The sequence below is a fragment of the Pan troglodytes genome, chromosome 18, assembly GCF_028858775.2.
Source record: "Pan troglodytes isolate AG18354 chromosome 18, NHGRI_mPanTro3-v2.0_pri, whole genome shotgun sequence".
NCBI classification, from domain to species: domain Eukaryota; kingdom Metazoa; phylum Chordata; class Mammalia; order Primates; family Hominidae; genus Pan; species Pan troglodytes.
This window is the reverse complement of record NC_072416.2, coordinates 11,524,556-11,667,489: the sequence shown is the minus strand read 5'-3', so window position 1 is coordinate 11,667,489 and position 142,934 is coordinate 11,524,556. Positions and strand designations below refer to the sequence as shown.

General features: G+C 47.2%; 1 protein-coding gene across 4 annotated transcripts; it reads left to right on the top strand.

Moving 5' to 3' along the window:
* Positions 1 to 69,568: 69,568 nt before the first annotated feature.
* On the top strand, positions 69,569 to 138,936 carry USP7 (ubiquitin specific peptidase 7). 4 transcript variants are annotated; one of them, XM_024349753.3, is made up of 31 exons: positions 69,569 to 70,264; positions 101,317 to 101,421; positions 108,256 to 108,454; positions 110,413 to 110,551; positions 111,263 to 111,351; positions 112,572 to 112,680; positions 114,568 to 114,698; positions 115,169 to 115,223; positions 116,200 to 116,280; positions 116,381 to 116,471; positions 120,916 to 120,998; positions 123,301 to 123,410; positions 125,171 to 125,327; positions 126,420 to 126,564; positions 127,186 to 127,316; positions 128,366 to 128,500; positions 129,290 to 129,391; positions 129,584 to 129,689; positions 130,529 to 130,621; positions 130,706 to 130,773; positions 131,131 to 131,231; positions 132,003 to 132,156; positions 132,572 to 132,639; positions 133,121 to 133,229; positions 133,323 to 133,400; positions 134,634 to 134,734; positions 135,982 to 136,081; positions 136,572 to 136,691; positions 136,867 to 136,938; positions 137,082 to 137,172; positions 137,616 to 138,936. In XM_024349753.3, exons 1-31 carry the CDS (start codon positions 70,186 to 70,188, stop codon positions 137,720 to 137,722), a joined length of 3,309 nt encoding a protein of 1,102 aa, XP_024205521.1. In that variant the 5' UTR covers positions 69,569 to 70,185; the 3' UTR covers positions 137,723 to 138,936. The 4 variants fall into 4 exon arrangements, with proteins under 4 accessions (XP_024205521.1, XP_016784873.1, XP_016784874.1 ...); XM_016929384.3 differs by lacking the exon at positions 69,569 to 70,264 and adding an exon at positions 70,882 to 70,996; XM_016929385.3 differs by lacking the exon at positions 69,569 to 70,264 and adding an exon at positions 95,825 to 95,944.
* The last annotated feature ends 3,998 nt before the right edge of the window (positions 138,937 to 142,934 follow it).

Sequence of the window (142,934 nt, the reverse complement as noted above, 5' to 3'; positions counted from 1 at the left end):
TTGATTCCATGACTCACATCCAGGTCACGCTGATGCAAGAAGTGGGTTCCCATGGTCTTGGGCAGCTCTGCCCCTGTGGCTTTGCGGGTACAGCCTCCCTCCCAGCTGCTTTCACGGGCTGGCGTTGAGAGCCTGCAGCTTTTCCAGGTGCGTGGTGCATGGTGGATCCACCATTCTGGAGTCTGGAGGACGATGGCTCTCTTCTCATAGCTCCACTAGACAGTGCCCCAGTGGGAGCTCTGTGTGGGGGCTTCAACCCCACATTTCCCTTCTGCACTGCCCTAGTGAAGTCATCCCTGAGACCTGAGAATTCTGGACCCTGTGGCCACCACAGGAGCCCATGCATTGGCTTCCTTTTTTGTTTTTTGTTTTTTTGGTTTTTTTGACAGAGTTTTGCTCTGTCACCCGGGCTGGAGTGCAGTGGGGCAGTCTCGGCTCACTGCAACCTCCGCCTCTTGGGTTCAAGTGATTCTTGTGTCTCAGCCTCCCAAGTAACTGGGACTACAGGTAACCACCACCACCACCACCACCATGCCCAGCTTGTTTTTCATTTTTGTTTTTTATTGTTTTTTTTTTTTTGAGATGGAGTTTCACTCTGTTGCCCAGGCTGGAGTGCAATGGCGCAATCTCAGCTCACCGCAACCTCCACCTCCCAGGTTCAAGCGATTCTCCTGCCTCAGCCTCCCAGGTAGATGGGATTACAGGCAGGCACCACCACGCCTGGCTAATTTTGTATTTTTAGTAGACATGGGGTTTCTTCATGTCGGTCAGGCGGGTCACAAGCTCTTAACCTCGGGTGATCTGCCTGCCTCAGGCTCCCAAAGTGCTGGGATTACAGGCGTGAGCCAGCACACCTGGCCATTAATCCTTTTTTAATTAAGTTTTGCATACGATGTGAAGTAGGGATCCAACATCATTTCTTCGAATGTGGATATTCAGTTTCCCTAATACTGGCCTGTTGGTTTAACTGGTGGTTCCCCTCCTTATGTTGTAGTGTCTATGTGAACTCATTAGGTGGAAGTGCCTTTCTTAGAATTGGGATGGGAGGTGGAGATTGCAGTGAGCCGAGATCGTGCCATTGCACTCCAGCCTAGGCAACAAGAGCGAAACTCTGTCTCAAAAAAAAAAAGGATTGATGACCCAGACATAAGAACTAAAAACATAAAGCTCTTTTTTTGTTCTTGGGTTTTTTGTTTTGTTTTGTTTTTTCTTGAGACAGAGTTTTGCTCTGTCGCCCAGGCTGGAGTGCAGTGGCGCCATCTTTGCTCACTGCAACCTCCGCCTCCCAGGTTCATGCGATTCTCATGCCTCGACCTCCCGAGCAGCTGGGATTACAGGTGCGCACAACCACATCCAGCTGTTTTTTTGTTTTTTTAGTAGAGATGGTGTTTCACCACGTTGCCCAGGCTGGTTTTGAACTCCTGACCACAGGTGATCCACCTGACTCGGCCTCCCACAGTACTGGGATTACAGGCGTGAGCCTCCACGCCCAGCCAAAAACATAAAGCTCTTAAAAGAAAGTATAGACATCGGCCGGGTGCAGTGGCTCACGCCTGTAATCCCAACACTTTGGGAGGCCGAGGCGTATGGATCATTTGAAGTCAGGAGTTTGAGGCCAGCCTGACCAACATGATGAAACCCTATCTCTACTAAAAATACAAAAACTAGTTGGGTGTGGTGGTGTGCACCTGTAATCCCAGCTGCTCAGGAGGCTGAGGCAGGAGAATCGCTTCAACCCGGGAGGTGGAGGCTGCAGTGAGCCAAGATAGCGCCACTGCGCTCCAGCCTGGGCGACAGAGCGAGACGATGTCTGAAAAAAAAAAAAAAAAAGAAAAGAAAAGAAAAAAGAATTCTTACAAGTCAACAACAAAAAGACAAACTATCTGATTTTAAAATGGTCAACAGTTGAAGAGACATTTCTCCAAGGAAAGTATACACATCTTCAACAAAGCACATGAAAATATGCTCAACATCAGTAGCCATTAGGGAAATGCAAATCTAAACCACAATGAGATACTGCTTCACACCCACTAGAATGGTAATAATTTTAAAAATGGAAAATAGCAAGTGTGGGTGAGGATATGGACACATTTAGAACCCTCGTGCATTGCTAGTGAGAATGTAAATGGTGCAGCTGCCGTGGAAAAGTTTGGCAGGTCCTCCAAAAGTTAAACATAGAGTTACCATATGACCCGGCAATTCCACTCCTAGGTACATACCCAAAAGATTGAAAATAGGTCTTCAAACAAAAACTTGTATATGAATGTTCATAGTAGCAGTATTAATGATAGTGGATAAAAGTGGAAACAATCTTTATGTCCATCAATGGATGAATGAATAAACAAACTGTGATATACCTGTACAATGGATCATTATTCTGACATAGAAATGAGCTACTGCCAGGCACGGTGGCTCACACCTGTAATCCCAGCACTTTGGGAGGCCGAGGCGGGCGGATCATCTGAGCTCAGGAGTTCAAGACCAGCCTGGCCAACATGGCGAAACCCTGTCTCTACTAAAAAATACAAAAATTAGCCGGGCATGGTGGCGTAAGCCTGTAGTCGCAGGAAGTAGCCAGACATGAAAGGTCACATATTGTGTGATTCCATTTGACACTTTCAAAATAGGCAAATCCATAGAGATAGAAAACACAGCCAGGCGCAGTGGCTCACGCCTGTAATCCCAGCACTTTGGGAGGCCGAGGCAGGTGGATCATGAGGTCAGGAGTTCAAGACCAGCCTGGCCAAGATGGTGGAGACCCCTCTCTACTAAAAATACAAAATATTAGCCAAGCACGGTGGCAGGTGCCTGTAATCCCAGCTACTCAGGAAGCTGAGGCTGGAGAATCACTTGAACCCGGAATGGGGGGCGGGGGGGTGTTGCAGAGGTTGCAGCAAGCCTAGATGGTGCCACTTCACTCCAGCCTGGGTGACAGAGTGAGACTCTTTCTCAAAAACAACAACAACAAAAGAAAAACAGATTGGTGGTTGTCAGGGGCTTGGAAGAGGAGGGAATGGGGAGAATTCGCTTAATAAGAGTTTTCTTCTGAGATGAAGAAAATGTTTTGGAGAGATATTAGAAATATTAGGTATCTCTAGATAAAGAGATACCTCAGCCAGGTAAAATGACTCACATTTGTAACCCCGGTACATTGGAAGGCCGGGCAGACAAATCCCTTGAGCCCAGGAGATAGAGAGCAGCCTGGGTAACATAGTGAAACCCCATTCCTACAAGAAAGTTTATTTTATTTTATTTTATTTATTTATTTTATTTTTTGAGAGGGAGTTTTGCTTTTGTTGCACAAGCCTAGAGTGCAGCGGTGCAAACATGGCTCACTGCAACCTCTGCCTCCCGGGTTCAAGCAATTCTCCTGCCTCAGCCTCCCGAATAGCTGGGATTACAGGCGTGTGCCACCACACCTGGCTAATTTTTTTTGTATTTTTAGTGGAGATGGGGTTTCACCATGTTGGTCAGATTGGTCTCCAACTCCTGACCTCAGATGACCCACCTGCCTCGGCCTTCCAAAGTGCTGGGATTACAGGTGTGAGACACCAAACCGGTCCCTACAAGAAATTTTAAAACTTAGGCATAGAGGCAGGCACCTGTGAGCCCAGTCACCTGGGAGGCTGAGGCAGGAGGATTGCTTGAGCCCAGGAAGTGAATGTGGCAGTGAGCTAGGATGGCACCGCTGCACTCAAGCCTGGGCAACAGAGCCAAATCCTGTCTCGAAAAAAAGAGAGAGACAGAGATCTGTAGATAGAGGTGGTGGTTGCACAACATGATGACATGCTAAATGCCACTGAATTGAGACGGTTAATTTTATGTGATGTAAATTTAATTTTCACAAAAAAAGAAGGAAAAACATTTTACTATATAAAGAAAAAGAAAAAGATAGGGAGGCCCCAGGTAGGTAAGTACTTAGAAAGCTAGGTAGACAAGGCCAGGCGCAGTTCACCTGATGTCGGGAGATTGAAACCAGCCTGATCACATGGAGAAACCCCATCTCTACTAAAAATACAAAATTAGCCAGGTGTGGTGGCGCATGCCTGTCATCTCAATTACTGGGGAGGCTGAGGCAGGAGAATCGCTTGAACTCAGGAGGCAGAGGTTGCAGTGAGCCGAGATCATGCCATTGCACTCCAGCCTGGGCAAGAAGAGCGAAACTCCGTCTCAAAAAAAAAAAAAAAAAAATCGAAAAAAAAATAAAGCTAGGTAGACAAACGATGTGACCAATTGATTAGGCACAAATGTTACCCTCTTCCTATTATCCCCTTTCCAGAACTTCAACCCAACATAGAACCTGACACCTAAATTCAAAAAGTCTATGGCCAGGCAAGGTGGCTCACGCCTGTAATCCCAGCACTTTGGGAGGCGGAGGCAGGCAGATCACTTGAGGTCCAGAGTTCAAGACCAGCCTGGCCAAGATGGTGAAACCTCATCTCTACTAAAAATACAAAAATTGACCGGGCATGGTGGCTCATGCCTGTAATCTCAGCACTTTCGGAGGCCGAGGCAGGCGTATCGCCTGAGGTCAGGAGTTCTCCACCAGCCTGGCCAACATGGTGAAACCTCGTCTCAACTAAAAATACAAAAAAATTAGCTGGGCGTGGTGGCAGGCACCTATAATCCCAGCTCCTCGGGGGGCCGAGACAGGAAAATCTCTTGAACTCAGGCGGAGGTTGCAGTGAGCCGAGATGGCGCCATCGCATTCCAGCCTGGGGGACAAGAGTGAGACGGATCTCAAAAAAAAAGAAAAATACAAAAATTAACCGGGCGTGGTGGCAGGTGCCTGTCACAGCTACTCAGGAGGCTGAGGCAGGAGGATCGCTTGAACCCGTGAGGCGGAGGTTGCAGTGAGCCGAGACTGCAGCATTGCACTCCAACCTGGGCAACAGAGTGAGACTCTGTCTCAAAAATAAATAAATAAATAAATAAATAAACAAATAAAAATAATAATAAAGGAAAGAGAATTACAAACTAAAGGTCTGAAAATCAGAATTTAGCCCAGAAATGTATTTTTGTTTGGCTGGCAAAATGCTTTATTTAAAAAATTGAGTCACCATTTAAAACTCAACAAACATCAACTGCAGATTTCCAATATCTCTCGAAAATTGCTAAAATGGGTGGGGCTGGTGGCTCATGCCTGTAATCCCAGCACTTTGGGAGGCAGAGGCAGGAGGATCACTTGAGCTCAGGAGTTTGAGATCAGCCTGGGCAACATAGAAAGACCCCGTCAATTTTTTAAAAATTAATAAAAAGACAAATGAAAATTTCTGGCCAGGCACAGTGGCTCATGCCTCTAATCCCAGCACTTTGGGAGGTCGAGGAGGGTGGATCAGTTGAGGTCAGGAGTTCGAGACCAGCTTGGCCAACATGGTGAAACCCCGTCTCTACAAAAAAATTAGCTGGGCATGGGAGGCGGAGCTTGCAGTGAGCCGAGATCGCGCCACTGCACTCCAGCTTGGGCAACAGAGCAAGACTCCGTCTCAAAAAAAAAAAAAAAAAAAGATTAGCCGGGCATGGTGGCAGGCCCCTATAATCTTAGCTACTCAGGAGGCTGAGGCAGGAGAATCGGTCGAAGCCTGGAGGAGGAGGATCTCGGCTCACTAGGCGGGATCGCACCACTGCACTCCAGCCTGGGGTGACAAAGCAAGACTCCACCTCAAAAAAAAAAAAAAAAAAAAAAAAAATCTAAGATGTGGCAACACTGTGCCCACACCTCCCCTGGCAACAAGCAGCCAGAATTCAACAGGAGCCGCCTCTTTAGAAAGGGCATGCAACCCTAGTTCGCCGCAGTCTCCACCCCTCTCTACTGTTGCCCAGCGATGAGGCTGAAATTAGAATTTCAAATGGATTACCTTTACATTTGAACTGCTGTTTTTCTTTCGGCAAAGCAGTATTTCTCAGTATCCACTATTTCTCAGTATCAGAATTGAGAAAGAAAGGTGGAAGGCATTTTGGCATTTGAAGAGTAACCCTAAGTACTGTATTATGCAAAGAAAGATTACTCGAGGCTCCCGGGCATTTAGTTCCGGGAACATAACTTTTTGAACTTTAGATTCTTGCTGAAACCTGTCAGAAGCTGACAAGACAAGGAGGGAGGGGGCTGAGTGTAGGGGAAGGTGGAGAGAACAGGAGTTTCTGGAATTCAGTTTGCGGAGTCCTCGCTACAATCTCAGCTGTTAAGGAAAGAAAGTGAATTCCTTGAGGCTCTGGGAAATTGGAGATGGACAAACTGCCGTTTTCTTATGATTCCTGAATGGGGCTATGGTTTTTGACATACCCTAATTATAGGAGACAAGAGAAGGAATTTTTCAGCACTATGTGTTAAAAGGTAACTACAGTCATGTGCCACATAAGGACGTTTCAGTCAACGATAGACTGCAAATACAACGGTGGTCCTGTAAGGTTACAATATCAGGGCGGGTGCGGTGGCTCACGCCTGTAATCCCAGCACTTACGGAGGCCTAGTGGGGCAGATCACGAGTTCAGGAGATGGAGACCATCCTGGCTAACACAGTGAAACCCTGTCTCTACTAAAAATACAAAAAAATCAGCCGGGCGTGGTGGCGGGCGCCTGTAGTCCCAGCTACTCGGGAGGCTGAGGCAGGAGAATGGCATGAACCTGGGAGGCGGAGCTTGCAGTGAGCCGAGATCGCGCCACTGCACTCTTGCCTGTGCGACAGAGCAAGACTCTGTCTCAAAAAAAAAAAAAAAAAAAAAAAAAAAGAGATGCTAATACCAGGTTTTGGCCGGGCTCGGTGGCTCATGCCTGTAATTCCAGCACTTTTGGAGACTGAGGTGGGCAGATCACTTGAGGTCAGGAGTTTGAGACAAGCCTGGCCAACATGGTGAAATGCCGTGTCTATCAAAAATACAACAAATTAGCCAAGCACGGTGGTAGATGCCTGTAATCTCATCTACTTGGGAGGCTAAGGCAGAGGAATCCGTTGAACCCGGGAGGCGGAGGCTGCAGTCAGCCAAGGGTGCACCATTGTACTGCAGCCTGGGTGACAGAGTGAGACTCCATCTCAAAATAATAATAATAATAACAATAAATAAATAATAATAGCAGGTTTTTACTGTACCTTTTCTATGTTTCGATAATCAACTATTTGCCACTGCATTACAAATGCCTTTCAGCACAGTAACATGCAGTATAGGTTTGTAGCATTGGAGTAATAGGCTAGACCTATATCCTAGCTGTGTAGTAGGCTAGACCATCTAGGTTTGTGCAAGTGCACTCTGTGATGCTCCCCCGATGACAAAATTGCCTAAGGACTCCTTTCTCAGCACATGCCCCGTCGTTAAGCGACGCGTGACTGTATTTGACTAAATGCATTTTTTGCTCTTCCATAAGTAGTGTGTTACCACTCTTAAGAATGACTAGGCCAGTCGCAGTGGCTCATGCCTGTAATCCCAGCAATTTGGGAGGCTGAGGCAGGCGGATCATTTGAGGTCAGGAGTTCAAGACCAGCCTGGCCAACATAGAGAGACCCCCCATCTCTACTAAAAAAAAATACAAAAATTAGCCACGTGTGGTGGTGTGTGCCTGTAATCCCAGCTATTCAGGAGGCTGAGGCAGGAGAATCGCTTGAACCTGGGAGACGGAGGCTGCAGTGAGCGGAGATTGTGCCACTGCACTACAGCCTGGGCGACGGAGCGAGACTCCACCTCAAAAAAAAAAAAGGAATTACTGGACTGTGGCTCACTCATGTAATCACAACACTTTGGGAGGCCAAGGCAGGCAGATCATTTGAGTCTAGGAGTCTGAGACCAGCCTGGGTGACATGGCGAAACCCCATCTCTACAAAAAATACAAAAAATTATCTGGGAATGGTGAGACATGCCTATATTCCCGCTACTCAGGAGGCTGAGGTGGGAAGATAGCTTGAGCCTGGGAGGTCGAGGCTTGCAGTGAGTTGTGATCACACCACCGCGCTCCAGCCTGGGCAACAGAGAGAGACCCTGTCTCAACAACAAAAAAAGAATTATTGGCCGGGCGCGGTGGCTCACGTCTGTAATCCCAGCACTTTGGGAGGCCAAGGTGGGTGGATCACGAGGTCAGGAGATCGAGACCATCCTGGCTAACATGGTGAAACCCCATCTCTACTAAAAATACAAAAAAAAAAAAAAATTAGCCGGGCTTGGTGGTGGGCGCCTGTAGTCCCAGCTACTCTGGAGGCTGAGGCAGGAGAATGGCGTGAACCTGGGAGGTGGAGCTTGCAGTGAGCGGAGATCGTGCCACTGCACTCCAGCCTGGGTGACAGAGCGAGACTCCATCTCAAAAAAAAAAAAAAAAAAAAAAGAATTATTAAATGGAAAGGCATTTTTTTAAAGATATGACCAAAGAGTGAATAAGGAAGATGGGATTATTGTTGATGTACTTCTCTAGGTAATGCGTTCAGGGATTTTCCATCTGCTGAGTATTGTCTCTGTATCTCCTCTTCCTGTCTCTGAATTCAAACATTCATTGCCTCTGGGGAGACGTGTAGCAAGGGATCCTGTATCACACAGAAATAATCTTTTGAGCTTTTGTTTTCAAAAGTCTAAAGCACATTATATGCAATCATATCCAGGCTGTATCATTAAGTAAAGTATGATGCAGAACAGCTTGTTTCATTTGCTAAAGTTCATGTGGAGGATAAAAAGAAAACTGTGGAGCCCCTGGACCCAAAGGGCTTTTTGGAGAAATGTTTTTGTTGTTGCTGTTGCTGTTGTTGTTTTGGTTTTGTTTTGTTGAGACAGGGTCTCATTCTGTTGCCCAGGCTGGAGTGCAGTGGTGCCATCTCTGCTCACTGCAGCCTCCACCTCCCAGGTTCAAGCGATTCTCCTGCCTCAGCCTCCCAAGTAGCTGGGACTACAGATGCACACCACTACGCCCGGCTAATTTTGTATTTTTAGTAGAGATGGGGTTTCTCCATGTTGGTCAGGCTGGTCTCGAACTCCCAACCTCAGGTGATCCACCCGCCTTGGCCTCCCAAAGTGCTGGACCTACAGGTGTGAGCCACTGCACCTGGCCAACTGAGGTTTTTTTGCAAGTGTAATTATGAGGTCGGGTGTGGTGGCTCACGCCTGTAATCCCAGCTACTATATACTATAGACAGTATCTATATAATCCTTAATACACTTAGCATATAGTTGGCATATAGTAGTACACATTAAGGCTATGATTAATTATATGAGGTCAGTATTATAGACCCTATTTTACAGTAAAGGAAAATACATCGTTCAGAAAACACAGTGAACTTTTTAAGGTCACCCTGCAAATAAGTGGCAAAGCAAAGATTTTAATTTAGGATTATTGGCCTACAAAGGCCACACAACCTGTGGTGTGCTAGTAAATGTTTAAAACCAGCCTTCCAGGTATAGTTTGGATAAATTTGGCTGATATTTAAATTTATATTAACAAGTGAGACGAAAGTGAAATGAAACAATGATAGTGTATATTGGAACTTTGCTTTTTCTTTTTTCTTTTTTTATTTTTTGAGACAGGGTCTTGATCTGTCACCAGGCTGGAGTGTAGTGGCATAATCTCAGCTCACTGCAGCCTCAACCTCCTGGGCTCAAGTGATTCTCCCACCTCAGTCTAAAGAGTAACTGGGACTACAGGCACACACCACCATGTCCAGCTAATTTTTGTATTCTTTTTTAGAGACAGGGTTTTGCCACGTTGTCTAGACTGGTCTTGAACTCCTGGGCTCAAGGGGTTCACCTGCCTTGGCCTCCCAAAGTGCTGGGATTACAGGTGTGAGCCACTGCATTCAGCGAACTTTGCTCATTTGTCAATGTGAGCAACATGTTTCTTGAATTGGATCTTGAATATTGCAAGATTTTTCTCCATTTGTTGTACTATTCACAATGGAATGGTTACAGATATGATACGCTTTGAGTTTGACCTGCCTTATTAACATTCTCTCAGGCCGGGTGCGGTGGCTCACTCCTGTTATCCCAGCACTTTGGGAGGCCGAGGCGGGTGGATCACCTGAGGTCAGGAGTTCAAGACCAGCCCGGTCAACATGGTGAAACCCCGTCTCTACTAAAAATGAGCCGGTATGGCAGCACATGCCTGTAATCCCAGCTATGTGGGAGGCTGAGGCAGGAGAATTGCTTGAACCCAGGAGGTGGTAGTTGCAGTGAGCTGAGATACTGGCATTGCACTCCAGCCTGGGCAGTAGAGTGAGGCTCCGTCTAAAAAAAAAAAAAAAAAAAAAATCTATCACTTTCTCAAACCCGGACAATCAACTCAACAAATAAAGCCAGGGTTTGTAGTATCTGCTGATGGCTCTTTTGTAAATACTCCCACTATGGTTGATTTTTTTTTTTTTTTTTCATAAACAGGGTCTTACTCTGTCACTCAGGCTGGAATACAGTGGTCACTATATTGCCCAGACCTGCCTTGAACTCCTGGCCTCAAGCGATGGTCCAGCCTCGGCCCCCAAAGCACTGAGATTACAGATGTGAGTCGCCGTGCCTTATAGGCAGCCCTAGGTTAGTTATATCGACCTGGCAGTCTGATTCCTGTGCCCAGTTACTACTATATATAGACCACAAACTCAACTGTGCAAGCACATCACTTTCTTAGATTTCTAGAGTTCAAGTTCATTTCTTTCTTTCTTTCTCTTTCTTTTTTTTTTTTTTTTTTTTGTGAGACAAAGTCTTGCTCTGTTGCCCAGGCTAGAGTGCAGTGGCACAACCTTGGCTTACTGCAACCTCCACCTCCTGGGTTCGAGCAATTCTCCTGCCTCAGCCTCCTGAGTAGCTGGGACTACAGGCGTGTGCCACCACGCCCAGCTAGTTTTTGTATTTTTAGTAGAGACGGGGTTTTGCCATGTTGGCCAGGATGGTCTTGAACTCCTAACCTCAGGTGATCCCCCTGCCTCAGCCTCCCAAATTGCTGGGATTAAAGGCGTAAGCCACTGCACCAGACTCAAGTTCATTTCTATTTGAGCCACCGTTGAGCTAGGCCAAACTCAAGCCCAAGCCCAAGTCCTTCCTGGTACTCCCACCCCTCTCCACACCTGAGCTACGGTCCTGGAGGGTGGCATGGTACCAAAGTGCCCCTCTGTCATTTATCAACACAGGTTGCCATGGAGACATCCACCATCTTGGTGCATGTGGTCTTTTAGGTTCTAGAATTCTCTGCTGATTCTATGTCCTACTCAGGGCTCCAGGAACCCTGGGTTCAGTCTTAGCTCTGCCATTTACAAGTCTCTTCACCTCTCTCTCTGAGTCTTTGCCTCCTCACCTGTAAAAGGGGGATGAAAGAAGCTGTGGTCAAATTAGCCAGGCATGGTGGTGCTTGCCTGTAATCCCAGCTACTTGGGAGGCTGAGGCAGGAGAATCACTTGTACCTGGGAGGCAGAGGTTGCAGGGGAGCCGAGATCACGCCACTGCACTCCAGCCTGGGTGACAGAGCAAAACTCTGTAAAAAAAAAAATAAAAACAACAACAAGTAATATTTGAGTAGTGTAGAGAGTGAGAAGTCTCCCTCCTTCGCCTGTCTCTCTTCCCCAGTTTCTCAGCCCAGGTGCCAACATTGTTACTGGTTCCTTTTGTCCTTCCAGAAAGCATCTACATATATCCTAGCAACTAGTTCTATATATTCTCTCCCTTCCCACATGCACACTGTTTTTTAATTTTCTTAAGAAAAATTCCAAACATACGCCAAAATAGAGAGAATGGCACAATGATCCCACTTGTGGCCCCATCAGCCAGCTTCAACCACTGGCCACTCATCACCAGTCTTGTGTCACCTCTACCTCCACCCAATTCCTACTCCCACTAGATCAATTTGAAGCAAATTTCAGACATTTTTATTATTTCAAACATAAATATTTCAGAATAGACCCCGAACAGGGCACAGTGGCTCATGCCTGTAATCCCAGCATTTTGGGAGGCCGAGGTTGGCAGATCATGAGATTAAGAGATGGAGACCATCCTGGCCAACATGGTGAAACCCCGTCTCTACTAAAAATACAAAAATTTGCTGGGCTTGGTAGTGCCCGCCTGTAATCCCAGCTACTCGGAAGGCTGAGGCAAGAGAAACGCTTGAACCCGGGAGGCGGAAGTTGCAGTGAGCGGAGATCACGCAACTGTATTCGAACCTGGAGACAGAGTGAGGCTCCATCTCAAAAAAAAAAAACCAAAACAAACAAACAAAGAGGCAATGTTACCAGGGTGAGGTGGGAGGATCACTTAAGATCAGCCTGGTCAACATAGAGAGACCCTGTCCCTACAGAAACTAAACAAAACCATAGTTACAACATCATCATCACAGCTAGCAATTTTAACAGTATGTCTTGGTCTGTTTGTTCTGCTATAACAAAATACAACAGACTGGGTAATTTATAAATAAGAGAAATTTATTTTCTCATAGTTCTAGGGGCTGGAAAGTTCAAGATCAAGGTGCCAGCAAGTTTGGTGTCTGGTGATGACCCATTCCTTGTAGATGTCACTGACTAGGTGTCCTCACGTAGTGGAAGGGATGACAGGCTAAAAGAGCCCAACCTTGTTTCCTCCAGCCCTTTTATAAGGCACTAGTCCATTCACGAGGGCAGAGAAGGCCCCATCAGTTAATATTGCCACAGTAGGGATTAAGTTTAAGCACGAATTTTGGAGGGAACACACTAAAACCATAGTTCAGTAATTCCTCAATGTAATAAAATATCCAGACCAGGCGCAGTGGCTCACACCTGTAATCCCAACACTCGGGGAGGCCAAGACAGGTGGATCAACTGAGGTCAGGAGTTCAAGACCAGCCTGACCAACATGGCAAAACCCCATCTCTACTAAAAATACAAAAATTAGCCAGGCATGGTGGCACACACTTGTAATCCCAGCTACTCAGGAGGCCGAGGCAGGAGAATGCCTTGAACCCAGGAGGCGCAGGTTGCAATGAGCTGAGATGGCACCACTGCACTCCAGCCTGGGCAACTGAGTGAGAATCTGTCTGAAATTAAATAAATAAATAAATAAATAAATAAATAAAGGCCAGGTGCAGTGGCTCATGCCTGTAATCCCAGCACTTTGGGAGGCCAAGGTAGGCAGATCACCAGATCAGGAGTTCCAGACCAGCCTGACCAATATGGTGAAATCTCATCTCTACTAAAAATACAAAAATTAGCTGGGTGTGGTGGCAGATGCCTGTAGTCCCAGCTACTTAGGAGGCTGAGGCAGGAGAATTGCTTGAATCTGGGAGGTGGAGGTTGCAGGGAGCCGAGATCATGACACTGCACTCCAGCCTGGGCGAGAGAGTGCGACTCCATCTCACATAAATAAATAAATAAGTAAATAATCCAGTTTAGTGATCAAATCTCTGAGAATGTTTTACTGTTTATTTGGATTAAAATTCAAATAAGGGGCCAGGCACGGTGGCTCACGCCTGTAATCCCAGCCCTTTGGGAGACCGAGGTGGGCAGATCATGAGGTCAGGAGATGGAGACCATCCTAGCCAACACAGTGAAACCCCGTCTCTACTAAAAATACAAAAATTAGCTGGGTGTGGTGATGCACGCCTGTAATCCCAGCTACTCAGCAGGCTGAGGCAACAAGAATCGCTTGAACCTAGGAGGTGGAGGTTGCAGTGAGCTGAGATCATGCCACTGCACTGCAGCCTGGTGTCAGAGTGAGACTCCGTCTCAAAAAAAAAAAAAAATCCAAGTAAGGTTCAAACATTACAATTGATCGATATTGCTAATCTCTTATTTATTTATTTATTTATTTATTTATTATTTATTTGAGATGGTGTCTTGCTCTGTCGCCAGGCTGGAGTGCAGTGGCACAATCTTGGTTCATTGCAACCTCCGCCTCCTGGATTCAAGCGATTCTCCTGTCTCAGCCTCCCGAGTAGCTGGGACTACAGGCGGGCGCCACCATGCCTAGCTAATTTTTGTATTTTTAGTAGACATGGGGTTTCACCATGTTGGCCAGGATGGTCTTGATCTCCTGACCTTGTAATCCATCTGCCTCGGCCTCCCAAAGCTCTGGGATTACAGGCATGAGCCACCATGCCTGGCCCCTCTTTTTTGTTTTTTAGAGACAGATTCTTACTGTGTCACCCCCGCTGGAGTGCAGTGGTGCAGTAATAGCTCACTGCAGCCTCAAACTCAAGAGCTCATGCAATCCTCCTGCCTCGGCCTCCTGAGTAGCTGGGGCCACAGGTGTGCATCATCATGCCTGGCTAATTTTTAAAAAAACGTTTTGTAGAGACGGGGTCTTACTGTGTTGCCCAGGCTGGTCTCAAACCCCTAGCTTCAAGCCATCCTCCCACTTCAGCCTCCCAAAGTGCTGGGATTATAGGTGTGACCCAATGTGCCCGGCCACCATGGCTGGTTTTAAGTTACCAACATGGGATGATGTAAGGTTGATGATGGGAAGAGATGTACAGTGGCACACCATGATACAGTGTCCCCATCATACAGATGAAACAGATATAAATAACTCAAACACACAGATAATGCTAAAATGTAATAGAATAATTAGAAAGTGATGAGTTTTGAGTACTTATTATCTTCACTTTTTTTTTTTTTTTTCTTGAGATGGAGTCTCACTCTGTCATCCAGGCTGGAGTGCAGTGGCATGATCTCGGCTCACTGCAACCTCCACCTCCCAGGTTCAAGAGATTCTCCTGCCTCAGCCTCCCGAGTAGCTGAGATTACAGGTGCCTACCACCACACCCAGCTAATTTTTGCATTTTTAGTAGAGACGGGGTTTCACCATGTTGGCCAGGCTGGTCTCAAACTCCCAACCTCAGGTGATCCACCTGCCTTGGCCTCCTAAAGTGCTGGGATTACAAGCTTGAGCCACTACATCCAGCCTGGATATGCTGTATTTACCAACTAATAGGCATTTCTTTTATTTCCATTTTTTGGCTGTTGTAAACAATACAACGAAATTTTTGAAGACTTAACAATCAGTTCTCACAAGCTGGTATGGGCTGGCTCCAGCACACCACTGCACACGGCGGCTGTTTCTGAACCAAGAAAAAACAGGCAGATTCATGCTCAGAAGAAAATACCAAGAACAATTCCCTTTTTTTTTTCTTTTCTTCTGAGATGGAGTCTTGCTGTGTCCCCCAGACTGGAGTTCAGTGGCGCAATCTTGGATCACTGCAAACTCCACCTCCCGGGTTGTAGTGATTCTCCTGCCTCAGCCTCCCCAGTAGCTGGGACTACAAGCCTGCACCACCACGCCTAGCTAATTTTTGTATTTTTAGTAGAGACAGGGTTTTGCCATGTTGGCCAGGCTGATCTACAAACTCCTAACCTCAGGTGATCCACCCGCCTCAGCCTCCCTAGTAGCTGGGATTATAGGCATGAGTCACTGCACCCGGCCGCCAAGAATAATTCTCATAGGGCTAGAGAATCTCCCTAGCATTGAGTACCAAGCTGTTAAAACCTGGAGATTTGTCTTCCAGAGCCTCATTGTGAATGGGCGAAAAGAGGGATCTTGAAAGGCATCCACTAAAGGCACAGAAGGGCACACACAGCAGGGCAGGCACCGGCTAGGGAACCAGAGAGACCCAGCTCTGCCACGTTCTGGCTATGGGACTATGAGCAAGTCACTTCACCTTTCTGAGCCTCCACTTTCTCTTCTATAAAATGAGGCTGACTGGCCAGGTGTGGTGGCTCACACCTATAATCCCGGCATTTTGGGAGGCCAAAGCGGATGGATCACCTAAGGTCAAGAGTTCGAGACCGCCTAGCCACATGGCGAAGCCCCGTCTCTACTAAAAATACAGAAATTAGCTGGGCATGGTGGCGCATGCCTGTAATCCCAGCTACTCGGGAGGCTGAGGCAGGAGAATCACTTGAACCCAGGGGGTGGAGGTTGCAGTGAGCCCAGATCACACCACTTCACTCTAGCCTGGGTGAAAGAATGAGACTCTGTCTCAAAAAACAAAAAACCAGAAATGAGGCTGATTATACTGCCTACCCTAAAGGGTTGCTCTGAGCATTAAGTGGAATAACCATGCAGAAAGTGCTAGGCACTTGTCTGAATTAGAGGAAGCATTTGATAACTACTAACTCCTAATATGGTCCTATCCTGTCCCTCCACTGATCCAGGACAGAATGATGGGGAACAACAGTATCTCCCTTGATTGGTCCCTTTCTGTGTCATGGCGCATTGTGGTGCCATCCTGACCCCACAGTGTGGCCAAAATTGGGCAATGAGTAAACAAATGCCCCAGAGGTGGCTGTTGTGCTCACTGAAGTCTCATGTCCAGGATGCCTCCGGGCTGCCAACTATGGGGAAGGAAGTGGTGAGAACACAGGCCATTCAGCAGCTCATTCACTTTGCAGACTTGCCTGCCCCATGGATAAACATGGTTGATACAGACACACAATGGCGATTGTTATTTGAAACATCCAAGGCAGAGAGAGCAAAACAATAATGTCTCTGAAAACTTTGAGGGTTTCTGGAAAGAGCTCTGGATTTGCAGCCAAGATTCCCTGTGACAGAGCCTGGGTGACTTTGCTTTTTTTTTTTTTTTTTGAGACGGAGTTTCGCTCTGGTTGCCCAGGCAGGAATGCAATGGCATGATCTTGGCTCACCGCAACCACCACCTCCCAGGTTCAAGTGATTCTCCTGCCTCAACCTCCTGAGTAGCTGGGATTACAGGCATGCGCCACCATGCCTGGCTAATTTTGTATTTTTAGTAGTGACGGGGTTTCTCCATGTTGGTCAGGCTAGTCTCGAATTCCCGACCTCAGGTGATCCACCCACCTTGGCCTCCCAAAGTGCTGGGATTACAGGCGTGAGCCACTGCGCCCGGTATGAGATTTACTTCTAGCCAATACACTATGATATTGTTGTTGGATGCAATGGTTCACGCCTGTAATCCCAGCGCTTTGGGAAGCCAAGGCAAGAGGATCATTTGAGGCCAGGAGTTCGAGGTTACAGTGAGCTACTATTGCATCACTGCACTCTAGCCTGGGTGACAGAGTGAAACCCTGTCTCTAAAGAAAAAAAATAGAATATGACATTGCTAATATAATTAAGGTCAGAAACTGGGCTGGGCACAGTGGCTCACATCTGTAATCCTAGCACTTTGGGAAGCTGAGGCAAGTGAATCACTTGAACCCAGGAGTTTGAGACCAGCCTGGGCAATATAGCAAGACCCCAAGTCTACAGAAAATACAAAAATTAGCCACGTGTGGTGGTGCACACCTGTAGTCTCAGCTACTTGGGAGGCTGAGGTGGGAGGATCGCTTGAGTCCAGAAGGCAGAGGCTGCAGTTAGCCAAGATCCCATCACTGCACTCCAGCCTGGGCAACAGAGTGAGACTCTCTGTTTTTTTCTTGTTTGTTTGTTTGGTTGGTTGGTTGTTTTTTTGAGACGGAGTTTCTTGTTGCCCAGGCTGGAGTGCAATGGCGTGATCTCGGCTCACAACCTCTGCCTCCCGGGTTCAAGCGATTCTCCTGCCTCAGCCCCCCGAGTAGCTGGGATTACAGGCATGTGCCACCACGCCCGGCTAATTTTGTATTTTTAGTAGAGATGGGGTTTCTCCATGTTGGTCATGCTGGTCTCAAACCCTCGATCTCAGGTGATTCTCCCACCTTTGCCTTGCAAAGTACTAGCATTACAGGCATGAGCCACCGCGCCCGGCCAAGTTATGATACTGGTTTGGCTGCTGTGACAAAGGTCAAACTAATAGGGGCTAAAATGAGATAAAGGTTTGTTTTTCTCTTAAGTCACCTCCATCCAGGACTGATAGGCCAGTTCCGCAGTGTCAGAGATTCAGGCTGATACATCCTAGTCCACAGTGGCTACTTCAGGCTGCGGTGGCTCACACCTGTAATCTCAGCACTTTGGGAGGCCAAGGCGGGCAGATCACTTGAGATCAGGAGTTCAGACCAGCCTGGCTAACATGGTGAAACTCCATCTCTACTAAAAATATAAAAAAATTAGCCTGGCGTGGTGGCGGGCACCTGTAATCCCAGATACTAGGGAGGCTGAGGCCTGAAAATCGCTTGAACCCAAGAGGTGGAGGTTGCAGTGAGCTGAGATCATGCCACTGCACTCCAGCCTGGATGACGGAGTAAGGCTCTGTCTCAAAAAAAAATTTTTTAAAGGGCTACTTCAGCCGGGCGCAGTGGCTCTCACCTGTAATCCCAGCACTTTGGGAGGCTGAGGCAGGCAGATCACTTGAGTTCAGGAGTTTGAGACCAGCCTGGCCAACATGGTGAAACCCCGTTTCTACTAAAAATACAAAAATTAGCCGGGTGTGGTGGTGCACACCTATAATCCCAGCTACTCAGAAGGCTGAGGCAGGAGAATTGCTTGAACCAGGGAGGCAGAGATTGCAGTGAGGCAAGATTGCGCCACTGCACTCTACTCTGGATGACAGAGACTTTGTCTCCAAAAAAAAAAAAAAAAAAAGGGCTACTTCAGTACCCACCATCACACTAACAATCCAGCCAGCAGGAAGTAAAAATGGAGAGCATGCTTGTTTCTTTTAAGGCCACGACCTAGAAGTTGGACGTGTCACTTTGCTCACATTCTATGAGCCAGAGTTTAATCAAGTGGCAAACACGGTCTTCTCTGCGTGCTCAGGTAACACACAGGGACCTAGTACTGAAGAAAGAAGAGGAGAATGGCTATCAGGGGAAAGTTAGAATTCACTGCCACAAGCTGAAGGAAGAAAATCTCAGGCAGAAGGAATTACAATTGCATGCACACACAGGCTTTCAGAGCAAATGATACTTGAGCTGGGTATTAAAGATGTTTGGAGTGAGCTGGGTGGAGAGGGCAGCCTGGGTAGAAGCAAGGAGACCAGAAAGATGCCAGTGTCTGGAGACAAGAAGCCCAGTGTGCCTGGAGCACTGACAGCAACACAAATCTTGAGATGCAGCTGCCACCCTCCCTGTGTTATAGGTAAATAAAGCTCAGAGAGGTTCAGAAACTTGGCCAGGATCACAGGCTGGACTCTGTGAGGCTCAGGTGTAGTCAGGATTCAACTGATGAGGTCAAGAATCAAACCCATGCTTATAGGATGCCTACAGGCTTACGGTTTTTCTCTGCTCAGTAGGATTTTGGGTTTTGTTTTGTTCTCTGCATAAAATCACTGGTTCTCAGTCCTGGCTGCACATTATAAACACCTGAGAAGGTTTTTTTTGTTTTTTTAGTATCCAGGTTGGTCATAGTGGCTCATGCCTGTGATCCCAGTGCTTTGGAAGGCTGACTTGGGAGGACTGCTTGAGGCCAGGAGTTTGAGACCAGCCTGGGCAATATAGTGAGACCCCAGTCTCTTAAAAAAAAAAAAAAAAAAAACTAGCTAGGTATGGTGGCATGCACCTGTAGTCCCAGCTACTCAGGAGACGGACGCAAGAGGATTGCTTGAGCCCAGGAGTTCGAAGCGGCAGTGATCCATGATCTTGCCACTGCACTTCAGCCTGGGCAACAGAGTGAGACCATGTCTTAAAAAAAAAAAAAAAAAGTCAGTGGGGTGGGCCACACCCCCCAGACCCATTGAACCAGGCTTTCTGGACATGGGGCCCAGCCATCAGTATTTTTTTTTAAAGTTCCCCACCTAACACCAACATGCAGTCAGGTTTGAGATCCTCCTATATCCCAGATCATGTTCTGGTGACCCCAGATTCCTTATTCCTACTGTCCAGATGGATGTGATTTCGTCATACCTCTTAATGCGAGTACCAGAAGATTCTAGAAGTTGGGGGAGGAGGCTTGCAGAATCCAAAGCAGAACAGCCCGTGTTCGCTCTGCTCCAGCACGAGGCCTGGGTGATTTATTCCCACGTCTTGCTGTCCCATTTGCAAGAAAAGGAACTCAGAGTATCTCCCTCCGCTGGTTTGCTCACTACGACTCCCACCAGGTGAGAAACAGGAGCCGGACTTGGCATGGGGGCAGGCAGGCAGCTGCTGCCGCCGCCTCCTCCTCCCGGGAGCTCAGTCCCAAAGTGGTCCAGCCTGCTTCCCTCCCACCCCTGCAGGCGGCAGATGGAGCTCGCGTCCTCCGCACGCACCGTCGTCGCCCCCAGCCGGCCCTGTGCTGGCAGAGAGGGGAGAGGGGACGCCAATGGGAAGAACAGCTCCCCCACTGCTGGGTGCGCCCGGATTAATTCTGTAGCCTGGGAAACGCAAAGGGTCTCCAGGGCTCTCCTCGCTTGGAGTCACTTTTTCCCTTTAACATCCAAATCCGGGAGCTCCTATCCCCATCTCAGGACTCCCACCTGAAACCGAAGGCCGAGGGGGCGGTGTGGCTCATGCCTGTGATGCCAGCACTTTGGGAGGCTGAAGTGGGAAGATCGCTTGAGGCCAGGAGTTGGAGACCAGCCTGGGCAACACAGCGAGACCCCTGTCTGTCCAAAAATAAATTAAATTTTTTTTAGACAGTTTCGCCCTTGTTGCCCAGGCTGGAATGCAATGGCATGATCTCGGCTCACCACAACCTCCGCCTCCCGGGTTGAAGTGATTCTCCTGCCTCAGCCTCCCGGGTAGCTGGGATTACAGGCATGCGCCACCACGCCCAGCTAATTTTTGTATTTTTAGTAAAGACGGGGTTTCTCCATGTTGGTCTGGCTGGTCTCGAACTCCCGACCTCAGGTGATCCTGCTGCCTTGGCCTCCCAAAGTGCTGGGATTCCAGGCATGAGCCACTGCGCCCACTTTCTGTGCACTGTAGGCTATTTAGCAGCACCCCTACCCTCAGCCAGCCAGATGCCAGGAGCATCCTGCCACCCTCCCCCTATTTATGACACCAAAAATGTCTCCAGACACAGCCAAATGTCCACTGGGAGAGGGAAGAATCACTCCTCCTTTGCCCGTCATCCCTATTTGAGGACTTCTGACCTGAAGAAGGAGGCTCTTAGCTGTGAGTAATTATGGACCAGAGGGGCTGGGAAAACCAAGCTTGTGAATTCTGAATCTGGATTTCTTTCAAAGTAAGGCCCCCAAAGCGTGTTGTTTGCTGATCTAGAGAAACCCTGCACGAAACAAATTCTTACCTGTCCCTGAAGCTTTCTGGGGTTTTGTTTGTTTCTATTTTAATGTTGTGAGAATAAAATAGATGTTTGTATGAAAATTTAAATTGTTTGGTTGGGCGCAGTGGCTCATGCCTGTAATCCCAGCACTTTGGGAGGCCAAGGCGGGTGGATCACCTGAGGTCAGGAGTTCGAGACCTGGTGAAACCCCGTCTCTACTAAAAATACAAAAATTAGCTGGGCGTGGTGGTGGGTGCCTATAATCCCAGCTACTCTGGAGGCTGAGGCAGGAGAATCACTTAAACCCGGGAGGCGGAGGTTGCAGTGAGCCGAAATGGAGCCACTGCACTCCAGCCTGGGCAACAAGGCGAGACTGTGTCTCAAAAAAATAAATAAATAAATAACTTTTTAAAAAGTAAAGTGTTAACACATTCCCTAGTCCACAACAAGTGTCAAATGAAAAATAAAAATAGGCCGGGCATCGTGGCTCATGCCTGTAATCCCAACATTTTGGGAGGCTAAGACAGGAGGATCGACAGAGCTCAGGAGTTCAAGACCAGCCTGGACAACATAGTGAGACCCAGCCTCTACAGAAAAAATTAAAAATTAGCCAGGCATGGTGGCATACATCTGTAGTCCCAGCTACTTGGGAGCCTAAGGTGGGAGGATCGCTTGAGCCCAGGACGTTGAGGCTGCAGTGAGCCATGTTCATGCCACTTCACTCCAGCGTGAGTGACACAGCAAGATGTGTCTCAAAAACATAAAATAAAATAAAAATAATAAATAAGAAAGTGTCAGCCAGGTATGGTGGCTCATGCTTGCAATCCCAGCACTTTGGAAGGCTGAAGCGGGTGGACTGCTTGAGCTCGGGAGTTTGATACAAGAGTGGGCAACATAGTGAGGCCTTGTCTCAAATAATAACAGTAATAAAGTGGCCAGGAGCAGTGGCTCATGCCTGTAATCCCAGCACTTTGGGAGGCCGAGGCGGGCAGATCACCTGAGGTCAGGAGTTCAAGACCAGCCTGGCCAACATGGTGAAACCTCGTCTCTACTAAAAATAGCCAAGTGTGGTGGTGGGCACCTTTAATCCCAGCTATTTGGGAGGCTGAGGCAGGAAAATCGCTTGAACCTGGGAGGTAGAGGTTGCAGTGAGCCGAGATCACGCCACTGCACTCCAGCCCAGGCAACAGAGTGAGACTCCGTCTCAAAAAAATAAATATAATATAATAAAATAAAGTGTGATGCAAAAATGATGAGTTTTTTTGAAGTGAAACAAAACAGGCAGCATTTAGTTTCCCTTCTGAGCTGAGCACTGCATGGCACGATCATGGATCAGGATTTGGTTGTCACCTCTGCATCAAATTAGTGTCTTCGAAAGGTGCCCTAAACTGTCCCTTTGATCCAATAATTGCCTTCTGCTGTAGTGATGCCACTACACTTCAGCCTAAACTTTTAGTTTAGTTCTCTGCTGGAACTAAAAGCCACTCACTGTTAACTCCTTCAGTCTAAAGAAAAATGTCATTTTGTCAGAACTGAAGTTCAGGAGATGATGACTCCCTGAGACTTTAAGTGTTAACTTGGACATTGTTCTCCCAGATTTGGGCTGAGGATAACATCTGTATCCCCTTCTCAACTTAGTTCCTTTTATCTGACAGCAGACAGCGTACACTCTCATGTTTCCATTTTCACCTTGAATTCCTAGAAACAACTAAACTCAAGTACAATGACTATCAAATGCATTGACTGGCCGGGCACGGTCCCTCACACCTGCAATCCCAGCACTTCGGGAGGCCAAGGCAGGTGGATCATTTGAGGTCAGGAGTTCGAGACCAGCCTGGCCGACATGGTGAAACCCCATCTCCACTAAAAAGACACAAATTAGCCAGGTGTGGTGGTGCATGCCTATAAGCCCTGCTACTCGGGAGGCTGAGGCAGGAGAATCATTTGAACCTGGGAGGCGGAGGTTGCAGTGAGCCGAGATCACGCCACTGCCCTCCAGCCTAGGTGACAGAACAAGATTCCATCTCAAAAACTAAAACTGAAAACATTCAATGACTGTCTCTTTTTTTGGCAATTGTCCTGTCTTCCTTTTAAGTGGTTTGAGGTGACTCTTTTTTATTTATTTTAACTTGCTTGCTCTAGGTCATCGTATTTCAGGAAGAAATCTCTGTGGATCCCTTTGGGGATGTGAATAAGTAAGCATGTGAATTGTTGAAATTTAGGCTGAACCATATGAAATTGACTTTTTATGGATCAAAAATACATGAATACAGCTTGGGCAACACTTCAGTGAGACCCCGTCTCTACAAAAAGTAAAAAAAATAAAAATAAATAAAAATAAAGCTTGAACCCAGCTCTTCCATCGACTTGGCATGGTAGTGTGCACCTGTAGTCCCAGCTACTCGGGAGGCTAATGTGGAAGGATGGCTTGAGTCCAGGAGTTCAAGGCTGCAGTGAACTGTGATCATGCCACTGCACTCCAGCCTTGGTGACAAAGCAAGCCTCTGTCTCAAAAAAAAAAAAAAAAAAAAAAAAGCTGAGTATCAGCCCGTCGCAGTGGTTCACACCTGTAATCCTAGCACTTTAGGAAGCCAAAGTGGAAGGATAACTTGAGCCCAGGAGTTGGAGACCAGCCTGGGCAACATAACAAGGTCCCACATCTTTTTTTTTTTTTTTTTTTTTTTTTTTGAGACAGAGTTTCGCTCTTTTTGCCCAGGCTGGAGTGCAATGGCACAATCTCAGCTCACCGTAACCTCTGCCTCCCGGGTTCAAGCCATTCTCCTGCCTCGGCCTCCCAAGTAGCTGGGATTACAGTCGCCTGCCACCATGCCCGGCTAATTTTTTGTATTTTTAGTAGAGACGGGTTTCATCATGTTGGCCAGGATGGTCTCGATCTCTTGACCTTGTGATCTGCCCGCCTCGGCCTCCCAAAGTGCTGGGATTACAGGCGTCAGCCACCGCGCCTGGCCAAGTTCGTTCTCATATCTTAAAAAAATAATAAATAAATTAGCCTGGTGTGGTGGTGCTCCTGTAGTCCAGCTACTCGGGAGGCTGGGGTGGGAGAATGTAGCTCGGGAGTTAAGAGGTTGCAGTGAGCTATGATCGCACCACTGCACTCCAGCCTGGGCAACAAAGTGAGACCCTGTCTCAAAGGAAAAAAAAACAGCGAGAGAGAAAACAAGATTCCTTTAAGAGCTAATAAGGCCGGACACATGTAATTGATTAAGATCACGGACCCCTGTGCTTATTCAGCGCCAGCATGCTTTAGAAAGAGACGTGTGAGGGAGTCATCCATTCTTCTGGGTTCTCTCTCCTGCTTGCCGGGTGGGGTGCAGTGTCCACCCGGACCCAGCTCCAGAATCTCCGCTGAGCTACTTCTTTCTCCCCCGTGGCCACTAGAGGGTGCGAGGACCGCAAGCAGTGGCTGAATCTGAGCCCAGCCGGGGTCAGGGCCCTGAGCTATGGCTGGTGATTTGGCGCTGGAAGGCCCTCCCTGCGCCCCTAGGGAAGGAACAACAGGCTCAGAAACCCAGGACTGCGGTGGACACCCCCACCTCTGAGCCAGCCGCACGTTCTGGAGTGCGTGGGTGCGATGGCACTCCCCAGGAGTCCCGTGGGAATGAGCACACTGCTGGGGGGCGGGGGCTTTGCTCCCTGTCAGTTCTGCATTTCTGAGCCTTGATCCCACTGGCCCGTTGAAACCCTCTCGACCCCTCTTCAGACAGTCTGGCTGTGTCTGAAAGTGCACAGGTACATTATGGGCTAGAATAACCCTGTAATGGATCGGGCCGTGCTTCCTGTACAAGTCTTGGCTTTCATTTACTGTAAGTAATCCTGCTCCCTTTTCCGATGGGGGAAAAGGGAAGGAGCATAGCTATGAGTTCGCTTAAGCCAGCACAGCGGTGGGCAAGGGAGCCAAAGCTGCGGCTGGGACCAACCAAGGCCTCTGAGAAATGATATCATGAACCCGGTGGGGAGGTGGCAGTGGGACATGCACAGAGCTTGGGGCTCCAGATGCAGACCTGGGTTCAAACTCAGCTCCTCCATCCACCAGCAGGCTTAGGATCTCCCCTCTCAGAGCCTCCGTTTCTTCGTCTTGACGGTACAGGCTCACACCTGTAAGCCAAGGGCTTTGGGAGGCCAAGGCAGGAGGATTGCTTGAAGCCAAGAGTTCAAGACCAGCCTGGGCAACAGAGTGAGAACCACCCCCCCCGCCCCCACTCTTGTCTACAAAATATTTTAAAATTAGCCAGGTATGGTGGTGTGTGCCTGTCATCCCAGCTACTTAGGAGGCTGAGGGGGAGAACTGCTTGAGCCCAAGAGGTCCGCGGCTGAAGTGAGCTATGATCGCACCACTGCACTCTAGCCTGAGCGACAGAGCCAGATCCTGTCTCTAAAAAAAAGAAAAGAAAAAGTGGGGGTAATATGCAGGACAATGAGTGACTTGAATGAGACAATAGTTCCCCAGCACCCACCATGGTAGCCCTCAACTCATGGCCACTAAAATAGGACAGTGGCTTGGTTACGATGGCTGCAAAATAAATTCAGCTCCAACATGTAGTGGTTTGAAACGACCATGTCATTACGTCTCTGGTTCTGTGGGCGCACTGGGCTCAGATGAACCATTCCATTGCTGATATCACTGGGGGTCTCTCACGCTGTCACAGCCTGACAGGCTAGAGTCCTCTGGAGGCCCCACAGGATGCTGGGAAGGCTGCCTCCTCTCACTCCCGCGCTGCTGAGGGCACTGCCTCCACACGTGGCCTCCCCAACAGGGTTGCTGAGCTTCATACACTGCATTTTGGGATTCCCAAAAGTACAAAAATGGATCTGCCCCAGTCCTCTTAAATCTTGGGTCTGGAGCCCACACAGCACCACATCTGGCATCATGCATTGGTGAGTCGCAGGCAGCTTGGATTCAGTGTGGGAGGGGACAACTCCAAAGAGCCAGCACCAGAAATGTAGTTCCCAGGGGCCCATTGCTAGGGACTAGACACCGGAGATGACGTATCAGTGACCTAGGGTTGCTGTAACAGATTACCACCAACTTGCTGGCTTAAAATAACACACATTTATCATCTTACCGTTTGGGAGGTCAGAAGTTCAAAACGGATCTCACTGGGCTGAAATCAGGGTAGAAAGGCTGTATTTCCTTTCTGGAGGCTCTGGAAGATAATCCTTTTTTTTTTTTAAGACTGGGTCTAGCTCTGTCGCCCAGGTTGGCGTGCAGTAGTACAATCAAAGCTCACTGCAGCCTCGACATCTTGGGCTCAAGTAATCCTCCCACCTTGGCCTCCCACAGTGATGGGATTACAGGGGTGAGCCACCACGCCCAGCTGGAAAATCCTTTTTCTTGCCTTTTCCAGTTTTTTGTTTGTTTGTTTGTTTTTCTTTTTGAGACAGAGTCTTGCTCTGTCACCCGGGCCGGAGTGCAGTGGTGCGATCTCAACTCACTGCAACCTCCACCTCCCGATTCAAGTGATTCTCCTGCCTCAGCCTCCTGAGTAGCTGGGACTACAGGCATGTACCACCACACCCGGCTAATTTTTTTGTACTTTTAGTAGAGACGGGGTTTCACCATATTGGCCAGGCTGATCTCAAACCCCTGACCTCGTGATCCACCCGCCTCAGCCTCCCAAAGTGTTGGGATTACAGGCGTGAGGCACTGTACCTGATCCTTTTTTCTTCTTTAAGCCTGCTGCCTCCTCTTGTAAGTACCCTTCTGATTACATTGGGCCCACCTGGATAAGCCATCGTATTCTCCCCATCTCAGATCAACTGATCAGCAACCTTAATTCCATCTACAAACTTAATTTCTCATTGCGGTGTAACATAACGTATTCACAGGTCCCAGGGATTAGGACGTGGACACCTTTCGGGTCATTATTCTGCCTACCTGCCACAGGTACAGAGAAAGGCATTTTATTGAACTTACAACATTTCCTCCTAAAACATTTTTAGAGATTAAATTTATCATGAACCATGTTTCAGGAAAAATGTTCCTTAAACTCTTCTTGTTTTTGTTTTTTTGAGACTGGGTTTCACTCTGTTGCCCAGGCTGGAGGGCATTGGTGCAATCACAGCTCACTGCAGCCTCGATCTCCCAGGCTCAAGTGATCCTCCCACCTCATTCTTCCAAGTAGCTGGGACCATATGCACACGCCACCACACCCGGCTAATTTTTTGTTTTGTAGAGAAAAGGTCACAGTATGTTTTCTAGGTTGGTCTCGAAATTCTGGGCTCAAGAGATCCTCCTGCCTCAGCCTCCGAAAGTGCTGGGATTACAAACGTGAGCCACTGCAGCTGAATCAAACTCTTAAATAAATTCTCTTTTGCTTTTTTTTTTTGAGAGAGTCTCACTCTGTCGCCCAGGCTGGAGTGCAGTGGTGCGATCTTGGCTCACTGCAACCTCTGCCTCCTGGGTTTAACCCATTCTCCTGCCTCAGCCTCCCAAGTAGCTGAGACTACAGGCATGAGCAACCACGCCCGGCTAATTTTTATATTTCAGTAGAGCTGGGGTTTCGCCATGTTGGCCAGGCAGGTCTCAAACTCCCAACCTCAGATGATCCACACACCTTGGCCTCCCAAAGTGCTGTGATTACAGGCTTGAGCCACTGTGCCCGGCCTCTTTGGCTTTTTTCATTCACAAACATTGCTTGAGTTAAAAGCCCCATGTAGGCAAAAGGAAACACCTAAAACATGGTCCCTGCCTTTGAGTTCGGTGTGGTTCCCCCAGCAGCCACTTTCCCCCCTTTTTGCTCACAAAATCTGTTTGTTGCAGATGAAAATAGGCCTTGGCTGAACGCGGTGGCTCATGCCTGTAATCCCAGAACTTTGGGAGGCCAAGGCAGACAGATCACTTAAAGCCAGGAGTTCGAGACTAGCCTGGGCAACATGGTGAAACTCTGTCTCTACTAAAAATACAAAAATTAGCTGGTATGGTAGCTTGCGCCTGTAACCCCAGCTACTTGGGAGGCTGAGGCAGGAGAATCGCTTGAAGCCAGGAGACGGAGGCTGCAGTGAGCCAAGATCACGCCACTGTACTCCAGACTGAGCAACAGAGTGAGACTCTGACTCAAAAAAAAAAAAAAGTTACTAGGTCTGAGGATTGTCAGCCCTATAATACTGACTACTTATTTGATGGCTCCTGCTGTGTGAGTTTCTTTGGGAAATCGACATATTTGCCAGCTTGAGTCAGGCTTGCTAATGAATTATACGAATTTAAAATCATGGCCGGGTGCAGTGGCTCATGCCTGTAATCCCAGCACTTTGGGAGGCTGAGGCAGGTGGATTGCTTGAGCCCAGGAGTTAAAGACCAGCCTAGCCAACATGGCAAAACTCCGTCTCTACTAAAAATACAAAAATTAGTTGGGCGTGGTGGCATATGCCTGTAATTCCAGTTACTTGGGAGGCTGAGCCACAGGAGGTGGAGGTTGCAGTGACCAGAGATGGCATCACCGCACTCCCGCCCAGGTGAGAGTAGGAAATTCTGTCTCAAAATAAATAAATAGACCAGGTGCAGTGTTTCATGCCTGTTATCTCAGCACTTTGGGAGGCCGAGGCAGGTGGATGACCTGAGATCAGGAGTTCAAGACCAGCCTAGCCAACATAACAAAACCCCGTCTATACTAAAAATACAAAAATTAGCCGGGCGTGGTGGCACATGCCTGTAGTCCCAGCTACTTGGTAGGCTGAGGTGGGAGGGTCGCTTGAGTCCAAGGGGCGGAGGTTGCAGTGAGCTGAGATCGTGCCACTGCACTCTGGCGTGGGAAATGAGTGAGATCCTGTCTCAAAAAAATAAACATAAAAATGAAAAATAATTAAAATAAAATAAAACAATGCCAAGCTGGGCGTGCTCAATCCTGTAATTCCAGTGACTCTGGAAGTGGGAGGGGGAGGATCACAAGCCTGAGAGATCGAGGTTACAATGAGCTGTGATTACACCACTGTACTCCAGCCTGGACAACAGAGTGAGGCCCTGTCTCATAAACAAATAACATAACACAATAAAATAATGCCAAGTCTTCAGGAATAAATCCTAGAAATAAAGGGTATTCCACCCTGTCCCTGCTCCCTGGAGCTGTCATGACAAATGACAATGTGCTTAGCACTATGCCCAGGACCAAGATCTACATTAGACACAGTGCCTAGGTCCCTCAATATTTTTAGGGGCCCAGGGAATTGTTTAAATTTCTTTTAATATTAGAAGTAAAAAAAAAAAAAAAAAGGCTGGGTGCAGTGGCTCACGCCTGTATTCCGAGCACTTTGAGAGGCCAAGCTGGGTGGATCACTTTAGCTCAGGAGCTCGAAACCTGCCTGGGCAACATGGTGAAACCCTAGCTCTAAAAAAAAAAAAAAAAAAAAATTAGCCAGGTGTAGTGGCTTGTGCCTGTGGTCTCAGCTGCTTGGGAGGCTAAGGTAAGAGGATTGCTTGAGCCGAGGAGGCAGAGGTTGCAGTGAGCTGAGATGATGCCACTGCACTGCAGCCTGGGTAATAGACTAAGACTATATCTCAAAAATAAATAAATAAGAACTGAAAAATGAATATAATCCAGTCTCCCTTATATTTCTCTTTGTACCAATACAGTCATGAATGACAATATTTTTTCATGAAGGAAGAGTCCATGGAAGTTATAGTGTGGCCCCAACAGTACCTGGCACAGAATAGACCTCAGTAGGTGTGAGTTGTTTGACTATCCTCATCCTTGTCGCTATTATTGGCAAGAATGAGGCACTCCTCCTTACACTATGGTCACCAGACCAGCCTAGCCAGCTGGGAGGGTAAATAGAACCAAAGTAATTATAAGGCTGGGTGCGGTAGCTCACACCTGTAGTTCCAGCTACTCTGGAGGCTGAGACAAGAACGTTGCTTGAGCCCAGGAGTTACAGGCTGCAGTGAGCTATGATTGCTATGGTTGCAACACTGCACTCCAGCCTGGGACACAGAGCAAGACCCTATCTCTTAAAAAAAAAAAAAAAGGCTGGGCGACCTGGCTCACACCTGTAATCCTAGCACTTTGGGAGGATCACCTGAGATCAGGACTTCGAGACCAGCCTGGCCAACATGGTGAAACCTCGTCTCTACTACAAATACAAAAATTAGCCAGGCGTGGTGGCCGGTGCCACTAATCCCAGCTACTCAGGAGGCTGAGGTGAGAGAATCGCTTAAACCTGGCAGGCAGAGGCTGTGGTGAGCTGAGATCGAGCCACTGCGTTCCACCCTGGGTGATAGAGTGAGACTCCGTCTCAACAACAACAACAAAAAATTAGCACAAAGTAAGCTGGGTGTGGTGGCTCATACCTGTCATCCCAGCAGTTTGGGAGGCTGCGGTGGGAGGATCACTTGAGTCCAGGAGTTCAACACCAGCCTGGGTAACATGGCAAGACCCTGTCTCTACAAAAAATTTAAAGATTAGCCGGGAGTCGGCCGGGTGCGGTGGCTCACGCCTGTAATCCCAGCACTTTGGGAGGCCGAGGCGGGCGGATCACGAGGTCAGGAGACAGAGACCACGGTGAAACCCTGTCTTTATTAAAAATACAAAAAAATTAGCGGGGCGTGGAGGTGGGCGCCTGTAGTCCCAGCTACTCGGGAGGCTGAGGCATGGGAATGGCGTGAACCCAGGAGGCGGAGCTTGCAGTGACCTGAGATCGCGCCACTGCACTCCAGCCTGGGAGGCAGAGCGAGACTCCGTCTCAAAAAAATAAAAAAAAAGATTAGCCAGGAGTGGTGGCACACCCATGTGGTCCCAGCTCCTTGGGAGGCTGAGGCAGGAGAATCACTTAAGCCTGGCAGGTCAAGGCTGCTGCGAGCTATATTCAAGCCATTGCACTCCAGACTGGGTGACACAGTGAGACTCTTTCTCAAAAAAAAAAGAAAAGAAAACACCATGTAATAATAATATGGATTCACAGTGGTAAGTGCTCATTGCACACTCAGCTCTGTGCTGAAGACATCATTGTCCCTACAAGGTGCATATTATCATCCCCATTCCACAGATGAGGTAATGGAAGCCAGAACAGTGAAGTGACTTGCCTAGGATCACACACCTACCAAGAAGAGGAGGCATGACTTGAATCCAGGTCCCTGGGATGCCACAGCCACATCCTGTATGTGCTAAGAGAGCTGATGCTAATCAGAAGGTCTTGCATGACAGTCTAGAAAATTTGGACTCACTCACACAGAAGCCAGTGCTGGCAGGTTTTTGGAAAGGAGCTAAGTGGTGCTTTGGGAGACGGATTTGGCAGTGGTGCTTAGAGTCTCAGCGGGTTGTCATAATTCCAGGGAATATTCCAAGAGGTGTCTAAGATTGGTAAAGGCAGGCTGGGCACAGTGGCTCGCGCCTGTAATCCTAGCACTTTGGGAGGCCGAGGCGGGCAGATCACAAGATCAGGAGGTCGAGGCCAGCCTGGCCAGCATGGTGAAACACCATCTCTACTAAAAATACAAAAAAATTAGCTGGGCCTGGTGGTGCGTGCCTGTAATCCCAGCTACTCAGGAGGCTAAGGCAGGAGAATCACTTCAACCCAGGAGGCAGAGGTTGCAGTGAGCCGAGATCGTGCCACTGCACTCCAGCCTGGGCAATAGAGCGAGACTCTGTCTCAAAAAAAAAAAAAAAAGATTGGTAAAGGGGCGGGTGCAGTGGCTCACACCTATAATCCCAGCACTTGGGAGGCTGAATCGGGTGGATCACTTGAGCCCAGGAGTTCGACACAATGTAGAAAGACCTCATCTCTACCAAAAATTTTTGTTAAATAAAATTAGCCAGGTATGGTGACACTTGTCTGTGGTCCCAGGTACTTAGGAAGCTGAGGTGGAATGATCATTTGAGCCTGGGAGGTCGAGGCTGCAGTGAGCCATGATCCTACCACTGCACTCCAGCCTGGGTGACAGAGCGAGGCTCTGTTTCAAAAAAAAAAAGCAAGAAGAAACAGGTGGAAATAATTTTAGTGACATATTTTATTTAACCCAGTATGTGCAAAATATTATCATCTCAACTTAAAAAGTATTAACTAGGCCCAGCAAGGGATTGGGGTGCTTTAACTAACATTTTGGAAGCTCCTTCCGGCCAGGCTTGGTGGCTCATCCCTGTAATCCCAGTGCTTTGAGAGGCCAAGGCGGGTGGATCACCTGAGGTCAGGAGTTTGACACCAGACTGGCCAACATGTCAAAACCCCATCTCTACTCAAAATGCAAAAAAACAAAAACAAAAACAAAAAAATTAGCCGGGCTTGGTGGCTCACACCTGTAGTCCCAGCCACTCGAGAGGCTGAGGCAGGAGAATCACTTGAACCAAGAGGCAGAGGTTGCAGTGAACTGAGATCTTGCCAAGGCAGTCCAGCCTGGGTGACACAGGGAGACTCCATCTCCAAAACAAAAAAGCTCCTTCCTTTCTTCCCCTAGTAAGTTTAATGCTGGAGTTCACCATTGTGTGTGATTAGTCAGACTTTCTAGGTTGAAATCTCTGCTCTGTTTCATACTGCTGTGTGACCTTAGACAAATTCCTTAATCTCTCTGTGCCTCAGGAGGCACACCTGTCTATCTATAAGGAGGAATGATAATAATATAACTTACCTTGGGGGTTGTTGCAAGGAGTACATGTGAAGCACTTAGACAAGCAGTGAGCATGTGGTTAGCATCCTTTTTGTACACTTGGAAAGGTTTCCCGCTCCTAAATTAATGATATGCAAGAGGCTGGGCACAGTGGTTCAGGCCGGTAATCCCAGCACTTTGGGAGGCTGAGATGGGCGAATCACCTGAGATCAGGAGTTTGAGACCAGCCTGGCCACATGGTAAAACCCCGTCTCTACTAAAAATACAAAAATTAGCTGGGCATGGTGGCGCACGCCTGTAATCTCAGCTACTCAGGAGGCTGAGGCACAAGAATCGCTTGAACCTGGGTGGTGGAGGTTGCAGTGAGCCGAGATCACTCCACTGCACTCCAGCCTGGGTGACAGAGTGAAACTGTGTCTCAAAATAAATCAACAAATAAAAAGGCCAGGAACAGTGTCTCACACCTGTAATCCCAACACTTTGACAGGCCAAAGTGGTGAGATAGTTCGAACCCAAGAATTCAAGACCAGCTTGGGCAACATAGTGAGACCTCATCTCTGAAAAAAATTTTTAAAGAATTGTCTGGACACAGAGGCTCAAGCCTGTAATCCCAGCACTTTGGGAGGCTAAAGCAGGTGGATCACTTGAGTCCGAAAGTTTGAGACCAGCCATGGCCAACTCCCCACCACCACCCCCAGCCCATCTCTACAAAACAATACAAAAATTAGTCAGGCGTGGTGGTGCACACTTTTAGTCCCAGCTACCAGCTAGTAGGGGGGCTGAGTTGGAAGCATTGCTCGAGCTCAGCAGTTCAAGGCTACAGTGAGCCATGATTGTGCCACTGCACTATAGCTTGGGAAAACAGTCCCAGACCCCTGTCTCAAAAAAAAAAAAAGCCAGGCATGGTGGCTCACACCTGTAATCTCAGCACTTTGAGAGGCCGAGGCAGGCACATCACTTGAGATCAGGAGTTTGAGACCATCCTGGCCAACATGGTGAAACCCTGTCTCTACTAAAAATACAAAAATTAGCTGGGCGTGGTGGCCCATGCCTGTAATCCCAGCTACTGGGGAGGCTGAGGCAGGAGAATTGCTTGAACCCGAGAGGCAGAGGTTCCAATGAGCCAAGATTGAGCCACTGCTCTTCAGCCTACACTACAGAGTGAGACTCCATCTCAAAATAAATAAATAAATAAATAAATAAGGCCAGGCGCAGGGGCTCACATCTGTAATCCCAGCACGTTGCGAGGCTGAGGCAGGCAGATAACCTGAGATCAGGAGTTTGAAACCAGCATGGCCAACATGGCAAAACCGCGTCTCTACTAAATATACAAAAATTAACCTAGCATGGTGGCAGGTGCCTGTAATCCCAGCTACTCAGGAGGCTGAGGCAGGAGAATCGCTTGAACCTGGGAGGTGGAGGTTGCAGTGAGCCAAGATCATGCCACTGCATTCCAGCCTGGGTGACAGCAAGATTCCATCTCAAAAAAAAAAAAAAAAAAAATAGCCATGGTGGCACACACCTGTAGTCCCAGCTATTCAGGAGGCTGAGACTGGGGGATTACTTGAGCCCGAGAGGTCAAGGCTGCAAGACTCTGTTTCAAAAAAAGAAAAAAAAAAAGTAACTATTTTAAAGAATGAATGCAGGTTAGGCCGGGCGTGGTAGCTCACGCCTGTAATCCCAGCACTTTGGCAGGCCGAGGCAGGCAGATCACGAGGTAAGGAGATCGAGACCATCCTGGCTAACACGGTGAAACCCTGTCTCTACTAAAAGTACAAAAATTAGCTGGATGTGGTGGCGGGCGCCTGTAGTCCCAGCTACTCGGCAGGCTGAGGCAGGAGAATGGCGTGAACCCGGGAGGCGGAGTCTGCAGTGAGCCGAGATAGCGCCACTGCACTCCAGCCTGGGGACAGAGCAAGACTCCGTCTCAAAAAAAAAAATAATAATAATAATAATAATTTAAAAAAAGAATGAATGCAGGTTAATCACTTAAAACAGTGCCTGAATGGCTGGGCAAGGTGGTTCACACCTGTAATACCAGCATGGCCGAGGCAGGTGGATCACCTGAGGGCAGGAGTGACCAGCCTGCCCAACATGGCGAAATCCCGTCTCTACTAAAAATACAAAAAATTAGATGGGCGTGGTGGCAGGCGCCTGTAATCCCAGCTACCCAGGAGGCTGAGGCAGGAGAATCGCTTGAACCTGGGAGGTGGAAGTTGCAGTGAGCCAAGATCACACCATTGCACTCCAGCCTGGGTGACAAGAGCAAAACTCAGTCTCAAAAACAAACAGAAAACCAAAAAAAAAAAAAAAAAAAGAAAAACAACAGTGCCTGATACATGATAGATATTCAACAATTATTACCCCCCATTATTCTTGTTGTTGTTATGAGTTGTCTTGCAGAAATGGGGGTGATGGGACATGGATGCTTCAAGCTAATCCTCATACTGGTGTGATTAAGGGCATTAGCCTGGAAGTCAGACAGACCCAGCTGTGCCATTTACTAGCTGAGTGACTCATTTATATTACATAACTTCTTTGAGTTCAGTTTTCTCAAATGTGAAATGAGAGTAATATCTACATATATCCACCAGATGTTTTTGGCTGTAAGGAACAGAAATTGGTTAGAACCATAAGAGAATATATTATCCCACATAGCAAAAATCCCAGAAGGCCATTTCTGGCCTTCAGAAATGGCTGATCCAGTATCCAGTGCCCGGTGAGGTGGCTCACGCCTGCAGTCCCACCTACTCGGGAGGCTGTGGTAGGAGAATCGCTTGAACCCGGGAGGCGGAGGTTGCAGTGAGCTGAGATCGCGCTACTGCACTCCAACCTAGGGGACAAGAGCCAAACTCTGTCTTAAAAAAAAAAAAAAAAAATGCCGGGCGTGGTGGCTCACGCTTGTAATCCCAGCACTTTCGGAGGCTGAGGCGGGCGGATCATGAAGTTAGGAGTTTGAGACAAGCCTGGCCAACACAGTGAAACCCCGTCTCTACTAAAAATACAAAAATTAGCTAGGCGTGGTGGCAGGCGCCTATAGTCCCAGCTACTCGGGAGGCTGAGGCAGGAGAATCGCTTGAACCCGGGAGGCGGAGGCTGCAGTGAGGCGAGATCGTGCCACTGCAGTCCAGCTAGGTGACACAGGTAGACTCCGTCTAAAAAAAAAAAAAGAAAAAAGAAAAGGCTGTTCAAGAAGCTGAACCTGGTCACCAAGGACCCAGAAACTTTCCATCTCTATATCTAAGGTTCACCTTCAGGTTAAGGTTCATTTCGTTTTCGCTTTTGTTTTTGCTTTTGTTTAGAAACACGGTCTGGCTATGTCACCCAGGCTGGAGCATAGTGGTACTATGATAACTCACTGCATCCTCAAACTCCTGGGTTCATAAACCCTCAGCCCAGCCTCAAAGTTGTGGGGTATTTTTGTTTTTGTTTTTGTTTTTCGTGTTTGCTAGATGGCTTCTGGTGGTAATTCAGGCCACATGCCTTGTTGTTCATATCCAGTGAGCAATACACAGTCCTTCCCCATCGTGAAATAAAATTCCTTCCTTTCAATATAATTGGTCTAATGTAAGTCTCATACCCACCCATACACTGAGAACCCATTCACATGGTGGGATGTCTGAAGCTGATTGGCTTAGGTCTGTCTACTTGAACCAATCACAGGCAGGGAAATGGGATAACCATGTTCAGACCAATCAGAGCCCATCCCTGGAGCTGGGAGTGGGGCTGGCCCCCGTCAGTCACATGGGCTACATGCAGGCGTTTGGTCTTAAGAAAATGCAGAGTGGATGCAGAGTCGCAATCCACAGTGTCCCTTACGCTGCCTCTCGGGGTTCTCAACAAGATTAAATAAGAAAATGTCTTTAAAGCACTTAGCACCGTACCTCACACCTATTATTAAGCTTTTCTGTGTTGTTAGTAGGAGCTGAATTGAGTGCACGGAGCTGCTAAATTGGTTACTAAAAGAGAGAACAGAGAGTACCGGTGAGATTAATTTTTTTTGATACAGTTAACACAGAAACAGTATAAATATTCTTAACCATTTGCCAGCTATCAGGAGCCTTGTAGACAGAGGCTAATGCAGTCAGGACACAATGCTTTAGCTTAATCTGACATAATGTTCAGAAGAAAGTAATAACTGAAAAAAAATGAAGTGACTGATTCTGGGGTGCAAACAGAGGTGCCTTCACTGGAGAGTCATGAAGCTTGAGCTTTGGGATCCTAGATTGTCCCTTCCTAAATCCTAGAAGGGATCCTAGCAATTTTTGTTGTTTTTTGTTGTTTTGTTTTGTTTTGTTTTGTTTTGAGATGGAGTCTCGCTCTGTCGCCCAGGCTGGAGTGCAATGGCTTGACCTCGACTCACTGCAACCTCCATCTCCCAGGTTCAAGCGATTCCTGTGCCTCAGCCTCCAGAGTAGCTGGGACTACAGGCGTGCACCACCACACCTAGCTAATTTTTGTATTTTTAGTAGAGACCAGGTTTCACCATGTTCACCATGGCTGGTCTCAAACTCCTGACCTCGAGTGATCCCCTCGCCTCAGCCTCTCGAAGTGCTGGGATTACAGGCTTGAGCCGCTGTGCCTGGCCAATCCTAGAGAAAATTCTGATTGGTCCAGCCTGAGTCACATGCCTGTCTATTGAGCCAATCCAGTGGCCAGGGGGAGGAGTCAGTCTGACCAGCCTTAGGCATACGGAGAGATGAGAAGAGACAGGACCACCTGAAGTTCTCCCAGAGAAACGTAGAGAAAAGGAGATGAAAATGCACACTATGGCCGGGAGCGGTGACTCACGCCTGTAATCCCAGCACTTTGGGAGGCTGAGGCAGGCGGATCACTTGAGGTCAGGAGTTTGAGACCAGCCTGGCCAACATAGTGAAACCCCATCTCTACTAAAAATACAAAATAATCAGCCAGGCATGGTGGCGAGTGCCTGTAGTCCCAGCTACTCGGGAGGCTGAGGCATGAGAATTGCTTGAACCTAGGAGGCCGACGTTGCAGTGAGCCAAGATAGCGCCACTGCACTCCAGCCTGGTTGACCGAGCAAGATTCTGTCTCAAAAAAAGAAAGAAAGAAAGAAAATGCACATTCAACTACACAGTCCCTTAAGCCAAAGGACCGCAGCCACCTCTTCCAAGCACGTCGTGTTATCACTGAGGGTACTGTGACCTAGCAGGCGACATTTAGATTTACACAAGGTTGCCAGGTGCGGTGGCTCACGCCTGTAATCCCAGCACTTTGGGAGGCCGAGGCGGGCGGATCACGAGGTCAGGAGATCGAGACCATCCTGGCTAACACGGTGAAACCCCATCTCTACTAAAAATACAAAAAATTAGCCAGGCATGGTGGCGGGTGCCTGTAGTCCCAGCTACTTAGGAGGCTGAGGGAGGAGAATGGTGTGAACCCAGGAGGCGGAGCTTGCAGTGAGCCAAGATCGTGCCACTGCACTCCAGCCTGGGGACAGAGCGAGACTCCGTCTCAAAAAAAAAAAAAAAAAAAAAAAAAAAAAAAGATGTACACAAGGTTATGCTATGTTTGCAGAGTAGATCAATCCATATTATGAAATCATGGATCTGGCCGGGCTGGGTGGCTCGCACCTGTAATCCCAGCACTTTGGGAGGCTGACTGGCCAACATGGCAAAACCCTGTCTCTACTAAAAAATACAAAAATTAGCTGGGTAGGGTGGCGGGTGCCTGTAATCCCAGCTACTCAGGAGGCTGAGGCAGGAGAATCGCTTGAACCTGGGAAAGGGAGGTTGCAGTGAACCAAGACAGTGCCACTGCACTCCAGCCTGGGCGACAGAGTGAGGCCCTGTCTCAAACAAACAAACAAACAAATCATGGATCTGATATAAAATAATCCTACTCCTGGTGTTTTACAGAGCAGGGAGAAATCACCACATTCACCGTGAAAATGACATGGACTCACTGTCCTGGGCCTTGTGACCCAGAAAAATGGAAAAGACCTGTAGTCAAACTGTCTAGCAGGACGCTTTTAGGGTTCATGGAAAGGATTTCTTTTAATATACCCATGGAGCATTCTCCTTGTGGAAGCTACTCTCACTGATGCCAGAGCTGCTTCCTAGAATAGCTACAGTTCAGGGGGGTGGAAGTGGGTATATTCTCATCCATCAACCACAAAGAGTCAAACATCATTTTTCATCACTACCTCCAGGGACACCCAGCATCACCACCACCAACTCTTCCTTGGTAAACTGGGTATAATCCCAATCTCACCTCTCCGGGGTGTTTGGCAAGTCTCTCCCTGTCAACACAGGAGAATGATAACTGTAACCAAATGCTTCCTCTGTTGTTAGGCATCTGCTGAGCCAGGAATGCAGCTATCTTAAGCAAAAGGGAGGGTTTGCTATAAGGATCAGTATCCTTATAGCATCTTGCAAAACCTAAAGGCCCCAGGAGGGCCCAGAAATGGAAGCCATCAGAAACACTGGCCAGGGTTCGGGCACAGTGGCTCACGTCTATAATCCCGGCACTTTCGGAGGCCGAGATGGGTGGATCACCTGAGCTCAGGAGTTCGAGGTCAGCCTGGGCAACATGTTGAAACCCTGTCTCTACTAAAAATACAAAAATTAGCTGGTCGTGGTGGCACATGCCTGTGGTCCCAACTACTTGGGAGGCTGAGGCAGAAGGATCACTTGAGCCTGGGAGGTGGAAATTGCAGTGAGCAGAGATCACGCCACTGCACTCCAGCCTCAGCAACAGGGTGAGATCCCGTCTCAAAAACAGAAAGAAAGAAAGGCCAGGCGCGGTGGCTCATGCCTGTAATCTCAGCACTTTGGGAGGCCAAGGCAGGCAGATCACTTGAGGTCAGGAGTTCGAGACCAGCCTGATCAGCATGGAGAAACCCTGTCTCTACTAAAAATACAAAATTAGCCAGATGTGGTAGCACATGCCTGTAATCACAGCTACTCAGAAGGCTGAGGCAGGAGAATCGCTTGAACCTGGGAGGCGATGGTTGCGGTGAGCTGAGATTGCACCATTGCACTCCAGCCCGGACAACAAGGGCAAAACTCCATCTCAAAAAAAAAAAAAAAAAAAAAAAAAAAAAAAGAAAAGAAAAAGAAAAAAGAAACGCTGGCCAGGGTGAGTGTGGTGGCTGTGGCCTGTAATCCAAAACTCTGGGAGGCTGAGGCAGGCGGATCTCTTAAGGTCAGGAGTTTGAGACCAGCCTGGTCAACATGGTGAAACCCTGTCTCTACTAAAAACACAAAAATTAGCTGGGCTCGATGGTACTCACCTGTAATCCCAGCTGCTCAGGAGGCTGAGGCAGATGAATCTCTTGAACCCAGGAGGCAGAGGTTGCAGTGAGCCAAGATCCCGCCACTGCATTCCAGCCTGGGCAACAGAGCCAGACTCCATCTCAAAAAATATATATATAAATAAAAAATAAAGTCAGCTTGGATCAGGTGCGGTGGCTCACACCTCTTATCTCAGCACTTTGGGAGGCCAAGGCAGGAAGATCACATGAGGCCAGAAGTTTGAGACCAGCCTGGCCAACATGGTGAAACCACATCTTTGCTAAAAAGACAAAAATTAGCTGGGTGTGCTGGTTGGTGCCTGTAATCCCAGCTACTCTGGAGGCTGACGCAGCAGAATCGCTTGAACCCAGGAGGCGGAGGTTGCAGTAAGCCAAGATTGCACCACTGCACTCCAGCCTGGGTGACAGAACAAGACCTTGTCTTTAAAAAGAAAATAAAAATCAAAAATAGCTGATTAGCAATCTTAATTTCTGCTTGACGTGAGGTAACATATGCACAGGTTCTGGGGATTAGGGTGTGGACATATTTGGGGAGCCATGATTCTGCCCATCACAGCAGCCCTCTGAGGAAATGAGTAACCGGAGCAGCCGCACATCAGGTCTCATTTTGCATCTTACATAGAATCCGGCTCTGCTGGCCGCTGCGAGCCAGGGGCTACCCTGGGACGCAGAGTGCATGTGGTTGTCACAAACTGCAAGAGACAAAAATAAGCACGGTCTCTCAGAGGCATCCCTGACCTCTGCAGTGGAGACAGGGACCACCAGGTACCAAACCTGCTATCTGCTTTATCTTCCCACTGTGTTGATTTGCATAGGGATAGGGGAATAATCATCAATGTTTATAGCAATAAAATAAGAAGCAATGTTTATAGCATAAGTGGTGCCCTGCTTAAAATAAGCCTATTGTTTTGGGGGGGGTGATTTTTTTTTTTATTGTTGTTGTTGTTTTGTTTTTTTGAGATGGAGTTTTGCTCTTGTTGCCCAGGCTGGAGTGCAGTGGCAAGATCTTGGCTCACCGCAAGCTCCGCCTCCCGGGTTCACGCCATTCTCCTGCCTCAGCCTCCCAAGTAGCTGGGACTACAGGTGCGTGCCACCATGCCTGGTTAATTTTTGTATTTTTAGTAGAAATGTGGTTTCATCATGTTGGCCAGGATGGTCTCCATCTTTTGACTTCGTGATCCACCCACCTCAGCCTCCCAAAGTGCTGGGATTACAGGCGTGAGCCACCACGCCTGGCTGTTTTTCTCTTTTTCCTTTTTTTTTTTTTTTCAGACAGAGTCTTGCTCTGTCACTCAGCCTGGAGTGCAGTGGTGCCATCGTGGCTCACTGCAAACTCCACCTCCTGGGCTCAGGGATCCTCCCTCCTAAGCCTCCTGTAGCTGGAACTATAGGCATGCCCCAACATGCCTGGTTGGACTTCCTGTTCTTTGTGCTCATGGGAACCTGCCATATGCTTATGGTGTCTAGTCGATGAAGGCAGCACAGCCTGGAGGTTAAACACTCAGCCTTGAGTTCAAATCCCAGCTCTCCCACTTACCAGCTGGGATTGGCTGTTTCCTCTGAGAAATGGAGATGATTATTATAAAAATACTGTCTCCTGGGAGTGTTGTGAGGGTAAAAATGCAACTGTGATGCAAATGTCATGCAAATTTGCCTAGTAGGTCCTAAATAAATATTTGCTCTTGCTTTTACTATGATCTCAATAGGAGTGATTAGAAATTAAGAGCTCAGACATTTTCCAGACCCAGGTGATTCTATCAGCTGTTACAAAGGTGTGTGAAGAGAGAAAAGATATTCACGCCCAGTTTAGCCATCCCCATGTAAAATTAAAATACCTTTCTAAAAGCTGGACATGGCTGGAACCCAGGAGTTCAAGTCCAGTCTGGGCAATGTAGGGAGACCCTGTCTCTAGAAAAAATAAATTATGGGGCCGGGCGCGGTGGCTAACGCCTGTAATCCCAGCATTTTGGGAGGCCGAGGCAGGCGGATCACGAGGTCAGGAGATCAAGACTATCCTGGCTAACAGGTGAAACCCCGTCTCTACTAAAAACACACAAAAAAATTGGCCGGGCGCGGTGGCAGGCACCTGTAGTCCCAGCTACTCGGGAGGCTGAGGCAGGAGAATGGCGTGAACCCGGGAGGCGGAGCTTGCAGTGAGCTGAGATCGCGCCACTGCACTCCAGCCTGGGTGACAGAGTGAGACTCCGTCTCAAAAAATAAATAAATAAATTAATTAATTAATAAAATACCATACAGGCTGGGCGTGGTGGCTCACGCCTGTAATCCCAGCAGTTTGGGAGGCTGAGGCAGGTGGATCACTTGAGGTCAGGAATTTGAGACCAGCCTGGCCAACATAGTGAAACCCTGTCTCTACTAAAAATACAAAAATTAGCCAAGCATGGTGGTGTGTGCCTGTAGTCCCAGCTACTTGGGAGGCTGAGGCAGGAGAATCGCTTGAACCCCAGAGGAGAAGGTTGCAGTGAGCCGAGATCACACCACTGCACCCCTGCCTGGGCAACAGAGCGAGACTCCGTCCAAAAATAATAATAATAATAATAAAATACCATATTGCATTCCTAGGGTTTCTCAAAGGGTAGTCCAAGAATCACCTTTATTTTTCATCTTTATTTTTTTTGAGAGTGGGTCTCACTTTGTCGTCCAGGCTGGAGTGCAGCGTCGTGATCTTGGCTCACAGCAGCCTCGACCTCCTGGGCTCCAGTGATCCTCGTTCCTCAGCTCCCCAGGTAGCCAGGACTACAAGCATGTGCCACCACACCCCGTTAATTTTTGTAGTTTTTTTGTGAGCTCAGGCGATCTGCCTGCCTTGGCCTCCCTTGGCCTCCCAATGCTGGGATTACAGGCGGAAGCCACTGTGCCCAGCCCATAAGAACCACCCTTCTGAGGCTGGGAGGGGAGCTGGTGAATACCGCAGAGGTAGGAGGACCAAGGAATCTGCATTTTAAAAACTCCCCAGGGATTCTTGGATTCTTATTCTTACTAAATATAAAAATAATTCTCTCTTTGTAAAGAATCTCAGCAGGAAAACGGAAATGACTGTCTATGTTTGGGTTTTGTTTGTTTTTGAGACAGAGTCTTGCTCTGTCCCCCAGGCCGGAGCGCAGTGGCACAATCATGGCTCACTGCAGTCCCGACCTCCCGGGCTCAAGTGATCCTCTCGCCTCAGCACCCCAAGTAGCTGGGGCTATCAGTGTGTGCTACCACGCTGAGATATATAGATAGACAGACAGACAGACAGACAGACAGATAGATAGATTTTAATTTTAGTAGAGACGAGGTCTCACTATGTTGCCTAGGCTGGTCTGGAATTCTTTTTTTTTTTTTTTTTTTTTGAGACGGAGTTTTCCTCTTGTCACCCAAGCTGGAGTGCAATGGCGTGATCTCGGCTCATTGCAACCTCCACCTCCCAGATTCAAGTGATTCTCCTGCCTTAGCCTCCTAAATAGCTGGGATTACAGGCATGCATCTCCATGCCTAGCAAATTTTTGTTTTTTTTTTAGTAGACACGGGGTTTCACCATGTTGGTGAAGCTGGTCTCAAACTCCTGACATCAGGTGATCTGTCCGCTTTGACCTCCCAAAGTGCTGGGATTACAGGGATGAGCCACCGCGTCCGGCCTGGTCTGGAACTCCTGAGCTCAAGTGATCCTTCCACCTCAGCCTCCCAAAGTACTGGGATTACAGGTGTGAGCCACTGTGCCCACCAGGTCTCTGCTTGGGATGTCCTGAGCATCTGGGTGTGGCAGCCAGAGGGATGGAGCCTCTTCCTTTCCACTGTCCGGCGGTTCTTTTCCCTCTGACGGCAGACGGACTGAGAGGAAGCTGAGTGCTGGGCCTGAATCAGCTCCCATCCTGCCCATGTCAGGACTGAAAGAGTGTTTTGTGGTTTCCGTGAGGGCAGCAGAGCCAGTCACAGGTCACAGCTGGTCACAACTCCTGGGGAAAAAGCCACTCGGAAGCTCATGACCTGCTTCCCGCCCAACAAGCGACAGCCAGGCTAGAAGAGGCCATACATCAAAAAGAAGGGGCCGAGGGGCCAGGAGGATGCCTTCTGGGAATCCGCCCTGTTTCACTGCAAGCAGCAGGTTTGTGCCACCTACAGGTGGCACCCGGGTTGAGTAAACCACCCCCTGCCCCCAGCCCCCAGTTATTCCTTGGGAAACTTTAATTTCTAACCCTGTCCTGCTTCTGGGAAAACACCAACTGCTCTGGTTTTGTCTGAGGTTGGCACTGCATGGAGGTTAAGAGTGTGGACTTTGGGCTGGGCGCGGTGGCACACGCCTGTAATCCCAGCACTTTGGAAGGCCGAGGTGGGAGAATTGCTTGAGCCCAGGAGTTCAAGACCAGCCTGGGGCAACATAGTGAGACCTTGTATCCAAAAAAAAAAAAAAAAAAAGGCGGGGGGACTCTGGCTTGAGCCCAGGACTTTAATACTAGTCTGGGCAACAATGTGAGACCTCGTCTCAACAAAACAATAAAATGAAAATTAGGCAGGCATGGCTGTGCACGCCTGTAGCCCCAGCTTCTCAGGAGACTGAGTTGGGAGCATCACTTGAGCCCAGGAGGGTCAAGGCTGCAGTGAGCTATGATTGCACCACTGCACTCCAGCCTGGACAAAAGAGCAAGACTGTCTCCAAGAAAAAAAAAAAAAAAAAGGAATGTGGACTCTGGAGCCAGGCTGAATCCCCAGCTCTGCTGTGTAATATTAGGCAGGTTACTGAACCCCTCTGTTATCCTAGTTACTTCATCTGTAAAATGGGGATCACATAACCTGTACCTCATTGAATTGGGATGAGGACTGAATGAATTTACAATTGTCCAGGAGCCCAGAGCACTCGCTGCTTGCTTGGGCAAGTGTGAAATAAGTGTTTATTGGCATCATTGTCACACTACTAATAATAATTAGCACTGTTTTTGGCCGGGTGCGGTGGTTCACGCCTGTAATCCCAGCACTTTGGGAGGTCAAGGCGGGTGGATCGTGAGGTCAGGAGATCGAGACCATCCTGGCAAACACGGTGAAACCCGGCCTCTATTAAAAATACAAAAAAATTAGCCGGTGCAGTGGTGGGCGCCTATAGTCCCAGCTACTCGGGAGGCTGAGGCAGGAGAATGGCGTGAACCCGGGAGGTGGAGCTTGCAGTGAGCCGAGATTGTGCCACTGCACTCCAGCCTGGGAGACAGAGAGACTCTGTCTGAAAAAAAAAAATAATAATAATAATAACAATTAGCACTGTTTTCAAAGCGTTTCTCCCATCCCTAAGCCTGGGCTGAAAACTTTAGGCCTATAATGTCACCGAATTGCACACCTGAAAATGGTGAAAATGAAGCTGGGCACGGGCCTGTGGTCCCAGCTACCCAGGAGGCTGAGGTAGAAGGACTGCTTGAGCCCAGGAGTTCAAGGTTGCAGTAAGCCATGATCCCACCACTGCAGTTCAGCATGGGTGACACAACGAGATCCTGTCTCTAAAAAACAAAGAAAAGAAAATGGTGAAAATGGTAAATTTTTTGTTATATATATTTTAACACAATTTTAAAAATTCAATAGGCAATCAGGCACGGTGGCTCACACCTGTAATCCCAGCACTTTGGGAGGCCAAGAGGGGCGGATCACTAGAGGTCAGGACTTCAAGACCAGCCTGGCCAACATGGTGAAACCCTGTCTCTACTAAAAATACAAAAATTAGCTGGGTATGGTGGTGCACGCCTGTAATCCCAGATATTCAGGAGGCTGAGGCAGGAGAATTGCTTGAACCCCGGGAGGTGGAAGTTGCAGTAAGGTGAGATCGAGCCATTGCACTCCAGCGTGTATGACAAGAGCAAAACTCTCTCTCTCAAAAAAACAAAAAAAAAACAAAAAAAAACCCAATAAAGCAGGAGCTACTGTGATCACTCCATGTTACAAATGACAAACAGTGAAGTTCAAAGAGACCACATGCCTCACCCAGGCTGGGCCCTGGGAGTGGCTAAGCCTGGACTTTATCTCAGTGTGCCTAACCCTGTCGTGAATGCAGAGACCTTTGTGCATTTATCCTTTTCTTCTCTCATTGAACAAACCTTGACTGGGCACAGTGGCTGAAGCCTGTAATCCCAGCACTTTGGGAAGCCAAGGCAGGCAGATTGCGTGAGTCCAGGAGTTTGAGACCAGCCTGAGCAACATGGCAAAACCCCGTCTCGACCAAAAAATACAAAAGTTAGTCGGGCATGCTGGTGCATGCCTGTAGTCCCAGCTAGTTGGGAGGCTCAGGTGGGAGGACTGCTTGAGCCTGGGAGGTCAAGGCTGCAGTGAGCTGTGGTTGCACCACTGCTCTCCAGCCTGGGCAACAGAGCAAGACCCTGTCTCAGAAACATAAAACAAAAAAACCAAGTTGCCTCCCTACTAAGTGGCAGGCCCTGTATGAGATACTGAGGGTTCTGCAGACGACAAGAGAGTCGATTATTAAACACTTGCCCAAATAAACGTGTATTGACAACAGGAACAAGTACTGAGGAGGAAGGTGCCCAAGAGAGATGCTGATGAGGGGTTGAACTAGTCGGGGAGTGCATGAAGGGAAGTAGGAAGCAAAGAATTTTCTGGGCAGAGGGAGCCATTTTTGCAAAGGCCCTGTGGCCTATGTGGCTGGTGAGGGGGTGCTAGGAGAGGTGGAAGTAGCCGAGGATGCAGAGAAGTGCAGAGGCCAGACCACCCCCTGGAAAGCTTCACCTCTGTCCCAAGAGTAATGGGGACCCTTGAGGGTTAGAAGCCAGGCTGGGTGTGGTGGCTCACGCCTGTAATCCCAGCCAAAGCCAGCAGATCACTTGAGGTCAGGAATTCAAGACCAGCCTGGCCAACATGGCGAAACCCCATCACTACTGAAAATACAAAAAATTAGCTGGGTGTGGTGGTGGGTGACTGTAATCCCAGCTACTGGGGAAGATGAGGCAGGAGAATCGCTTGAACCCAGAGGGTGGAGGTTGCAGTGAGCCGAGATCGCACCACTGCACTCCAGCCTGGGGGACAGAGCAAGACTCTGTCTCAATAAAAAAAAAAAAAAAAGAAAGAAAGAAAAGAAGAAGGAGGAAGAAGAACAAAGAACCCAGGGAGCCAGAGAATAACACAATCTAATTCACCACCCCCAGGAAAGATCAACCGCCTCTCCCTGGCCCCAGGCTTGGCATCCCATCAGCAGCAATGAGAAGTCCCAGCAGTCAGCCACTCCTGATGAGACTCCTTCTGCCACACCCTCCCCACACCCCTCCCTGCCTGGATACCACCCTGACCTCCCGAAGCCAGGGTTCTCCTGGTTCCTCGCTCTCCTCCTGCTTTCTCCCCGACCCCAGTCCACTGAGACTCCTGTGACCCTGTATATTTCACGTCTCACCTAGTCTTTCTCCCTGAACTGGAATAAAACCTCTTTAGGGTCAAAGACATCTCGGTCCACAGTGCCCACAATACCCAGGACAGGGCCTGGTATCTCATAGGCACTCAATAAAAAGGCACTGAACTGTTCAGTGGAGTCCTAACAGCCCCTGCAAATGGGAAGGGAGCAAGAGTAGCCATGGGAGGTAGAATAGGTATCAACCACAGGAGACAGAGTCTCACTACGTTGCCTGAATTTTTGTTCATTTCTTTGCAGCCCTGTGTCCAAGCACCATTGCCCCCTGCACAACCATCCCAGACAGAAATGGGATGCAGGGGAGGCAATGGTGCTTGGACACAGGGCTGCAAAGAAACCAGGAGGCGGAGGTTGCAGCGAGCCAAGATCCCACCACTGAAATCCAGCCTGGGTAACAAAACTCTGTCTCAAAAAAAAAAAAAAAAAAAAAAAAAGGCCGAGTGCAGTGGCTCACGCCTGTAATCCCAGCAGTTTGGGAGGCTGAGGTGTGCGAATCACGAGGTTGGGAGATCGAGACCATCCTGGCTAACACAGTGAAACCCCGTCTCTACTAAAAATACAAAAAATTGGCAGGGCGCGGTGGCTCACGCCTGTAATCCCAGCACTTTGGGAGGCCAAGGCAGGTGGATCACGAGGTCAGGAGGTCGAGACCATCCTGGCTAACATGGTGAAACCCCGTCTCTACTAAAAATACAAAAAATTAGCCGGGCGTGGTGGTGGGCACCTGTAGTCCCAGCTACTTAGGAGGCTGAGGCAGGAGAATGGCATGAACCCGGGAGGCAGAGCTTGCAGTGAGCCGAGATCGCACCACTGCACTCCAGCCTGGGCAACAGAGCGAGACTCCGTCTCAAAAACAAAACAAAAACAAACAAACAAAAAAACAAAAAATTAGCCGGGCATGGTGGCGGCTGCCTGTAGTCCCAGCTACTCAGGAGGCTGAGGCAGGAGAATGGCGTGAACCCAGGAGGCGGAGCTTGCAGTGAGCCGAGACCGCACCACTGCACTCCAGCCTGGGCGACAGAGCGAGACTCCCTCTCAAAAAAAAAAAAAAAATGACTGGGCGCGGTGGCTCACATCTGTAATCCCAGCACTTTGGGAGGCTGAGGCGGGAGGATCACCTGAGGTCAGGAGTTCGAGACCAGCCTGGCCAACATGGAGAAACCCCATGTCTACTAGAAATACAAAATTAGCTGGGCATGATGTCGCATGCATGTAATCCCAGCTACTTGGGAAGCTGAGGCAGGAGAATCGCTTGAACCCGGGAAGTGGAGGTTGTGGTGAGCCGAGATTGTGCCATTGCACTCCAGTAGCCTGAGCAACAAGAGCAAAACTCTGTCTCAAAAAAGTAAATAAATAAAATAGGACATGGTCCAGAAATGGTCGGGAGCACCCCTAGAAGGACTTCTAAAGGTCATCTCACCATGGGAGATGAACCAGTGTTTCCTTCTCAGAGGAAAGATGGCTTAAGATCAACCTGGGTGTTGGGGCATTGGAGCCAAAGAGATGAGAAGCTAAATCTAATATCCACTCAGGAGCCCAGGGTCTTTTTTTATTTAATTATTTTTTTAGAGATGGGGGTCTCATTGTGTGGCCCAGGCTGGTCCCAAATTCCTGAGCTCAAGCCAAACTCCTGGGCTCAAGCAATCCTTCCACCTCAGCCTCCCAAAGTGCTGGAATTCCAAGGTCTTCTGAAAACCCAAGTCTGATCAAGTCGACCCAGGGAGAGCCCATCCCAGTCTTCTCACTACTCCAGAAACAGCCAGTCACGTCCCTGCAAGTGGGACACCTGATGCCTTGGAACTTCTGCCTGTGTGGTTCTTCCCCACCATCTTTGTCTAGCCTCAAGGCTCGATTTATTTTGTATTATTATTATTATTATTATTATTTGAGATGGAGTCTCACTCTGTTGCCCAGGCTGGAGTGCAGTAGTGCAATCTCAGCTCACTGCAACCTCTGCTTCCCGGGTTCAAGCGATTCTCCCACCTCAGCCTCCCAAAAAGCTGGGATTACAGGCACCCGCCACCATGCCCGGCTAATTTTTGTATTTTAAGTAGAGATGAGGTTTCACCATGCTGCCCAGGCTGGTCTCGAACTCCTGACCTCGTGATCCGCCCACCTCGGCCTCCCAAAGTGCTGGGATTACAGGCGTGAGCCACCGCGCCCGGCCTATTGTTTTGAGCATTCTGTATGGAGGTGAATGGACCCACTCCTCAGTCCCAGGCACAGCATCAGAATGAGGGCAGACGTCCTAGAAACAGGGCTTGCTGCCCGCACACTCAGCATAATAATGGCGCACAACTGGGGGCCTCTGTTTCATTTCATTGCCTCATTCCATCTTCAGAGTAACTCCAGGGGGGACCATCAGTACCTCCATTGTTACGAATTCAAACACTGAGACAGACCCAGAGGGGGGCCTCAGCCCGAGAAGCAGCGGTGCTGGCTGTCAGCGAAGCCCAGGGCTGTCTGACTCTTGGTCCCGGTCACCTCCTACAAGGTTGTCTTAGGCCCCGTCCTGGGAAGAGTGCTCTCCATCACTCTCTCCTCCCTCTGCCTCCTGCCGCTCACAGATGTGTTCATTTCTTGTCTCACTTTCCCACCAGAACGTAAGGTGAAAGGGACACTCAAAGATGAATTATCCCCTGCTGGTGGCATCACGGACACAGCTGAAAGTCATTTGATTTAGGGAGAAATGAGTATAACAGACTTGAATGAACCCTTTAAAATCATGCCACTTTTTTTTTTTTTTTTTTGAGACAGTCTCGCCCTGTCACTAAGGCTGGAGTGCAATGGCACGATCTCAGCTTATTACAACCTCCACCTCCCAGGTTCAAGCGATTTGCCTGCCTCAGTCTCCCAAGTAACTGGGATTACAGGCATGCATCACCATGCCCAGCTAATTTTTGTATTTTTAGTAGAGACAGGGTTTCACCACGTTGGCCAGGCTGGTCTCAAACACCTGACCTCAAGTGATCCACTGGCTTTGGCCTCCCAAATTGCTGGGATTACAGGTGTGAGCCACCGCGCCCGGCCAAACCATACCATTTCTGGCAGCTCTCATAGTTGCTGAGGTGGTTGCTATACTTGTTTTGTTCACACCTGTGTTCCCACTGCCTAGTACAATGCCAGGCACATAGTACGTGCTCAGTAAATGCCTGTTGAGAGATTGAATTAATGAATGGAACGATTTCAGTCTTTTCTTTTACTGCTAAATTATATCCATATTGTCCTCATCCCCTTCCCTCCTTCCTTCCTTTCTTCCTGCTGTTCACAGCTTTTGACCCCCTACCAGATGTCATGCACGTTTATAGAGGCTGCTGTAAAAAGCTAAAAGTGACATGAAGTGCATGATAGTTGGTTCAATGGGTATTTTAAAACTCCCCCCTTTTTTATTTTTATTTATTTATTCGTTTATTATTTATTTATTTATTTATTTTTTTATTGATCATTCTTGGGTGTTTCTCGCAGAGGGGGATTTGGCAGGGTCATAGGACAATAGTGGAGGGAAGGTCAGCAGATAAACAAGTGAACAAAGGTCTCTGGTTTTCCTAGGCAGAGGACCCTGCGGCCTTCCGCAGTGTTTGTGTCCCTGGGTACTTGAGATTAGGGAGTGGTGATAACTCTTAACCAGCATGCTGCCTTCAAGCATCTGTTTAACAAAGCACATCTTGCACCACCCTTAATCCATTTAACCCTGAGTGGACACAGCACATGTTTCAGAGAGCACAGGATTGGGGGTAAGGTCACCGATCAACAGGATCACAAGGCAGAAGAACTTTTCTTAGTACAGAACAAAATGGAGTCTCCTATGTCCACTTCTTTCTACACAGACACAGCAACAATCTGATTTCTCTATCTTTTCCCCACATTTTCCCCTTTTCTATTCCACAAAACCGCCATCGTCATCATGGCCCGTTCTCAATGAGCTGTTGGGTACACCTCCCAGACAGGGTGGCGGCCGGGCAGAGGGGCTCCTCACTTCCCAGAAGGGGCGGCCAGGCAGAGGCGCCCCCCACCTCCCGGACGGGGCGGCTGCCGGGCGGAGGGGCTCCTCACTTCTCAGACGGGGCGGCCGGGCAGAGACGCTCCTCACCTCCCAGACGCGGTCGCGGCTGGGCAGAGGCGCTCCTCACATCCCAGACGGGGCGGCGGGTCAGAGGCGCTCCCCACATCTCAGACGGGGCGGCGGGTCAGAGGCGCTCCCCACATCTCAGATGATGGGCGGCCGGGCAGAGAGGCTGCTCACTTCCTAGACGGGATGGCAGCCGGGAAGAGGCGCTCCTCACTTCCCAGACTGGGCAGCCGGGCAGAGGGGGTCCTCACATCCCAGACGATGGGCGGCCAGGCAGAGACGCTCCTCACTTCCCAGACGGGGTGGCGGCCGGGCAGAGGTTGCAATCTCGGCACTTTGGGAGGCTAAGGCAGGCGGCTGGGAGGTGGAGGTTGTAGCGAGCAGAGATCACGCCACTGCACTCTAGCCTGGGCAACATTGAGCACTGAGTGAACGAGACTCCGTCTGCAATCCCGGCACCTCGGGAGGCCGAGGCTGGCAGATCACTGGCGGTTAGGAGCTGGAGAGCCCGGCCAACACAGCGAAACCCCGTCTCCACCAAAAAAACACGAAAACCAGTCAGGCGTGGCGGCGTGTGCCTGCAATTGCAGGCACTCGGCAGGCTGAGGCAGGAGAATCAGGCAGGGAGGTTGCAGTGAGCCGAGATGGCAGCAGTACAGTCCAGCTTCGGCTTGGCATCAGAGGGAGACCGTGGAAAGGGGAGAGGGAGGGGGAGGGGAAGGGGGAGGGGGAGGATTTATTTATTTTGAAATGAAGTCTCATTCTGTTGCCCAGGCTGGAGTGCAGTGGCACAATCTCGGCTCCCTGCAACCTCCAGCTCACGGGTTCAAGCGATTCTCCTGTCTCAGCCTCCCAAGTAGCTGGGATTACAGGTGTGTACCACCACGCCTTGCTAATTTTTGTATTTTTAGTTGAGACGGAGTTTCACCATGTTGGCCAGGCTTGTCTTGAACTCTTGATCTCATGTGATCTGCCTGCCTTGGCTTCCCAAAGTGCTGGGATTACAGGTGTAAGCCACCATGCCCAGCCTAAAAATTCCCTTTAATATAATGTGAAGGCTGGGCATGCTGGCCTGTAATCCCAGCACTTTGGGAGGCTGAAGCAGGCAGATCACCTGAGGTCGGGAGTTCGAGACCAGTCTGAACAATATGGAGAAACCCCATCTCTAAAAAAATACAAAATTAGCCAGGCGTGCTGGCGCATGCCTATAATCACAGCTACTCGGGAGGCTGAGGCAGGAGAATCACTTATACCTGGGAGGCGGAGGTTGCGGTGAGCTGAGGTTGCGCCATTGCACTCCAGCCTGGGCAACAAGAGTGAAACTCCATTTCGAAAAATATATATATAGATATATACACATATATACACACACACACACATATATGTATATACATATATATACATATATACACATATATATAATGTGAAAAGCACTATTTTATTTTTTCATCACTTGTTTTCTGTAGCTTTATTGAGGTATACTTATTTATTTTTTGTGGGTTTTTGTTTTTTGGAGACAGGGTCTTGCTCTTTCTCGCAGGCGGGAGTGTAGTGACACCATCACGGCTCGGTTCAGCCTTAACCTCCTGGGCTCAAGGGATCCTCCTGCCTCAGTTTCCCAAAGTGCTGGGATTATAGGCATGAGCCCACACTTGGCCTACTCTGCCATTTGATAATGGACTTCAGCATCCTCGAATTGTGGAATCAGTGGAACCAGTCTCCTGCAGATGCAAGGGTGGACTTTGTGCCTTTTTTTTTTTTTGAAAGGGAGTCCCGCTCTGTCGCCAGGCTGGAGTGCAGTGGCACGATCTCGGCTCACTGCAACCTCCACCTCCCAGGCTCAAGTGATTCTCCTGCCTCAGCCTCCCAAGTAGCTGGGATTACAGGCATGTGCCACCACGCCCGGCTAATTTTTGTATTTTTAGTAGAGACCGGGTTTTACCATCTTGACCAGGATGGTCTTGATCTCTTAACCTCATGATCCGCCTGCCTCCGCCTCCCAAAGTGTTGGGATTACAGACATGAGCCACCACGCCCTGCCAACTCTGTGCATTTTAACAAGCTTGGACATATGCATATACCCACGATACCATCACTATAATGAAGGTAATAGACACATCCATGATTCCCAAAATATTTGCTGGGTCCCCTTGCTGTCTTTTGTTTTTTATGGTTTTTGTGGCAAGAACACTTAATTAATATGAGATCTGCAGTCTTCACAAGATTTCCAGTGTACAACACTGTATTGTGTATTAACTGTAGACACAATGGTATCCAGCAGATCTCTAGAACTTATTCTTTGTATTCTAAAAACAAAACTAGAGGCCGGGTTGGTGGGGGCAGGGGGGTGGTGGCTCACGCCTGTAATCCCAGCACTTTGGGACACCAACGTGGGTGGATTACCCGAGGTCAGGAGTTGGAGACCAGCCTGGCCAATATGGCGAAACCCCGTCTCTACTAAAAATAGAAAAATTAGCCAGGCATAGTAGTGGCACGCACCTGTAGTCCCAGCTACTTGGGAGGTTGAGGCAGAAGAATCACTTGAACCCAGGAGGCGGAGGTTGCAGTGAGCTGACCGTGTGCCACTGCACTCCAGCCTGGGTGACACACTGAGACTCTGTCTCCAAATAATAATAATAATAATAATAATAATGTTACCAGATTATTTCATATTAATAAACTCATGAGCGGGAGTAATGTATCAACTAAGCAACTTGGGAACTACTTCTAAAGATGTAGTATAAATAAATAAGCAACAACAATATATAATATGGCCTGCAATTGTGCTATGTTAAATTATGTTTCTGTTAACCACGCAGAGACCCTGTTTTGTAATGTAAACAATGAGATAACGTGGTGAAGATTATAAGGATACTATCCAAAGTGGACCTGTCTGCATAGCCTCCCAAGGCACCTGGCAGAAGCAAACACTGGGACCTGTGAAGGGCTACATCTTCTGGAAAACAATGCATACAATGAAATGCATAGCATTTACATGGCAGATGCTTATTTGGACCATTGCTAAATTTATCTATGTATGTATGTATTATTCATCGAATTGTCCTAGCAGATATTTGGAGAGTGACAGTGTTTTGTTATTTTTACTTTATTTTTATTTTATTTATTTATTTATTTATTTGAGATGGAGTCTGGCTCTGTTGCCTAGGCTGGAGTGCAATGGCACAATCTTGGCTCACTGCAACCTTTGCCTCCTGGGTTCAAGTGATGCTCCTGCCTCTGGCTACTGAGTAGCTGGGATTATAGGTGCCCATCACCGTGCCTGGCTAATTTTTGTATTTTTAGTAGAGACGGGGTTTCACAATGTTGGCCAGGCTGGTCTCAAACTCTTGATCTCAGGTGATCCACCCGCCTCAGCCTCCCAAAGTGCTGGGATTACAGGCGTGAGTCACCACTCCCAGCCTTATTTTATGTTTGAGACAGGTTCTTGCTCTGCCGCCCAGGTTGGAGTGCAGTGGTGTGATCACGGCCCATTGCAGCGTCAACCTCCTGGGCTCAAGTGATCCTCGCACCTCAACCTCCCAAGTAGCTGAAACTACAGGTATGTACCACCATCCCCAGCTAATTTTTTTCTTTTTTTTTTTTTTTTCCTTTTTTTTGTAGAGATGAGGTTTCACTATGTTGTCCAGGCTGGTCTTGAACTTCTGGGCTCAAGCAATACTCCTGCCTCTCAGCCCAAAGTGCTAAGATTGCAGGCATGAGACATCATGCCTGGCTTTATTTTTATTTTTTTCGTTAATTTTTGTAGAAAGGCGGTCTTGCTATGTTGCCCAAGCTAGTCTTGACCTCCTTTGCTCAAGTGATTCTCCCACCTCAGCTTCCCAACGTGCTGGGATTATAGGCTTGAGCCACCACACCAGGTCCTGTTTTTATTTATTTATTTATTTATTTATTTATTTATTTATTTATTTATTTATTGTTTTGAGACGGAGTCTCATTCTTGTGGCCCAGGCTGGAGTGCAGTGGTGCAGTATCGGCTTACTGCAACCTCTGCCTCCCAGGTTCAAGCGATTCTCCCTGAGTGGCTGGGACTACAGGCATGTGCCACCATGCCCAACTAATTTTCATATTTTTAGGAGAGAGGGGGGTTTCACCATGTTGGCCAGGCTGGTCTCAAACTCCTGACCTCAAGTGATCCTCCCGCCTCGGCCTCCCAAAGTGCTGGGATTACAGGCATGAGCAACTGCACCGGGCCTGTTTTTATATTTTTTATTGAGACAAGTCTCACTCTGTCACCCAGCCTAGAGTGTGGTGGTGTGATCACAGCTCACTGCAGCTTAGACTTCCTGGGCTCAAGTGATCTTCCCACCCCAGCCTCCCAAGTGAAGGAGAGAATGAAAGTCTTTACATGAGACATTTTTGTAGTGTACTTAGAAAAAGGTGCAGGCACTGGTCCTGGTGGTTCACACTTGTAATCCCAGCACTTTGGAAGGCCAAGGCAGGAAGATCTCTTGAGGCTAGGAGTTCAAGGCCAGCCTGGGCAACATGGCCACCCCATCTCTACAAAAAACTTAAAAACAAAAAGCATAGTGGCACACACCTATAGTCGCACCTACTCAGGAGGCTGAGGTGGGAGGATCGCTTGAGCCCAGGAGGTCGAGGCTGCAGTGAGCTATGATTGCACCACTGCACTCAGCCTAGGAGACAGAGAAAGACAATAAAGAAACAAATGAAAAGAAAATGAAGGAAGAAATGGAGGGAGGAAAGAAGAAAAAGAAAGAAAGAGAGAAGAAAGAAAGAAGTGCAGTAGTTTCTCATAGAAATTTCTGGGGCTGTGCATTGCCAAGACAATCCTAAGCCAAAAGAACAAAGGTGGAGGCATCATGCTACCTGACTTGAAACTACACTACAAGGCTACAGTAACCAAAACAGCATGGTACTGGTACCAAAACAGAGATATAGACCAATGGAATGGAACAGAGCCCTCGGAAATAATACCACACATCTACAACCATCTGCTCTTTGACAAACCTGACAGAAGCAAGAAATGGGGAAAGGATTCCCTAGTTAATAAATGGTGCTGGGAAAACTGGCTAGCCATATGTAGAAAGCTGAAACTGGATCTCTTCCTTATACCTTATACAAAAATCAATTTAAGATGGATTAAAGACTTAAATGTTAGACCTAAAACCATAAAAACTCTAGAAGAAAACCTAGGCAATACCACTCAGGCCATAGGCATGGGCAAGGACTTCATGACTTAAACACCAAAAGCAATGGCAACAAAAGCCAAAATTGACAAATGGGATCTAATTAAACTAAAGAGCTTTTGCACAGCAAAACAAACTACTATTGGAGTGAACAGGCAACCTACAGAATGGGAGAAAATTTTTACAATCTACCTATCTGACAAAGGGCTAATATCCAGAATCTACAAAGAACTTAAACAAATTTACAAGAAAAAGTCAAACAACCCCATCAAAAGTGGGCGAAGGATATGAACAGACACTTCTCAAAAGAAGACATTTATGCAGCCAAAAGACACATGAAAAAATGCTCATCATCACTGGCCATCAGAGAAATGCAAATCAAAACCACAATGAGATACCATCTCACACCAGTTAGAATGGCAATCATTAAAAGTCAGGAAACAACAGGTGCTGGAGAGGATGTGGAGAAATAGGAACGCTTTTACACTGTTGGTGGGACCGTAAACTAGTTCAACCATTGTGGAAGACAGTGTGGCGATTCCTCAAGGATCTAGAACTAGAAATGCCGTTTGACCCAGCTATCCCATTACTGGGCATATAGCCAAAGGATTATAAATCATGCTGCTATAAAGACACACGCACACATATGTTTATTGCAGCACTATTCACAATAGCAAAGACTTGGAACCAACCCAAATGTCAATCAATGATAGACTGGATTCAGAAATGTGGCACATATAGACCATGGGATACTATGCAGCCATAAAAAAGGATGAGTTCATGTCCTTTATAGGGACATGGATGAAGCTGGAAACCATCATTCTGGGCAAACTATTGCAAGGACAGAAAACCAAACACCGCGTGTTGTCACTCATAGGTGGGAACTGAACAATGAGAACACATGGATACAGGGTGGGGAACATCACACACCAGGGCCTGCTGGGGGGTGGGGGGAGGGGAGAGGGATAGCATTAGGAGATATACCTAATGTAAATGACGAGTTAACGGGTGCAGTACACCAACATGGCACATGTATACATATGTAACAAACCTGCACCTTGTGCACATGTACCCTAGAACTTAAAGTAAAATTAAAAAAAAAAGAAAAAAAGAAATGTCCGGGGCTGGGCGTGGTGGCTCACGCCTGTAATCCCAGCACTTTGGAAAGCCGAGGCAGGCGGCTCACTTGAGGTCAGGAGTTTGAGACCAGCCTGGCCAACCTGGTGAAACCCCATCTCTACTAAAGATACAAAAAAAATTAGCCAGGTGTGGTGGTATGCGCCTGTAATCCCTGCTACTTGGGAGGCTGAGGCAGAAGAATCATTTTAACCCAGAAGGCAGAGGTTTCAGTGAGCTGAGATCGCACCACCACACTCCAGCCTGGGTGACAGAGTGAGACTCTGTCTCAAAAAAAAAAAAAAAAAAATTAAAATACAAGAAAAAGGAAAGAAAATAAAAACAAAGGTGGAGGCTTCAAAATTACTTTAGCCTGTTCTTTTGTTCTGGGACCGCCTTAAGTAAACCTTTAAGCTATGCAAATGAGGTGAGGAGTCCAGATCCAGCCTTCAGTGAGCCGGGTGGGGAAGGGTGGGTAGGTGGGAGTTGAATTATAAGAAGCTGGAGGCGGAGAAGGTAGGGATCACATCACTTTCTCTTATTTCCTATTTTCCTCTGAATGGGCTCAGAAAGCTCAGGAAGGCCCCAGAGAGCTTGCTTTCCGGAGATTCCCCATGCCGCCGTTAAGACCAATTCGGAAATCGAGGCGTGAGCCAAGCTTCAAGCGTAGCCAGAGGCGCAAATCTCAGCCCCTCCCCAAGGCCCTGAGGTGCCTTCCCCAGGAAGACCCAAGTACCAGCCACCAGTCCCTGTGGCTACTGGCTGAGTTCAGCTGCAGTGATCACAGCACAAAACAAGGTATGTTTTTTAAAATTATATTTTCCAACTTGATTGCTGGCTATAAGAAAACTTCATGGACATAGATAATGCCGTTGGTCACCTTAGAGAAAATGTACTGTGCTTTCGATAGCTTGTGTTTCCTCTGGAGGGTTTTAGGCATGCAAGCATGACATTTCCAAATCCGTGTTTGGCCTCTTCTGTTGCAGTTGAGCTTTTTTTCTCTTCTTGCCTTTCCTGGTGTTCCTTGGAAATGGATTGGATTGATAAAAACGGAGTTGGTTGTTGTTTTTTTTTTTATTTGTTTATTTGTTTGATTTTTGAGATAGGATCTCACTCTGTCACCCAGGCTGGAGTGCAGTGGTGCCATCTTGGCTCATGCAGCCTCAGCCTCCCGGGCTCAAGCAATCCTCCTACCTCAGCCTCCCGAGTAGCTAGGACTATAGGCGCGCACCACCATGCCCAGCTAATTTTGTTTATTTTTTGCAGAGATGAGGTTTCACTGTGTTGCCTAGCAGAGTCCCCCTCATCTTGGCATCCTACAGTGCTAGGATTATAGGCATAAGCCACAGTACCTGTCTAGGAGTTGGTCTTTTCAGCAACAAGTGGAAGGATGAATTTGGGACACAGGCTAGAGGCAGGGTGGAGAGCAAAGGGTGAGATGTGATCTAGCGCAGCAAGAGTAATGGCTAAAGGACTCCTGCATAGAACAGAGGTTCCGAGATTGGAACAAATGCCAAAATCAAGTAGGATCATAATTACCCTTAAATCCCTTAAATCACCTTTGTAATCTCTTCCAAACTAGAACAGATCACCTCATTGAGTGCTGCTGAATTGACTATTTAGCAATATCATTACATCTCCCCAACAAAGGTCTGCTGGCATTATCAATGTGAGCCACTGCGCCCGGCCCACACTGAACATTTTCAATACTCAATGTACAATTCAATGGTTTTCAGTGCATTCACAAAAGTGTGCAACCATCACCACCATCTAATCCCAGAACATTTTTTCTTTTTTTTTTTTTTCTGAGACAGGGTTTCTTTCACTCCAGTTGCCCAGGCTGGAATGCAGTGGCACAACTTCAGATCACTGCAGCCTTGACCTCCTGGGCCCAAGTGATTCTCCCAGCTGAGCCTCCTGAGTAGCTGGGATTACAGGCATGTGCCACCACACCAAGCTAACTATTTGTATTTTTAGTAGAGATGGGGATTTCACCATGTTGCCCAAGCTGGTCTTGAACTCCTGGGCTCAAGTGATCTTCGCACCTCAGCCTCCCACCATGCTGGGATTACAGGCGTAAGCCATGACACCCAGTGTCCTCAGAACACTTTCATCATGCCGAAAAGAAACACCATACCGGTGGTGGACATGGTGGCTCGTGCCTGTAATCCCAGCACTTTGGGAGGCCAAAGGAGGGTGGATCACTTGAGGTCAGGAGTTCGAGACCAGCCTGGCCAACATGGTGAAATCCCGTCTCTACTAAAAACACAAAAATGGGCTGGACATGGTGGTTTGCACCTGTAGTCCCAGCTACTAGGGATGCTCAGGTGGGAGGATCACTTGAACCCAGGAGAGGGAGGTTGCAGTGAGCCGAGATCCTGATAACTGCACTTGAACCTGGGCAACAAATTGAGACTCTGTCTCAAAAACAAACACCGTACCCATTAGCAGTCACTCCCCTTTTCCCCCCCTCTTTTCAGCTCCTGGCAAAAGCTAATCTACTTTCTGTTTATAATTTGCGTAACCTGAATATTTCTTATAAGTGGAAGCATATGTGACCTTTTGTGTCTGGCTTTTTCTCTTAGCATAATGTTTTCAAGATTCATCCAAGTTGTAGTATGAATCTAGTTTATTTCATTTTATGGCTGAATAGTATTTTATTTTATGGAAGATATATTTTATTTATTATTACTTTTAGAGGTCGTGTCTGTGCTATGCTGCCCAGGCAGGTCTTGAACTCCTGGCCTTGAGCAATCCACCTCAGCCTCTGGAGTAGCTGGGATTACAGGCAGCTGAGCATAGTGCTCAGCTGTTAGATCACATTTTATTCACCCATTCATTCTTTGATGGACATTTGGGTTGTTTCCACCTTTTGGTGACTGAATAACACTGCTATGTATGTGTACATGTATTTGTTTGAGTCCCTGTTTTCAGTTCTCTTGGGTATATGCCTAGGAGTGGAATTCCTGGGTCCTATGGTAACTCTTTAGCTTTTGGAGGAACTGCCTTTCACTTTGTAAAAGTTAATGTCGGGCGCAGTGGCTCATGCCTGTAATCCCAGCACTTCGGGAGGATCACGAGATCAGGAGTTCAAGACCAGTCTGGCCAAGATGGTGAAACCCCATCTCTACTAAAAATACAAAAATTAGCCGGGTGTGGTGGTAGGCACCTGGAATCCCAGCTACTCAGGAGGGTGAGGCAGAGAATTGTTTGAACCTGGGATGCAGAGGTTGCAGTGAGCTGAGATCTGAATTCCCGCCACTGCACTCCAAACTGGGCAACAGAGCGAGACTCCGTCTCAAAAAAAAGTGGCTGGTACAGAGTGGATAAGGGAAAACAATGGCTATTTGTATACATTCAGTGGCAGAATATTAAGTTAGGGTTTTCTTTGGATGTGGGTTTTGAAAAACTGATAAGCCTGGGTAAAGACATGATAGGACTCATTAGGAACTCCAGCGGGGAGTTGAAACCTCTTAAAAATAAAAACTAAAAATAACAGCTTTTTTTTTTTTTGAGACAGAGTCTCACTCTGTTGCCCAGGCTGGAGTTCAGTGGTACAATTTTGGCTCACTGCCACCTCCACATTGTAGGTTCAAGCAATTCTCCTGCCTCAGCCTCCTGAGCAGGAGCTGGGACTACAGGCTCCTGCCAGCACACCCGGCTAATTTTTGTATTTTTAGTAGTGACAGGGTTTCACACCATTGGCCAAGCTGGTCTTGAACTCCTGACCTCAGGTATCCACCCGCCTCAGCCTCCCAAAGTGTTGGGATTACAGGTGTGAGCCCCCACCGTGCCAGGCCAATAACAGTTTTATTGAAATATAATTCACCTACTGCACAATTTATCTGTATTAAATGTACAATGCAATGGTTTTTACTATGTTCAGAGAGTTGTACAACCATCACCACAGTCAATTTTAAGACATTGTCATTTCTCCCCCCAAATCCTATACCCATCCGCAGCCACTCCCCATTGCCCACCTCCTGTGAACCGCAGGCAGTTGCTAGTCTGTTTTCTGCCTCTATGGATTTGCTTTTCATGGGCGTTTCATATCAATTAATCGTGTAATAGTTCTCCTTTTGTATCTACTTTCTTTCACTTAGCATGGTATTTTCAAGGTTCATCAATGTTGTAGCATGAATCAGTACTTCATTCTTATTTATGGCTGAATAATATTCCATTGTGCTGATAGATCACTGTTGTTGACCCACTCTCGTTGATGAATACTGGGGTTGGGTTCAGAGTTGACATCTTGGTGTTGCTTCTTACTGGACCAGTTTTGGGGCCATTAGCCTTTTGCTGCCTTAGTGTCCTGTTCTGTAAAATGGGAGTAATAATAGCACCTCTCATAGGCAGGGCTGGCACTAGCTTTTACAGTGCCCTTGTGCAAGCTAATGGTGCCCCTCTGGGCAGACACCTGCCTCATCCCATGGCCAGGTAAGTAGGTGTGAAGCCTTTGGTGCCAAAAGCAATGTTGGTTGGGGGTAGTTCCTGGGCTAAACTGAGTCCCACCCCTCTTTAAAATATGTAGTTTTATGCCGGGCACAGTGGCTCACGCCTGTAATCCCAGCACTTTGGGAGGCCAAGGCCGGCGGATCAGGAGGTCAGGATGCGACCATCCTGGCTAATGCAGTGAAACCCTGTCTCCACTAAAAATACAAAAAATTAGGGGCCAGGCATGGTGGCTCACGCCTGTAATCCCAACACTTTGGGAGGCTGAGGTGGGCGGATCACGAGGTCAGGAGATCGAGACCATCCTGGCTAACACAGTGAAACCCCGTCTCTACTAAAAAAAAAAAAATGCAAAAAATTAGCCAGGCATGCTGGCAGGCGCCTGTAGTCCCAGCTACTCGGGAGACTGAGGCAGGAGAAAGGCGTGAACCCGGAAGGCAGAGCTTGCAGTGAGCCGAGATCGCGCCAATGCACTCCAGCCTGGACGACAAAGTGAGACTCCGTCTCGAAAAAAAAAAAAAATTAGCCGGGTGTGGTGGCATGCGCCTGTAGTCCCAGCTACTCGGGGAGGCAGGAGAATCGCTTGAACTCAGGAGGTGGAGGTTGCAGTGAGCCAGGATCGCACCACCACTCTCCAGTCGGGGTGACAGAGCAAGAGACTCCGTCTCAAAAAAAAAAAAAAAATGTAGTTTTAAGGCCGGGCATGGTGGCTCGTGCCTGTAGTCCCAGCACTTTGGGAGGCCGAGGCAGGAGGATCACCTAAGGTCAGGAGTTTGAGACCAGCCTGGCCAACATACAATGAAACCCCGTCTCTACTAAAAAAATACAAAAATTAGCTGGATGTGGTGGTGCACACCGGTAGTTCTAACTACTTGGGAAGCTGAGACAGGAGAATCACTTGAACCCAGGAGACAGAGGTTGCAGTGGGCCGAGATTTGGCCACTGCACTCCAGCCTGGGTGACAGAGCAAGACTCTATCTCTAAAAAAAAGAAAAAAAAAAAAGTAGTTTTAAATTTTAGCTTTACAGTTTCCATTTAAAATGCCATTTTCTAGCCAGGAGTGGTATAATCACAGCCTATAATCCCAGCATTTTGGGAGGCTGAGGTAGGAAGAGCACTTAAGGCCAGGAGTTCAAGACCAGCCTGGGCAACAGCAACATAGCAAGATCTTGTTAGTAACAATTTGACTAATTTTCCTAAAAATAAAAAATAAGAAAAGAAAAAGATGACACTGATGCTGGCTGTCCATGTTCTCACTGACTCTCATTGCAACTTCGTCTAAATGTGAGCCAACCCAGTCACTCTACCAAAGCACCTTTGTCGAACTGTTTTCTTAAAAATTTTGGACGGATGTGGTGGCTCACGCCTGTAATCCCAGCACTTTGGGAGGCCAAGGTGGGCGGATCACCTGAGGTTGGGAGTTCGAGACCAGCCTGACCAACATGGAGAAACCCCATCTCTACTAAAAATACAAAATTAGCTGGGCGTGGTGGGGCATGCCTGTAATCCCAGCTACTCCAGAGGCTGAGGCAGGAGAATCGCTTGAACCCGGGGAGGCGGAGGTTGCGGTGAGCCAAGATCGTGCCGTTGTACTCCAGCCTGGGCAACAAGAGTGAAACTCCATCTCAAAAAAAAAAAAAAAAAATGAACACGACTCCAACCACTATACACACACCTGGCCAACTGGGAGCAGTCATTTTGGCATAAAGCTTTCATTTGCATTTGGCTGTCTCTCTTCCAAAACCAATCCCAGAAGAATGCTGGTCACATGACTTCATTTTATTTAGCCACTCTGTGGCGTCACTTTTGCTATTCATTTAGCCTGAGGCAACAGGGTCCCTATCTCATAATAGGCACTCATCCCAAAAACAGATTTGAGTGAAAGGATGGTGGATTGCGGGGGTCAGGAATTGGAGGCTGGGGTCTCATTCTGTTCTTTTTTTTTTTTTTTTTTTTTTGAGAAGGAGTCTCACTCTGTTGCCCAGGCTAGAGTGCAGTGGCATGATCTTGCCTCACTGCAACCTCTATCTCCCGGGTTCAAGCCATTCTCTTGCCTCAGCCTCCTAAGTAGCTGGGATTACAGTGCCTGCCACCATACTTGGCTAATGTTTTTGTATTTTCAGTAGAGGCGGGGTTTCACTATGTTGGCCAAGCTGGTCTCCAACTCCTGACCTCAGGTGATCTGCCCGCCTCAGTCTCCCAAAATGCTGGGATTACAGGCATGAGCCACTGTGCCCAGCCTCATTCTGTTCTTAGAACAATGATCTCACAACCTCTGATTTTTTTTTTCTTTTTTCTTTTCTTTCTTTTTTTTTTTTGAGGTGAAGTCTCTCTCCGTCGCCCAGGCTGAAATGCAGTGGCACAGTCTCAGCTCACTGCAGCCTCCACCTCGCAGGTTCAAGCGATTCTCCTGCCTCAGCCACCCAGGTAGCTGGGACTAAAGGCGTGCACCACCATGCCTGGTTTTTTTGTTTGTGTGTTTGTTTGTTTGTTTTTGAGACAGGGTCTCACTTTGTTACCCTGGCTGGAGTGCAGTAGTGCGATCTTGGCTCACTGCAACTTCCATTCCTGGTTCAAGCAATCCTTCCATCTCAGCCTCCTGAGTAGCTGGGACCACAGGCGCAAGCCACCACACCCATCTAATTTTCTTTTTTTGTTTTTTCTCCCCCGAGAAGGAGTTTTGCTCTTGTCGCCCAGGCTGGAGAGCAGTGGCACCATTTCGGCTCACTGCAATCTCCGCCTCCTGGGTTCAAGCAATTCTCCTGCCTCAGCCTCCCAAGTAGCTGGAATTACAGGTGCGCGCCACCACACCCAGCTGATTTTTGTATTTTTAGTAGAGACGGGGTTTCACCATGTTGGCCAGGCTGGTCTTGACCTCCTGACCTCAGGTGACCCACCCACATTGGCCTCCCAATGTGCTGGGATTACAGGCGTGAGCCACTGTGCCTGGCCACACCCGGCCAATTTTCATGTATTTTTTGGTAGAGACAGGTTTTCACCATGTTACCCAGGCTGTTGTCAAACTCCTGAGCTCAAGCAATCTGCCCACCTCGGGCTCCCAAAGTGCTAGGATTACAGGCGTGAGCGAATGCACTGGCCAACCTGTGGATTTTGAAGTGTTTGATATTTTATGGTTTCAGGTAGAGACTGTTTTCTCATTTCCCTGATAAGAATCCAGAATTAGAAAAGGTTGGGCCGGGCGTGGTGGCTCACGCCTGTAATCCTAGCACTTTGGGAAGCCGATGTGGGTGGTTCACCAGAGGTCAGGAGTTTGAGATCAGCCTGACCAACATGGTGAAACCCCGTTTCTACCAAAAAGGCAAATATTAGCCAGATGTGGTGGTGTGCACCTGTAATCCCAGCTACTCAGGAGGCTGAGGCAAGAGAGTCGCTTGAACCCAGGAGGCAGAGGTTGCAGTTAGCCGAGATCGTGCCACTGCACTCCAGCCTGGGCTGGACTCCACCTCAAAAAAAAAAAAAAAAAAAAAAAGAAAAGAAAAGAAAAAAGAGAAAAGAAAAGGTTAAGTAAGCTTCCCAAATTCAAGTTTACAGAACCCTGTATGGAGCTGGGTTCCACCCGGTTTCTGAATCCTAAAGCCCCTTACTCTCCCACACTGCTTGACCTTGGCTAAGTCCGTTATCTTCTCTAAACCCAAATCCTCATCAGTAACCTTGTGGTATGGGATTAGGTCATCTTTCTAGGTATGGATTATTTAGGAATTTAGTTATCCCGGTGGGGCGGGGGGTGGGGGCAGATGAAGGCGTGGAGAGGGGAAAGCTGTTAATCCCATTTCTTCTGTGACACTTCTATTACATAATTTTACACCCTGACCAACATAGCTTCCAGGTAGATAAATATTTTGGTTCTCAAGAAGAAAAACCAACCCTCTGTTTATGCCAAGTCATGGCATGGCCCTGGGAGCAGCAAAATATGTTTTGATCCAAGTAATGATAGGGTGGCCCCTCCCTGCCCTTTACTGGCTCGAGCTAATGACAAGTCAGTTTCTCCAGTGGTTCCTGTCTCCCCGGTTTTTCATCTTCTCCTTAGTCCCCGGTTTCTGAACCACGGTAGGGGTCATGATTTTTTTTTTGTAATTGGCAGTGATCAAAAATGGTGCCCTCAGTCATCTTCCCCTTCAGAGCCCTTCATGTCCTTTGGAGGCATCTTGGCATTCACCCTCTGAGGAAGCAGGCATTACTCAGCGGATTCACTTCTGCAGAGTCCTTCCATACACACCCCTTCTGTGTGCAAATGGACTTTATAGCCAATGCAGGCACAATTCTACCAGGGGAGGAAGAAAACAGGCCAGCCGAGCCTGCTGGAATAATCCAGTGGGGGCCTTTTTAGTGGGCCTCCAAGGGCACTGGCCTTGCTTTTCTCATAGCTGTGATGCCCTAGAAATGAACTCTCCCTCCACCATCCACTCCTCAGTGAAAGATGTGGACCAGCCAGGAAGAAGCAAAGAAGTGCTGTTTTATTGACTCCAGATGAGAGGCCTTCCAAGCAAGCAGGCACTGTCATTCCCAGCCTGTATCCCAGAGGCTCTGAGCTCCTAGCAGGCAGTAAACAGTTGCAGGGGTGAAAGCATTCATTCGGCAAATCGGCAAATCGGCAAATCTTCACTGAGCATCTACTGTAAGCTTGGTGCTGTACTGAGGATAGAGCTGTAGACAAGACAATTTCTTCCTCAAGGTGCTTCTAGAAAGAGAGATAGATATTGTGGGGTTTTTTTTGTTTTTTTTGTTTTTTTGTTTTTTTTTTTTTTGACACAGAGTCTCGTTCTATAGCCCAGGCTGGAGTGCAGTGGTGCAACCTTGGCTCACTGCAACCTCCACCTCCCAGGTTCAAGCGATTCTCATGCCTTAGCCTCCTGAGTAGCTGGGATTACAGGCGCGCGCTACCACGCCCGGCTAATTTTTGTATTTCTAGTAGAGACGTGGTTTCACCATGTTGGTCATGCTAGTCTCGAACTCCTGACCTCATGATCCGCCCGCCTCAGCCTCCCAAAGTGCTGGGATTACAGGCGTGAGCCACCGTGCCTGGCCAGATTGGTTTTGAACTCAGTGATGAGGATAAGGTTGGCCAATGTGAACTGACAGCCACATACATAACTTTCTGCCACCTCTTCCTCTGCCAGAAAGGCACTTTCTTCCCTCCTCCAAGCTTCCAGAATACTAGAGAGAAGGACTCTTTTGCATCTGAGCGCTGTTGATTAGCATTTGTGAGAATCTGTGTGAATAACAATACCTCTTCTTCAGATTCTGGGGGTGACCCAAGGGATTCCTTTGAAGTGACTGGGCTCTCCCCTGCTCACCTCTGTGGTCTGGCAGGAAATATACTGGTGAAAAACCTTCAAGTGTATGAAATGCTGGTGAGGGGGATCCAGTCACGCTTGAATCATATGTTCATTCAACCAGTTGACTAATGATTGATTAATTGATTGGCTGATTGAGATCAGGTTTCCCTATGTTGCCCAGGCTGGTCTCCAACTCCTGGGCTCAAGTGATTGATCCTCCCGCCTCAACCTCCCAAAGTGCTGGCATAAGGGGTGTAAGCCACTGTGCCTGGCCCATTCAACCAATATTTATTTATGTATTTATTTATTTTAGATGGAATGTCACTCTATTGCCCAGGCTGGAGTGCAGGGGTGTGATTAGCTGACTACAGCCTCCACCTCCTGGGTTCAAGCAATTCTCCTGCCTCAGCCTCCTGAGTAGCTAGCATTACAAGCGTATGCCACCATGCCCAGCTAAGTTTTTTGTACGTATTTTCAGTAGACATGAGGTTTCGCCATGTTGGCCAGGCTAGTCTCGAATTCCTGACCTCAGGTGATCCGCCCACCTCGGCCTCCCAACGTGCTGAGATTACAGGCGTGAGCCACCGTGCCTGGCCCAACCAATTTTTTTTTTTTTTTTTTTTTTGAGATGGAGTTTCGCTCGTTGCCTAGGCTAGAGTGCAATGGCGCGATGTCAGCTCACCACACCCTCCACCTCCCGGGTTCAAGTGATTCTCCTGCCTCGGCCTCCTGAGTAGCTGGGATTACAGGCATGCGCCACTACGCCCGGCTAATTTTGTACTTTTAGTAGAGACGGGATTTCTCCATGTTGGTCAGGCTGGTCTCAAACTCCCGACCTCAAGTGATCCGCCGGTCAGGCTGGTCTCAAACTCCCGACCTCAAGTGATCCGCCCGCCTTGGCCTCCCAAAGTGCTGGGATTACAGGTGTGAGCCACCGCGCCCGACCTGGCCCAACGAATTTTTATTGAGCACTTGCTGTGTATCCCAGGCATTTGTGATACAACAGTGAGCAAAACATTCTTTCGGGGGGAAGGGAGATGAACAGTACATAAATGGGAGAAAAATGCAGGGAAAGCGGGTATAGGGAGATGGAGAGAAGACAGGTACCACAATCTTCTGGCCTTGTTAGGGTGAAATTCTATTCTCCCCTGAGATGTGTAGAAATGTATATCGGTTTGCTCCACTTTTATTGACCCACACTGCCTTGATTAACTGGAAAAGTTGAGACCCTAATCATCAGTCTGTCAATGACTGAATGAGACAGGACAAGAGATATATTCACCGAATGTCTCCTGGAATAGGGAGGCCCCGGGTGAATGATCCCAGACTGGGTTGATAGGAAGGAAGTAAATTAATGCCAAATGTGAAGGGTAGTGGGCTTGTTTTATTTTTATATTATTATTTTATTATCACTATTAGTTGAGACAGGGTCTCATTCTGTTGCCCAGGCTGGAGTGCAGTGGCGCCATCTTTGATCACTGCAGCCTCAGTCAACCTCCCAAGCGAACCTCCAGCCTCAGCCTCCCAAGTAGCTGTCACTACAGGCACGAGGCACCACACCCGGCTAATTAAAAATACATATCAAAAATATAAAAACAAAACCCAAAAAATTTGTAGAGAGGGTGGTCTCTTACTCTTGGCCTCAAGTGATTCTCCCACCTCGGCCTCCCAAAGTGCTGGGATCACAGGTGTGAGCAGCTGCGCCCCGCCTGGGGTTGCTCTTGAGGAGCCAAACTTTGCCAGATTAGGCTGACAGTGAGAAAATAAATTCTTCCACGGTAGATACTGGGTGAAAAAGTGCACGTCAGCGGGCGAGGGTAAGTAACGACAATAACAGGAACTTCTAGGCGCTGACCCCAAGCTCCCTTCCGGGCCCTATCCCGAGCAGTCCCCGGGCAACCTCCAGCGCTCGCCCCAGCGCGCTAGGCTGGGACCTGAACCCCGGCTGCCGGGTGGCTTCTGGGCCCCTCCTCATTGCCGCTCCTGGGTCTTTCGGGGTGTCCGGCTCCCCAGGATAGGAAGGATTCCGGATCACTCCCGCAGGGCTAAGTCACCGGGCGGCCTGCCTCGGCCCCCAGGGCCCGGGGGCAGGGAGCGCCGAGGGTCCGCCGCGGGGCTGCGGGGCAGGCGGTGCCGGGGCGCGGCGCTGCGGGGCAGGCGGGCCTCGGCGGCGGCGGCAGGCGGGTCGCTCCCTGCTCCGCCTCCCGTGCTCCGCCCTGCGCTCCCGCTCCGCCCTCCGGCTCGGCGCCCGCCCGCTTGCTCTCCTCGCTCGCTCGCTCGCTCGCTCCGCGGCCCCCCATGCGGATGTGACATTTCACGCCGCCGCCATTTTGAGAGCGAGCCGAGCCGAGCTGCCGGGCGCCGCGTCCGCTGCCGGAGCCCCGACGACGACGCCGAGGAGGCGGAGGCCGCGGCTCTCGGAACGCGGCCGGCCCGTCGCCCGCCCGCTCCGCCGCTCCCGCCGGCCCCAGGGCCCGCAGGCCCGCCGCGGCCGGCCAGGCCTCCCGTCCGCCGCGCCCGGCCCGAGGCGGGGCTGACTCCGCGGCCCCCGACCGGCCGCCCTCCGCCCCCGGCCGGCCCGCGGCCCCGCAGCCCCGGCCCCGGCGGCGGGAGGCGGGCCCCGCGGCGGCGGCGGCGGCGGCCGCAGCGAGCGACGAGGCCGCCCGGCCCGGCCCGCCGGCCGCCCGCCCGCCTCGGCGCCGAGATTGGGCGAATCGCGAGCAAGTACGTGCGCGTCTCCCTGCCGCCGCCGCCGCCCGCCGCGGGCCGCCCCGGGGCCGCCGTCGCCGACGACGCGCGGGAGGAGGAGGAGGAGGCCGCCCCGCCGCCGCCGCCGCCGCCGCCGCCCCGGCTCGCCGCCGCCCGCCCGCCGGGCTCGCAGCCCCGGCCCCCGGCCGCAGGCGAGGCCCAGGCCGCGGCCGACATGAACCACCAGCAGCAGCAGCAGCAGCAGAAAGCGGGCGAGCAGCAGTTGAGCGAGCCCGAGGACATGGAGATGGAAGGTGAGGCCCGAGGGCCGGCCGCGGCGGGGCCGGGGGGCGCCTTTCATTGTGGCCGGGGGAGCCGCGGGAGCCACGCGAGGGGCTCGCCATCTTTAACCAGGCCCCGGGCGGCCGCCGGGCCTCGGCCTGGCCTCCCGGCCCCGGCCCGGCGAGGCTGCAAAGTCATGCCGGGTCCGCGGGCGAGGGGCGGCCGCCGGGACCCCGGCCCCGTGCATTGTCCCGACCTCGCGTCCGCCGGGCCTCCCCGGCACAAAGCGCCCGGAGTTGTAAATTCGAGCGCTCAGGCAGCGGAGGGACGGAGGTGTTTTCTCACCCAGGTTGGGAGGCGGACTCCGGGGACCGTCCCCGTTCTGGGGCGTCCGGTTGGATCTGGTGTGGCTGGGGAATTCCTGATCTCCCCGGGCGCGGGTCTCGCCCGCACCTGCTCCGGTGCGCTCCCCCGGAGGGCGCGCCGTGGCTCGGAAGCGCTCTTCCAAATCACTTTCTAACAGCACTGCCTAGCGTCGGGCTTACGTTCGAAAACACCTGCAAGGAACGCAGATGTTGTCAGGTTTTGGACTGGCCCAGAGTTCTGACCCGGGCGCTGTTGGTTTCCGAATCCACCTGTTTTTCGGGGAGTTCGTACCTGGCAGTGTGTGGTGCAGCCAGCATCCGGCCAGGTGTGCGCTTGCAACCGTGCGAAAGCCCCGCCGCACATGGCTGCCTGCATCAGAATCAAACCTGACTCGAAAGGTAACTCGGTTTTCTGCCGATGTGGCAGTAATTTTCCAAGGCACTGTAGTTTGAGGTATAGAGTCTTGGTTATAAAGGTTGGATGTAAAGACACTGTAAAGAGAAGGGTGTTGGATTTACGGAGTTGGTCATTGGAAGGCACTTTTTCTCACGACCCATTTCACTGAAACAAAGCAAAGTCCAAATGGTCTTTAAAAAGTTTTCTTACCTACGTGACGAGTTCAGGCTGTCGGGAGTCAAATGGAGGCCACCTGAATGGAAAGGGCGTGGAATGCTTTAGTTTTGCTTTTAGCAAGGGATCTTGGGTTGCCTCAATGAATGAAGCTCCAGGGGAGCTCAGGAAAAGCAGTATTTGTCCTGTGCGGTGGTTCCAAGTGTGGGGCGCTGCACATCGGTTGGTGGGAACACTTAAGCGTGACTGGTGTTCACCTCTGAATAGAATAACTTACTTCCAGTAATTGGATAGTCACTGAAAAAATGTCTGGCCAGGTTGCAAATGGCATAGTGGCTGGGATTCTGCAGTAGGCACTCCCCAGTGGTATTTATCAATGGCAGTAATGGGGGACAGAAGAGCGGAGTCCACGCCAAGGACTGGGTTATCTGTTTCACTTGGCCCCAGCAAAGCAGCAACTAAGAGCGCCTGGTATGTGTGATTAAACCAAATAGCTGAAAAGAAGTACTTTACTGAGGGAATTTTGTGTATTCCTTTTGTGCTGTATTTTGCAGCCCATCTAAAACATAAAAGAGGGTTGCTTTTCAGTTTCCTTTTCAGATGGTACCCGGTCAAGACAAATATCCAATAACACGAGCATATGGATTTCCCGTGACATTGTCCTACCGCTTTCCAGGTGTTTTTGGACACTAGTGAGAATTAATAAACAGACATTACTGCAGAGCATGTGTGTTACAGACCTGTATCTTTGGGAAAATGACCAGGTCCACAAATTTCAAGGTCTTTGCTCCGCACCCCCCCTTTTTTTTTTTGACACGGAGTTTTGCTGTTGTTGCCCAGGCTGAGTGCAGTGGCGCGATCTCGGCTCACTACAACCTCCGTCTCCCGGGTTCAAGCGATTTTCCTGCCTCAGCCTCCCAAGTAGCTGGAATTACAGCCATGTGCAACCACGCCTGGCTACTTTTGTATTTTTGTTAGAGACGGGGTTTCTCCATGTTGGTCAGGCTGATGTCGAACTCCCGACCTCAGGTGATCTGCCCGCCTCGTCCTCCCAAACTGCTGAGATTACAGGTGTGAGCCACCGCGCCTGGCCGGTGTTTGCTTTTAAAAGACTAGAGGGTGTTGAATTTTTAGAAATTCATCAGTCTCCATGCACGTTTTCAAGGCTACTTTCTTTTCTCATAAAATGAAGCTTTATTTTCATATTACAGTTTGTATTGGAAAGGTAACCCCTAGGACAGTTAATCTGTAAATTTAGCAGAATCTCAAATTGGATGGCAGAGGTTTTAGTTACTAATGCTGATTCCTTAAACTTAAGAAACTCATTTCTTCTGACTGGGCCTCTGTTTCAATTTCATTATCCAGAAGGTCCCTTGTCTTGTAGTGAGCACATGAGGCTGTGGACAAATAATAGTGCCCTGTGAGTACCCACTGGTGTGTGGTTTAAAAAGCTACTTGTGTCTTAGGCCATCTATTTCAGCCTTCCCAATCCTGAAATGTGGTGCTAGCCTTACGATTGGAATGTGACTTAGGACCGAAAGAGTGAGAGAACACTTCTGTTAAAAAGCCAGAAGGGTAGAATTTAGTGGACTCTGGTTGGCTTCATGGACCAGGCTGTGAGTGGGGTCCTGGTCAGAGCTAGAGACTTGGCACCTGTTTAGTGTCTGCCTCGGTTCCTAACGAACTAGCAGCTGGAAACTGTCAGGGTCTGAACAGCTTGAGGAAGGGAAGGCTTTGTAAACCTGGAGCATCCTGCCTGCACCTCCTGGGCAGAGTGGTTTCGAAGGAGCCTGGGAGACTGTTTCGTTTGGTTGTTTTTTCTCTATCAATAGGTTAGTGTGAGTTTGCTCTCCGGCCTCACATTCTTGGGGTTGCATTTGCTTTTGAGTGAACTCTGCACAGCCCTTGTATATTCACTGGAAAACAGCAGTGCTCTGGAATAGTTATTTTTGAAATGCCCTGAGCAGTTAGGAAAGTGATGAAGGGTGAAGTGCGGAGAGGGAAGAGGTGAGGGGCCTGATGCAGTTTGCTGGGGTTGCAACCACACACTCCCTGTAAGGCCTGAAGCAGCCAGTTGCATGTTTCTAGTTGGAAGGCAGATAGAGCTGTGGAGGTGGTGGCATGATTAGGTCTGGCTGGGAATAAGGTTGCTTGGCAGTGTATTATTTATTCGCTAACTTTGGTGGCCATGGAGGTCTAGGGGCTGAAGGACTGACTTGCATGGGTCTCTGCCCTCTGAATACTCAGATGGTCGGTGTAGACGCTATTGAATCAACAGGAAGTTATCAAGAGGCCTTGCTTCTGCATACAAACTGTTTTTTTCCCTGGTGTGGTTCTTCTGCCCAAGTGAGCAGTCTCTGTTTCAGTGTCGGCTCTGAGACGAATGGGATAGATGTTAGACTTTTGTATGACACTTAGACTGCTGCTATTAGGAGCAAATTAATGGGTCAGCTGCAGCTTCTGATCTAGGCTTCTGTGTTTTTTGTTACGGGGGTGGTGGTGGGTTTCTTCCAAACTTGTGCAGTTACTTTTCTGCTGAAGCATGTTTGGGAGTAGAATGTGAGTTCTCTTGAACACACCCAGCCAGATAAACTTGTGCTGTTGTGATTATAACTAATAGAAGATTCTTTCAAATAGCACTGTAACAAGACAAAAGTCAAATAATTCGAGAGTGTTGATTTTCCTTACATTGGCTTATGTTGCTAAGATAATTCTTTGCAAAGTTACAAAATGAACATCAGCTCAGAGAACCCAGTAGAGAGAAATTAGGCCAAACCTAGCATCTCACTCTGATGTGAGCATGTCAGGTTTTAATGATTCAAAGCGATTCCCCAGGCTCCAGCTCTCCTGATTCTTTCAGGCTGCTGATATCCTCATTATTAATTTTTTCTCTGTAATGAAATGATCGATACTAGCAAATATAGGAAGAAGGTATCCTTTTTTTTTGAATTAGTGTTTTGGAAAAGGAGAAAGAGGTCATTAAGTTAAAATTCATGGTGTAACAGACTGTGGTGACTAAGGCAGTCTAGATTTAGAGCCATGCCTGGGTTTGAATCTGGGTTTTGCCATTTAATTGCTGTGGGACCTAATGCACATTGCTTAAGCTCTTGGTTCCTCAGTTTCTCCATCCCTTAAAGGAGGTCATTCATGCCCGTCAAGGTTGTTGTGAGACTGGAATCGCCAGGCACATCTAAAGTGCCTGGCATGGAATTTGGAGCATAGGAGATGTTCAGCACATGGTGTTGCCTTGGTGGTAGGGCTTTTGCAGCCAAGAAAATGTGACACTATGTTAGAAGTAAAGTGGGGCACACACCACAGGTGGGGCCATTGAAGATGGGTGCTATGCAGAAAGGGCCCACAGTAACCATATCCGATGTGGATTAGGAAGAAGCCATCCGGCCTCTGCCTAAGCAATGCTATTCTTGAAATCTTGGGCTTGATGTGCTTGAATAGGGATTTTAATATTAAAAGTGTAATATTTTGAGAATGATTCACTGTATGATAAAAGTCAAGTGGATTTGGTGCCATGCGCCACTGATGCTGTAGTCAGCCTGGTGGCCTTCTGATGATTCTTGCATGAGTGCTAGAGCTCCCTGCAATGAGTGTGGGGAAGTGGAGCACTAGATAGTGGCAGGAAACCAGGTCCCTGAGTGTCCAGACGTTGGGAGTCGGCTTTGAACTCTGCTGTCTCTATCCCACATCCTGTTGCCAGGCCCGTTTGGCTGTCTCAGACATTCCCTGAAAGCAGGCCCTTGCTGCCTCATGCTGGAACTGTGGTGGTAGCCTCCCTCTTGGTCCTGCTTCCAGCCTGCCTGACCCCACACTTTATGAAAGCTGCTGCCCACAGGACTTCTGTCCGTCACTGCCTTGCTGAAAAGGACTCGGTGTCCTGCCTTCTCTACAGGAAGTCGCACAGCCGCAGCCTTAGGATGGCCCCAGCCTCCTTGGTGCTGCCGGTTCCCAGCACACATGCACTTGCGTGGGCACAAACAGGACAGATACCCCAGGAAAGTGGTTCAGAATCCCTCCCGGGGCCACCTTTCCCCTAAGCCTTTCTAGTCGCCTCTCCCTGTTGGCTTGCATAAGACCCATGCACTTTTTGCCGCACCTGCTACTGTGCCGGTGGGATGGGCACTGGGGTGCCTCTTCTACACCGTTGGCTTGTTTGCTCTGAAGGTGACCATCTCAGTTTCCTTTTTTGTTAAATTTATTTGTGGGAGATGCTCATTCAGGAAACACTTTTTTCAGTGTACTCTGAGAATAAACAGTAATGCAGGAGATGGCTGGCTGGCAAGTGGCTCTGAGAAAGAGACGCTGAAGCCATAAAGCGGTATTGCTTTGATAGGTGCTCATTCAGTTTTATTGCTTTTAACGTTAATGTAATGGTGTTTTTTTGATCCTTTTGGAAGTAAAAGCCCGTTTTTCAGACAAAGACATTGATAGACTTTCATAAATAACTGAAAATTTCTTTTCGGTATTTTGTAAAGTCTATTTTTGTTATCGTTTTTGTGTTTTTAAATTTTTTTGTTTTTTTTTTTTTAATTTAAGAGACAGGGTCTTGCTCTGTTGCTCTGGCTGTAGTGCAGTGGGCGATCATAGCTCACTGCAGCCTTAAACTTCCGGGCTCAGGTGATCCTCCCACCTCAGCCTTCCAAGTAGCTGGGACCACAGGGTCAGGGTGACCACATTTGGCTAATTTTTTTTTTTTTTTTAATTTTAAGTTTTGTAGAGATGGGGTCTTGCTATGTTCAGGCTGGTGTGGAATTCCTGGTCTCAAGCAATCCTCCTGCCTGAACCTCTCAAAGCACTGGGATTATAGGTGTGAGCTACCTCACCCAGCCCGTTTATGGTTTTTTGCATGAGTAACAAATAGCGTGGATATCCTGCTTGATTTCCAAGGCAAAGAAATTTTATCCTGGAGAACAAGAGTTGTAACAACATATTTCTTGCCATGTACCATGACAGAGTTAGATGTTAAATGTCACCTACTTTAGAAATTACTTGTTCTGAACTAATTTGGACTTAAGAAAGTTGGAGGAAGCAGGGTTTTAAGTGTCATGCGTAGGCAAGAAAGTCAGTTATGCCATTTTTCTAGTAAGTTAACACATGCCTCAGCTAATGAGAAGTCAGATGTGTTGAAATTTTTGAAGAGAAGCAGGTCTACTTCTGAGGGTAGGTAATTTTAACTTTTTATTTGGAAGTTGGAAACAGTAATTAGTACGTTTCTTGTATGGGGAAATACACCAACCTGAGCCAGAGCAGGGATGCTTCCAGAATTCAGTGATGACGCTCCTGAGACAGAGGCTGGCAAGAACCCAGCATAGGATGGGCAGAGGGGCGTCTGGGAGAAGGCACCCTGAGAGATAGCGTCGACTTGTCTGTGTTGTGCTGCCCAGAGGGGCTGGGCATGGCTGAGGCTGCGCTGAGAGTCCTCGTGGATAATGGGGCACTGCCTGCGGGGGGCTGGGCTCTTACTATCCTGTGCCTGTGGCTGTGTAAAGCAAATTCAGTGTTTTTTGTTGTTGTTGTTGTTGTTGTTGTTTTTAAATACGAAGTCTTAATTCGTTACCCAGGCTGGAGTGCAGTGGGACGATCTCGGCTCACTGCAACCTCTGACCCCTGGGTTTAAGGCATACTCCTGCCTCAGCCTCCCGAGTAGCTGGACTACAGGCACACGCTACCATGCCCGGCTAATTTTTATATTTTAGTAGAGATGGCGTTTCACCATGTTGCCCAGGATAGTCTTGACCTCCTGAGCTCAGGCAGTCTGCCTGCCTCCGTCTCCCAAAGTGTTGGGATTACAGGTGTGGGCCACTGCGCCTGGCCCAAATTCAGTTCTTAGCATGCCCCTTGAGGGGTGGAGACACTGTTGTGAGGTCACAGCTGTTCATAGTTGCAGAAATGCCCGTGTGTCCTTGGAAAGAGCCCATGTTATCTGCCAGGAGCTTTAACTTCATGAATGTTTGAAACCTGGGAGCGAGCGTTGTGACCCATTCTCAAGGTGGTGATCATTCTCTTTGGGTCATTGAGAATCTAAAAACTATTTAGAAGGAAGGAGGCTCCCTTGTGAAACCAGGACAGGTCATGTGATTTTCCTGCCTGCCATAGAAGATTAAAAAATCCAGGCCCCTCTGTTTTGATTACATGCCAGTAACTAAGGTTTCCTGACATCCCGATATTGGGAGGACAGTGTCCTGTGTTACGTACTAACCTCCAGCTCTCGCAATAAGTTGTTAAACTGGCATCTGGTTTGGAAAGTGTGCTGTGTGAGTTTGGTAGGGTGACTTGTATTGCGGAACATGGTCACATCATCCCAGGGTGGGGCTGCAAGTGTCTGGGTGGTAATCTAACTTCTGGCTGTCTCTCTTGCCACCCCATTCACAGTACTTCAGAAAAAGTTGAGAGGTGTGTTTCCAAGGGACACCATGTGGCATTGCTCTGAATGTGTAGGCTGAGCAAACCTTTCTACTCCACAGCCTCTTAAAAAAGCTGTAAGCCATTGACCTCAAGTTGCAAGCACATTTCATCAATAAGACTTTGGGGAATAAATTATATTTCATGACTCTTAATTGACCCTGTGCAATGTTTTTTTTTTTTTTTTTTTTGAGACGGAATCGTGCTCTGTTGCCAGGCTGGAGTGCAGTGGTGTGATCTCGGCTCACTGCAACCTCCTCCTCCCAGGTTCAAGCGATTCCCCTGCCTCAGCCTCCCAAGTAGCCAGGACTACAGGGGCGCGCCGCCACGCCCGGCTAATTTTTTGTATTTTAGTAGAGACAGGGTTTCCCCATGTTGGCCAGGCCTGACCTCATGATCTGCCCGCCTCGGCCTCCCAAAGTGCTGGGATTACAGGTGTGAGCCACTGCGCCTGGCCATGCAATTGCTATTTTAAAACAAGCTTGTGAGCCTGGGCATGGTGGCTTATGCCTGTAATCCCAGCACTTTGGGAGGCCGAGGTTGGGAGGATCACTTGAACCTTGGAGGTCGAGGCCACAGTGAGCCAAGATTGCATCACTGCACTCTAGCCTGGGGTGAGACACTGGCCCCAATACTGTCCATCATGTAGAAATGAAATGCAAACAGATTAATAAGAAGTAAAAAAACCAGCCATACGGAAAGAGAAACCCAAGTTTATTAAATACAACAAATGTAAAATTACATTTCAGCGGTTATTCTTAGAACAAGCATACGTGGGAAGAAATAAAAGAATTGCAGAAACTGCAGATTCATAGAAAGTGGGTATAGGTGATTAATAGAGTGACTGGTCCACACACCACTGTCATTCATCTCGTGGTAGCTGAGCAGAATGTTGTGTGAAACAGCAATTGCTGTTACTGTTTTTTTATTTTATTTTTATTTTTTGAGATGGAGTCTCGCTCTGTTGTCAGGGTGGAGTGCAGTGGCACGATCTTGGCTCACTGCAACCTCTGCCTCCTGGGTTCACACCATTCTCCCGCCTCAGCCTCCTGAGTAGCTGGGACTACAGGTGCCCCTCACCGCACCAGCTAATTTTTTTGTATCTTTAGTAGAGGCGGGGTTTCACCATGGATGGTCTCGATCTCCTGACCTCGTGATCCACCCACCTCAGCCCCCCAAAGTGCTGGGATTACAGGTGTGAGCCCACCTTGCCCGGCCTGCAATTGCTGTTATTAAACTACGAAAACCTCAAATGAATACATACCTTCGTATTTAGTTAGTAAAGTTTTTGGCAAGTCTTCATCTCTGTAGAAAGCTTCCAGAATACATCCTATAAACTTAAGGCTAAATTGTCTTCCATTGCAAAAAATAGATTGTGGATTTGACTTTTTGAGTTACGGTTAACAGGGTAATCCTAAAATCTCACAAGCTGTATTGTGGTCCCATTGCCCATGACCCGAATGCAGTCACGCCTCATATGATGAGTTTGAGAACACGCGAGCTACCTCATGCTCTGTTTAGAGAGATGAGCGAGCCCACTGAACACGTTTGGATGTTGCAGCAGAGTCAGATTTCTTAAGGTATCTAAGGCTCAATCTCCATTTCCTTTAGGTTCCCAGGGGCACCTGTTCAAAGCCTCTGCTTCCAGTGGCACTGCATGGGGCACGTGTCTTCTCCCCAGCCCCCGTTTCTTACTGTCTTGGTTTCCCCTTGGATCGTACCTCAGACTTTACTTAGTGGCAGCAGGAGTGTCCTTGGTGTCCTGTAGTGTCCACAGAGGCTGGTGTAGGCTTTCATTCATCAAACATCTGCTGACTGGCAGGAACAGGTCTGGCTGCTGGGTTATGGTCCCAGCTCTGCCCTGGATGGGACTGCCTCAGAAAGTGAAGGAGCCCTGAACACGTGTGCAGGGGAGGGCTTCGGCAAAGCAGCTGTGGCATAGGAGAGACAGGACTGGCTTACCGCAGGGAGGGGGAGCCTCAGGTGAGGCCTCACAGAGAAGGCGACACAGCTGAGTGTGAAAAGAGGCGGTGAGGCCAGGCATAGTGGCTCACACCTGTAATCCCAGCATTTCGGGAGGCCAAGGCGACGGATTACGAGGTCAGGGGTTCAAGACCAGCCTGACCAACGTGGTGAAACCCCATCTCTACTAAAAATACAAAAAATAGCCTGGCATGGTGACACGCCACTGTAATCCCAGCTACTTGGGAGGCCGAGGCAGGAGAATCGCTTGAACCCAGGAAGCGGAGGTTACAGTGAGCCGAGATTGCGCCAATGCACTCCAGCCTGGGCGACAACAAGAATGAGACTCCGTCTTAAAAAAAAAAAAAAGCGAGTGTGGTCACAGGCGGGAGGGGTGGAATAGCAGGATGAGTTTGGGAACTGCCAGACTCTGTGACTAGAGGTTTAGGGTCTGTGGTTTGCAGAATGATGCTCCCATCCCCGGAAAGTTGTCCATGTCCTAATCGCTGAAACCTGCAAATGTTACGTTACATGGCAAAGGGATTTTGCAGACCTTATTGAATTCAGGATCCCTAGTGAGGAGGTGGGCCTGCATGCCCCAGGTGGGCCTAGTGTACTCATAGTCATCAGTGCCAGAGTGAGGGGACCTGAGAAGACAGGTGCAAGGGGGAGCCCAGGAATGGGGTGGCTCTAGGACCCGGAAGCGGCAGGGAAACATTTCCCCCTAGAACCTCCAGAAGGAATGCGGCCCTGCTGGCACCTTGGTTTTAGCCCAGTGAGACCCATTTCAGACTTCTGACCTTCAGAGCTGTGAAAGAACAAGGTGTGTCAACTTACCTGGGTCACCCAGAGCAAGTGGCAGAGCTGGGATTCGAACACATGTGGTCCGGCTTCACCATAGCCAGTAAGTGCTATTGGTCATAAAGTAGTGGTTACTGAATTTTAATTAATTAATAATTAAATTTTAATTATTATTTTTTTGGAGACAGGCTCTCCCTCGTGCCCAGGCTGGAATTCAGTGGCGCAATCACCATTAACTATAGCCTCAAACTCCTGGGGCTCAGGAGTCCTCCCACCTCAGCCTCCCTAGTGACTGGGACTACAGGCAAACCACCCCCGGCCATTTTTTTTTTCTTTTTTGTATAGACGGGGGTCTACTTTTTTATTTAAACACCCTCCTGCTTTCATCCATTTTCCTACCTCACCACCCCAAAAGTCGTGAACTGCAGTTGGGCTTCCCAGTCTGAAGGTTGTGGTGTGGTTCCCCACATGCTTTGAATATAGAAAGTAGCCCACTGCCTGAATAGTCCAGGGCCACTGATACACTGCAGGTGGCATTTGGTGGCATAAAAAGAGATGAAGCAAAATAACGCACGTTGGTAGATTGCTTCCTTTGTGAATCAGGTGTTCAGTAACAAGTTTTAATGAGATCCTGAGCTGAATGAATCATTCCTAAAGCAAACCATGCTGGGCTGTATGTATCTGAGTGTATGGAGAGATTTAAATGTGAAAAGGCCTGAGTCTTGTCTGCGAGGGCTCAGGGTGCAGGTGCACAGCGTCTCAGCATGTACCCAGGTCTCTAGATGTACAGAGTTAGATATTACAGCATTTTAGACCTAAGTATAGCCTCATGCGCTCAGGTCCTCAGTCATCCTCATGCCCACAAGCCCTCTGCATTTACAGATGAGCAAATAGGATATCCAGGGGCTCTCTCCAAGCCTGCAGAGCTCATCACATGAATCCGGCTGGCTCAGGGCCAGGTGGGTGAGCCTCCTGCTCCCCGGGCTGTGTTCCCTGTGGAGCCTTGGCCAGTTGGGGTGGTGTCCTTCCTGTTGCCTAAATCACCTAGTTTCTTTAAGATGACAGCTTTCACAAGGTGGAAGGAAAACTGGGTCAGGGCTACCAGAGGCTCAGGATTCCTTATCTGAGCAGAGGTTGAAGGAAATTAGGTGACTTAAGAGGCCAGTCTCCTTGCTTCATTAACTTGTAGCTGGCTGTGTGGTATTTATTGTTTTTGTGGCATATTTTGAATATTTTCCACGTGGGCATCTTTCCCTGACAGATTTTAAAGATTAAATATATATATGATGTACGTCTTCATAGGCAACTTTGGAAACAATATTTAGTTTGTAAAGTGACTGTAGCAGTCAAACAGTGGCAAGCCTACAGTTTTAAATACAGAAATCCTTACTTGGTTTGACTTTAAGTCTTGCCTGTTAAGTCACTGATCGAAGAAAGTAGAAATAAACATGGCTTTTTTATCTTAGTTTTCTGCGTGTCGCTGCTGCTCACACAATGCACAAGAGCTGTGAATTCTTGGGACGTTGCATCAGATCAGTTTTTTCAGTCCCTGCACAGATATTAGCTTGAATGGTTACTTAACTGGTCACCAGTTGTACATGAGGTTCTCTTGGGAAAAATAAGACAGGAGGCCCAAGTTCTGGCCCCATTGAACTTGGTCAGGAGTGACTGTGTGCGCAGAAACAAGTGACAAATAGTGCCCGCTCAGATCACTGTCGTGCGCTGGTCAGTGCCTGGGGAAGACATGCATGTAAGCCAGGTGACCCTTGGGTCCCTCGCCAGTGGGATGTGGCCCTGCGGGTGACTGGTTGAGCTTCAGGATGCAGGGCAGCCAGGCACATACAGCTTCTGAATCTTGGACAATTAGCAGTGCCATGTTCGTGGCAGACAGGGCTGGGTTGGTAACTGAGACTGTTGTCTCTGTCAGCGCCCAGTCCTGTGGGAAATGTGCTGCTGAAAGCTCTGTCCCAGCCCAAGTGATCAAAGTCTTCAGTGTTCTCAAGTTGGGGTTAATTGCCTTGGGGTAAGGGGTCTGGAGAGGAAGAATTAGCACCACACATCTGCATTTACTCTTAATGATCAGTATTTCCTTTGGAAATCAGAAGCTGTTATTTAAAATATAATTGTTTTTTGATGAAATTAAAGGGCTTTTATTTTTCTTAAAATACTGTTTTAATCTTGAGTGTTTATCAGAGAGCACTGGGTCCCATCTTTTTTTTTAGAGCAGAAAATGTCTGTTGTGTCTTCTACTCTGCAAGTCTAGAAACCAAGGCTCTGAGTGATAAAATTATTTCTAGACCTTCGCTGTCCACTGTGGCAGCCACTAGCCACATGTGGTTGATTAAATTAAATACATAAATATTTGGTCTTTTGGTCTCCATGGCCATATTTCATGTGCTCAATAAGTACATGTGGCTATTTAAATAAAATTAAATTGAATAAGATTAATAATATCAATTCCTCTGTCACAACAGCCATGTTTCAAGCGCTCAGTTGCCACATGTCGCTCCTGGCTTCTGTGGTTGGTGGGACAGCACTGCTGTTTAGACAGAGCCTGTGAATGGGGGTTTTCCTTTGCTATTCTAGGGGATAGCAACCGTTAGACCTCCTTGACCAGTATGGTTTAGAATATGGAAAGCCAAGCATTTTCATGTAATAACTTCTTAGAAGGAGCTTCCCCAAGCTCAGCTTAGGGCATACTTGCTGGTAATCACTGCTTCAGGCCCCGGGGGCTTGGAGGGGAAGCAGAGATGAAGTGATAAGGTGTCTCTGCCTAAGGAAAGCCAGCATGGGTTCAGATAGGTCATATGAGCAAATAATGAGGGCAGAAGGTGATGAATGCCCAGAGGTGAGCAGATAGGGGCCTGGAAATTGAAGAACAAGATTGCACTCTGAGAGAAGGAAGGCATGGTGAAGAGGTGGTGTTGTTGTGGGCCTTAAAGTAGGGTTAGGACTTGAGCTCGGGGAATTGGAGGTAAGGATGGCAGCGGCAAGGCTGCTGGGCGGATGAAAATAGAAGCACCGGCTGTCCTGGGTATGTCCATTGTATTGGAATTGCCGTGTTGTGTTGTGTTACTTTGCTTTTCTTCTCCACTAGACTTTGAGGTTGTAAAGTTCAGGGACTGTGCCCCAGGCATTTTCAATGCCTCGAACAGTGGTTTCTCCCTACATAGTACCCAATAATCAATTGCATTGAATTTTTATGTCTCAGTTTCAATCCCAGTGGAACATGCCACGATGTTAAATGCCAGTTAACCTTAATTTTACCTGGTTTGGTAACAGTTGTAAAGGATTAGATTTGCATCTGTGCTTTTTGATAAAATTCGCTAACAGTCATGATTTTTAAAATAACTTCATTGAGAGATAATTCACATACCACAATTCACCCATTTAAAGTGGGTTCAGTGGTTTTTAGTATTCACAATTGTGTGACTATCAGCATTCAATTCGAGCACATTTTCATCACCACAAAAGGAAATCCTGTACCCATTAGCAGTCACCACTAATCTATGGATTTGCCTATTCTAGACATTTCATAGACTGTGTAAGCTTTTTTTTTCCCCATTTGGGAGACAAGATCTTGTCACCCAGGCTGGAGTGCCGTGGTTTGATCATAGCTCACTGCAGCCTTAAGCTCCTGGGCCAAAGCCATCCTCTCCCATCAGCCTCCCGAGTAGCTGGAACTGCAGGCACACGCCACCACGCCTGGCTAAGTTTTGTATTTTTTTTTCTAGAGACGGGGTTTCGCTGTGTTGTCCTTGCTTGTTTTTGGCTGCTTTTACTTAGCTTAATATCCTCAAGGTTCATCTACATCGTAGCCAGTAGTCGTTCCCTTTTCTTGCAGACTAATATTCCATCGTGTGGAACTTCACCATGATTTAGCAAAGAGATGTGCAGGTTCTTAGGATTGTGTCATCTGTGATAGGCTTTAGTCAGTATTTTTAAAGGGATTTGAACTTTTTTTGCGGTTAGGAATATGCTTCACTTACTAAGTTGAGTTAACTGGGGGCCAGGTGTGGCAGCTGATACCTATAATCCCAGCACTTTGGGAGGCCGAGGCCGGTGGATAGCTTGAGCCCAGGGGTTTGAGATCAGCCTGGGCAACATGGTGAAAACTCGTCTCTACAAAAAAATGCCAAAAATTAGTCAGCCATGGTGGCGTGTGCTTGTAGTTCCAGCTACTCTGGAGGCTGAAGTGGGAGGATTGCTTGAACCCAGGAAGTTGAGGCTGCAGTGAGCTGAGATGGTGCCACTCATTCTCCAGCCTGGGCTGGTGGGAGGGAGGAATCAAGGTCAGTTGAGGGTTCCATCAGGGGAGCGGAACTGTGGGAAAGGGATGCAGGGATTTATTAGTGGGATTTTACCGGCCACAGTGGTGGCAGCTCTATTAGCATCTGGGTCTGGTGCTAGAGCTGATTGACGTCTGCAGGGCATGCAGTCTTCGAGAGGTGGTGGGTGGGAGTGGGGAGCCAGGCAGTGCTGTGCTCCAAAGTGCCTGTCACCATGTCCAAGCCTCCAGGGCAGTAATGGAGCCTAAAGACCCTGGAGACAGAGAAATCCCCAGGCATAATGGCATGTGGCAGCTGCTTTACTCCCACCTTCCGAATTGCACACTGAGGGTCTCAAAAGTGGGAGCTGTGCAGGGAGGGGCATGGCATGCCCACCTAGCTGAGGCAGCGTGGCACAAACCCATCAGGCAGTCCCACATCTGGAATAGCTAAGCTTTTGATGGCAGGATCCTGTCGAAGTCCTAAAAGACTTCACCCCTTAAAGAGCTTTTGGTGGGTGGGTTATAGCTACTGTTATTTACCATATAGAAATTAAGGCCAACCTTAAATGTTTATTGATTGAAAAACAATAAGCGCACACCTGTAATCCCAGCATTTTGGGAGGCTGAAGCGGGTGGATCACTTGAGGCCGGAAGTTGGAGACGAGCCTGGGCAACATGGTGAAACCCAGTCTTTTCTAAAAATACAAAAATTAGCTGGGTGTGGTGGTGCATGTCTGTAGTCCAGCTAATCAGGAGGCTGATGTGGGTTAGTCGCTTGAACCTGGGAGGTGGAGGTTGCAGTGAGCCGAGATGGCACCACTGTACTTCAGCCTGGGTGATAGAGTGAGACCCTGTGTGTGTGTGTGTTGGGGGGGGAGTGCTGTGGAAAAACAATAAACCAGCACATGGTGATGTTGTATAAAAAATAATTATTTTCCAAAAGTGTGTTGAGAGGAATGGCATTGCTTTACATTTTTGTAAATTTCTTTATTGTCTGTTGTAACAGAAGACTTCTTACCTGCTTGTGCGTTCAGTCAGCTGCAGTGTAATTTTAATTAAAATATGAAAAAAACCCAATCTTACAGAGATATACTGAAAAAAACAGGAGGAATGCTTTAGTAGCCTTTTTGAATGATTGACTATTCTCTGATACTACAGCAAAGCAAAACAAGTGGTAACTTAATGAAGGTTAATTCACCCCGCCCTGTTACCTTAAGTTCCTCATGCACTTTCAGTGGATTTTTTCCAGTTGCATTTATTGGCCATTTGGAAAATATGGATTCATCAAGTTTTACAGGTCTGCTAAATGTTGATACATTTTATTATACAGTTATATTAAAAAGTTGAGTTTATATGCCCAGACATTGGCGTTGTTGGAAACAACGTTGTTGGAAACGCCTGCTGCTGTTTGCTCTGTAGGTGGAGCCTTCTGCGTGCTGGCAGTTGGTTGAGTGGTTGAGCGTGAGTGGCTGTGTGGAGGCCGCCTTTGCATCTGCTGGTGTGTGGGGCTGGGGTACAGGCCAGTGACCAGATTATTGGAGGTGTGCATTTGCCATGCCTGTATGCTCTTCAGAGTGTCAGTTCAGCTGTTCTGACTTTTTAGTTGAGTTTTGTCCAGCTGTTGAGTTTTGTGAACTGTTTATATATTTGAGATTTGAGTCTTTGTTAGAAACGCGATTTGCAGATATTTTCTGCTGGTCTGTAGCTCGTGTGTATTCTCTTAACAGCTTCTTTCTGGAGCATAAGTCTTTCTGGAGCACAGTTGATCAACAGTTTTTTTCTTTTTAGAGATGCGGTTTCACCATATTGGCCAGGCTGGTCTTGAACTCCTGGCCACAAGTAATCCTCTTGCCTCAGCCTCTCAAAGTGCTGGGATTACCGGCGTAAGCCACCGCCACCTGCTGTTTTTTTTGTTGTTGTGTTTTGTTTTTTTGAACCTTGCTTTTGGTATTATGTCCAAATATTTGCCCTACCCATCATGACAGTCCTGTGTTTTCTTACAGTCTTAGGGTTTTACATTTCATTGTGAGCTACCTTTTGTATAAGGTGTGAGGTTTAGGTTGAGAGTCTTGTGGGGGAGGGGCTGTAGAGTCCATTTGTTCCATGACTTTTGTTAGAGACTGTCTTTGTCCGTTGAATTGCTTTTGTACCTTTGTCAAAAATCAAATGGGATCTGTTTCTGGACTCTTCCATTCTCCCCTGTCTGTTCCTTTGCCAGCAGTGCTGTCTTGATTATGGAAGCTTCATAATCGGGCAATGTGATTTCTCAATCAGTGCTGTTGTTTTAATTTTTACTTTTTTTTTTGGAAGTGAGGTCTTGCTATGTTGCCCAGGCTGGTTTCTGACTCCTGGCCTCAAGCAGTCTTCTTGCCTTGGCTTCCTAAAGTGCTGGGATTATAGGGTATGAGCCACCACACCCAGTGGATCTGTGTTATTCAAAATTGTTTTACCTACTCAGTCTTTTATTGTTCCATATAAATATTAGAATCAGCTTGTCCATAGCTATTTAAAATCCTGCTTTTTAATTGGACTGTGTTTAAATGTATGGATTAATTTGGGGAGAACATCTTTACTGTGCTGTCTCCCACTCCATGGGCACGGTATGTCCCCAGTCTCAGTGATTTTACCTCTTATGAATGGCTAGCATTCACAGTACATCACTAGTGCACAGAAATGTTCAAGGTGTCTGTTGGTTTATAGGTCGAACTGTTCCCCAAGCCCCCACTACCCCGTGAACAAATAAAACAAGATTTCCTTTGCTACTCTCTGGACAACTAGTCTTCCCAGGAGCTTTTTGTTTGTTTGTTTGAGACAGCATCTTGCTGTGTTGCCCAAGCTGGAGTACAGTGGCATGGTCTTGGCTCACTGCAACCCCCATCTCCCAGGTACAAACGATTCTTGTGCCTCAGCCTCCCGAGTAGCTGGGATTACAGGTGTGCACCACCACACCTGGCTATTTTTTTTTTTTTGAAGATGGAATTTCGCTCTTGTTGCCCAGGCTGGAGTGCAATGGCAGGATCTCGGCTCACTACAACCTCCACCTCCTGAGTAGCTGAGATTACAGGCGCCCGCCACCACACCCAGCTAATTTCTGTATTTTTATTTAGTACAGATGGGGTTTCATCATCTTGGTCAGGCTGGTCTTGAACTCCTGACCTCAGGTCTTCCACCTGCCTTGGCCTCCCAAAGTGCTGGGATTACAGGCGTGAGCCACTGCGCCCGGTCCACCCGGCTAATTTTTGTATTTTTAGTAGAGGCGAGGTTTCGCCATATTGGCCAGGCTGATCTCGAACTCCTGACCTCATTCGATCTGCCCCCAACCTCAGCCTCCCAAGTGCTGGGATCACAGGCATGAGCCACCGTGTCCAGCCGCCAGGAACTTTTCAAAATACCTTTGACGCTAGTTTTTCAAAAGATCTGACAGCCCTTGAATTGCAGGTGTTCCATGAGAGTCTGAGTAGGTCCCCTCTAAAGGGGATTAAAACCTGAATGGTGGTCTGTGTCTCCGGTGGCCTAGAGTAGACTGGCAGCCTGTGACATGGTGCAAAAGAGAAAAAAATAGTTTTCTTTCTGTGCTAGGTTGTTCCCTTTTGTGGTTGTATTCAGATAAAGGAACCTGTTTGAAGTTGGTTATGTTTGACTATTTTTAAAGGACTTAAATTAGCACAACCAAGAGTTTGTATAAAAATCTCCTTTCTACCTCTGACCTCATCCCCAGTCCCCAAACTGGCTTGTCTTTTCAAATAATTTTTAGGGAAAAACAGACATTTAAGAGAGGAAGCTGCTAGTTAGTTGCCAAGGTGTAAATGGACCTTCCAGGCCACAAATAGCCCAGGCAATTCCTTTGTTCTGGCCTCCTCCTGACTCCAGGCGGGCAGCTGTTGCACCCCCTCCCTCAGCTGCCAAGTGGGTGTCAAGCCTCAGCCAGTATTTTGGCTGTGCTTTTTTTTTGCACCTCTGTTGCTCTGCGTATTTTTGCTTTTGTTTTAAGAGTAATGCATATTCCCGGAAACATTCAAACATGCAAGCAAAAAGGCAAGAAGTAGAGTTTCTGTTCCTCAGAGGGAACTACCATTATATACTTGATGTATTATGGATATTGTCCTAGTTCATCCTTTTTTGTTTGTTTTTAATTTTAGAGACTGGGGTCTCCCTGTGTTTGCCCAGGCTGGTCTTGAACTCCTGTATACTGCCTCCCCCGCACCTTATAGTTTTGCTTTAAAACCCAGTTATTGTAGAATAAGCAATAAAATAAATTTAATAGAGAAATGAAATTTTAAAAACCAAAATGTTTTCCTGTAAAAAATTAAACTTATGTTTAAAGTTATGCATCAGTGCAGGAAGCACTGTTTGTGTTTATCCCCCAGCATGAATGCTCATTTTCTTGGGGAATGGGTTTTTGTGGTAACATTTCAAAATGAGTGAAAGGACATTCAACATTTTGGTTTTAATACGTATTGCCTTTGGGAAGGACAGTTGACTCTAGAAAAGTGTGTTCCCGCCAGCCATTCGACTCTACCCATATGCTAGACCTTCAGTACTGGTGGGCATCTCCATTGCTTTTCACCATTAATCCAGCAGAGGAAGAGTGGTATCCCATGTTAACGAGGGAAGTGGAGCCTGTTGGTTAGTCGTTTGTGTTTCTCATGGCATTGGGGCCCTGCATTCTCGGTGTTGATCCTTTGGCTCTTGTGTGTCACAGATCTCCATCCAGGTAGGGGCATCCCTTGCCCTAACTGCGTCTGTGCAGCTCGGTTCCGGCCGTGCGTGCTGCAACTTCTACTGCAACTTTGTGCTGCACAGTTGAGCAGATAATCCTGTTTCTTTTGCGGAGCAAACCATACATGTAGAAGCAGTACAGGCGTAATTATAAGCTCTTTACTTGTGCTGTATTTTAAACCCCTCTCAGTGCACAACACAGCATTAAAACCAATCATCAGTGTTTGGACAGGCACTTTTGGTAGTTAGGATGATCTCTAGGGAACAGATGATTTTTACATAATGAAGCTAAACTGAAAGCTCCAAACAAATAGTTTTATTTAAGGATCACATATTATATGTGGCCTTCTTTGGGGCTTGGTTTTCATATAGCTAATTTACATCAGGATTATTTCAGCATATAGAGCAAAGCGTCAAAGTGGGTCCACTTTGAACACTCAGGCTCCACTGCCTTAAAGCCAGGTGGTCGGCTGACCTCAGGGCCCGCAGTGCCTGAAAAGGCACAGAACTGAAGGCAACCTAGCTTAGTAGGACAGGACTGTCCCCTGGAAATGGCTTTCCAGCCAGCCTAATGAGGGTGCATATGGCCAAATAACTGGAGGGTATAAAATCACAAAGTGGACGTGGTGGCTCATGTCTGTAACCCCAGCACTTTTGGAGGCCGAGCTGGGAGATTGCTTGAGGCCAGGAGTTCAAGACCAGCCTGGACAACGTAGTGAGACCCAATCTCTACAAAAAATACAGAAACTAGCTGAGTGTGGTGGTGTGCGCCTGTAGTCCCAGCTACTCAAGAGCTTGAGGTGGGAGGATTGCTTGAGCCTGGGAGGTCATGGCTGCAGTGAGCCATGGTGGCACCACTGCACTCCAGCCTGCCCAACAGAGCGAGACCCTGTCTCAAAAATAAATAAGCCGTAAGCCAAATATTGTTAATAAGACCAGAAGGATTCAGAGTTACTTAGGAGGGCCCCCGTTTTAGAGTACACAGGGATCTACTTTGACAGGCTGGGGTGAGGTGCACGTGGTCAGACCCTTACAGTCCTGCAGAACAGCAAAGGAGCTTGTCAGGAGACCCCTAGCATGTGATAAGGGTGGGACAGACCCCACTGCTGTGATATTTGGCAAGGGCTGGTACCAGGATTCCCATGCTGGGGCTGTCTCAGGTCCGACAGACTCTCCACTGGGCATCCCAGTCACCCCGAGTGTCCCAGTACCTTCCAAGGACATGGATGGCTTCCTGTTCATTGGGTGGAGCACCTGCTGGGAGGGAACATTTTAGAGTGAAATTAAGAATGTTTATCATGGCCTTCAAGGCCCTCCATAGCTTTGGCCCTGCCCACCTTCCCCTTCCCACTGCCCTGTTCCTGTTCGCTCTACCTGGACTGCACTTTTCCATCTCTGGCCGGCAGGCTTCTTGCCCTCTGTGCTTGCCACAGAGCTTGCCACTCTGTGCTTGCCAGTTGTCTCCTCCTTCATGACTAAGGGACATGAACCAGCCCTGTGGCTGTCACTATGTGCCGTTTGCCCTCTATTGCAATGATCACCAAGGGACTTGCCTCCCACTTCCTAGTGAGCACCAGGAGACCAGGGGGCGTGTCCACCCAGTTCCCTACCGAACCCTGGGGCCAGCCATGCTCGGAGCACATACAAGTTACTGGACATGTCGGTTGACCTGCGAGAAGTGGGTGGGCTCTGCTGAAATGCGGCTGGAGATACGTGCCTTTACCCCTCAGGTCCTTCCTGCCTGGAAAAGTAACGTATTAGGCTACAGAATAAAATGTTTTCTTTGTTAAAAATTTGTTAACTGCAGACTGCAGGATATGTAGGGTATGTCCACACTTTAGGGGATGCATGAAATCCTAGCTAATGGTAGCAGCTTAGAAAGGTGCTTTCAGGGTTATTTTTGAGCATAGTTAATTTTTCCACTTAGGTTCATGTTCTGGAATTGGCTCCTTCCAAGAGGTTTCAGGTATCCAGTCAGGCACAGAGGGCGTGAGGGCTGGGAAGTATTTGGTGGTGGGGCGGGGGGGCCTCATGGGCATGGGGCATGGGCCCCATGTGAATTGGGCAGCAGCTCCTTGGCAAACATGGGCAGTGTGGCCTGGCCAGCACCTACCACTTTCCAATCAGTGGCTGGAAGGTGAACCTTGAGTCCCTGAGTGCTGGACGAGAAGAAGGGTCCTGGAGTGGGAGGAGAGAGAATTCTTTCCTGCTATTCCTGACTTTATTGTATCCTATTATGACCTTCACCCCCACTTGATTACCTCCAGGTTCTGGAGACTGTATATATTCCAGGTTCTGGACACTGTATATAAGCGATTCTCCTGCCTCAGCCTCCCAAGTAGCTTGGATTACAGGTGTGCGCCACCATGTCCGGCTAATATTCCAGGGCCCTACCTGAAGCCAGCTTGAGCTTCACCTAGGAGAGGCCTCGCAGAGGGGATTGATCTCACTCCACAGCCTCTGATCTTTCCCACTCCCTGGAAATGTCCAGAAGATGGCGGTCAGGAGCTTCTTAGGGAGTGCGGTAACTCCGTCTTTTTTGACTGCCACCATCGTCCCTGTTTCTGTGGATGCCTCGGGAGCTTACAGGCTCCCACCTCTCCCGTCCTGATGCAGGGGCCATTGCTGTAACTGCCCCACCTCCCGCCCTGGGTTACCTGGTCCCAAGGTAACCCCTGCCCTCCCACTCTGATCAACAGCCTTGATGGTGGCGCTCAGCTTCTTGGACATTCCTAGTACACCTTCTGCCTCTCGTTGTGTTCAAGAAGCCGAAGAGTTCTCCTGAGCACTGTGCTGGAGGCTGGTCCTGTGCTGGAGCTCACCAGAGCATTTGGCGGTGTTCTGGTTCTTGGATAACAGTGTTGACATTTGCCATTGGACAAAGCATGGTTAGCTACTTGCAGAGGCCAGATGTGTATATGACCTGGCTGTAGGATGCCTAGACAGGTGACCTGGCTATAGGATGCGTAGACAGGTGACCTGGCTATAGGATGCGTAGATAGGCAGCAGGATGGGGAGCCACAGGACAGAGCTGTTTGTGAGAGCATCATTTGGAGTCACAAAAATAAAGGAAAAACCTGGATGGAAACAGCCTTTTTTTTTGGAGACAGAGTCTTGCTGTGTCACCCAGGCTGGAGTTCAGTGGCATGATCTCAGCTCACTGCAACCTTCGCCTCCCTGGTTCAAGCAATTCTTGTGCCTCAGCCTCCCAAGTAGCTTGGATTACAGGCATGTGCCACCATGCTCGGCTAATTTTTGTATTTTTAGTAGAGTCAGGGTTTCACCGTGTTAGCCAGGATGGTTTCAATCTCCTGACCTCATGATCTGCCCTCCTTGGCCTCCCAAAGTACTGTGATTACAGGCGTGAGCCACCGCGCTCGGCCAGAAACAGTCTTCTTTAGGGGAGTGGTTGATAAATCATGACAATGTTTTGGAGTTATTAAACTTACCCACGTAATGTGAATAGTATATGTGTTTTCCTTCATGAGAAAAAGTGCATGAGCAATGTACATGATATGTACATATGAACATTACATTGAGAATGCCTGGAGGCGAAACATTCATGGTTTCCTTCATGTTAGCACTCAGGGAAGGCCAGTTGATTTCTCCTTATTCATGTCTGCATTGTTGCGAGCTAACATTTGCTTGCTTGTGTTTACTTCTTTCAGAACTCAAAAGTAGAAATAAATAGAAACCAGGACCAGTCCAATATTTTCATAGCAGCTTTATTTGTGAATTTCCTCTATCTGGAAAGGACCCAGATGTCAGCAAGTGAATGGTCAAATGGCAGTCCATCCCTGCCATGATATCCTAGAATACCGGAGAAAGGAACAACTCATTCCACACTGTGTCCATTTATATAGCATTGGTGAAATGACAAGATCCCAGAGATGCAGAACATATGAGGGTTGCCGGGGATGATGGGGGAGCACGCATGCCGGGGTGGGTGGTCATAACAGGGCCACTGGAGGGATCCTTGTGGTGTTGGAACTGTTCAGGATCTTAAGTGGTGGTAGTGGACACACAAATCTACACACAAAATAAAATTGCAGAGAACTAAATACATGTAAGTACATGTAAATGTGGAGAAATCTTCATTGGGTTGGTGGGTTACATCAGGACCCTGGCTGTTGATACTGTAGGCAGGGTAGTTTTGCAAAGTGGTGCTGTAAGGGGAAACTAGGAAAAGGGTACGGGATCTCTCCCTGTCCCTTGGTATTAATGGTGGATTGGTTCCAGGACCCCTCTCAGGGTGTCAAAATCCACAGATGCTCAAGTCTTCCTCATATGAAACAGTGTAGTATTTGCATATAATCTTCACACATCTTCCTGTATAGTTTAAATTATCTCTAGGTGGCTTATAATATCTAATGCAGTGTAAATGCTATGTAAATAGTTGGTAGACTATTGTTTTGGGAATAATGACACGGAAAAAAATCTGTACATGTTTAGTACAGACTCCCCCGTCCCCCCAATTTTTTTTTTTTTTTTTTGAGACGGAGTCTTGCTGTGTCGCCCAAGCTGGAGTGCAGTGGTGCGATCTCCGCTCACTGCAACTCTGCTTCCCAGGTTCATGCCATTCTCCTGCCTCAGCCTCCAGAGTAGCTGGGACTACAGGTGCCTGCCGCCGTGCCCAGCTAAGTTTTTGTGTTTTTAGTAGAGATGGGGTTTCACCATGTTAGCCAGGATGGTCTCGATCTCCTGACCTTGTGATCCACCTGCCTCGGCCTCCTACAGTGCTGGGATTACAAGTGTAAGCCACTGTGCCTGGCCCCCCGAGTGTTTTTGTTGTGCAGTTTGTTGAATCCACAGATGTGGAAGACTGACTGTATTATTTCTTTCTTTTTTTTTTTTTTTTGACTGTATTATTTCTTAAGACTGTGTGAATCTACAGTTATCTCAAAGTTTAATCAAGAAAAGTTTAATCAAGTCAGTATAGTATAGTGTAGTAGCAGTCCTACAGGAATCCAGGTTATTTTGGGAATATCCATATTTAAAAGCATATGTAGTCAAAGAACTTCAGCCTTCTCGGAGTGTCGTGCCTGTTTGCTCAGGACTTTTCCATTCTTCCTGCCTAGGGCCTCTTGTGGCAGTGCTTTTGCCAGTCCAGCTGTGACTCTGGTCTGGTGACATAGGGAGGATATTCTGCCCTACCTTACCCTGGGGCCAGTGACGATTACCTGAGAATTGTACAAGGCCTGGCACATAATAGGGGCTCATTGGAGTTACTGATTCATGAAATACTTAAGCAGATGGTAGTTCCTTCTCACGTGGTCAGTATTTTCTCTCCCCCTCTTGCTCCCACATAGATGCAAGCTCCCCAGACTGGCTACAGGTCTCCTGAGCAATTCTCTTGTCCAGTTGTCTCCTGGCTTCTGTGTGGGAAGTGTTTTGTGTTTCAGCTCCCAAACTGCTTTTTTGTCTGCCTTGAATTGCTTGAGAATTTACGCCGTGCTCTATGTAGGTGCATAATGCTGACATTTTTCCCTTTCTGTTTTTTTGTAGCCTATTTAGAGACAGGGTCTTGCTTTGTTGCCCAGGCTGGAATGGCAGTGGTGCAGCCCCTGCTCACTGCAGCCTTTACCTCCCACCTCAGCCTCCCAAGTGGCTGGGATTACAGGTGTGCACCACCACACCCAACTTATTATTTTTTGAGACAGAGTTTTACTCTGTCACCCAGGCTGGAGTGCAATGGCGTGATCTCAGTTCACTGCAACCTCCGCCTCCCAGGTTCAAGTGATTCTCCTGCCTCAGCCTCCTGAGTAGCTGGGATTACAGGCATGCGCCACCACGTCTGGCTAATTTTTGTATTTTTAGTAGAGATGGGGTTTTGCCATGTTGGCCAGGCTGGTCTCAAACTTCTGGCCTCAGGTGATCCGCCCGCCTCAGCCTCCCAAAGTGTTGGGATTACAGGCGTGAGCCACCCTGCCTGGCCCAGATTGCTTATCTTATACACGTCGTTTCCTGTTAATCCTTTTTTTAAAAAAGACAGTCTCACTGTGTTGCCCAGGCTAAAGGGATCTTCCTGCCTCAGGGTCCTAAGTGCCTGGGATTACTGATGTGTGGTAAGGTGCCCTGAAATTTTTCATTTACATCAATTATTCCTCCTGCTTGTTAGGCTGAGAGGGCATTCTACTTTGCCTTTTTAAAATTAGCTTTTAATTTTGGAGTAATTCTAGATGTACAGAAAAGTTGCAAAATTATGACAGAGCGCCTGTGTGCCCCCCACCGACTTTCTTGGGTTGTTAACAATTTATATCACCAGTGTTTGATACAGTGTTTTAAACCAGAGTTTGTCACAGCCAAGGAACTGGCATTGGTGTGTTGTTAACCAAAGTCAGATTCTTTCAGAGTTTCACCAGTTTTTCCATTAATATCCTCTTCTGTTCCTGGACTGCCTTATCTAAGTTGAGGTTGCTTGAATGTTTCTGGTCCTAAAGACAAGGCTTCTGTGGGATGCTTTAAAAAATAAAAAAGAATGCTGAGGTAGAGCTCCTAGAGATTCTATGCAGTCACTCTGATGTGGGTGAGAGAACCTCCCCCATCCCCCAGCAGACGCCACTGCAGAGCCATGCAGAGATGGCTGGGAACCACAGGCTTGGGCTCGAAGGTGAGTCAGGTTTTCAGGTTGAGCTCCTTATGCTGGTGATGGATGGAGATAACCAATACTGACATGTCTCAGCCAGACTTCTGAAGTATATTTGGGGCTATGCATCTAGACATTGTATCAGTAAAATTTATATAAAGATCACTGCTTTCTAGTTTACCTCTGTAGCCTCTATTTTAAGTCATATATTTAAATGGATCAGTGTGGGGAGAGGAGATGAGGTGTCAAGAGAGGACCATGCAGAAGCCAGAGGGAGTTCAAGGTGAACTGATGGGGGCGGGGTGAGATGGGCTGTAGGGCGCCATGTGAGCCACCCAGAGACCAGATGTTGGCCCATGCGTATCTGCCGTAATAACAGCTGTAGTTTTGATCACTAGGTTGTTACTAGTGGAAGGATCTGGGGGGCTGAGTGGAGACACCTGTGACTCAGAGGCTGAGCTGGGTCTTCATGGACAAGGCACCACCTGGTGGCGGCAGGACATGGACTCTTAGTTTCAACACACCAGGGTTGTATTGTGTTCGCAACCCCCGCCCCCTGCCAGCTTTTTGGGGGAGGATTGATAAATCTTCGTGAAGTGGCAGAAAATATGAAAGCCAGCCAATTGGAATCTTGCTTATTCTGATCTGTTATCTCAGGGGTTAGATTCGCGTGCTGAAGTGGTCTACGTAACTTCCATAGCGATTGGGAGGTGTTCTCTGGTGGGGTAGCAGTTCTGTGTTATGACATCACAAATGGAATTCACGGGGAGGAAAGCTGGGTATAGCCGTTAAGTGCCCAGTAGAGCAGGTGGGAATATAGGCCCTGGAACTAGCCAGGGAGCCTACTTGGTGTTTCGAAAACATATTTTCTGCCTTTTCATATACATATTGCGTTAACAGGCCTAGCAATCACCAATAATGGAGACTGTCTTCTATTTCTGGGTGGGATATGCGTATTATGGGATGGTGATTGCTTTATTTCCTATAGACGTTTTTCATCCAGGGCTTGTCTATTTGACATTGCACATTGTCACTTGTGTTTGCCAAACATGTCCCCAGTCTTATTTGAGATAATTTTGTGTCAAAAATAGTGCCATATCCCGGGCATGGTGGCCCACGCCTGTAATCCCAGCACTTTGGGAGGCCGAGGTGCGCAGATCACCTGAGGTCAGGAGTTCGAGACCAGCCTGGCCAACGTGGTGAAACCCCATCTCTACAAAAATACAGACAAATTAGCTGGGCATGATGGCAGTTGCCTGTAATCCCAGCTACTCAGGAGGCTGAGGTGGGAGAATCACTTGAACCCAGGAGGCTCGAACTTAGGAGGTTGCAGTGAGCCGAGGTCACACTATTGCACTCCAGCCTGGGAGACAGAACGAGACTCTGTCTCAAAAAAAAAAAAAAAAAAAAAATTAGTGCCTTAGCTCAAGTGTTTGGCCAAATCAGTCCCCATGTCTTAAAAACTTCCGAAAAGGTGGCATATAAAACTTGGTATTACATCACTCTTACATGGCAGTAAATGTATGTGCATGCCAATCTTGTACATCTGTCTTGAACAATAAAAGAAGGCAACCTTATCGTTTAGGCTATTTCTTGAAGTCTAGTACAGATTTCTTGTGTGTGTGGCTATCCTGTGCTTTCATCATTTACTTCTGGACCAGGGATTTACCATGTCTTAATTAAAATTTTAATCCTCTTGCGGAACTAACTCATTTATGAGGAGCTTTTAAAAATGGGATCTCCTGCCCCTGGGAGCTGGGCTGGAATCACCTTGGTGGCTGCTTGGACACCCATAGGGCTGTTGGTGGCCAGGACCCACCCCTTATGTACTCGGTGGCCAACCAGTGGCCTTTTGCCATTTCACAGCCACTGGCCTTGATCACTTTCTCTGCACCTGTCAGGTGGAAAATTGCAGATTGGCCACACCAACTCAGATGTGTTAATTTGGATGTAAAAGCTGGGGTCTTGCTCAGATTCTGCTGCAACCGCAGACCTCTGTCTGCTTTGCGTTTTCAAGGCCAACTGCAGAGAAGCCCTAACTTCACACTAGAACCATTTCAGAAAATAATAGGCTTTCTTTAGTCATCACACTGCAATTAATCCCACTGCTGAAAAATGGGGGGTAGAGCTTACGCATTTCCCCCACCCCATCCTGTAAGATGTTATGCGCTCTTGAATTGATCTTGGTTTTTATTATTGCTGTAACTTTTGGAGACAATGCAGTCTCTCTCAAGTCACCCAAAGAAGCCCTTCTTTGAGCTCTAATCTGAATTCACTTGTGTCTCAGTCTGATTTCACTGGACCTCATGAAACCATAACCTGTACCTCAGAATTACAGAGCAGTTGTAGAGTTCGATTATTTTCCACACTTTAGACTGCTTACACTTACATGTGATCCTGATTTTAGACATGAAGTTTTATGTACAGAAAATGAGCCCTCATTTTTGCATCCATGCATTAAAACCATGTTTTAAAGCTATTGTCATAGGATAAGTTTGAACCAAGGAAGTTAAAAGTACTGGGTGTACCTCTAGCAAATTACTTTTAAGATTTATAGGCCAGGCGTGGTGTTTCACGCCTGTAATCTCAGCACTTTTGGGAGGCCAAGACTGGCAGATCACTTGAGGTCAGGAGTTTGAGACCAGTCTGACCAACATGATGAAACCCTGTCTCTACTAAAAATACAAAATTAGCCAAGCGTGGTGGTACACACCTGTAATCCCAGCCACTTGGGAAATGGAGGCAGGAGAATCGCTGGCACCCTGGAGGCAGAGGTTGCAGTGAGCCGAGATCTCGCCACTGAACTCCAGCCTGGGCAACAAGAGCGAAACTCCATAAAAAAAAAAAAAATTCCATTGGAATGTGCCATAATAGGCCTTCATAGGTTTTTTTTTCCTATTCAGTTAGTACATAAATATATTCTTAAGTTTAAATATACATGTTACTTCTTAAAAATTTTTCATCTTTAAATGTCGCAGATAAGGCACTATCCTGCTTTGTCCATCCCCAGCCCCGTTCCCTTCTTGCCTCCTCCACTTTCTAGGGCCAGTCACTGTCCTTGGTTTACAATTTATGAATCTCATAAAACTTTTTAAAGATTTGATGTAGTTGTAGGAAAATGAATGTGGATGAAAGACATTTCAGAGTACCTGATTTTTCTTTTCTTTCTCTTTTTTAAATTTAGCATGTATATTTGATTTAGAGCATATTTGAGCTAGTTAACCAGCAAAAAGACATTTTTCCTTCTCTTCATCCTGTGTCTTGAGTGTACATCTGAGTTCTTTTCCTTAACCCCCTTCCACAATATTTCTGTCAAGACATGATGGTCTAGGGACTAGTTTAGAAGTATGTGTATATGTTTTCAGAAATAAGCTTTAAAAATAATAATAAATTGAGACGAGGTCTCACTATGTTTCCCTGGCTGGTCTCAAACTCCTGGGCTCAAGCAGTTCTTCCATCTCTGCCTCCCAGAGTGCTAGGATTATAGGCAATGAGCCACGGGTCGGACCAGAAATAACTTTTAATGCATCATTAATTAAGTGTATTAAGAGACTGTCAAGACTGAAATTGATCTTTAATGTCTTAATCTTAAACGTCTGAGCGGTAATACCTGTTTCTTGGTATTTTGAATGTTTTGAGATGCTTGGGTGGTGGGGAGCACCATTTTATTCAGGAATTATTGGAGAGGTTTATGATGTAATCTAAGCGTTGGGGTTTTGGAGAGTTGCTGGAGGGGGAAGCGAGCATGGCACTGTCCGTGGTGCTGAATCAGATTGGTTGCTGGTTCGGATGGCAGAAAGGCTCTGAAATTGTGAAGGCCACACACACAACTACCTGGCTGTTAAAAAGCACATCTCCTGTATGCAGTTGAGATTCTTAATTTCTGTTGGTGTCCAATGCACCAGGGAAAGCCGACTGTGTAGGCAACCGTTGGGCCAGCATTAGTTGCAGTGAGCTATTCTAATATGGGGAAAAACAAATTGATTTAAATGGGACGTGTGAACCTAGGTAAAACCTAAAAGTCCTGCTGTGATTATTCTGCTTGTAGAATAACCACCTGTGTGAGTGTGAGAAATTTATGCTTTAAACTTAATGAAAAGTGATTGGAATGTTGTAATTTACACCTTATTTGCCAGTGGTAACTTAAAATGTTTTGAATCCGAACTTGAGTTATATGTGTTTTTCAGCCCAAGCATTTAGCACGCATTTAGAGTGATAAAACAATTTTATCCTTTCCTAAACACTTTCCAGGATCTTTACATAATTATACAGGAATTGTCCACTGACACCTTGAGGATGATGATTTGATGTTTTAAGACACTGGCGTGGGTGGGCGATCCCAGCACTTTGGGAGGCCAAGGCAGGTAGATCACTTGAGGCCAGGAGTTCGAGACCAGTTGACCGACATGGTGAAACCACATCTCTACTAAAAATACAAAATTAGCTGGGCGTGGTGACACATGCTTGTAATCCCAGCTACTCAGGAGGCTGAGGCAGGAGAATAGTTTGAACTGGAAAGGCAGAGGTAGCAGTGAGCTGAGATTCCGCCACTGCACTCCAGGCTGGGGGACAGAGTGAGACTCTGTCTCAGAAAAAAAAAAAAAAGATACTGGCATGTGTTCATGATGAAAACGTTTAAAATATTTGTTTTAATGTATACCATTTGCGTATGTTCAGTAATCTTCACAACAAAATTGCCTGTAGAATTGTTTTAATTACTAGGAAACCTATAGTAAAATAATAACTTTGCATGATTAGATAAAGGTTCTTTACGCTGATTAGCTATTGTAAAGTAAGAACTACCTAAGGAATTTTTTTTTTTTTTTAATTTGAGTCTCACCCTGTCGGCCAGGCTGGAGTGCAGTGGTATGATCTTGGCTCACTGTAGCCTCCGCCTCCTGAGTTCAAGTGATTTTCATTCCTCAGCCTGCCGAATAGGTGGGATTGCGGGCATGCGCCACCACACCCAGCTAACTTTTGCATTTCTAGTAGAGACGGGGTTTCACCATGTTGGCCAGCCTAGTCTCGAACTCCTGGCCTCAGGTGATCTGTCCGCCTTGGCCTCTCAAAATGCTAGGATTACAGGCATGAGCCACCATATCTGGCCTACATAAGAGATTTTACATAAAAAGTTTTGTGCAGAATATCATTGCAAATAAAGCAAATTATAGTGTGGTATAGCATGTTTTCAAATTCCATTTAGTGTTTTGAAACAGTGAAAGTTTGTATGTAGTAAACATTAGTATAAATATTTTTTGGATTAGAATGAATCTTTATTGTGGTACAATTGGAATTTATTAATGATTAGACAACATCAAAAGTATAAGTTTATATTTTGCTTATTCTATTAAAGCCATGAATGTAAAACCCGTGGAATTTCTTTTTCTTCTTTAAAGCGGGAGATACAGATGACCCACCAAGAATTACTCAGAACCCTGTGATCAATGGGAATGTGGCCCTGAGTGATGGACACAACAACGCGGAGGAGGACATGGAGGATGGTAAGTGCCTGTGGTTCGCCTCCTCGCAGCGGGCGGAAACTTGTCAGAAAACAGGTTCAGATCCATGCTTTTTCCTTGGGTACTTCTGAGCATAGCTAGTTTTCAGGAGGCTGTAACTGAGGAAAATCCTGTTTGGGTTTTGAGTTTCAAGATTGCCTACACCATTTCCAGGTAAGTAGAGTCTCCCTAGCCTAGGCAAGGAGGTGTAATGTAGGTTTAAATTTAATAGGTGGGTATTTACTCCTGCCTGCAGGTCTCCAGCCACTGCTAGTATTGGGAACAACAAGCATGTCTTACTCTCCTTCCTGTTTGTTTGCAGCAAGATACGTGCAGACATTGGAACTTGGCTTTCCATTGCATTCTCATTGCAGGGTGTATATCAGTTGATGATAGCTATGAATCCCTCCCCGCTCCTGTTAGGGATGAAATCAGATTCAAGCTTTGGCCTTCATTCTCCCTCACTGAGTTTTGGTCTATAGCTTCTCTGTGAGAAAGCATACTCATATGTATGTGCATGGACATTTTTTGTGTAGGAAATCAGTTTTTTTCTTCCGAGACCATTCCTTCTTTAAATTTATCAAATTAGTGACCTCAGTATTTGCACAGTCACACTTGTGAGTAGGGAGCAGCCAGTAATTGCAGTATGCAGCCCCTGGAGTCTTGAGTGTAATATGAAACCATGTTCTGTCAAAAAGCATGTCCATCAATCCTCATGAGGGTTGTGTCCTTCCCAGGGGAGTAACGGGGCAGTTGAAAGAAACCATCAGTCACGGGCTGCACCACCAGAAGGACTGCTGTTCAGACCTCCTGCCAAAAGTTCAGCCTCCATGAGAAACTGCAGCCGTAGTTGAGAGTTCTCTCACAGTGCGGTTTACCCCTGGCAGCTGGCTGAGGCAATATCTGAGGAAGGTAAAGAGGCGTGGTCTAAACCCGCTGCTTTGTTACCTGTGGAGTGCGCTTTCCACCGTAGACGAGGGCAATGGTGTGGGTGTGGTCTCGCTGGTTGTTGGGCTTTTGGAGGTTTTACTTTAGACATCAGAGATGCCGAAAGCGGTTGAGTGAGTGTATTTGGGAAGGCATGGCCAGCACTGAGGCGCTAGGTGTGCGTTTGGGATCAATTCTAGCCACTTGTGTAGCAGTGACAGGCCCTGCCCTATCGGAGCATTCCGGGTCTAGTTCCCACAGAGCAATCTGTTCCAACATTTCCCTACTGTTTTTTTCTTTTTTTTTTTTAGGGGGGAGGTCTTGGGAGGAGACATAGATATAGGGCGGAGCTTCTCAGCTTCTCATGGCAACTTGGATAATTCTTGGTTGCGGGAGGCTGTCCTGTGCAATCCAGGATGCCCATGGCCGCTGCCCTCCACTTGCAGTCATGACATGTCTCTAGACATTGCCAGGTGTCTCCTGGGGAGAATGACTTATGAGGGGTTAATATGGGTAAAAGTCCCCTTCCTTTTGAGGTACATTTCACTAAATTAGTAGACAGTGGTGCCACGCCATAGGACCCGAAAGTGGAAATGCCCTTCTTGTGACCTCCTTGATGGAAAAAGCGTATAATCCGAGAAGGTTGAGTAATCTTCCGTAGCACCTTTCCTTGGTTTGGAACTGTGGTTGCCGTTGAAAGACCCAGCGTGTAATATCTTTCTGATGGCAAAGTGCGTGGGAGGGAGGTGGTCCTGACTGTAGGAGAAGAACTTGTAGCTGAGGGCAGCGTTTTCCACCTGCAGTACAAATTGCGCAACCCTCTTCTTCAGGGGATAAGTGTGTTGTGAAAAATGCACAGGATTCTAGGAAGCTGGATATGTGCTGGGCTAAACAAGCTTTATTTACTGTCATATCAGAAGCAGCATAAATTGCTTCTCCAAAATAAGTTTTTGTTAATGATTCCCTAAGACTCTGGACTTCAGAGCTTCCCTTTTTTTGAGTGTCCTGTGTCCTTGAGTGTTGAGTGTCCATTTCAGACTAGGGCACACAATCTGGGAAGCACCTCATTAGAAGTTTGGTCTGTAGCCAAACTATCAGCGACTTGACTGATTTGCACAGAAGACTTCTTAGTAAGGGACATTTCTTGTGTAAGATGCTAAATAGCTAATGAGACAAAGAGATGGGAGACATGTATAGTTGAGGGAGAGAACTTATTTAAAAATCCTGTTAACATAGAATTTCGGGCAAGTATCAGAATTATCTTTTACTGTATCTACTCATTCTACTTGTAGTTCCTTATTCACTATTTTTCATGAGATGACCAAGGACGTACCGCCATGTGTGGCTAATTGTTTGTAGTGATGGGATGTCACTATGTTGCCCAGGCTGGTCTCGAACTTCTGGGCTCAAGCAGTTCTTCTGCCTTGGCCTCCCAATGTGTTGGGATTATAGGCATGACCCATTGCACTTGGCCCAAGGAAGTTTTATTTCATTTTATTTTGAGATAGGTTCTTGTTGTGTCGCCCAGGCTAGAGTACAGTGGCAAGATCTCAGCTCACTGCAACCTCCACCTCCTGGGTTTTTGCGATTCTCCTGCCCCAGCCCCCCGAGTAGCTGGGATTACAGGCAAATGCCACCACGCCTGGCTAATTTTTGTATTTTTAGTAGAGACGAGGTTTCACCATGTTGGCCAGGCTGGTCTTGAACTCCTGACCTCAGGTGATCCACCTGCCTTGGCTTCCCAAAGTACTGGGACTACAAGTGTGAGCCACCAAGGAAGTTTTAGAGCAAATACGGCCTCTGAAGATCTAGATGGATCTAGATTTAGAATGTTGTTCTCCATGAAACTAATTTGTGGGGATTGACTAGGACTTGCAAGAACTTGTATTAGAATGAAGAGCAGAAGTTTGCTAAAATCACTGCAACAGCACCATTTGGAGAAATTTCATAGCAACCTTTCTGATTCAGAAATCTGAAGTATTGTGTTTTTCTTTAACTTTCTTTTTTTTTTCTTTTTCTTTTTTTCTTTTTGGCCAGGTTGGAGTGCAGTGGCGCAATCTCGGTTCACCGCACCCTCTGCCTCCCGGGTTCAAGCGATTCTCCTGCCTCAGCCTCCCAGGCAGCTGGGACTGCAGGCGCTTGCCACCGCGCCTGGCTAATTTTTTGTATTTTTAGTAGAAACGGGGTTTCACTATGTTGGCCAGGCTGCTGGTCTTGCACTCCTGACCTCATGATCTGCCTCGCCCACCTCGGCCTCCCAGAGTGCTGGGATTACAGGCGTGAGCCACTGCGCCTGGCCTACCTTTCTTTTTGCAACTGAAGCCCAGGCTGGTCTATTGGCCTTTGCCCTGGGAGGATAAAATTGGCGTAACAAAGTGCACAGTGGGAACTTCGTGCTGTAGGTAATTGTCCCTGCCCCTGGTACAAGAGTCTCCAGGGGCCAGATTGGAAGGTAGTGAGTTATCAAGGAATCTGGTTAAGGATTTGTGGTGACACCAGTTTGTAGAAGTTTGTTGCTCTGTCATTTACAGTAAAAAGAAGCATGCAGTAATGAAATGGTGGTCTGCTAATGTTAGTGGCATCCAGGCAGATTGGAGTCTTTGTGCATGAAGCGCTAATTTTGCAGCGAATGTGGGTGTCCTTGCTAATCCCTAGCATACTTGGAAGTTGCAAAAAATAGTACATAGGATCCAGTGTACTGTTAACTATTTTCTTGGGCAAAGATCTCCATCACTGAGTCTCATGTAATTCCTCGTAGGAGGACAATCTGGCTGGCCGTATTTGTGAAAGCTGATTTCCAAGTCCACTTCTCCTTTTTATTGGCCCTCATATCTTGACTTTTTTTGGAGACCAGAGTTTTTTGGTCTTGTTGCCCAGGCTGGAGTGCAATGGCATGATCTCAGCTCAGTGCAACCTCCATCTCCCAGGTTCAAGCGATTCTCCTGCCTTGACCTCCCAAGTAGCTGGGATTACAGGCGTGCACCACCACACCCAGCTAATTTTTTTATTTTTAGTAGAGACAGGGTTTCACCATGTTGGGCAGGCTGGTCTCAAACTCCTGACCTCAGGTGATCCGCCCACCTCTGCCTCCCAAAGTGCTGGGATTACAGGCACGAACCACCGCGCCCGGCTGACCTTTTGTTTTTTAGTAAAATTTTCTTTTTTTTTTTTGAGACGGAGTCTCGCTCTGTCGCCCAGGCTAGAGTGCAGTGGCGCGATCTCAGCTCACTGCAAGCTCCGCCTTCCGGGTTCACGCCATTCTCCTGCCTCAGCCTCCCTAGTAGCTGGGACTACAGGCGCCAGCCTCTGCACCCGGCTAATTTTTTGTAGTTTTGGTAGAGATGGAGTTTCACCGTGTTAGCCAGGATGGTCTCGATCTCCTGACCTCGTGATCCGCCCGCCTCTGCCTCCCAAAGTGCTGGGATTACGGGAGTGAGCCACCGCACCTGGCCTAGTAAAAGTTTTCAATTATTCTGTTAGTATGAAGAGTTTTCAGGAAGTGAGGTGAAATTTTAATACACCCGAAGTGTCATCTAAACTTTGTGCTTGCAGATTTGATAAGTCTGTTCTAAGAAATGTGCCTTGAGTGTGAGGCTGAAATCGAGTGTGCAGTGCACTAATTGTGAACTAACCACTGTGTGTCAGGGCAGTGCCACACTCGAGGGCACAGAGACAGATGCGCGGTGGCCTCTGCGGGGCTGGGCAGCAGGTGGACCAAGTGCAAACTTCAATTCTGAGTCTCACCATTGTTTGGGTCTTTTTAATGTTTAAGGAATACCTTGGAAAATTTAATGTATAGGGTGAAAGTTCCAAAAGCACTTACAATATGTATTGATTTTGTATACATAAAATCAAACCCTATAAAGAGCTGAATTATATAAAATAGATGGGTTGGAAAAGAGGCATAACCTTGTTTCTTTCAGCTTTTTAGGTCCTGCAGTGATTTTCCATTTGGTTGCTTCTGTGCAGTTCTGTATACATGGGCTTCATAAAGCGGGCAAGCTAGTAGTCTCATTTTGTTGAGGCCTGCATTTTGTGTGTGTTATGGTAATTTCCAGGAGTGGAATTTTAAAAACCAGAGTCAGGGTCACTGTGCATAGTGTCTTGACAAATCTTGGATATTAAAATCCTCTATTGTCACTTTGTAAAACAGCCTCAGCGAACCTCCATTTCCTCACCTAAAATGTGGGAATTGACATCTGTCTCTTGTCTACCTTGCAGAACTTAACTCCTGATCAGCTGTGAATTGCATGATCCTAAAAGCACATGGCAAAACTTATTCCACCACGCCATTCTAGACGTTATTATCTTAAACAAGTTTCTTGCCTTTTAGTAGACTTCTATCCTCAAAAGGATTAGGGGAATACCACTTGAAGAGGCTCAAATAAATAATTGTTTTGGACAAGATGCGCCTCTTTCAGCTGCTCTTCCTTCCAAAGTTCCTGTGCTGTAAGCAACTCAGCAGGGTTATGTGGAATAAAATAATTTGGGATGAAGAGTGTCTCAAAGAAGGTAGAAGTGCTTACCATCACACATGCTTTTGATATTTCAATACTACCCTCCCAGGAGGACTGATGGACATGTTTTCTTAAGACCAAACTCAGTCACAAACTTCAAGCAAATTCTGTTCCCTGAGAAGTGGCTGATGCTGAGAACTCAGTTGTTAGTGAACTTTGGAGTCTGAAGGGTTGTTGGATGACATGGTGACTGCCTTCGGGGCCTGAAGATGAAGGATGGGAGGATGTTCTTAGGCACTCTTTACCCAAGCCTACAAGTCTCGTTTTGTGCCTTAGGAGCCTGGTGGTCAGGGATGTCAAAATAGCACCTGATTCTAAGCCGGGAACAGCCTTCCAGGCACTGCCTGTAGAGCTTGGCCCTTGGTGTGGCCCTGGGACTCCTGCCAGTCATTGAGCTGTGTGCAGACTAAGATAGGTACAGAAAGTGAAAGGAAGCGTTTAGAAGCTTGTGTAGCATGTTGACTTTGCTGTGGCAATTTCATGATGCTTTATAAAAGTATTGGTCAATAACAGATTGGTGTGGGTGCGGGAGGACTGTGCCTTCGCAGGAGTCGTTTGGGAAGCAGTAAGATGCTGCAGGGTTTGTCAAAGGTGATTGACCGATGGCCACATGCAAATGAATAGTCACTGTCATCAGTGAAAGATTGAATTTTAAATGGAGACCTTCAGTTGGACCTCTGCTAAGAGGCACTGTGTTGTCAGAAACTTAAATATCTTAAATCAGCCTTTGGTCTTGTTATCATTTAACAATTTATACTACTCATGTGGGAAAAAATACCAGTTCTTAAAAAAAAAAACAATTATTCCCCCTAGGGTGTCCAGGCTAGTATTTTTGCAAAAATCGTGAACCAATGAGGTTACCATTTATTATTAGGCTACTGTTGTAGCCATTGTCTTGCCTCTGAGCAGTGCTGAGCTTCCAGGGGAATGGCTGTTGCCCTGGCTCTCAAGTCCTGCCTGTGTGTTCCGTGCTCTGTAAAGTCAGCCCAAGTCCCATGTCGTGGTCTTTACCCCCAGAAGTCCTGTCCTTGAACAGATATGAGCCATGTCGTTCCTTCTCTCCAAGGTCTCTCCACTCACTTGGTGCCTGGGGTCCTTGGGAATTGAGCTTTAGTAAAGTAGACATTGTTCTCATGTGGAACTCAGTCCGACAGGGATGGCAAGTGTATGGTTAGCACTCTGAGTTTTGGACTTCATAAAGAAGAATTAATCCATTCAGAAACTGTATGTTATCTCAGTCTTAGGGTTTTAATAAATTGGAAGCAATTTTTTCAAACTGTTAGATTTTAGCAGTTAAATCAGGATGTATAGAACAGTTTACTCCATGTCGATTAATGCTAGTGCTTTTGGTCAATGCACAGGCTCTGTGACTGATGATGTGTTTTTTTTGCAGACACCAGTTGGCGCTCCGAGGCAACCTTTCAGTTCACTGTGGAGCGCTTCAGCAGACTGAGTGAGTCGGTCCTTAGCCCTCCGTGTTTTGTGCGAAATCTGCCATGGAAGATTATGGTGATGCCACGCTTTTATCCAGACAGACCACACCAAAAAAGCGTAGGATTCTTTCTCCAGTGCAATGCTGAATCTGATTCCACGTAAGACAGTTTAAATGATGCAACTACAAACCCCCACATCGTTGTATTTCATTACTGGAAGCCAAATTTGATTAGCCTAGTGCAATTTTATCTTAAGTTATTTGCTGCCTCTACATAGCCTTTTGATTTTAAATTAGATTAAATACGTGTTTCTCTTTAAAACCCACTGGTATATGTATAATATCCAAGCTAGAAAAGTATATTTTTATCTTGTAAGTAAAAAAAACTAAAAATAGTTTGTTAGAATCTACCAGCCCATGGAATCAGGGCCGGCCTGGATTAGCTGACCATTGAGCCACCAGGCTTAATTCTTACTCTGTCAGTAACTGTCTGAGCAGAAAATGGCAGCTGTCAGAGCCAGACATCCTTTCCATTGTGTGATAGCTAATTTGTACGGGTTGTTCAGAAAGTACAAGTAAAACATACTTTGTGAAGGATTTATACAACATGGCCCTCTGACTTGAGGAACACTTAAACATTCATGTATATTATGAAATGTCCAAAAACTGAGAAATCTTGATGGTCCTTCTATTTAGATGAATTAGAAAATTAATTCACCCTTTATCAAAAACCCAGTTGATTCTGGGAGTACGGACCACTTTGTCAACCTGTCTGCAGTTGGAACCAGGGGAAGCTGCTGACTTGGACTGCACCTGTCCTAGTCTCCCTGCCACGCCACAGAGTGGCCCTTTGGAACCCTCAGTAACATGTTCCCCAGAGTGAACTGACTCTGGCTGTTCTGTCAGATCCCCCAGGGAATAAAATTTACAGACTCTCACTCTGTCCCCAGGCTGGAGTGCAGTGGCCTGATCTTGGCTCACCACAACCTCCACCTCCCAGGTTCAAGCGATTCTCCTGCCTCGGCGTCTCAAGTAGCTGGGACTATAGGCGTGTGCCACCACACCCAGCTAATTTTGTATTTTTCATAGAGACGGGGTTTCACCATGTTGGCCAGGCTGGTCTCGAACTCCTGACCTCAGGTGATCTGCCTGTCTCGGCCTGCCAAAGTGCTGGGATTACAGGCGGGAGCCAGCACACCTGGCCGTACTTTCATTTTCTTTAGTGTTTAAGGTAATTTTATGATGCAGCCAGGGCCTGTGGATGGTTAAAGTTGTCCTCTTCTGTTCACATTATGATGTGATCTGATGAGTATTTGGGCTAGGTTTGTTTTAGTCTAATGGACAACTTTAGCCTGAAGAGCACTTTGGAAAAGTAGTGAATGGTCCATACCCAGTGTCAGCGTCCCGAGCAAGCAGAAAGTGCTGTGGGAACAGCACTGTCCTACCCTTGTCCTGAAGAGTCAAACCATTTCAGGGCTCAGTTGCAGCATTGATTGATAAGGCCCCACTTTAATCGCAAACCTTAACTTTCTTTGGCTTAAGTGCTGTATGTATGGTTTTTGAACCTGGATCTAGAGGCCCTTTTGTGGTCCACCCCACACTTGACTGCAGGTACAGTAGTTCTCTTGTGGTTGTAATTTTGTGCCTCATCAGTGAATTCGTCGATGCCGGGGCAGGACAGCAAGCTCTAAGGCCACAGAGCTCCCCGGTGCTGGTTTTTCCCCAGCATATGCTGGAGGGCATCCTAGGAGAGCTCGAGAGGCATGGCACTGAAGGGCTGCAGGGGCAGGAGCGACGCTGAGAGGTGACCCCTATATCAGCAGTAGAAGCAGAGGTCAAAATTGTATAGATACAATTAAAGAAAATTTGTTTCAACTTCTGAGGAATTAAAAAATGAAACCATGAGTGAAATTACTACAGAATACACTGGGGGAGCCCCAAACACCCATTTCTCTATTAAAGGTAAAAATGCCTCCATCCTACCTTTAACCCCAACCCGAAAGGAGAGAGCAATGAAAACATAAATGGGAATTTTGGTGTGCTATGTTTACTGTCTTTAAAAATGTATAACATCTGGTAAATAATGTCAACTAAGGCTCAGATTATTCTTTTAAACAGGTCATGGTCTTGCCATGCACAAGCAGTGCTGAAGATAATAAATTACAGAGATGATGAAAAGTCGTTCAGTCGTCGTATTAGTCATTTGTTCTTCCATAAAGAAAATGATTGGGGATTTTCCAATTTTATGGCCTGGAGTGTAAGTAACAGTGTATTTAGTCTGAACAATTGGTGCATTACTGCTTGTTGTTCCCTTAACTTTTTGATTTTTCAAGTCCTTTATTCATTTTAGAGTCAGATTTTTACTTTCTAAATTGGACAAGTGTCTTTGAAAACATGTTTTCTCCAGTTTCGTATCTTACGTTTTTAGCAGCTTTCTGGATTCACGTCTCACTTTTTAGTCAGACATTAAAAGGGAGTTCCCAGTGGGCTAAATTTCCTTTAAAAGACATAATGCTGTTTGAGGTCCTTTCATGATTCAGGCATAGTATTGAGTGGTTCCATGTGACTCCAGTAACTTCATTCAGTTCACTTTGGCTGCTTTTTGCAGAGGTGGTAACCAGTGGAACAATCTTAGGAATGTTACTTCTTATTACGCTAAGTCACTTATCATTGCATTCTCCAGCCCCTCCCCTGCTTAGAGGGGCACAGATTTCTCCTGTCCATGCTGTGGCACTGAGCCCCTGGGTACCTCTGGGATGCCTCTGAGGTGCCAAGCATTTGCTGTATTTGTTGTGAGACCACTGTTAAAAGAAAATTGAAACAGTCTAAAGTTAGCAACGAAGTTGGGATGTATTTTAAAAAAAAGTATTTTCATCTCTATTAAGTACAGGGCACTAATGTAATTTGTCTCTTGGGAATAAAGTGTGTGTTCTTATTCAAGCTGGATATTCTTATTTATGTTTTATAGGAAGTGACCGATCCTGAGAAAGGATTTATAGATGATGACAAAGTTACCTTTGAAGTCTTTGTACAGGCGGATGCTCCCCATGGAGTTGCGTAAGTTTTTCTTTAATCGGGTGCTGTTAAAAATGTCTTTTGTGCTGCAGTGAAAGAAGCTTTAGCGTGCATGTAATAGAGATGCACATATTTAATCAGTAAGCCTCCTCTCTGCGCTTGCCCTGTGGCACACAGAGTCACACCTGCTTGACACTCGTTTAACAGATTGATTGAGCAGTTTCTATATGTTAGACCCTGGGAACATAGTTGTATAATTATGGCCAACTAGACAGCTGTGGTTTTCTGTTCCTAAAGAATGAACACTCAGCTTTCATAGAGGAGCTAAGACCAGTACATAAATACCCAGGGCAGAGATGCTCTGTTGTTACTTTGTTGAGGGCAGGGAGGAAGTCCTCTCCGAGTGTGAGGAAGTGGGGATTGGGGGAAGAGGTGAGCATCACCGACAACTAACATGGTGAGCGAGGAGTAAAGAGGGGTGACAAGGCCGTTAGGTGTACTTGAGTGTTTCCAAGGCTGGGAGCTAACCCCTGGAGTGGCAAGGTGCTGGTGAATGTTACTGCGCAGTAGGTGTCTCCCCCAGCACTGGTCCCGCTTGGTGACGGTCGTGTGTTCAGGTCGTGGCATTGTGTACAGAGGGAGATGGGCGTGGAGGTGGGAGGATTGCTTTGCTTTCTGGCACTGTTCTCTGTGGCTTCCTTTTACTACTTGGGGTGGGGGTGGGAAGGTACGAGACATAGTTACTTCTGAGAATCTTATCTTGCTCCCAAACAACCACCAAAATCACAAAATGAAAAAAGCTCCGGGAGTTTAGAAGTCTGAGGTGAAACTTGGCGAATACACACTCCTGTTTCTTCTTGTGTGTGTGTCTACAGAAAAGATGAGTTTCAGCTTTTTCCATGTTGTGCTGACCTTGCGTGTGATAAGTGTAATTATGTAACCAAACTCTACTGTGAGGCATGTTGGGTATGAGCATGCAGGTCTCCGTTAAGTGTCCGTTGGTGCTGGGCTTGATCAGTGACAGGAGTGCCACTGTCAGCAGGCAGGTGCTTCGAGGGCTGTGCGAATGTGGGGGTTGCATTTGCATCAGTTCACACACTGGGGCAAGCAGAAGGGAATCGATGACCATCGAAGGATGCTGTGTGATAAGTGTTCCTGGCCTCGGTTTCCTTAAGGCTGACCTTGAGTCAGATTGCTTCACACACACTGCAGGAGCAATGGGGTATCTGCAAGATCCCCTCAACCTTGAACTGATCTTTCAGGTGGGATTCAAAGAAGCACACAGGCTACGTCGGCTTAAAGAATCAGGGAGCGACTTGTTACATGAACAGCCTGCTACAGACGTTATTTTTCACGAATCAGCTACGAAAGGTAAATGGATAGTGTTCCTCTCCTGCAGCCTTCCGCCCACCCTTTCCTCTCAGGTATATCAGAGCAAAGTCCTCTCAACAGACATGCCGTCTCCCTCCCCTGGCCCTGTCTCCTTAGATGGCTGCTAGTTCATGCTGCGTTTTCATTCCCCAGTGCTGGGACACCTACTTTGTAACCTGCCTCAGTGATTCAGAGTTACCGCCGCCAACCTTTTTCTTTATTGAGATGGAGTCTTGCTCTGTCGCCCAGGCTGGAGTGCAATGGTGTGACCTTGGCTCACTGCAGCCTCTGTCTCCTGGGTTCAAGTGATTCTCTGGCCTCAGCCTCCTGAGTAGCTGGGATTAGAGGCACCCACCACCACGGCCAGCTAATTTTTATATTTTAGTAGAGGCGGGGTTTCACCATGTTGTCCAGGCTGGTCTCGAACTCCTGACCCCAAGCTATCCACCTGCCTCAGCTTCCGAAGGGGCTCAGATTATAGGCGTGAGCCACCATGCCCAGCCATGACCTAATTTTACGGACTTAAAATTGTGTTAGAAATCACCTTGTGAAGGTATTTAGAAAAACAATCATATAATCCATTAACAGCAACATTTGCAAAGTTTTATATAAAAACTGAGTTGAAAAGTCAATGCAACTTACTTTTATTGAAAATTTTAACAAAAAGAATAGACATACATTAAATCTAATATAGATGAGTCAGTTCTATTTTGAGAGTTACTTGTGATTATTATGAAGCAGTACAGGAGATCGGCACTCCTGGTTGTGGGGTGGGCAGGGAGCTGGCTGGCTTGTCAGCCTTCAAAGCATGTTTGCACAGCCACCCAGACAAGTTGTCGTGATATATCCCAGGGACAGCTCAGTATGGGTAATTCTAGTCACATTTAAGTTTTTAATCAAATCTTTGGTTCACAAGTAATGGTAAGTTAAGAAATGGTGCTCCATGGCTGGGTGCAGTGGCTCATGCCTGTAATTCCAGCACTTTGGGAGGCCGAGGCGGGCGGATCATGAGGTCAGCAGATCGAGACCATCCTGGCTAACATGGTGAAACCCCATCTCTAGTAAAAATACAAAAAAATTATCTGGGCATGGCGGCGTGCACCTGTAGTCCCAGCTACTGGGGAGGCCGAGGCAGGAGAATGGCGTGGACCCGGGAGGCGGAGATTGCAGTGAGCCAAGATCACCCCACTGCATTCCAGCCTGGGTGACAGAGCAAGACTCCGTCTCAAAACAAAACAAAACAAAACAAAAAAAGAAATGGTGCTCCAATAAGTAGGAAATAAAAGTAGTTCTCTGGGGGGTGATTTTGTTTTTTGTTTACTTCTTTCTGTATTATCTTTTTATCAAGAACATATGGGTGAGGCTGGGCGCGGTGGCTCTCGCCTATAATCCCAGCACTTTGGGAGGCCAAGGTGGGCAGATCCCCTGAGGTCAGGAGTTTCAGTCCAGTCTGGCCAAAATGGCGAAACCCCGTCTTTCCTGAAAATTCAGAAATTAGCCTGGCATGGTGGTGCGTGCCTGTAATTCCAGCTACTCGGGAGGCTGAGGCAGGAGAATTGCTTGAACCCAGGCGGCGGAGGTTGTAGTGAGCTGAGATCGCGCCACTGCACTTCAGCCTGGGCAACAGAGTGAGACTTCGTGTCACGTGGGTGGTGATTTTCAAAATTAATTTTTGCATTCTTATGTTTTCCAGTATCCCTAAAGACGTTCATGATTTTGTAAACTTTCTCACCAATTTGGGGATCGTTAAAAGCCCTAACAACAACCTTAACCATTGTGTTATTAGAAATGATTTTTTTAAACATGAAGATTAAATTCTTACTGTTCTTTAAATTCCCCTGCATCTTCTCAGAGTAAAAATTCTTGTTTCTTAATTAATTCTTTCAGGCTGTGTACATGATGCCAACCGAGGGGGATGATTCGTCTAAAAGCGTCCCTTTAGCATTACAAAGAGTGTTCTATGAATTACAGCACAGTGATAAACCTGTAGGAACAAAAAAGTTAACAAAGTCATTTGGGTATGTATTAGACATCTGCCTTTGCCATTCTGCTTCCTCTTTTTTTTTTTTTTTTTAGGACAAGTGAGTAGAGAATAGAAAAGTTAGTAGAGCATACTGTAGGCACTTAATTTAGGGAGGCTTGAGCATTTAATCGTGTCAGTGCTTTTATCATTGTATTTTGTTTTATCTCTTTGGAAATAGACACTTTGTTGTAGAATTTTGCTTGAGAAAGAATTCACCGCTTAAGGTTTTTACTTTTCAGCACAAGAACCTGTACTGCTTTCAGATTTATTACATTTTCTTGGAAACACCACTTCCCTAGCAGTAAATCTATCTTTGAATTATGACTCCCAAAAATAATCTTCACAGAAAAGGAATTTGAGAATAATAGCTGATTATCCAGTTTAGGTTTTCAATCTAAGGTACTTTTAATTTGCTCATTTGAAAGTTGAGCGTTTAAATGGAGTTGTTTGTTTTATCTTTGAAAGGTGGGAAACTTTAGATAGCTTCATGCAACATGATGTTCAGGAGCTTTGTCGAGTGGTAAGTTTCAAGCAATACTTGTATATTTCTTACAATGAATATTTTGAAGCATGGTCAGAAGTTATTACCAAGTAAAACCTCAGACCCAATTCAGAAAATGCCCATCTTTGTTTAGGATCAGACTTAGGCTACAAAAAGGCAGCACCTGTCTAGTTTTAAAGGCTGGTAAGAATTACTTGAATAGGGATTTGAAGGTGAAGTGAGGAAGCTTGAATTTTAATACTAGCAGGCAGTAGGCTTTTAATTTGTTAAATTGGTATATATACATGAGTTATTAATCCAGAAACCAAAGACTGGCTTTGTTGGCTGTCCCGTTGGTCCTTAGTCACTGTAGAGTGGTGACTTCTGTTCTTACTCCAGTGTCCAGACCCCTCCTGTGCAGCGAGGTTCTCATTGAGCAAACCTCAGCATGCGGTGATTACTCTCCCCGCGCCATCACTAATCACTAGCAAATCCTCATTCTTCGAGTTGTGATAAAAGACACAGAAGCACACACACACAACATGAAATGGCTGTTCAAGGTGATTGGCTGGGCAAGGTGTGTTTTCTTTTTTGCAGCACTAGCTGGATTGAATCCAGTTCATTAAATATCCATGGACAAACCAGTCAATCCTGTTGACAGGCTCAACCTCATTAATCTCTTGGTGTGGACCATTACGAGTTAAGTTTAGTGAACAATTTTACATGCTTTTCCACAGAGGTAAAAAATATAAAAATGCTTCTAAAGGCACTACAGATTACTAATTTATTCCAAAGGCTGTATAAAAGGTTAACCTCAACTGTTGCATGTAGAGATGTTTGTAAAAATCCAACCAAGAAAAAAGATTTTGTATGTTTTTGATAATTGCATGCCAGAGGTCATATTTTTATAGTCTACAACTTCTTTGAACATTGATATTTCTAGTCAATTATAAAATTACTGTATATATTACTAAGTACAAAAAAGTTTTTTTAAAGCCAAAACATTCTTTTTCAGTTGCTCGATAATGTGGAAAATAAGATGAAAGGCACCTGTGTAGAGGGCACCATACCCAAATTATTCCGCGGCAAAATGGTGGTATGTGGCTACCAGTTCTAAAAGATGATTTTTAAAGGTTTTAGAATGTGAATTTTTTGACTATTACTAGTTAAACCACTTTTACTTTCCTTATTTGCAGTCCTATATCCAGTGTAAAGAAGTAGACTATCGGTCTGATAGAAGAGAAGATTATTATGATATCCAGCTAAGTATCAAAGGAAAGAAAAATAGTAAGTGTTGTGTGTATCTAATGGCATGATCTTTTGATGATTTCTATTGTGTTTTAATGTTTCATTTACACAAGTGATTTTTTTTAAATAGTCTAAACAGAGAGAATGGCTCAGATCTTCAGCAAACAGCTCACTGGGTGAACACAGGCTTGTCACCTCCACCCAGCTCTAGTGTTGGCCAGCACTCCCACAGCCCTTCCCAGCCACCACCTCCCTCTCCTCACAGGAAACCACCACGTGGACTTCTAACACCCTGGGTTAACTTTGCATGTTTTAGGTGTCTGTTTAAATAGAACCTTGTAGTAGGATGTATTTGTTTGTTTATTTTGCTGTTGTTTTTTGAGATAGGGTCTTCATGTGCTCTACAGGCTGGGGTGCAACCATAGCTCACTGCAGCCTCGAACTCCAGGACTCAGGCGATCCTCCTGCTTCAGCTTCCCCAGTGGCTGGGAACACAGGCGTGTGCCACCACACCCAGCTAATTTTTTTTTTTTTTTTTTGGTTAAGAGATGGGGTCTTACTTTGTTGCTCAGGCTGGTCTTGAACTCCTGGGTTTAAGCAACCTTCCTGCCTTGGGCTCCCAAAGCACTGGAATTAGACATGAGCTGCCATGTCCAGCCTGTGTCTGATTCCTTTTGCTCAGCACATTCATGAGCTACATCCACGCTGGGAGTAGTCATAGTTTGATCATTTTTGTTGCTTTATAATATTCCATTTTGAGAATATACCACAAAAATTTTGAAATCTTTCTTCTTTTGATTGATATTTGGGTTGGTCTCCATTTGAGGTGGTTAGGCATAAGGCAGATCGACCATTCTTAATGCCTGTTTGCATTTGGAGGAAGAGGGAGGATTACTGGCCTGTAGGGTGTGCATATGTTCAGCTTGATGGATAAAGTTAGCAAGATTCCCAAAGTGGTTTATCAATTTCACAGTCATCAGCAAGGTGTCAGAGTTGCAGTTGCTCCACACCCACACTGGAGCTGTCAGTTGCCAGACTTTGAAAGATTTTGGTGGGAGTATAGTGCTATCTGCATTTTAGTTTGTATTTCCTCGAAGATCAGTGAGGTTGTTCTTACCTTTTCAAATGCTTATTGGCAATTTGGATGTCTTCCTTTATAAAATATTTGTTTAAATACTTTAACAATTTTAGTATTGGCTTCTTCTTTTCTTTTTCCTTAACTGAGTTATAGTCATTCTTTTAAAGAAATATTTAAAATAAGGGGGAGGATGGGTGTGGTCGCTCATGCCTGTAATTTCAGCACTTTGGGAGGCTGAGTCGGGAGGATTGCTTGAACCCAGGAGTTTGAGGCCAGCCTGGACAACATAGTGAGACTCCATCTCTACAAAAAATACAAAAATTAGCTGGGCGTGGTGGCATGCACCTGTAGTCCCAGCTACTTGAGGCTGAGGTGGGAGGATAGCTTGAGCCCTGGAGTTCAAGTCTGCAGCGAGCCATGATTGTGCCACTGCACTCCAGCCTGGGCAACAGAGCAAGTACCTCTCTCAAGAAAGTAAAATAAAATAAAAAGAGTGAGGAGGGGAAGTGCTTTATGTTGACCCGCATATTTACAGCTTGCAATGCTCCTCCGTTTTTAATTTGGATATGGATTCTCGTTAGGAATCATTTAGTGCAGGTCGGCTGAGATGAGTTTTTTCACCTTGCATGCCTAGAAAGATTTTATTTCATCTGCAGTTGTGAAAAACATTTTAACTCGGTGTGGACTTCTAGGTTGGCAGGTTCCTTCCTTCGGTCTGTTAGACGTTCCACCGTCTTCTTGCTCGCCTCATTTCTGAGAAGTGGGCTGTAGTGTCCTTACTCTTTCTGTTCATCTGTTTCTGTGCCCCAAGCCCGCATATGCTTCGCTTCGCTTCACTTCTCTTCTCTCCTGTCTTCCCTCTTCTCTCCTCTCTTTGAGAGGGAGTCTCGCTCTTGCCCAGGCTGGAGTGCAGTGGTGCGATCTCGGCTCACTGCAACCTCCACCTCCTGGGCTCAAGTGATTCTCCTGCCTCAGGCTCACAAGTAGCTGGGATTAGAGGCATGCACCACCATGCCCAGCTAATTTTTGTATTTTCAGTAGAGATGGGGTTTCACCATGTTGGCCAGGCTGGTCTCGAGTTCCTGACCTCAAGTGATCTGCCCACCTTGGCCTCCCAAGATTTTGGGATTACAGGTGTGAGCCACCGTGCCCGGCCCCCCATGTGCTTTTAAGGTTTTTTCCTTCTCACTGGTTTTCAGTTGTTTGATTCTGGCTGCCTGAGGTTACCCCCAGCCTCCAGATGTCCTAGTCTCCTTTCTCTGGGTTTTGTGCTGCGGTTTCTGTTGCTCTGTCTTGATCTTCACTAATTGCCTGCAGTGTCTAGTTCTCTGTGAATCCCATCCATGGTGTTTCATTTTCAAACTTTAAAAAAATTTTTTTATTTTTAGAAGTTTGACTTGGATTTTTTAAAAATGAAAATCTTTATCTCTTCTTTTTTTTTCTATGTATTTATCAATTAATTATAATTATTTGGAGACCAGGTCTTGCTGTGTTAGGCCAGGCTAGTCTCGGAGGTCCTGTGCTCAAGCAGTCTGCCCGCCTTGGCCTCCCGAAGTGCTGGGACCGTGCCCAGCCCTGTGTCTCTTCTTAGTATGCTTTTGCTTTCTTCTCCTTTGGACTTAAGTATAGTTGATAATGCTCTTGTCTACTAATTCTGTCATCTCTGAGATTTCTGCATCTGTTTCTACTGAAGGATTGTTGTCTTCATCATGGGTGGTGGTTTCAGCGTCTTTGCATGCTTGGTAATGTTTATTTTCTTTTTTCTTTCTTTCTTTTTTTTTTTTGACATGGAGTCTCACTCTGTCGCCCCGGCTGGAGTGCAGTCGTGCAGCCTCAGCTCACTACAACCTTTGTCTCCTGGGTTCAAGCAATTCTCCTTTCAGCCTCCTGAGTAGCTGGGATTACAGGTGCCCACCACCACACCCAGCTAATTTTTGCATTTTTAGTAGAGATGGGGTTTCACCATGTTGGCCAGGGTGGTCTCGAACTCCTGACCTCAGGCGATCCACGTGCCTCGGCCTCCCAAAGTGCTGGGATTACAGGCGTGAGCCACTGAGCCACTGCACTGGTTCACATGCTTGGTAACTTTTTTATTGAACAGCAGGCATGGTGGTTTTTATCTTGCTGGGTGTTAGATATTCCTAACCTTTGCTCTTATGCACAGATAAGTGACTTGTAAGTCATTTGCTTCCTTTGAGGCTTGTTTTTAAGCCTTGCTAGGTGGGAGAACAGGTTTTACTTGAGGGATAACCTGTCTCCACATCCTTTCAGTTGTTAGCTGAGTCTCCCAGGTGTTCAGCGGTTTTTCCACGGTGGCTGGTGGGAACACAGACTTCCCAGCCTGTCATGAGCTCTGAAGGTTGTTCCCCCCATCCTCATCCTCTTGCTGGTTCTTTTCCTTGCCCCAGGTAATTTCCTCGAGTTCACTGATCAGTTCTCACTGACAGCTTCGGAAGAAACTGCACATCCCCAGATCTCGCTTTCTGGGCAGCATTCTGCTTTAGGCTGCTCTGCCCAGCGGGTTACCGCTCCCTTGAGCTCCTCTCATTCTCACTTCTTGGCTCTGTCTGGGTTTGCCTTCTCCGGGCTGCAGCCTGTAAACTTTCAGCAGAGCTGGGCCCATCACGGGGCTCTCATTTGTCCCTTCAGGGATCCCTGTCCTGTACCGCATGTGTCTGGAGCGTGACAGCGCTGTTTTCAGTGTTGTGCAGTTGCGTTTTTCCTTCATGACCGGAGCAGGACGAGCTCTCCATACACTCTGGATATACAATTCTGTGTTGGATTGAGAGCTTGTCCCTCAGCATGTGGCTCGTCCTTTCACTCTTAATGTTACCATTCTTAATTTTAGGGAAATAGTGTGTCCTTGTTTGCTTTTTATGTCCTAAAAAATTGTTACCTTTTACTATTTTGCCTTTTCCATTTATCTGCAATCCACCTGGAACAGGTGGGGGTGGGGAGATGTCAGGACCAACTTCCACCCCACCCCGTGTTGACCTCTGAGGAAATCAAGGTTTTCCTTGTCGTTCTGCCACATCAGCCAGCCATTCACATTTGTGCATCTCTGCTTTTGAGACCAAGGGGTTGTCCACACTGCCCAATTCCAAGCTGTCTTCATAATCATAGCTTTACAGTATGTGCTTTGTTCGAATAACAGTAAAACCTTAACTGTTACCTCCATATTGTCATTTTAATGTCCTTAAGAAAGATACCAATGACCTTTGGCCAATGAGCAAAGGTGCTAACAGCACATTTACCTACAGTCTTGGCTACAGGGGGAGAGTTACTGTTAGTGTTGTTTACCTTCTCTGCTAATCCTAAATATGCTGATTTAAATAACTTATACCTGGGTTGGCTATATTATAAATGAAGCTTTAGCACTTGACTTTTCTCTCTCTCTCTTTAAAGTATTTGAATCATTTGTGGATTATGTGGCAGTAGAACAGCTCGATGGGGACAATAAATACGACGCTGGGGAACATGGCTTACAGGTAAATTGAGTGTTTTATGCTCGTGTCCTGTTGTAGCTTTCTTCTTTATTTTCAATTCTTTTAATTGCTAAATAAAAAATTGCTTGTGCCTTTTCCTGTGTTTCTGGTATTTAGAGTATACAAGGATTCTGTTTCTTGGATAATCGAATGGGGAGGGAGAGGGGGATGTTGGGAGATGGGAGTGCAGCTGGGTTATCCTGTAGAAGCACATCCAGCAGTCCGGAGGGTCTTGTGGGGTTTTAGGCATCTTGTCCTTTCCCCGTTCCTCACCTTACTGGTGTCACTGCTCCAGTTTTCCCTCAGTTTCTCCTGGTCACAAGTGGGATTTCTTAGTAAGTTGGACTGTGTTTAGGTTGTGTTGCTTTATTTTTAAATGTATTTTTAATGAATTTAGTTTTCTGAGGATCACAACTTTAGAATGAGTAGTGTGTTCTCTAGGGTTGTGTCCCCCAGGTTTCTGGGCATCTGACAGAGCAGTGAGCATGGTGGGCAACCAGGTGGCCAGCCCCTGCTTGGATGAAGGGAAATGGGCTGTTCCTGGCTGCTGGTCTGGCTGGTCTGTTGGATCTGCAGTGTCCTCATGGATCCAGTGATCCAGGGTCTGTTTTGTAATCTTATAACCTTGACTCATTGACTCAACTAATTTATAATTAAAAATGTCAGTCTGGCCTGTGCTTACAAAGCCTGCCAATGTATAGTTCATGGTGCCTGTGTACCCATTTTGTAGTCAGCTGTCAGCTCCAAATGTACTCTTCTGCTAGGTCAGTCCAGTTGAACTGAGGGACTGAGGTATAGATCAGAAAGTTGCTTTTTTTTTTTGAGACGGAGACTCGCTCTGTTCCCCGGGCTAGAGTGCAGTGGCGCGATCTCGACTCACTGCAACCTCTGCCTCCCAGGTTCAAGTGATTCTTCTACCTCAGCCTCCCAAGTAGCTGGGACTACAGGCGCCCGCCACTATGCCCAACTAATTTTTGTATTTTTAGTAGAGATGGGGTTTCACCATATTGGCCAGGCTGGTCTCGAACCCCTGACCTTGTGATCCGCCTGCCTCGGCCTCCCAAAGTGCTGGGATTACAGGCGTGAGCCACTCGCTCATCCAGAAAGTTGCTTTTTAATGAGAACTTTGGCAGCTTGGTGTGATGAAGAAATATTCTGGTCTGTTCACGAGAATTATTGTTCTCTATTCTGGATGTTTTAGGGTCTGGTTGAGCAATATGTATTTGAGTCAAAGGCTCAGTGGACAGTAGTGGAGACAGAATCCTTTTATCTTTCAGACTGTATTAAAAACAGGCCCTTCCCCACTGTGGAGTGGGGTTCTGAGGTCTGTTTTTGTCTTTCCTGAGATAGCTCTGTCTTCTTAAATGAGCTCGTGTACACCAAAGAACCTTGGCATATGGGTGTGCCTTGTCATGGTCCCCAGTTCCTCCAGGTCTCTCGCTGGCTGCTGGGCAGGTGGATTTCCAGCCAGAAGGAAGGTCTGCATTGGAAATAGAGCTGTGAGTCAGACATGCAGTGAGGGCCCCTGACCGCCTGGCCGTGGTCGAGATAGGCAAAGCCTGATTTTACTGAGGAACAAAGAGCTGGCCAAGATGGAGCAGTGATAGAGCAGGGCAAGAGCTTAGAGTCCGGTGTCCCCATAGAAGGCTTGTTGAGAAGCTGGGGTGTCCTGTCCCACAGAGTCCGGCAGTCATCTGGGGAAGGGCCTTGCTGACACTGAATCAGAACATTTTCTTAGAAGTGGGATTGAACCATAAGCCCTAAGGGCGTGCCCTGTGATATATGGGTTCTTATGCAAACATCAAAGAGCCCAAGGAAAGGAAGCTTATAATCCTGCCGACCCATCACTGTGTTCATTGCTGCTTGTTCTGTTTGGGCATTTCATAAGCATACCTAATCTTGGGTAATTGTAACCAGAGTTTTCTGATTTTCCATTTAATGATTTTTCTGTGGGTCTCCATAATTTGCACAGTGTTTAATGACTGTATAACACAGCAGCAAATGACTGTCTAAATTTTCTTAACCATTTCTTCCCTGATTGCTGGGCATCGAGTTAGAATATAATCCAAGGTAAGAGAATCTCTCACAGTTAGTGCTGGTGCAGCATTATTTTAATAAACAAAGAGACCCATAAACAGACCTAAAGAAAACATTTCAAAGATGCCCTAAATGGACACCTAAACTTCCCTGCCTTTGTCTCCAGAGTCCCCAGACATGTTCCAGTCTTGCTGAACCGCTGTTGCTTTCATTGCTTCCAGGAGTAAGTAGAGGCTAACTACATTTGCATTTGTTTTTCAATGTTTAGGAAGCAGAGAAAGGTGTGAAATTCCTAACATTGCCACCAGTGTTACATCTACAACTGATGAGATTTATGTATGACCCTCAGACGGACCAAAATATCAAGATCAATGATAGGTAATCTATAGTGGGATATAAAGTTAAGATTTCATCATCATGCTGGTCTAGGGGGTTAGTCTCAGTGCTTTCCTCAGTCTTTATATTTTCAGTCCCACGTCTGATTTATTTAGATTTTCCTTCTACCTCTGTGTCCCAAGAGCCGCAGTGTTAAAGGAATGATTTTATGTCAAGTTTCAGAGGTCAACCTCTGCCGAGTCCATTTCCCCTCTCAGGATGCTTTGCCCAGTCCCAGCCCTGCTCTCAGCTATGGCTGATTTAAGTCCACAAGGATGGGGCTGTTTCTGCTTCACAGCTCTTGCATTCACAGGATTTCTAATAAATTTAATTTTGACCGATTATAAATGTTATTTCAGAGGGGACTTTTAGTGTATTCGTTTAAATAGGATTTTCCAATATTTTGTTGTCTCTCAGTTGGCGTCAACTTTTAGAATGTGCTAGAGTTTTCAAGAATGCTAAAGTAGTTGTTTGTATGCCAGTTACAAGTAGTTATTTTATTTTTATTTACTTTGTTTTATTATGTTTTTGAGACACAGTCTTGCTGTGTCGCCCAGGCTGGAGTGCAGTGGCATGATCATGGCTCACTGCAGCCTTGAACTGCCGGGCTCAAGCTATTCTCCTGCCTCAGCCTTCCAAGTACCTGGCTAATTTTTGTATTTTTAGTAGAGACAGGGTTTCACTATGCTGGCCAGGCTGGTCTCAAGTGATCTGCCGGCCTCAGCCTCCCAAAGTGCTGGGATTACTGGCGTGAACCACCACACCCGGCCACAAGTAGTTTTCTAGGTTGTTAAAATACTAGATGCAGGAGTGACAATGTGCACTACCTTATCTGATTTAGAATACAGTATTTTTATCCTGATTAGTTTGAGCACCAGCTTTGTATGGAATATAGGTTGGTCATTCAGCCTTCAGGTTTAAGGGAGAGTGTAATCAAATCACTTTACTTGCCACCAGCTGAGCCTTTGGTCACCCATTCACAGTCTTTACCGTGGTCAGAAACTGTCTCAGCCAGAAATCACAAACTGGCAGCCTTCAGACCAATTCCAACCTGTTGGTATGTTTCTTTGGATCCTCACTTTGTTTTTATTTTTGTTGGAGCCAGTGGCAAACATTTTTTAAATTGTGAGATTTCACATAAATGTTCAGATTTGGGCATCGTTTAGGAATCAGAAGGTTTGGCAACTTGAGGCCACCATTCCTGAAGGCCGCAGGGGCTGTGAGCAGAGTGGTGGCTGCTTCGCAGGCCGGGTGCATGCTGTGCTTGAGACCAGCCCCCACCCGTCTAACTTGCCTTCCTGCCTCTGTTAATTTTGCAACACTGATGGTGAAATTTGGTGAAGTAAATCAAAATTTGTAGAGCCAGTTAAAACTAAGTCAATTTCAGGATGTCTGTAGAATATTAAAACTAAGTCAATATTCAGAGTGGGAAATATTTTTACATGTCTTTCTGAATTTGATTTTTCATGTTTCTCAGTTTGCAGATATCCTTAGTAGTCTTAACCTCTCGACCTTCAGAATCATTTCTTGATATATTTGGAATTCCCCCACCCTAAATTATTCATAGTGTATATTTATGTTGACTAGGAATAGTTATTTCTATTAAGTACGGATTACGTTATGTACTTCATAGGCCTTCCCAAGGCAATTCATGCTTATCCTATTAAAGATGAGCCAGTACATTAAATGGCCTTACTTACTGTAAAGTGTGATATTTTTTGTGTAAATTAATACTGAATTTCTTTTAAAATGTTTTCTAATAGGTTTGAATTCCCCGAGCAGTTACCACTTGATGAATTTTTGCAAAAAACAGATCCTAAGGACCCTGCAAATTATATTCTTCATGCAGTCCTGGTTCATAGTGGAGATAATCATGGTGGACATTATGTGGTTTATCTAAACCCCAAAGGGGATGGCAAAGTAAGTGGTGGGACCCAGGGCTGAATGCAAGCTCATCGGAAAGTTAACACTGAAGCTCTGCTTCAGCCTGTTCTGGTTCCTACTCGGAACCTTGTCAGGGACCCCTAACTGATCTGTGTCTTCTCTGGCTGCTAAATGCTGTTTTCCTATCCATTTAATTGCTGAGATTTGAAGGTAAATAGTAAATTAGCATTTGTGCTTCTCTTTGTTAGTAATCAATGTTGGGCCCTACAGAATCCCTTATATGTCATATGAGACACTTATATTTTCTTCTGAATGCTCGTGGGATAATTACCCATGCCGTGGGCCCAGTCGGGGAGGCTGGCTGGTCGCATGTCCCTCTGCGTGCCCCCTGGTCCTATCTTGTTTCCTCTCATGGGGATCTCATGCAGTCTTCACCACCACTCTTTTGTAGAGGGCGCCATACTCATTTGGCAGATGAGGGTCTTAGAATCTACCCCCAAGACCACAGGGCCAGCACCCAGCTCCTGCCAAGGGGATTTGGTGGAGGGACCCGACAGCACGAGAGAACAGTGAAGAGTGCCTGTAACAGCAGCGTTCGTCACTGTTTAATATGGCTGCATCCACAACGCAGATGGGAAGATAACTGTTAGGAACATGCTATGTTGACTTCAGTCTGGCCCTTAACTTGCTTCCATAAAATGCCATGGGATAGGATAAAACAGCTCATTTAATTTTATAACTAAAGGATAAAATTTGAACTCTCGTTTGGTGTGCTCAGTATGGCCTTTTTAATTCTGTAAAGAGTTGGTAGTGTCAGTAGATTGAATGTAAGTGGCAAATGGGCTATTTGAGTAGATTATAAAAATTGCCATTGGGTGAATGGTAGCAGTGCCCACAGAATGTTGAATGGGGACTGCGAAGGTCCTGGTGAATTGTATGAGCGGATGCCTGAGGCGCTGCCTGCCTAGCACACCGTGAGATTGTGTGCCTGTATAAGTACACACATGGATATTTTTTCAACTAGGGGCATACCTAGAAGTTCACACATTTTAGAACAACGCTGCCTTCTAGTGTTGGGTACTTGTCACAGTGCTTGATCGCTGCTGATGTGTGTTGTTTTCCTTGCAGTGGTGTAAATTTGATGATGACGTGGTGTCAAGGTGTACTAAAGAGGAAGCAATTGAGCACAATTATGGGGGTCACGATGACGACCTGTCTGTTCGACACTGCACTAATGCTTACATGTTAGTCTATATCAGGGAATCAAAACTGAGTGAGTAGTGTTCACTTTTGTTCTGTTCTTTACTGTGGTGGACTTGGACATTTGTACCATGAATCCCCAATATCCTTTTCTGTCCAAACACATTTTATGCTTATTCCACTGTATTCACAGCAGCCCAGAAATGAGCAGGGTTGGGCTTGCGCGTTTCGATGCAGACTCATGGTACCAAGTAATTTCATGTTAATAGATTATTTTATTTGATTTGATTTTATTTTTTTGAGACGGAGTCTTGCTCTTGCCCAGGCTGGAGTGCAGTGGCGCGATCTCGGCTCACTGCAAGCTCCACCTCCCGGGTTCTCGCCACTCTCCTGCCTCAGCCTCCCAAGTTGCTGGGACTACAGGCGTCTGCCACCACGCCTGGCTAATTTTTTTGTATTTTATTTTATTTTATTTTTTAGTAGTAGAGATGGGGTTTCACCACGTTAGCCAAGATGGTTTTGATTTCCTGACATCGTGATTGGCCCGCCTCAGCCTCTCAAAGTGCTGGGATTACAGGCGTAAGCCACCACGCCGGCCTAATAGATTATTTTATTAATGATGACCTAGAATCGGGAGCTTCTAAGAGGGGAAAGTCCATCTGCAGGGGTCAAAGAGGATGCCTTTGTCCTGCAGGTGAAGTTTTACAGGCGGTCACCGACCATGATATTCCTCAGCAGTTGGTGGAGCGATTACAAGAAGAGAAAAGGATCGAGGCTCAGAAGCGGAAGGAGCGGCAGGAAGCCCATCTCTATATGCAAGTGCAGGTCAGCCCCCGCCCTTCTGGGACTCCTGGGTCACCATGCAGCCAGGCACCCATCTCTATACACAAGTGCAGGTCAGCCCCCACCCCTCTGGGACTCCCGGGTCACCATACAGCAGGGCTTCCATCTCTGTACGCAAGTGCAGGTCAGTCCCCACTCTTCTGGGACCCTTGGGTCACTGCACAGCAGGGCAGCTGCCCAGAGAGAAGCTGCTCCACATGCTCTCCTGAGCTTGGTCACAGTCCCAGAGTAGTTCCTGATACACAAACCGGGACTGTTGTGCCTTGGGCTGCCCTGGGCAGCTGCCTGAGTATTTGTAACACCTGGCCCTGTTGGTGGCAGGCAGAGCCCGTTCAGGAGTAAAGACTTGGTTGTCAGAAGTCAGGCCACCAGACAGAGTAGTGATTAAGTGCACGTCAGGTTGCTTCAAAAAGTACTGAGGGGGTTGGAGAAAGGGAGGAGGTCATCTCACTGTTGGCTGTCTAGCTAGGTCCAATTTATAGGTGAGTTAAGTTATTGCAGTGAAACACAGTCTCCTTTTCTTTTTCCTTTTCTTTTCTTTTTTTTTTTTTTTGAGACAGAGTTTCACTCTTGTTGCCCAGGCTTGAGTGCAGTGGCGCGATCTCTGCTCACCTCAACCTCTGCCTCCCGGATTCAAGTGATTCTCCTGCCTCAGCCTTCCTAGTAGCTGGGATTACAGGCATGTGCCACCACACCCAGCTAATTTTGTATTTTTAGTAGAGACAGGGTTTCTCCATGTTGGTCAGGCTGGTCTCGGAACTCCTGACCTCAGGTGATCCTCCCGCCTCGGCCTCCCAAAGTGCCGAGATTACAGGCATGAGCCACCGGGCCCTGCCCACAGCCTCCTTTTCTAAATAAATACCTGATTTAGGTTTTGGTCATTTTATGTGGTTTTTCTTCATTGGTCTTCTGAAGAAGTTTCTTTGGAACAAAAAATGAGTTTTCAGCATTTCAGTGTTTAAATGTGTTCAGTGTGGACTCATCTTTTGTCAGTTGTCAAGTCTTTTCTGTGTTTTCATACATATTTTCAGATAGTCGCAGAGGACCAGTTTTGTGGCCACCAAGGAAATGACATGTACGATGAAGAAAAAGTGAAATACACTGTGTTCAAAGTATTGAAGAACTCCTCGCTTGCTGAGTTTGTTCAGAGCCTCTCTCAGACCATGGTACGTACCGGTCCCGTGGACATACCCACCGTGGCTCCCAACGTCCACCTTCCTTCCGTGTCGCTAGAAAATACTGATTGCCTTTGGGGGTAGGTGCTGTGTCCAGCCACTGCCTAACAGTGAGGAGTGTGACCCAGGAACATTTCCTGCCTGAGAAAGTGCAAGAAAACCATTGAGCCCCTGACTCCTGCACAGGGGAACCCACAGGATTTTGCAGACATGTTTTCACCCCTTTTCGTCATCTCCCACTCCACTCCCTGCACCCCCACCCCCTCTTTATTTTTGTAAATGGGCATTCGATCCTGAAGGATAAGTCACAGTTGTCCAAATCAACCGGGGAAGAATTAGAATTCTTTTTCTTAGAATCACTGTCTCTTTTCTTTTTTTTTTGAGACAGAGTTTCACTCTTGTTGCCCAGTGGCGCGATCTTGGCTCACTGCAACCTTTGCCTTTTGGTTTCATGCAATTCTCCTGCCTCAGCCTCCCAAGTAGCTGGGATTACAGGCACCCGCCACCAGGCCCAGCTGATTTTTGTATTTTTAGTAGAGACGAGAGTTCACCATGTTGGCCAGGCTGGTCTTGAACTCCCGACCTCGTGATCCACCCGCCTCGGCCTCCGAAAGTGCTGGGATTACAGGCGAGAGCCACAGCACCTGGCCTACGATCACAGTCTTAACATTGACTATATATGTATATGTATGTATATGTATATACATATGTGTGTGTAATATAGAGGACTAAAATATGAGTGTGTTTTTATTTTAATCTACTCTTAATATTTTTTTGCAGGGATTTCCACAAGATCAAATTCGATTGTGGCCCATGCAAGCAAGGAGTAATGGAACAAAACGACCAGCAATGTTAGATAATGAAGCCGACGGCAATAAAACAGTAAATATTGTTAATAGCGTATCTGGTTTGGAACCGTGCAGAAGGCGTTAGTCCTCTGCACTTAGTGCAGCTTGTTTCCCTTTGGTCCACTTAACTAGAATTGGACGTTTTCTTCAATACTTGACTGTAGTTTTTCGCTCTGTCACCTAAGCCATTAGACTCTTCTAAAATCAGCGTCTCTTTTGGAAATAGATGATTGAGCTCAGTGATAATGAAAACCCTTGGACAATATTCCTGGAAACAGTTGATCCCGAGCTGGCTGCTAGTGGAGCGACCTTACCCAAGTTTGATAAAGATCGTAAGTGCCCACGAGACGCCTGCCTGCACTTAGAGCAGTAGCGTTGGATTCCTGGATTGTTGTTCTAAACACACAGGGTTAAGCCTTCTTCCCTTGCAGAAAGATCTGTTGATCAATTCCACAAAAGCTCACTAGACTTCCTGATGAAGTCAAATAAGACTGACTTGGCTGCGAGTTTCCTGTGAGGCCCGGAGACAGTAGCAGCCACGTGGGGCCGTCCTGTCCTGTCTTCAGTCTCAGCTGCTGTGCTGTGCTAATCACGTTGGTCAGATCCTAAAGAGCAGGGTTGCAAACGTTGTCTGTCAGGGACCAGATAGGCAATATCTCAGGCGTTTCAGGCCTTTCTGTCTGTACTAAGGCGGCCACAAAGAATATATAAATGAACGGGCTGGCTGTCTTCCAGTACAACTTTATCGACAAAACAGGTGGATCGGAATTTGCTGACCCTTGCTATAAAATGACAGACTTTTATTGCCGTGAGTGGTCACTTCTGGCAAAGACACAAGACCATGCGCAATCTTCCCGTGGCAACGCTCTTCCAGCCAGTCAGTCCAGGTCTCAGAACTAGGAATTCTAAGTTTGCTGCACTCAGTACCGTCTTGACTGTCTAAATGTAGTGGGTTTCCATGGGTCTGATGTTTGGAAACTCAGCGGTAATAGCCTCAGCTTCGTGAATAAGCCACATCTGAAGTAACTTTTAGGTACCTTAAGCTGTCATTTCACTTGTCATTGAGCTATTCAGCTTACTGGTTTTTTTTGTTTTTTTGTTTGTTTGTTTGTTTTTTAAGCATTGTGCTGAGTGTTTGGATCTTAACAAAACTTGTTTATTAACCTTGTAGATGATGTAATGTTATTTTTGAAGATGTATGATCCCAAAACGCGGAGCTTGAATTACTGTGGGCATATCTACACACCAATATCCTGTAAAATACGTAAGTCCTTCATGCACTTGCCTTCTGAGTAGATTTTGCTCAGTACATTACAGCTACACATTTAAAATATCTTCTTTCTCCTAGGTGACTTGCTCCCAGTTATGTGTGACAGAGCAGGATTTATTCAAGATACTAGCCTTATCCTCTATGAGGTTTGGATGGTTTATTTTTCCATAATTAGTATATTCTTAGTAGTTTGTGGAGGGTTTTGTTTGTTCTTTTTACCCCGAATTTGTTACAGTGTTAGGTCTACCAGCTAACTCAGGGCCTCAGATGATCTTGAGAATGACATTTAGATTTGTGAATTTTTTTTTTAACCTGTTTTAGAATCAAATCTGATTGTTACATATTTGTGGATTTATTCATTTAGCTTTTCCTGTTAACATTTTAACTTAAAAGGTGGATAGAATTGGGTGTAGAGAAAATACTTAAGTACATGGAAGACTATCTGGCCATATTAAACGTTAGACAGACTTTGCAGTGTAACAATTTTATATCTTTCACTGTAGGAAGTTAAACCGAATTTAACAGAGAGAATTCAGGACTATGACGTGTCTCTTGATAAAGCCCTTGATGAACTAATGGATGGTGACATCATAGTATTTCAGAAGTATGTACTTTGTGAAGGATTGTATCACTTTGTACTAATTTCAGGATTTTTTTAAGTTGTAGAACCAAGAAACATGTGTACCTAGATCGTGAGCCACGTTTTTGTTTTTGTTTTTTTAATGTAACTCTGTTGAGAGGCTTTCTCTGGGTTTTGAAATTAGGTGTGGTGAACATTTTCATCTCAAAGCTCTTCTCAATTCCTTAAAAATTCCTTAAAATGTCTCAAGTGCACGTGGCCACTATTAGCAGAGTGGGAACAATTGCTTCCTTCCCCTAAGATTTATGAAATCGAAACTCCTTAGAATGTTCCTACTTGGGTAATTCATTTCATTCTGTCTTCATGTAAACCAGCCAGTCTTTGGTCTTAGACACTCAGTGTCTGAAAGCGGCTCGATGGTACACGAAAGCCCAGATTTGCTGACTCACGGTCAGAGACTGGGCTCTACCACCTGTCAGGTCTGTGGGCAAGACACTGCGTCTGGGTCTGCTCCTGTAGAGGACAGCAGGTGCTGTTACCTAAGGGGGTTTTGTTTTGTAGTGGGATGAGAATGTAAAGCCACTACATTGCGCCTGGCTCAGTGCATCCCCATGCATACTTGCCTCGCTTACAGAGGGAGCTCAGGCAGATGCCTGGCCCCTTCAAAGGGGAACCTGAATTTATCTTACAAGAGAGCCTGTTGGTGTCACTGTTGTGTAAAAGATGATGCCATTTTTACCAGCTACCCCCTGCCATGGACTTTGATTCAGACTGCAAACTTTCTCCCTCCACCAGGGATGACCCTGAAAATGATAACAGTGAATTACCCACCGCAAAGGAATATTTCCGAGATCTCTACCACCGCGTTGATGTCATTTTCTGTGATAAAACAATCCCTAATGATCCTGGATTTGTGGTTACGTTATCAAATAGAATGAATTATTTTCAGGTATTTAATAAATGCTCCTTTCCTCTTCAGATCCCACTCCAGAAAGACAAATTTCTTTCTTAAAATGCTTGTTGAAGAAGCTATCTCATGGTTTTGGTTCAGAAGGGGCTGTGCCCGAGGAAATCTCCCACTGATGGATTCAGGCTCTCTGCCATGGGAGCTAGAATAATCGCCATCAGAAAAGAACCTGTAGACCTCACCATTAAAAGTGAAAACCCTTTTCAAAGTTATCTTCATCAGATATGCTACTCCCATGGTGATTCATTAGGGAATAATATAGTTTATTCCTGTTTAATAAATTTCTAGGGAATTTAGATTCAGGCTGCTCATAGCACATTTTAAGTAATTAAGCATGAAGTTTATGACCAAGTTTCAATTTTTCCCCAAAATGTGAACCTTCCTTTCTGTGTCTCAGGTTGCAAAGACAGTTGCACAGAGGCTCAACACAGATCCAATGTTGCTGCAGTTTTTCAAGTCTCAAGGGTAAGTCACGTGTGCGGACACTTGCTTGGTCTTGACTGCATGCTTTCCACAGTTCATTGAAACATCTTGGAACTAATTTTAATAATTAGCTCGCCATTTCACCTGACATGCCATTTCTTGCTTAGTTTCAGAATTGTCACCACTCACATCTTGATCACATTACTCTGAGATGTTAAAATAATTGACAGCCTCATCCAAAGCCAGACTGACTTTAGATACATCCTCAGTGCATCTCCCATGTGTCCAGCTGGTCAGTCCTGCCAGGCTGCTGTGTGTTTTTTCACTATTGCAGAGAGCATTCAAGTGTGACAGCGAGTGGGACTTAGTTCTCGGGAAACAGGAGTATTAAGTTAAACCCCATGCTAGGTCCAAATTTCAAGACCAGGTGTAAGGCCAGCGGTTTGCTTTTATGCTCACTCACAGATATTTGTTTTTAGGCAAATAAACAAGTCATTTATTTATATGCTGTTTTCTTGTGTAGTTATAGGGATGGCCCAGGTAATCCTCTTAGACATAATTATGAAGGTACTTTAAGAGATCTTCTACAGTTCTTCAAGCCTAGACAACCTAAGAAACTTTACTATCAGCAGGTATGAGTCCAAATTAATGTAACTATGGGTCATAAAGAGAAGGCTTGGGGTTTTGGTGACGGTATCTGATGTGAATCTTTCTTTTCTTAATAGCTTAAGATGAAAATCACAGACTTTGAGAACAGGCGAAGTTTTAAATGTATATGGTTAAACAGCCAATTTAGGGAAGAGGTAAGTTTTTTTAATACTATGAATTTTAATTTTTATTGGAACTTGCTTATTGTTTCTACCTGTCCCCAGACATTTAAAACTAAGGCACCGCAGAAAAACACTCTAAACAACAGCACATGATGGGGGCTGGGGGAGCCCTGGGCCAGTCTTTCCTGCCTCCTAGCAAGACCTCCTGAGGCCTCTGGGGTGCATGACATGTTGAGCTAAGGAACCATTCAGCAGCCAGCCCTTCCCTTCTGGGTCCCACTGTGATGCTTGCGCATTGCCACTCGGCTGAGGAGGAGGATCCTTCTCCAGCTCTTCCTGCCGCGGCCTGATCTCAGGGAGTCCAGCAGGCCTGTGAACGGAGCAGTCCTTGACTCTGCGCTTACTCCCCAAGCTGCTAGTGTAGACAGCTCCAGTGTCACCTGCTTGCTCCAAACAGAAGACACATCCAGCCACATTTTAGGTGGTTCTTTTTTGAGACAGGGTCTCGCTCTGTCACCCAGGCTGGAGTGCAATGGCACCATCACAGCCCACGACAGCGTAGACCTCCTGGGCTCAGGTGATCCTCCCACCTCAGCCCCCCAAGTAGCTAGGATTACAGGTGTATGTCACCACGCCCAGCTCATTTTTATATATATATATATTTTTTGTAGAGACAGGGTCTCACTATATTGCCCAGACTGGTCTTGAACTCCTGGGCTCAAGCATCCTTCTGCCTCGGCCTCCCAGAGTGTTGGCATTACAGGCATTAGGTGGTTCTTCAAAAAAGTCTGCGTGCCTATTCGGATGCCAGATCTCTCACCCTTTCTAGCTCTACAAGTATAGAGGGAAAATTCAAGACATAAATAGCCTCACCTTTGTAGAATTGAGCTCCCTGAAGGCCCACAATCTGCCTCTGGTCTTGTATCTGGACCAGCATTCCTTTCTCATTGTGCTAAGAGTTGGGAAGGCCCTGGGTGACCCTTCGGGACCATTTCCTGAGAAGGTGTTCTGTAAATGACAGGCTTTTTGCATCAAGGCCACTTTTGTTAACCTCCCGTCAGTATTTGGTTGGTCCTAGATTAGGGCCAGTGTTCTCACTGTGAGTGAATTCACAGATGAGGGAGTTGGGGTGGGAATGAGAGCAAGAACATGGGGGCCAGCTGGGGACAGTTGAGAACAATGATGCAACTTTCTTCTCTCTTCCTTTGTGGTAGCAGACCTTTTATGCTTTCTTGAAAGAACTTATTTTATCTTTTCATTACTTAGGAAATAACACTATATCCAGACAAGCATGGGTGTGTCCGGGACCTGTTAGAAGAATGTAAAAAGGCCGTGGAGCTTGGGGAGAAAGCATCAGGGAAACTTAGGCAAGTATTTCTTGAGCCCAATTGTGGACGTTTAGTTAGGGGTGGCAGTTAACGCTGACCTCTGCAGTTGCGTTGGTGGAAATCACCCAGCCGGTTTCCATGCGCATCATTCCCAGACTCAGTGGGGTGTGCCTCCATTGCAAAGACAGTTGCACAGAAGCTCAACACAGACCCAGTGTTGCTCCAGTTTTTCAAGTCTCAGGGGTAACCCTCAAGCCGCTGTGGTACAGAGGGTTATGCGTGTTTCACAATTAAGCCACGTTTTTCCTCCTTCCCCTTGTATCTTCTGATAACATTAGCTGTAGTAAAAAGGCGCAGTTCCCATAGAAAAGCCAAACAGAGGAAGGATATGATTCCATTTGAATGATGAACTGAAACTGGAAAGGGTGACTCCCGATTTTGTATTTGACAGATTGAGTCACTTCTGTTCCATCTAGCCAACATTTGGGCTGTAGAAAGAAGCCCCTGAATTGATTGTTTATTTCAGAGAGATGGGCATGATTCTCACTACTTTGCCCTGTAGTCGCTGTTGGAGCCATTTGGTTCCCAAACTTTCTTTAGTTTTAATAAAACAATTATTAAACAGTGAGACCCTAATCTATTACCTAATAAGAGTAAGTGAGGAAAACGCCTCTATCAGCTGAATGTGAATTCCTTGTGGGAAAGGTTTACACAACTTTCGGAGGCCCAGTCTGTACATCTCTGTGCCCAAATGTGGCCACTTCCACTTTGTCCAGCAGATCCCTTTAATCTTATGCTTCAAGGGGACCCCCTCTCCGTGCCTTGCCCCCAGTCTCTGTTTCTGATATTTCAGATCCTCTTTAAAAAAAAAAAAAAAAAAAAGGCTGGGCATGGTGGCTCACACCTATAATCCCAGCACTTCGGGAGGCCGAGGCGGGCGGATCACGAGGTCAGGAGTTCGAGACCATCCTGGCTAACCAACATGGTGAAACCCCGTCTCTACTAAAAATGCAAAAATCAGCCCAGTGTGGTGGCATGCACCTGTAGTCCCAACTACTCGGGAGGCTGAGGTGGGAGAATTGCTTGAACCCGGGAGGCGGAGGTTGCAGTGAGCTGAGACCATGCTGTTGCACTCCAGCCTGGGCGACAGATTGAGACTGTCTCAAAAGAAAAAAAAAAAAAACAAACATATCGTGGTAACTTTATTTCTTTCTAGAAAACCATTTTATTTTTATGTGAATATATAGACTTCATTTTGCCCTATTTTTTTTTTCCTCTCTGTTCAGGCTGCTAGAAATTGTAAGCTACAAAATCATTGGTGTTCATCAAGAAGATGAACTATTAGAATGTTTATCTCCTGCAACGAGCCGGACGTTTCGAATAGAGGTATCTGTCCCCGACACTGTTGGCACCAGAGAGAATTCATGAGCCCCATCTGCTGCATATTTAAATATCACAGCAAGTTGTACAAGTAGCTTGATGTGTGTTTTTATACCAGTAATCGAGGTATATGATTCCATGAGCGGACCTACAGTGTTTTTGCACAGAAATTAGTCTTCGGTTTGGGTTACCAACCCAATCCAGACAGAAACTGTGGATCACTTGAATTTAGAGCTGTTGACATTTCCACAGGAACTGGGATAATACAGTATTTGGCCTCTTAAAATTCAGTTTTTTGGGGGAGGGGGAAGAAACTTGGATATCTTCTGGCTGAGACTCCCATGAGTGCCCATCACTCTGGCTGGATCCAGGTGTGGCATTTTTTAGCAAAAATAGGCTTTACCCTCCGGGTTAGAGTAGTGTGAGAATTGAGATGTGGACACTTTGACCACGTCACTTGCACTTACAGAACTGTGTCTGTTGTCCGTGTCCCCAGGAAATCCCTTTGGACCAGGTGGACATAGACAAAGAGAATGAGATGCTTGTCACAGTGGCGCATTTCCACAAAGAGGTCTTCGGAACGTTCGGAATCCCGTTTTTGCTGAGGATACACCAGGTATGCCGTTGTGGTTGGCCGAGTGGCTCACGTCAAAACCTGGAGCCTTTGAGTGGCCGCTGTTGCCGAATCTGCGCTCCTGCTGGGGTTAGGCGTTGGTTCTGGCGGATGCCACGTGACGTGGCCTGGGGGTGCTGGGAGTGACTGTGTGAGCACGTGTCCTTTGCCATTCCAGGGCGAGCATTTTCGAGAAGTGATGAAGCGAATCCAGAGCCTGCTGGACATCCAGGAGAAGGAGTTTGAGAAGGTGTGCAGCTGGGGCCTCCTGGGGGCTTGGCGGGCCACAGGCTCAAGCCTTGCCTAGCATAGCGGCCTAGGCTTTTTTGCCAGAGATGTGAGTTTTGCTGATATACAGAAATAACGGAGGAGTTTTAATTTTTTTTCTTTTAGTTTAAATTTGCAATTGTAATGATGGGCCGACACCAGTACATAAATGAAGACGAGTATGAAGTAAATTTGAAAGACTTTGAGCCACAGCCCGGTAAGGGTTCTCGCCCCCGGGGGCTGGTGTGGGTTTCAGACTAAGAAACAAGTGGTCTGGGGCTGGGAGGGGCAGCCCCAGGGTCAAGTGCCAGCTCCTCTCTCTCCACTGGGCGACCTGTGGAACCAGGAGCAATAGGATTCCATAACCTACGAGTTCTTAACAGATCCTTACATCCTTTGTAACCTGTGAGATCTTCAAGGAGAGAAGCTTGGACGTGTGTGCAGGGTGATTGAGACTCATGGTTGTGAGGGCAGTGGCTCTGAGGCGCAGTCAGGGTGTGGGCCTCCTTAGCTCTAGGTGGGCGTGTAGCTCAGGTCCTGGCTTCTCTGCGAACTTACCCCTTGGGGAGCCACAGGGATGCATGCCTCACTGGCCGCCACCCCGCTGAGGGGTTCCAGGGCTGCTCTGTGGCCTCACTTGCTTTTCTTCATCCCCACCAGGTAATATGTCTCATCCTCGGCCTTGGCTAGGGCTCGACCACTTCAACAAAGCCCCAAAGAGGAGTCGCTACACTTACCTTGAAAAGGCCATTAAAATCCATAACTGATTTCCAAGCTGGTGTGTTCAAGGCGAGGACGGTGTGTGGGTGGCCCCTTAACAGCCTAGAACTTTGGTGCACGTGCCCTCTAGCCGAAGTCTTCAGCAAGAGGATTCGCTGCTGGTGTTAATTTTATTTTATTGAGGCTGTTCAGTTTGGCTTCTCTGTATCTATTGACTGCCCTTTTTGAGCAAAATGAAGGTGTTTTTATAAAGCTTGGATGCCAATGAGAGTTATTTTATGGTAACCACAGTGCAAGGCAACTGTCAGCGCAATGGGGGAGAAGAGGTTAGTGGATCGGGGGTCCCTGGCTCAAGGTCTGTGGGCACGAGTGGCTCGGCTGCCTTCCTGGGGTCCCGTGCACCAGCCCTGCAGCTAGAAAGTCTTGTGTTTAGGCTCGTCTGACCTATTTCCTTCAGTTATACTTTCAATGACCTTTTGTGCATCTGTAAAGGCAAAACAGAGAAACTCACAACCTAATAAATAGCGCTCTTCCCTTCATTGTGTGCATTGTCGGCCCTTCCTCGGGTTCTCCTCCTCCAGCTACCTGGGGGCTTTTTAATAAACTCGTCTCACCTTGTCAGCCACTACTGTCTGCAGCCCCTTTGCAAAGTGGATGCACTGAATACAGTCCGGACAGACATTGTGGGGGTCTTTTTTATTAAATCAAGAACATTGTTAAATTCAATTAAGGTTTACTCTGCTGCCTTGGCAGACTTACGATCTCAACAGTTCATACGAGCAGGTGAAAGAATTATAAATAGAATTTCGTTAAAGTGGAACAGACAACAAGAAAGCCTTTTAGCAAGAGGGCATGCTCACTAGTGGTTAGTAAGCTGTCGACTTTGTAAAAAAGTTAAAAATGAAAAAAAAAGGAAAAATGAAATTGTATATTTAATGAATGAACATGTACAATTTGCCACTGGGAGGAGGTTCCTTTTTGTTGGGTGAGTCTGCAAGTGAATTTCACTGATGTTGATATTCATTGTGTGTAGTTTTATTTCGGTCCCAGCCCTGTTTCCTTTTATTTTGGAGCTAATGCCAGCTGCGTGTCTAGTTTTGAGTGCAGTAAAATAGAATCAGCAAATCACTCTTATTTTTCATCCTTTTCCGGTATTTTTTGGGTTGTTTCTGTGGGAGCAGTGTACACCAACTCTTCCTGTATATTGCCTTTTTGCTGGAAAATGTTGTATGTTGAATAAAATTTTCTATAAAAATTATAATTCAGTGAGTTACGTGGAAGTGGAGGAAGATTTCTACTCTCCCTGGAAACAGGCCTGGGAAACCTTGGCATTTGTAACAAGGTTTCACTGAGATGTACTTTTCCTTCTAATTCCGTTTTGCGGGGGCAGGGTCTCCTGTTTCTTTTTTTTTTTTTTTTTTAGCCTCTAACTAGTCACATTTACTCTTAAGAAATAAAAGGTTTTCCAGGAGAGAACTGTGTACAAATAAGATGACTGGAGATGTGACCTGATGTGTCACGAGGCCCTTCGGGGCGGCAGGCGCTGTCGTGGGTGTGGTCCTCGCACCGTCCCATCGGCCTTGCCTTCCAGCTCCGTGGCACGGTTTCCTGGTCTCTGGGCCAGTGTGTACCTTGGAGTGACTTCCTTTCTCAACTTCCACTGCAGTGTGTGTGCCTTCTGCTCTGAGAGCTGCCTTGTGACCCGTGTGATAGAAAGCAGGGAGTGAGGGTCCCCGGGGACCTGGCCCTTCCCTCCTTCCTCCCCCAGAAAGAGGAGTTAGAGCAGGGGTGCAAGAGCCGTTCGCTGTGGGTTTGTCTTTGAACGAACATTAAGGTGTCTTGTTTTTGTTCTGGGCTAGGGGTTGGCTGTAGTCTTAGGTAACTGAAAGTTCCTACTCTCCCTTAAGGTATTAAATGACTCTTTTTCCAAAGAACGTGTTGTAATGTTTCCGTCGTGTGCCGCGTTCCCTTTTCCACTCACTCGCAGTTACAGTGTCAGGAGTTTGAGTTTGTTAAACTGGTTTTGGGGAGACAAGCTGAAATTTTAAAGAAAGAAAAATGAACTCCCCTTCCCCGGCCTCACTGTAACCCCTGGGACTATTGTGTCCTCTCCCTCTGTGGGGTGTGGATGCCATCTGTTGACAGCATTCGGAGTCTTCACAGCGGGGAGCCCTGAAAACCACTGCGTGACAGCAAGGGCCTGCGGTCACAGTGGCCCTTCCCGCGCCCTCACACAAGAGCAACGAGCTGAAGCAGTCTTGTTTCAAAATGAGAAGAGCAGCCAGGCGCGGTGGCTCGTGCTGTGAGCAAAGCCCAAGGGAGACACTATGGGACCTGGCAGAGTCCCCTGCAACGTAGGTGCCGTGACAAGGCGAGAAGCCATGTCTAGACACCATCGCTTCCTGATGGAGGCCCTGACCCAGCTTCTCTTTCACCAGACGGCAAGGACATTTGGCGTCATACATAACATCACTCATTTGCTGTGAGGCAAATGTTTATGGTGCCAGGGATGGAAATTGTGAGTAGTTTAAAGTCTTAACTGTGAAACCACCTTCACAGTTAAAGCAAATGCGATAAAACCTATAGCACCTGGGCTGGATGCGGTGGCTCACACCTGTAATCCCAGCACTTTGGGAGGCTTGAGATCGGTGGATCACTTGAGGTCAGGAGTTCAAGACCAGCTTGGCCAGCATGGTGAAACCTTGTCTCTACTGAAAACGCAAAAATTAGCCGGGCATGGTGGCAGACACCTGCAGTCCCAGCTGCTCGGGAGGCTGAGGCCAGAGAATCACTTGAACCCAGGAGGCAGAGGTTGCAGTGAGCCGAGATCGTGCCACTGCACTCCAGCCTGGGTGACAGCGTGAGGGAGACTCCGTCTCAAAGCCATAGCACCTGAAGGTTCCTTGAATTACTAAGGTGAGGTGTGTAAGTAAGACATCTCTCTTGTGGTTTGGGCTTATGCTAGGGTCAGAGTTGGTAAACTTTCTGTAAAAGGCCAGAGTAGGTATTGTGTGATGGTCTCTGTTGGGACCCTCAGCTCTGCCAACATAGCATGAACGCAGCCACAGACAACAATTGAGTGGCGAGGCTGTCCCCACAAAGCTTCGTTTTTAAAAACCCCTTTTGTAGGTTTACCAACCCTGGATTGCAGGGAAATGATCTGTCATCATGGCTTGCTATAAGGGCCTCTTGGGCCAAGAGAGCTTCAGATTAGATAGCCAAGTCACTACCTCCTAGTGGTGCAGGTAGGTCCCCTGGGGAGGAGGGGAGTCAAGATAACAACTAGACCTTGCCAACCCCATTGGACTACATCCCTAAGGCTTTTGTGTGAGGGAGTAATGGGTAGTGTTTCCGGCCAGCCTTGCTACCACCCTGTTCTCACCCAGTCGTGTTCACCAGAACTTTGTCGCAGTGGAGCTTCTGGCCACCTGTGGCTATAAAGCACTTGAAATGTGGCTTAAGTGGCAGAGGGGGTTGAATTTTAATTTTATTCTAATTTGCACATGTGGCTGATGTCTTCCTTACTGGGTATGCAGTTCTAACAAAACATTCCCCACCTCGAGAGTTACAGTTACTAACTCGAGGGCATTTGAGTGCTGCGTGAAGCACAGGCATTGGAGTGGGCGTTCTTTATGGCCTACTCCCTAAAGCCTTCGGGACATTGGTTTTCTGCGTAAGAACAGTTAAGGACAGACTCCCCCATCCCTGCGTCTTGGCTTTGGGGGAGATGGGTGCCTGTGCATCTTCTGCTGACTTACCTTTCGCAGCCTTTAACTGAGTGAGGCCTGGGAGCTGGAGGCCATGAATGGTCTGTGAGCAAAACTGCAGGTTCCAAAGGGAGGCCCCCTCCCATCAGCTCCAAGGGGTCACTGACCCCCTACAGGCTGCCAACTGTCAATGACTGGATCTGGGGGTTCACAGCACAGTGCCTGCACAGCACGTGGACAACTTGGGAGAGGGAAGAAGTTACGGATTCAGACCACCCTTGAAGTCCAATGCCCAGGAGTAAGAGACTGGCACCTCCTGTCCTTCCCCACCCGTACTCACCATCACTCAGACCCTTGAAGCTCATTGCTGCAAAGCTGGTTTTGCAGCGAGGAGGCAGAGAAAGGTGGTTAAGGCCAGCCCCTCCCTGGTGGTGAGGGTTAGTCCAGGAGCTGCTCAAGGTTCCCAGCTTGGCCTTGATGGCCCCTCCACGCCTTTATCCCACAGGGCGTGGCTCGAGGCCACGTGCACCTGGCGCATCTTTCTGCCCCGGCTGAGCTGAGAACTCCAGTAGGGAAATGGTATGGGTGGCATTGTGAGGAAGGCCGCCAGCCACCAGCGAACTCTGCCCACGAGCTGGTGCCAGTGCCACACCTGCCCATTGGGCTCCTGTGAGAAGGTGGGGTGGGGGCTGTTCTGACTCTTGCCTCCGGCTAATTAGGAGGGACAGTAGCAAGAAACCCTTTGTGATAACCATTGTGCACAGTGAGCCAGCCCTGAGAGGTCAGCAGCGAGGCATCTGGTGGCCCAAAGTAGGCCAGAACCCTGAGCCTTGGGGGCTTGAGCCTTGCTCAGTGTGGAGCAGGCATTCAGACCCCCACTGGCTGCCCGCCTCACCTCCCTGTTTTCCGGGTAGCCGTAGCTCAGCCCTCCATGCGGGGTAGGATGGGGGCTGTCCCCAGTTTCAAATGAGGGTTCAGCAACTTGCCAAGCTCATCTGCCAGTGGTGGGCTGCCCCTCTGACAGGCCCCGAAGCTGGGGAAGAGGCCGGCCCTGGGCGTGGAAAGGGGTCAGGGAAAGGGGTGCAGGAGAAGGAAGCCCCGGCCCTGCCGTGGCCTGGCCCTGCGGCAAGGTCTTGGCATAGGAGAACCTGAGGCTTCCCTGGGACAAAGCCTCAGACACATGAACACCGAGAGGCTTAGAACAGTGGCTTAGGTCCTGTTGTCTGAGGCAGTGACTGCAGACACCCCGAGGCTTGGGTATGGGGGTATTCCAGGGGGCTGGGCCAAGGGACAGATGAAGTCCCGCCCCACTTGGCAGCCTCTCAAGACCCCAGTTCCTCTGCACCTACACCTTCAGACAGCGGAACCTAAGAAGCCTCGACTTTTTTTTTTTTTTAATGTGTATTTTTGTTTGTTTTAGTTTTTTGAGATAGGGTCTCACCCCATCTCCAAGGCTGGAGTGCAGTTGTGCAGTCATGGCTCATTGCACCTTTGACCTCTTGGGCCCAAGCGATCTGTCTGCCTCAGCCTCCCAACTATCTGGGACCACAGG

Excerpts from the sequence above, each read along its gene's own strand:
- USP7 (XM_024349753.3), top strand. The coding sequence starts at position 70,186 with ATGAACCACCAGCAGCAGCAGCAGCAGCAGAAAGCGGGCGAGCAGCAG. Across the intron at positions 125,328-126,419 it reads ACCCCAAAGGGGATGGCAAA|TGGTGTAAATTTGATGATGA; the intron begins GTAAGTGGTGGG and ends TTTTCCTTGCAG. Across the intron at positions 132,157-132,571 it reads ATAGAATGAATTATTTTCAG|GTTGCAAAGACAGTTGCACA; the intron begins GTATTTAATAAA and ends TCTGTGTCTCAG.